Genomic DNA, 121,896 nt, shown 5'->3' on the forward strand with positions numbered 1-121,896 from the left:
CTTTCATTTGCTACACATAAAGTGTATTATTATCTGGTCGAGCTAATCTCGGTTGATCCTCTCTTTTCCAGTCGGTCTGAAATGAAGTTTGGTGTTCCACATGGATCTGTGATTGGGTTGATACTCTTTTTAATTTATATTAATGACCTCATAAATGCGGTTAAAAATATAAAACCTACCACTTGTTATCGTGTTTGTCAACCTGAGTCTGTCACTAATTGTGACAGAAGTCTGTCCTTATCTGATACACCTATAGCTTTTTTGGATGACAGCACTCTTGGCACAGCCGGTAGAACTGAGTCTGATCTCCGTTCAAACATGATTGCTCTTTTTGAAAGTTTTACTCAGTAATTTAATGTTGATTATCCGGCCTTAAGTGTTGGAAAGTCATGCTTTCTTATTTTCTCAAGAGTTTCAAAGGCTTGTTCTGGTTTAAATGAAGTGCATGTATCGAAGAGTTTCCTTAACAGACCTAAGGATCGATGCGTTCGATTCCTAGGTATTTTGCTTGATAACAATCTTTTCTTCAGGAACCATGTTGATCTTATTAGAATGAATATCTCCAGAATTTTCAGGATATTTAAAAAACTGAAACACGTTTTTCCAGGGTCGGTTCTTAGAATCCTATTCCATAGCCTAGTTTAGCCTTATGTTTCATACTGTTCTATTATTTGGATGTCAACTTTTCCCCTGTCACTGAAGCCACTTTCAAAACTGTATGATAAAGCAAGGACTCATATACAGGATACTAGTCGTTCCCTACCGGAACCCTTGCTTGACATGAGATCTCTTTATAATTTGTCTTGTGCTTCTTTCAGTTTATTGAGGTTACAAGGCCAGCTTCCTTATGTCCCATGTATGTAATATATCTTTTATTTCTGAGAAATCGACTTATTATTCCCGCTTCCGATAATTTACAGATACCTTATACTCTATCAATATGATCTGACTTTAATCCTCTGATGGCTTGTACCGTAATTTTGAACACTCTACCAAAGTGTGCACAGGGCCGCCCCTCGCTTGGGATCCTTAAAAAGTATTTTGGAGAATTTCTTGCCAACAATAAATATTTCCTTGGTTTTCCAAGGAATTGATGTCTCCGGATTGGGTCTGTTGTTTATTTTATTTATGTAGGTGGAATCATGTACTACTCCCTTGCCTAGCTTGGATTTTTCAAGGGGGAATTCTTTGTGTTTGTGATGTGCGTGTGTTATTTAAAAAAAAATGATGGATGTATTTGTTTTTGTTTTGTTTTTTCCCTTTTTTTCCTGGCTATAGAGCCTTACGGGGCTCTGCTGACTAATTTGAAGTGTTTGTTGTTTTTGTTGCATGTAAAATACCGTAAATTTTGTTGAATAGTTATATATTTCATGTTTTTTCAATATATTCAGTTCAATTCAATGAAATAGTGCTAAAATAGTACCTTCATACTACAGCTTGCAACGCTGATGCAAAAACGTTATTGGGCAAAGAAAAGTCTTGACCAATAAAGTTAGCCTATAACAGCGAGAGCCAGCTCTGATTAGCCTGACTGAACTTTATTGGAAATCGAGCTTTAGGGTTGGAGAAATGAGACTCACCCTTTTCAGATCTGTAGACATGATCCTTAGTAAGGTTTTGTTATGAAAATCTTAAAAATATTCAAATTCGTTCATATTCGGATGCCACCCTTCAAACCAATTAAAAGTCTAGGGCGTGATTTGAGCTTTACCGGATAACATATATTGGATAGTTACGTCACTCCATCTAAATTCAAAACTCTAAAAAGTACTAAAATTTCATTTCATTTCAGTTCATTGAATGAACTGAAAACCTTCAAAACTTTAAAACATTGTTCTATCGCAATTTTTACTTGGAATTGATCCATAAAATGTGTAACATTTTTGAATTTATTCTATCCGTTCCAAAATGTGCTTAATATCCCTTAGTGTCCCAGTCTTACCTTTAAATAAAAGGGGTAAAAGAATCCAAACAGGTCAATCTAACCGAACATATGGAATTAAAAGCCTTATTTTTCCGTATTTTCATGCCACCTCTTAAAATCCCCTTATATTTTCGGGTCTGTGCTAACTATTTCAAGTTATTAGTTAGAATACTGTGATATTTTATGCAACTATAGAATATCCGAGAGATGGTCTGGGTATTAGGCGGGATTCTTATGTAAACAATACAAAACAAAGGCATTTGTAACCTCGTTACCAAGGTTCCATTCTAGTCAAAATTATATAGCCGATAATAAACTCTTTCAATCGTTTCAGGCTGAATTGTCCTGCAGACACACACATCACAACGTTCCCATTATGCAAACAAGGACAAACTACTTGACAATGAAGTATAACACTGATGCTTGGGGAAGTGAAGCTAATGGTTTTCAGCTTACTATCACTGCATTTAAAGACAAAGGTAAGAACTCTACTTGATATTAAATAAAAAAACAAGTTTTTTTAACTGAAAGTAAGGAGCGACATTAAAACTTAAAACAAACAGAGATTACTCCGTATATGAAAGGGGATGTTCCCTCCTCAAACCCCCGCTCTTTGCGCTAAAGTTTGACTCTTTCTCCCAAATTACTTTTTAAAACAGTGAAAAACTTTAGTGTAAAGAATTACGCGTTGAGGAGGGTACAGCCCCTTTCATATACGGAGGGATTTCTGTTTGTTTTAAGTTTTAATGTTGCTCCTTACTTTCAGTTAAAAAAACTTGTTTTTTTATTTAATTTCTGAACGTTTATGAATTAATGTATGTTTTGATTTTGGCTCACCGCACAAAAAAACTTAGACCGAAATTTGCATATTTTGTTTTTTGGCTAAATGGCTTTTTCTTAGTTTTGAGCGGACGATTTTGAGAAAAAAGAAGTGGGGGAGAAGGCTTAGTTGCCCTTCAACCTTTTGGTTACTTAAAAAGGCAACTAGAACTTTTAATTTCTTACGAACGTTTTTATTAATAAAAAAATACGTATCTTCCGAATTAACCTTCGTAACGAACTTCTATATTCGTATATTTTTATTATGTATATGAGGGGGTTTGCCCCCCTCATATACGTTCTTTTTTTAATGCTGCTCCTTACTTTCAGTTGAAAAAACTTTTTCATATTTATCTTTTCATTGTTTTTTGTTTTAAATAATATTAGAAAATTCTGCACCCTCTTCATGGAAATATTTTCCTCCCACGACAAATTCTTCAATGGAAAGATACTCCCCTGTAACCCCCTTCCATTAAACCCCCTCCCTATCCAAGAAAAAAATTCCCCTGATAACGTCTGAACACTTCCCAATAACCATTACTATATGTAAACACTGGTCAAAGTTTGCAACTTTTAGCCCCTGCCCCGGGGATAGTGAGGGAGTAAGTCGTTCCTAAAGACATATTTATTAAGTTTTTCGACTTTGCTGAACAAAATGGCTACCTCAGAGTTTTAACCCGTTGACTTTGGGAAAAAATGAGCGTGGGAGGGGGTCTAGGTGTCCTCCAATATTTTTGGTCGCTTAAAAAGGGCACTAGAACTTTTAATTTCCGTTAGAATGAGCTCTCTTGCAACATTCTAGGACTACTGGGTCGATACGATTACCCACCACTGGGGAAAAGAAGAAAAACAAAAACAAACAAACAAATAAACACGCACGCGTGATCGGTCTTCTGGCAAAAATACGAAATTCCACATTATATATATATATATATATGTATATATATATATATATATATATATATATATATATATATATATATATATATATATATATATATATATATATATATATATATATATATATATATATATATATATATATAGCTGTTGGGGTGGCGCTTCGCGCCACCCCAACACCTAGCTGGTGGGGCGCTTCGCGCCCCCCAAGCCCCCCCGCGCGCGTAAGTCGTTACGTGCCATATTAGTTACACGCCATTGTAGTTGTGTCCCTGTGTCCCACCTGTGAATATAGATAGATTTATATATGTGTTTCAAACTACGTAAAAATTGCGAATATACAACATTCTTGGCTTTCCCATTGTCTGTCCATATACAAAGCCGTATGTACTAATAATGACGTCATATGCAAACGCTCTTTTTACAAACAAACAAACATGCATACACACAACTCGTTTTTATATAGATAGATAGATAGATAGATACAATACAAATTAACTACGTAAAACTTGTGAATATACAACAGTCTTCGCTGTCCCATTGTCTGTGCGTATAAATAGATTGTCAGGTTTACCGACCCTCAAAGATGCAACATACAATTGTACATTGGTAAAGCAATCTGTATTAAGATCTATACCGCATTTTTCTAGTGATTGCCCTTGAGCTTTGTTGATGGTGGTTGCAAATGCTAATCGAATTGGGAATTGCAATCTTTTAAATTGAAAAAAAACAGATCCGTTGGAATCATGGGAATGCGATGAATAAGAACAGCCTCACCCTCATAAGGCCCTGTCAAGATTGTGGCCTCTATTAGGTTTTCCATTGTTTTTTTTACGGCAAGTCGCGTGCCATTGCAAAGCTTTGGTGGGTTGATATTTCTTAAAAGTATTATTGGTACGCCTATTTTTAGTTGTAGCACGTGTGGTGGAAACCCTGAAGGATCTATGGAATTTAAAAATTCAGATGGATAATTAACCGCTTCATTTGGTTCCAAAATACAAATTAACTGCGTAAAACTTGCGAAAATACAACATTCTTCGCTGTCAAATTGTCGCTGCATATAAATAGATTGTCAGGTTTACCGACCCTCGAACATGCAACGTACAATTGTCCATGGGAAAAACAATCAGTATTAAGATCTATACCACATCACATTTTTCTAATGATTGACCTTGAGCTTTGTTAATGGTGATTGCAAATGCTAATCGAATTGGGAATTGCAATCTTTTAAATTGAAAAGGCAGATCCGTTGGAATCATGGGAATGCGAGGAATAAGAACAGCCTCACCCTCAAAAGGCCCTGTCAAGATTCTGGCCTCTATTAGGTTTTCCATTGTTTTTTTTTTACGGCAAGTCGAGTGCCATTGCAAAGCTTTGGTGGGTTTATATTTCTTAAAAGTATTATTGGTACGACTATTTTTAGTTGTAGCACGTGTGGTGGAAACCCTGAAAGATCTATGGAATTTAAAAATTCAGATGGATAATTAACCGCTTCATTTGGTTCCAAAACTGTGTCGACTGACTTGTAAAGGACTGCCTGGTCTCGAATTTTGGTCAAAACATTATTGTTGATTTCGTGGACGTCTATATTTTTGGGTGCGAGAATCGCTCTTTCACTTAGCCATTTATTATTTTTATAATTTTTTAGAATATTCGGAAATACTTTTTCAATCAATTCATTTTTGGACGTCACTAAATTACAGAAATCAGCAGGTAGTTGTATACGTCCTGAAATTGAGTCTACTGGGAGCTTTCCGTTTCCCATTGCCAGCAATTGATCTGAAAATGTTTGACCAGAGTCATCGTTTTGCAATCGGACACGCATATTTGTAGTTAATTTTAATGTTTTTACGTGTGCCCATAAATTAGAATTTTTCAGGCAAGCATTCATTTCGTCTGCAGGGGTTGATCTAGGTATTATAGGTAATGTTTGCCTGAAATCTCCCGCAAGCAATATTAATGTGCTGCCAAAGGGTTTCGACTTCCCTCGCAAATCTTTCAAGCATTGATCCAGAGCCTCGAGCGATTTTTTGTGTGCCATTGTGCACTCATCCCAAATAATAAGTTTGCATTGCTGCAATACTTTACCCATCCCAGATGATTTGGAAATATTGCACGTGGGAGTTTCTGTAGAATGCAAGTTCAGAGGCAATTTCAAAGCGGAATGAGCAGTTCTTCCACCAGGCAGCAATGTTGCGGCTATTCCGGACGACGCAATTGCCAACGCTATATCATTTTTTGATCGAACTGATGCCAGAATCAGTTTTATCACAAACGTTTTACCAGTATCTCCTGGCGCATCCAAAAAGATAATTTCTCCAACGTTGTTATCGACACAATGCATTATCGTATCATAAATGTCTTTTTGTTCCGACGTTAACTTGGAAATGTTATTTTGTACATACGACAATAGATCACTCGTACTGTAACTTTGTTCACGATCCAATTCTACACATGTCGAAACAGCAGCGATACGGTTAGGTGAAGGCATTCCCAAATCCTGAAGAGGTTTGTTTGCCAAACGTACGCAAAAATCTTCTATAACAACTAAAGTGTAGTTATAAATTTCTGATGTAAAATCAAAAGTCATATCTGACGTCTCTAACTGTTTTCGATGGAGTATATCTTCGGACAGTTTTGACTTATATTTTTCCCATAACTCTGTAGGAGCTGAAGGAGAGCAAGTTGTTAAAATGATGCCAAACAATGCACGAATTTGACTTGGGGTTGACGTTTCGCACGCGTCATTGATGCAGTTATCCCAGTGTTTGTCATTCTCCAATAAATTCAGAGCTTGGCATGCACTACGGTAAGTGTTATGTATAGTACCATTTACAGTCCTCAAATACTCAAAGGATGTCGGACCGGGTACATTCACCAAAAGCAGGCGTAGAAAGAAGCATTCATGTTGATTGGGGTGAACGGTGTGGAGTCTTCCTATTGTGGTATCTTTGAAGATGGTAGGTTGGCCGTCGACTGACTTACCCTGTTTTCGACGTTCAAATACTTTATTTTTAGTATTCCACGTGTAATACGAAGGCACTTCAGTATACAGCAGTTTTTTTGCAAAAGAATCATTTTTGCAAAGCGAAAAAAAAGCTGTTAATGTTGTATCCGGTGGATTCAGGACTCTTTGTTGCACGTTGGTTTCCGTGAAATAAACACGTTGACCATTCTGTAAATGTACCGCTAAGTGAACAACAGCTGGACTACGTTCATGTATCGGAAATGAAAGAATTCGCCAAACAGCTTCATTACTGCTTATGTATCTTCCAGCCTGATATTGTACGATTTCATCGAAATCTTTGATTTCGGGCTGCAAGCCAAAAACTGCCATGTCACTGCCTTTGTTGACGTATTTACATATGTATTTGATTGCCTTTACGGAGTTACAGTATTCAACGCTTATGTGTGCATTAAATGTTTTTGATAATAATGGGGAATATGGAACAACCCACTGGTTATCTACTTCGATGGTGGTACCGTTACGCTTCTTTATTATTGCTGTTTTATCGCCATCTTCAGTACCGCCATCATCTTCTATATTGTGGGTAACCATCATTGCCAGTAATTGTGTTTGATACTAAAAGTCGAGGATATTGCTTTGTGCACCTTCCTTTGGCCATGCATGGTGAATTTTCGTTCAGTGCACCGCAAGGTCCATGTATCATATTTTTTACAATAATATCATGTAACCCCTTATCGACATTTTTATCAGGTATTTCAGCGGAAATCACATCATCAATTTCGTTCGAAGTAATTTTTTTATGTAGCCAGATTAGTATATGTGCGTGTGGCAAACCTCGTTTTTGCCATTCTACTGAGTACATCCAGCATCGCACTGACCCAAACACTTCAAGTTTTACAATGTAGTTTATCAGTGATTTCAACTTTTGCCGGAAGACACGGGCCATAATGTCATGCCTATGAACCGCCGATTGTCCTTGAAGTAAAAGCTGCGGTATCTCGTCCCAAGATTGATTACATATAAATGTAATAAATAAATCTGGACGACCATAGAGACGAACATACGCAATAGCATCTTGAGCATATTCATGCATATGACGGGGACTGCCAGCATATGACGAAGGTAAAATTGTTAATCTTCCAACGTTTGTGGTATTACCGTCATTTATAACTGCATCTCGCAAATGAATGTATTGTTCAGAGCGGAGCTTGGTCTGATTCAGGCGGATATATAGCAAACGTTCTGATTCAATTTTAGCATACATATCAACGACGAATTGGTGAAACAATTCACGGCATTTTAAAATATAATTTTCTTCATCCTGCCGAATCATTAGTCTATAGGAATAATAATGCATTGCACTGCATTTCTTATTCATTTCTTTATTAGTGGCTGGATTCATCAATTTAATATTAAAGTGATAGCCGTCGGCTCCATCCCAAAAAATGATAGGATATTGTAGGGCATCGTAGCATCGATGAGTTTCAGCAATTCTTAACAACTGAGCGTTTCGCTTATGAAGAATAATATCTCGAGGTAAAAACTGATCACCGACCATAACGATTGCCACTTCGTCGATAGTTGGAGCATTGTATCTACGCACATGTTGGCCAGGAGGCGTTTTGTCAGCGGAAATAACAATTTTATGCGTATCAGTAGGCATCAAATCGATGGCTGTTTTGAACAGACGCACTAAATTATTATTTTCGTGGAAAAGATGTTGCAATTGGGAAACGATTGTCCTTTCAACGTTGGGAGAAATTTCGCAACGTGCATTCAATTCAGAATTTCTATCACTGATGAAGTACAATTGTAAAAATTTATGATTCTCGCCTGAGAATGGTAGAAGGGACCCTGCTCTATGATAAATTTGCCCTTTTACTTTGAAAGTAGACATAAATTGATCTGGATTTTCGATTTGGGCTCCAAACGACGTCATTTGGAAACATGAGTTGTATTTTCTGATTTTTGACAAAAAACGCTTAGATTCTGACGTAGTTCCAGTAAGGAAAGTCTTCAATGGCTCTGGTGGTGCAGCCAATAGAGGAAGTTTAACTTTTCTTGAGGCGCAACACATTCCCATTGTTTCACCATTGAATTTCAAGGCCTTGCAATAGGGACAAATTTTAGACATTGTCCCGATTTGAACACATCTACTCAAGCTATAATCATCGACTGGGTTGTACCTGAATGCCAGGCGATAACTTTCAGGTTGCTCTGATTCCTCGGCACGCTTTCTTTTCTTACTTTCTCTATCAGCAGCAAGCCTGATTTCTTGCTGTTCTTGTAATTCCTCGGCACGCCTTCTTTTTTCACTTTCTCTTTTAGCAGCAAGTCTGCTTCCGCGTTGCTCTGGTAGTTCCTCGGCACGCTTTCTGTTCTTTCTTTCTCTATCAGCCTCAAGCCTGTTTCCTTGCTGTTCTTTTGATTCCTCGGCACGCTTTCTGTTCTTTCTTTCTCTATCAGCCTCAAGCCTGTTTCCTTGCTGTTCTTTTGATTCCTCGGCACGCCTTCTTTTTTCACTTTCTCTTTTAGCAGCAAGTCTGCTTTCGCGTTGCTCTGGTAGTTCCTCGGCACGCTTTCTTTTCTGACTTTCTCTATCAGCAGCAAGTTTTTTGGCATAGACTCTTTGAGCATCTTCATCGGCTTTTGCCATGGTAAGTTCATTAGTCATTATAAACTTAAACATTAATAGATTTCTACGTGAACATATGTCTTAAATATCTTGAATGACGTCACCGTCAAAGCAAAAATGACGACAACTAATTTCATGACGTCAGTCAACACAGAAACATGACGTCACCTGATCCACAGACAGACACACAGACAGACAACTTGTTTTTATATATATAGATATATATATATATAAACTAGCTGTTGGGGTGGCGCTTCGCGCCACCCCAACACCTAGTTGGTGGGGCACTTCGCGCCCCCCCAAGCCCCCCCCGCGCGCGTAAGTCGTTACGCGCCATATTAGTTACGCGCCATTGTAGTTGTGTCCCTGTGTCCCACCTGTGAATAGAGATAGATATAAATATATGTTTTTAACTACGTAAAACATGCGAATATACAACATTCTTCGCTGTCCTATTGACTGTGCATATAAATAGATTGTCAGGTTTACTGACTCTTGAACATGCAACATATAATTGTCCATGGGAAAAACAATCCGTATTCAGATCTATACCTCATTATTCTAATGATGTGTCCCTGTGTCCCGGTCGTCATTTATATTCCCTGTGTCCCGGTCGTCGTTTGTGTCCCGGTGTCCCACTTTGTAATTTCTCTTTGAGTGTCCCGGTCGTCATTTATATTCCCTGTGTCCCGGTGTCCCGGTCGTCATTTGTGTCCCGGTGTCCCGGTCTGTAATTTCTATTCGAACAATCCCTGTGTCCCGGTCGTCATTTATATATCCCGCCTGTGCCCCCGGCGTCCCCGTTGTAGTTGTGTCCCTGTGTCCTGGTCGTCATTTATATTCCCTGTGTCCCGGTCGTGATTTGTGTCCGGGTGTCCCAGTCTGTAATTTCTCTTTGAGGTTCCCGGTCGTCACTTATATTCCCTCTGTCTCGGTCTAATGACGTCACCGTCAAAGCAAAAATGACGACAACTAATTTCATGACGTCAGTCAACACAGAAACATGACGTCACCTGATTCACAGATCCACAGACAGACAACTTATTTTTATATATATAGATAGACTAGCTGTTGGGGTGGCGATTCGCGCCACCCCAACACCTAGTTGGTGGGGGCACTTCGCGCCCCCCAAGCCCCCCCGCGCGCATAAGTCGTTACGCGCCATATTAGTTACGCGCCATTGTAGTTGTGTCCCTATGTCCCACCTGTGAATATAGATATATATATATATATATATATATATATATATATATATATATATATATATATATATATATATATATATATATATATATATATATATATATATATATATATATATATATATATACTAGCTGTTGGGGTGGCGCTTCGCGCCACCCCAACACCTAGTTGGTGGGGGCGCTTCGCGCCCCCCCCAAGCCCCCCCGCGCGCGTAAGTCGTTACGCGCCATATTAGTTACGCGCCATTGTAGTTGTGTCCCTATGTCCCACCTGTGAATATATATATATATATATATATATATATATATATATATATATATATATATATATATATATATATATATATATATATATATATATATATATATATATATATATATGTTTTTAACTACGTAAAACTTGCGAATATACAACATTCTTTGCTGTCCCATTGTCTATTGTCAGGTTTACCGACTCTTGAACATGCAACATATAATGGTCCATGGGAAAACAATCCGTATTCAGATCTATACCTCATGATTCTAATGATTGCCCTTGAGCTTTGTTGATGGTGATTGCTAATCGACCATTCCCTGAGTCGCCATCGTCATTTATATATCCCCCTGTTCACCCCGGCGTCCCCTTTGTAGTTATGTCCCTGTGTCCCGGTCGTCATTTATATTCCCTGTGTCCCGGTCGTCATTTGTGTCCCGGTGTTCCAGTCTCTGATTTCTCTTTGAGTGTCCCGGGCGTCATTTATATTCCTTGTGTCCCGGTGTCCCGGTCGTCATTTATATCCCCCTGTGCCCCCCGGCGTCCCCATTGTAGTTGTGTCCCTGTGTCCCGGTCGTCATTTATATTCCCTGTGTCCCGGTCGTCATTTGTATCCCGGTGTCCCGGTCTGTATATACATTCGTTTTTTAGTTTTGTTTTTCTCCTTTATTTTTTTCCTTTTTTCTTTTTTTTTCTTTTTTAGTTTATTTAGATTTTTAGATTTTTTAGTTTTTTTATTAGTTTTTAGTTTTTTTGTAGTTTTTACCATTTTTTTAGTTTTTTTAGTTTTTTTTTTACTTATGTCCTGGTCGCCATTTATACTCCCTGTGTCCCGGTCGTCATTTGTGTCTCGGTGCTTTGTTGATTGCTAATTTATATTATATTTATATTTATATTTTTTATATTTATTAATATTTTTTTAGTTTTCTTTTTCTCTTATTTTTCAGTTTTTTCCTTTTTTTTAGTTTTTTCTTTTTTAGTTTTTAGTTTTTTTTTGTTTTTTACCTTTTTTTAGTTTTTTTAGTTTTTTAGTTTTTTAGCTTTTTTAGTTTTTTTATTAGTTTTTAGTTTTTTTTTAGTTTTTGCCTTTTTTTAGTTTTTTCAGTTTTTTTTAGTTTTTAGTTTTTTGCCTTTTTTAGTTTTTTTTTAGTTTTTTAGCTTTTTTAGTTTTTTTTTCTTTTTAGTTTTTTTTGTAGTTTTTACCTTTTTTAGTTTTTTTTCTTCTTTTGTATTAGTGTGAAATAATTCAGACGTCATATGCGGACAAACACGACGTCACTCGACAGACAGACAGACAGACATAACCCACAAACAACTTATTTTTATATATATTTATTCATATTTTTTTAGTTTTCTTTTTCTCTTTTATTTTTCAGTTTTTTCCTTTTTTTTAGTTTTTTTCTTTTTTAGTTTTTAGTTTTTTTTTAGTTTTTTACCTTTTTTTAGTTTTTTTTAGTTTTTTTAGTTTTTTAGCTTTTTTAGTTTTTTTATTAGTTTTTATTTTTTTTGTAGTTTTTGCCTTTTTTTATTTTTTTCAGTTTTTTTTTAGTTATTAGATTTTTACCTTTTTTTAGTTTTTTTTAGTTTTTTAGCTTTTTTAGTTTTTTTTTCTTTTTAGTTTTTTTTGTAGTTTTTACCTTTTTTAGTTTTTTTCTTCTTTTGTATTAGTGTGAAATAATTCAGACGTCATATGCGAACAAACATGACGTCACCTGATCCATCCACAGATCCACACACAGACAACTTATTTTTATATATATAGATATATATATATATATATATATATATATATATATATATATATATATATATATATATATATATATATATATATATATATATATATGTTTTTAACTACGTAAAACTTGCGAATATACAACATTCTTTGCTGTCCCATTGTCTGTGCATATAAATAGATTGTCAGGTTTACCGACTCTTGAACATGCAACATATAATGGTCAATGGGAAAACAATCCGTATTCAGATCTATACCTCATGATTCTAATGATTGCCCTTGAGCTTTGTTGATGGTGATTGCTAATCGACCATTCCCTGAGTCGCCATCGTCATTTATATATCCCCCTGTGCACCCCGGCGTCCCCTTTGTAGTTATGTCCCTGTGTCCCGGTCGTCATTTATATTCCCTGTGTCCCGGTCGTCATTTGTGTCCCGGTGTCCCAGTCTCTGATTTCTCTTTGAGTGTCCCGGGCGTCATTTATATTCCTTGTGTCCCGGTGTCCCGGTCGTCATTTATATCCCGCTGTGCCCCCCGGCGTCCCCGTTGTAGTTGTGTCATTTATATTCCCTGTGTCCCGGTCGTCATCCCGGTATACATTCGTTTTTGAATTGGTATATGATGAAATAAATTTTTAATTTTTTCCCTTTTTTTCCTTTTAGTTTTTTTTATTGGTTTTGACCTTTTTTTTAGGTTTTTTAGTTTTTTTCTTTTTAGTTTTTTTGAAGTTTTTATCTTTTTAGTTTTTTTTATTTTTATTTATATTTTTTTAGTTTTCTTTTTCTCCTTTATTTTTCAATTTTTTTCCTTTTTTTTTTCTTTTTAGTTCTTTTAGTTTTTACCTTTTTTAGTTTTTTTTTAGTTTTTTAGATGAAATTTTTTTTAGTGTTTTCCTTTTTTTCTTTTCAGTTTTTTATTGGTTTTTACCTTTTTTTTTAGCTTTTTTAGTTTTTTTTCGTTTTTTCTTTTTACTTTTTTTTTAGTTTTTATCTTTTTTATTTTTTTTTATTTTTATTCTTAATTTTTTTTATTAGTTTTTAGTTTTTTTTTGTAGCTTTTGCCTTTTTTAGTTTTTTCAGTTTTTTTTTAGTTTTTAGATTTTTACCTTTTTTAGCCTAACCAGGATTTGAACCTGGGACCTTCATTCTCCGTTCTGACACCCTCTCTCACCGAGTAACTACTCCAGCATGTTCATTTTGGTGTTTTAAATGGTATATTATTAACCAAATTAATGTGTTTTACAATATACTAAGCATCGTCATAACAAAAATGACGACAACTAATTTCATGACGTCAGTCAACACAGAAATTAAGTTCTGAAATTAAGTCATGAAATTAGTTGCCGTCATTTTTGCTTTGACGGTGACGTCATTCAAGTTATATAAGACATATGTTCACGTAGAAATCTATTAATGTTTAAGTTTACAATGACTGATGAAGATGCTCAAAGAGTCTATGCCAAAAAACTTGCTGCTGATAGAGAAAGTCAGAAAAGAAAGCGTGCCGAGGAACTATCAGCAGCAAGTTTTTTGGCACAGACTCTTTGAGCATCTTCATCAGTCATTGTAAACTTAAACATTAATAGATTTCTACGTGAACATATGTCTTATATAAGTTGAATGACGTCACCGTCAAAGCAAAAATGACGACAACTAATTTCATGACGTCAGCCGACACAGAAACATGACGTCACCTGACAACTAATTTCATGACGTCAGCCGACACAGAAACATGACGTCACCTGATCCACAGATCCACAGACAGACAACTTATTTTTATATATATAGAAGATATATATATATATATATATATATATATATATATATATATATATATATATATATATATATATATATATATATATATATATATATATATATATATATATATATATATATATATATATATATATATATATATATATTTTATATTAAATGGTCTTGTTTTTTTTTCTCATCTTCTTTTTGCAGATAGGCATAAAGAAGAATTAGTCTCCCATATTCAGTATTGGCAATGGCTGTTTTTAAATTTTACAACACTGAAACATTACTATCATGCTAAAACTAGTTTTGGAGAGGGAATTCATTTTAAATTTAATTTACCGCCTATGATTTTATGTTGATTTATTCAGCTTAGGGTGAATTGCCTTCCAATTCATAGCCGACAAAAGATGTTCGACAAAAAGATTGTTAATCCTGAAGGGCGGTTTGTGTTCCCTTTGTAAAGATGCTGATGAAAATGTGGACCATTTTCTCCGAAAGTGCCCGTTGCTCTTTGACTTAAGGGGAAAATATTTACATGGGTTTGATTTGCTGCGTCCTGGTACTCTACAAAGTAGTAACCCAACCTCAATATCTCATGTCGATGTGTACATACATAAATGCTTAGAAAGAAGGGAAAGCTTATGCTATTAATCTATTTTGTCACTAGGTTAGGTATTTTTTCCCTTTTTATCCTGTTTCGGTCTGATTTATAATTTATTCTGTTTGTGACTTTTATACTTCAAAAGAAAATTTCTTTGTATAAGGTCCTTGGGCTTTAAAAACACACTGATGTATCTACCTATCTATTCGATTTATCGATTGAATGCTTTCTGTTTAACTTTATTCAGTTTAGATAAACTTGGTTAACTCGTTTTTGATTGATGAAAATTATCTTCCAGTATTTTAATTTGCCCTAGTCTCCCTTTGTTCAATTAAGTTCCATATGGTAGTAAAATCGAAACATTTCCTTGCCTAGGAACGTTTCCTAGCAAATTAAGAAAGGTTATTCGTTTCTTTTCATAAGCAGTATAATAGCGCTACCTAAATAAAAAGCAAAGAGCGCTCCATGCATTTTTTTATTCTCTTAATTAAGGCGCTTCGTATGGAAGGGTTTATCGCAAAAACTTCAAAGGATGTGTGTTTAACCCTTGGTGGCCAAAAGAGCTAAGGATATTAAGTGAAACTTTAAAAAAATATTAAGTGGAATTGGGAACAAATGAAAACACATTATAGGCATGCATGTTGTCAAAAGGACGTATCTTAGGAATGGCTTATCAGCAATGACCGAGGAACGGCTTAGAATATTAAGTTAAAACTTCCAAGGCATGGCAAGGGAGATATTCAACTAACCATAAAGCTCTGAGTGCATTCAACTGCTGTTACTGCTACTACTACCACTACTACTACTACTGCTACTACTGCTACTATTATTACTACTACTACTCCTACTGCTGCTGCTACGACTAATACTACTGCTACTACTACTACTACTATTTCTACTACTACTACTACTACTACTACTACTACTGCCGCTACTACTACTACTACTACTACTACTACTACTACTACTACTGCTACTACTACTACTACTACTACTACTACTACTACTACTACTATTACTACTACTACTACTATTATCATTATTACTACTACTACTACTACCCATCCAAATTCAACAAATGATTTATTTATTTTTTTTTTAATGATTTACTCACAAAGAAATAAAGAGGAGAGAAATAAAAACGTGATGATTTTTTTTATGTCTTGAAATTTCAGACAAACGAATCAGTCTAGCGTAATATAACATTTCGCTCTTTAAGAAATGTCACAGAACTAAATTAGCAATTTCAAAATATAAAATTTAAGTTTAAAGATACTTATCAAAAATATGAGTCTGGCTTGTTTGTTTTCAAAAAACGGGAAAATTAACTCCAAGGGGAAAATGATTTTTATGAGAATTATAGTACCAAATTCAGCACATCACAGAAACCTGTTGGTGATGTTTCAAGCTCCTGTTCACACAATTGTCAAATGTTGTATTTTCTATTAAGAAGGAAGATCACAGGGGCGTAATTTTTTTGTTATATTTTTCGTAAGAATTATCTTATTTAACCGGTTCTTAAAAAATCAAGTGGTAACTGTTTAAAGGGCATGTTGTGGAGGATGTTGAACTAACCAAAAGGCAATATGTGTGTGCTACTACTACCGTTACTGATATTGTTACTACTACTGCTACTAAAGATGTTGAACTAAATCAAAATGCGCTATGAGCAGGCAAATTTTTAATTGGACGTACCGGGAACGTCCCGGAAATTGGTATATATACAGTAATGCACGTTCCTAACTTCTCCATTGAAGAGTTCCAGGCGCATCATGTGTCGCATTGTATCGCATGTCTTATTGGCTCCTACTCCGCGCATGCGCAAGAACCAATTTTTGTCGATGGCTTGTCGTTACAAGCCGTAGAAATGGTTAAAAAACTCCAACGCTAGTTCCTGGACTGACAACGTCTGTTTGTGGCATTATTATGCGTTCCATTTCTGAAACAAAGTTGCGGTTTGCCGTGCATATGCATCAATCACTAATGCTGAGTGAAGAATCTAAGCTGACAAGTAAATTCAGTTTTTGAAGAAATAGCTTTACCCTTTTTATACCTTTGCTGTGATGAAGGGCAGGGTAGTTTTGGCCTCCCTCTATACCGTACGCTTACGGAGTAATTGACGTGTCAATACACAGAAACTTGGGGCGAGGAGGGTTTGTTTTTATCAAGATCGATGGTGATTTTTATTTATCAATTATCAAATTTGTTGCTTTTATGTGAATTTGTCATTTTTCAATCAAAATACAAAAAAAAACATTTTATGTTCCAATCCCCACAAAAAAACATATTCATCAAAATCAACAAAGGGGGGAGGGGCAAAAATACAGGGTGAGGACACTCCTCTTCCCAATTGATGCTAATATGAATGACAGGATTCATTTGCAAAAAATTTCACAGCGATAGATCAATATAATTAAAGCAAACTTTCTAATACAAAAATGTAGGACCCTACTATTTCTTTCCTCTTTAGTAGGAGTAATACTGCAACAGTCAACTACAACACTGAAATAGGTCTTAAATTCAAACATGTAACTCAAAGTTGAGTCCAAAAAATTATTGTAAAATTTTTTCCTTAAAAAATGTGGAAGTGAAGTTTTTTCGTCAAGCGGTGATACAGCTAGGAAAGAAACTAGCCCCGTTTTAGTCTTTCACCTAGGTTGAAAGAGTAAGCTAATGTGTTGTTTTTTTTTCAGCTGATCACCTTTGTAAGGAGAATGACTTCAAATGCTCCAAAAGAGACTTTTGCATATCTAAAGACTTACTATGCGATGGAGTAAACCATTGTGGTGACAATTCAGATGAGTACACAATGTACTGTACAGGTAATAACCTCATTTACAATGAATTTTGATAATGATAGAGAATTGCTCAGGGAATGAGAAAATTCTACTAAATATCTGATTAACTCATGTTACTGCTAACTAGATCTTGGCATTAGTTAAATACCAGTGTGAATTTACTGGGCCGTAAGCTAGATTAATATCATTGGGCCTTAAGTGGCTTAAAATCTGGTTCTATTTGGCAACACGATCAGCTGCTGAAGCCAAGAATGTTGAAACGGTTTTATGAATGAAAAAAAAAAAATAGGAATGACAGAATTATTTCTTTATTAATACTGTGCAAAGCTATAGTTGCACGTTCAGTCGTACCGTAGGATTTACTTTGTGTGAAAGATAAAGGTACCAAAAAAAAAAAATCCGAAGATATGAAATAATAGCAATATTCATAATTACCAAGCCTAGCATACCGAGCCTAGGAATAAAATTTTAAACTTTTTAGACAAATTCTCAGGCATGCATTCCGTATGCAGTAAGTACACTGGAATGAAATATTTTTAAGTTTAGATCGATATAAGACTTTCGGTTTTGAAATATGATATTCTCGAATGAGCGGTATTGATATAAACTGATCATGACTCAAATTGTTTCTTTTGCAGTTGGAAACATTTTGTAATGAACATAGAATTTTTGTGAACACAGACAATTTTTACATAAGAAATACGAATATTTTATCATAAAAATCAGGAATATTTTTAGAAGGCAAAGAATCAGGTCCAAATCGTGTAATAAAAACGGAAAAAATCAACGCGATAAGGCAGGGTTACAAAACAAAAATCCGACTTGTGACGAGGCCAGAAGAGCCAAGAGCGAAGACATCATATGGTATGAGCTGTAGCAAAATTCTAATAATCAATAGATTAATTTTAAAGGAAAATCAGAGGCTAATGCCGGTCGGCATTTAAAATAAGAGCGTTGAGTCACGAGGTACTTCTACATATCAAAATCCATTAAGATCTGATCACCCACTCGTAAGTTATAAATACCTCATTTCTTTTAATATTTCCTCTCCCTTCAGCCCTTTGGATGGTCGAGTCGGGGAAAACGACTTTATCAAGTCAATTTTTGCAGCTCCCTGACATGCCTACCAATTTTCATCGTCCTAGCACAGCCAGAAGCACCAAACTCGCCAAATCACTGAATCCCACCTCCCTTCAGCCCTTCGGATGGTCGAATCGGGGAAAACGACTTTATCAAGTCAATTTTGGCAGCTCCTTGACATGCCTACCAATTTTCATCGTCCTAGCACAGCCAGAAGCACCAAACTCGCCAAATCACTGAATCCCACCCCCTAACTCCCCCAAAGAGAGTGGATCCAGTACGGTTAGGTCAATCACGTATCTAAGACATTTGCTTATTCTACCCACCAAGTGTCATCCCGATTACCCCACTCTAAGCGTTTTCCATGATTTCCAGTTTCCCTCCAACTCCCCCCAATGTCAACAGATCTGGTCGGGACTCGAAATAAGGCCTCTGACACATGATTTCCTTCTAAATATCAAATTTCATTAAGATCCGGTCCCCCGCTCTTAAGTTAAAAATACCTCAATTTTTCTAATTTTTCCAAATTTACACCCCCCAGCTCCCCCAAGAGAACGGATCTGTTCCAATTCACGGATCAATCACCGTTTCACGGATCAGATTCCGTTTCAATCACATATCTATAAATTGTGCTTATTCTTCCATTAACTTTCATCCCGACCTATCCACTCTAAGTGTTTTCCAAGATTTCTGGTTTCCAAGATTTCTGTTTCCCCACTCCAGCCCCCTATTTCTTTGGATCAAATTTGAATTGAAAATGGAGCACCTGAGACATAAAATCCTTCTATATATCAAGTTTCTCTAAGATCCAATCACCCATTCGTAAGATAAAGATACCTCAATTTTCACGTTTTCTAAGAATTCCAGTTTCCCCCTCCAACTCCCCCAATGTCACCGGATCTGGTCGGGATTTAAGATCTCTCAATGAGAGCTCTAATGCACAAGATCCTTCTAAATATCAAATTTCATTAAGATCTGATCACCCGTTCGTAAGTTACAAATACCTCATTTCTTCTAATTTTCCAATTTTTTTATTTTTCAGAATTAACCCCCTCCAAACTCCCCCAAATAGATCGGATCTGTTCTGGCTATTTCAATCACGTATCTAGGATTTTGCTTATTTTTCCCGCCAAGTTTCATCCCGATCCCTCAACTCTAAACGTTTTCCAAGATTTAAGGTCCCCCAACTACCCCCAATGTCACCTGATCCAATCGGAATTAGAAATTAGATCTCTGAGACACGATATCCTCCTACATATCAAATTTCATTATGATCCGATCACCTGTTCGTAAGTTAAAAATACCTATTTTTTTCTAAATTTTCCGAATTAGCAATCCCCCCCCCAGATGTTCAAATAGAAGAAACGACAATATCTAATTTATTCTGGTCTGATTCCTGATACGCCTGCCAAATTTCATCGACCTAGCTTACCAGGAAGTGCCTAAACTAGCAAAACCGGGACAGACAGACAGACCGACCGTCAGAATTTGCGATCGCTTTATGTCACTTGGTAGGTGCCATAAAAAGAAAAAGAAATAAGAAAGGCAAAACAGAATAAAACAAATACACAATAATTATTGGATATTAGTGAAGTTTGGTGTCTCTGAACAATTTAAAAAGCTTAAAACATAGCCTTGAACGATCATATGGGAAACAAAAAGAGAAAATGAAATATATATATATATATATATATATATATATATATATATATATATATATATATATATATATATATATATATATATATATATATATATATATATATATATATATAAATATATATATATATATATATATATATATATATATATATATATATATATATATATATATATATATATATATATATTTATATATATATATATATATATATATATATATATATATATATATATATATATATATATATATATATATATATATATATATATATATATATATATTGTTTAGTTCATTCAGGTTTTTTGCAATGTGTTAATATTTGTGATTTGGTAAAATTTATTATATTTAGTTTACCTATTGTTGCTAAAAAGAGGGATATATTAACAGGATAAGCTTGTTTTGGTGTTACTTGGTTGTTTTACATTTGCTGTTTTTTTTTTCTTTCATAGACATGTATTTTGGGGGTGATACCTGACACGGGGATGCCATGGATATTCTGTGGTAGCCACAACACTTGGCTGGGTAGAGAATTTAGAGTGGCGAAACCCTATATAGGCCAGTGTATCCTCCTGATGAGCCCTTGTGTTGGGTTGTTGCCTCTGAATTATTTGTCTTTATTATTTTTTCTATTGTTTGGTAAATGACGACTTATACTTATTGACGACATGACTGCCTGTCCATGGATTATTCTTTATGGTTGATTGTGTATGGCTATGCTGTTTGACCTATGTGATTGTATGGATGAGTAGGGTTAAGGCCTCATTCATGTGCTGGTCTATATTAATCACTAATTTAGGAAAACAGTCTTCCTTTTCTCCTTCTGTCTCTTTTTTTTTGTGTTTGTGCTGTTGCATTGCTGATTTCTCTTTTCATGATATATATATATATATATATATATATATATATATATATATATATATATATATATATATATATATATATATATATATATATATATATATATATATATATATATATATATATATATATATATATATATAGTTTGATGGTGGAAACCAAAGAATAAATCAAATTACAGTATTGGAAATTCTTAAGAGCAGGTAGTTTAAGGGGTACTTTTTTCTTATTCTTCCTTTGTTATCGGGATAGGTATTTTAGTTGGTTATATAATATGATTTACAATATGATTTATATAACATATTTATTTCAAATGATTTATTTTTACTTCATGTAAGATTTAATTTTCATTTTAAAAAGTATTACGAGTTCTCTTTTGGGAAAATAATAGGTTCCAGATATGAACAATAATTTTTTTTAAAGTTTCAACAATTAATATAATTTTTTTCATAATTTGACATTTAAAAACAATTAAATTTCAAGAATATTAGCATTTTTATCCATTTTCACACTCACCATATTTTTAATTTTTGTATTTTGACAATATGATAAACTCACGCCTTACGGGACCCAACTTTTTTCAGAAATCCTGCAAATCATTGACATTGTTTCACCATTTGGAAACTACCAGCCTTCACATTTCGAAAATTTTAAGAATGTTCCCGTTTTCGCGCTTTTTTACACTTCTGATAGATTTTTTTTTCATTTCACAAGTTACAGAATAAATTTTCACAATTTGACATTTTAAAGCACCAAAATTTTCAGAATATTAACAATGTTCACATTTTGACAATTCTAACTTTTTGGCTATTATATATTTTTTATTATTTTCACAATTTGAAATTTTAAAGCACCAAAATTTCCAGAATATTAACAATGTTCACATTTTGACAATTCTAACTTTTTGGCTATTATATTTATTATATTTTTGGCTATTATATTTTTTAGTGCAGTGCCTTCAAACTTTTCATTATATCATTTGTTTTTTAATTCTATAGTTCTATGATCTATTTTTCTCTATTTTGAAAGGTCAAAGTCTTCAAATTTTCCATTTTCATGTTTCCGAGACTTGTAATTTTTAAGTTATAATGTCTTAACGCTTTAAAACTTCTCAAACTCTAATCAAATAATTACAGCTCTTAGACTTCATTTTGAATGCATTGTGCCTTGATGTTTAACAGAATTTCAGTATTCAAAAAATTCCATGGTTCTAAAATCTAATTTTTGTAATTTAAGCACTCAAACCCTTCCACCATACAGGATCTTGAGAAATTTTGCATTTTTCTCACTTTCAATCTTATAATGTTTCAATTCCAACAACATAGTTTTTTGAAACTGTCAAGAATCTCAACCTTTTCAAATTTCTAATATTCTTGAAATTAATTTTTATAATTTTACAGATCAAACCCTTTAAATTTCATAAGTCTCCTAATACTGTTTTTTTTTTTTTTTTTTTACGAATCACCTTTAGTCATAGGAATAATTTTACAGTTCAACAACTGAAACCCAATACATTATCAATATCCCAATATCCTAATATCCAAATTTCCTAATATCCCAATATCCCAATATCCAATATACATGTAACCCAATATCCTATCAATTTTTATATTTTGGCACCACAGTTCATGCAATGAAATCTTAACTTTTTATTCAATTTTTAAACTTTTAAACTTTTTATGCAGTTTGAGTTGCAATTCACTCAACTTTTCAACTCAAAGCATTCAATGCATGTTCAGACTTTTTCGGACAACAGGTCTTATATTCATTTTTGACATTTTTACAACACAAAACACTTTCGTTTCACGATTTCCAACTCTTTTCTAAAATCTACAAGTCTTAAACTTTGATTTCACAAATTGATTTCTCAAAGAATTCAATATTCAAGAAACAATTTTTAAATTTACGAATTCTAACACTTCTAATTTCTTTAATTTGTCACCACAATGCGTTAAAATATTCAGATACCTCAACTTTTCCAGTTTCCGCGATTTTTACACATAATTTTAAAATTTGTAACGAAATTCTTGAGAACTTTGAAACGTAATATTTATTTATTAGCTTCTAGAAAAAAACTCCCATGCCTTAAAAAACATTCTGTAACTACACATTTTTGCAACTACAAATTTTGTAAAAATTTTTACTTTGAAATCTTAGCGTAGGATTATTTTTAGTATTAAAAGAAAAAAAAAATATTTGACTATTTATTGTAGCTACCAATTTTGAAAAGAAAATCCAATAAAATTCTTGGGTATATAAAATTTTTACCTCGTTTTTTGTCTCCCAAGTTTTAACAAAAGTAGTTTTTTGGGGTAAATAAATTTATAGACTTTTTTTTCGAAAGACTATGCTTTAATCATCTTTTTTATTTTTCTATCAACAACTTTTAATAAATCTTTTTTTGTTAATTATAGTTTAATAAAACTTATGTTTGCTAACTATAGTTCACGAAAACGAGCAAAAATTATTATTTTACAGGCTGCGTAATACATATCGATAATACTAGTGAAAATAAACCAACTGGTGATACTTACCTATGTTCGTAGGGCTATTGAAAACTAGCGTTTTACTGAAAACCCAAAAGCCAAGCATAAAAAGCAAAAAATTGATTTAGGAGTCAAAAATGAGTACATAGCCTCACAACAACAAACTAATCTATAACGCTTTTCAAAAAATAAAAGGTGTATTAAAAGGTGTAAAAAATAAAAGGTGTATTAATATGATTTAGTTTTAAAAAAAAGCAGCTCTTAAAGTTTATAGTAACTTGAGTAATTACAACGTGTCTGCAAACGCCACTTGAAAACACACAAATTCATTTCCCACGAGGTATAGTTACATGTGTTGCTCCGCAGTATATATATATATATATATATATATATATATATATATATATATATATATATATATATATATATATATATATATATATATATATATATATATATATATATATATATATATATATATATATATATATATAAGTGTATTAATCTATAATTAGTTCTTATTTTACAGACGGAGATTTTAGTTTTATTAAATTGGACCAAACTGTGCTGATTGTTATTGGTGCAACCGCTGGAGGCGTTGCTGTAGCTTTGGGAATTAGTGTTGCCATATGTTTGTGTAGAAGGAGACCGAGAACAGTTTTGACACGACCAGGAAATTTGCATAGTCAAGGTAGACAGTTAACCTGGATTTAATATGCATAAGTTTCAATAGGTTTACACAGAATCAGTTCATTCCTCTAAATTTTACTAAATGTCTGGATTCTTGTTTCTACCGCCATTAAAGCTTGTGTATATCTGCTAGTTATTTACCTAATTTAGTGCTGAAAGCGTTTTTGCTACCTGTATTTTAGTGGGTATATTTACTTATACAAACGTGGTCTTGGTACAAGGTACCAAAAAATTAAAAGATGGATATGATAGTACAAAAATATGAGAATATAGCCGTATCAAGGTCAAGAGGATTACCTGGCTTGATCCTTATCCGTCCCTATGGTAAAGTAAAATCTTGTCTGGCTCCTAAATTTGTCTGATAAAGCACATAGAAAACAGATAAAGCTACACAAAAAATCTTGATAATCACTTAAATTTCGCACAAAGATTGAACAAAGGAAACATGTCTTTCTTCGCAACTTATGCTACTACTAATAATAATAACCCACTGCAGTATTAAAGGACTTGAGTTCAGAACACCAAGGTACAATAATCCCCCATCTCAGTCTATAAATAGCTTTAATCTTCACCACCTCCTATGAAGTTACAATGTTCTTTAAATCCTTTCCCACAATCTCGTCTCACCTCATTCGGGGAAGACCTACATTTCATTTGCCCTAGATGGAAGGCCAAAAATAAGAGTCTTTGAGATCATTTCATCTTTCATCAGTTTAATGTCGTCTAACCATGTCAACCTATCACTACTTATTGCCCTAGAAAGTCACATAAGGTCACATTTTTCTTATAAATCATTGTTGTATAGGCTTAGTTAAACAATTACCAAAGACCATTACTGCTACTGCTAAATACAACACACTGTAGCACCAAGCCACCTGAGGCCAGCATAGCTGCACACACCTCTCCGCTGATCCACTATATTCAGAACTTCACTGTTTGCCTTCTTCTAAGAAGTTCCAGCTTTGTTTAGATCCTTCCTAACAACCTCTGTCCACCCCATTCGGGGACTACCTACTCAGTATTTGGCCCTTGATGGTTGGCCGAAAAGACCGATCTGTTAACAATCCGTCGGTAGATTGCGTCGTCCAATTTAATGTCGAGACAGTCATTTCGGTGTCTTTCAAGAGCTTCCTGAAGATAAGATATCATATGCAGTTCAAAAGCGATGCTAAAGTAAAGAGCAAAGTGGGTTTTATGTTTTTTTCGCCAAGACACTCTGTATTGAAGCAGCTGTCGCAGCAACTTTGGAGGGAACTCATTCGATTGGAAATTGAAACTTCTGGTGCTCTTTTTAAGAGTCAGATATGATTGTTGGACATGCGTCTGCCTCCCATGTCTTAATCCTCCCCAAGGACACTTGATCAAAATTTTTAGGTACCTATCTTGTTCAACATAGCTGAAAGGTCTAATAACCAGGCTCCTGGGGATGACTCGACCTTCGCGTCAGTCCTTGGGACAAGAGCTGTAAATTATACACTTATAATTTAAGATACAATTATAATTTATAATTTTATATAAGAGCTGTATTTGTTATTGAGGAGAGAGAGGGGTAATTTTGATCCTTTATCTACAATTGCCTACAGGTACCTAGGTAAAACTTTCAGGGGTTGTTGAGGAGAGTGTTTAACTAAATAAAAAAACACAATGGGTGAGCAGTTTATCAAAAGGATATATATTAAGAACGGGCTAGGGCATTAAATTAAAACTTTCAAGGCATGATGAAGGAGATGTTTATTTGGCCAAAAGGCAATATGTGCAAGCAACTGCAACTACTACTACTACTACTGCTTTTAGTACTATTTCTACTGCTACTACCTCTACTACTACTACTTCTACTACTATTTCTACTGCTACTACTACTGCTACAACTACTACTACCATTAATACTACTACTACTACTACTAATGCTATCTCTACTACTATTGCTACTATTTCTACTACTGCTATTATTACTGCAACTGCTACTTTGAAAATACTTTGAAAAATTCATGGACATTTTTTGTTGGGGGAGGGGGGAACTTAACCGAAATGAAAACAAACTATGCACATGCAGTTTAATAAAAGGACTTATCTGCAATATACATAGAATGGTTAGAGTATTATGGTGAAACTTTCCGGGTATGTTGAGGGGGATGGTGAAGTAACCCAAAGGCACTATGCGTCTACTACTACTGCTATTACGACTCTGCTGCTACCATTTCTATTTCTACTGCTAGTACTGCAACTACTAACAATAGTACTTCTACTCCTATTGCCACTACTAATGTGACTAATAGTACTATTAATAAGGCTAAGTGTATTAAGGTGAAAATTTCAGAGAATGTTGAAGGATGTTAAATCAAATCAAATCATACTATGTGCATACAGGTTATCAAAAAGTCGTAACAGCAATATATTAAGAACGGCTTGGGGTAATAAGTTGAAACTTTCAGGGTACGATGAGGGGATATCGAACCAACTAAAAGACAATACTTGTGTGCTACTACTACTACCAATGCTAATACAACTACTACTAAGACTACTACTGAGGGTAATTTTTTAATGAGGAACTTTCAGGGCATATTTAGAGCGATGTTGAACTAAATCAAAATACACTATATTCATACAAGTTATCAAAAGGGCTTAATAGAAACATCCCAGGAACGGCTAAGGGTATTTAATTGAATTTTTCAGGTCTGCTACAGATCTTTCTGCTATTTCTACTATTAATACTACTACCATTACTACTATTATTACTGCTGCTAATACAACTGCTACTATTTCTACTACTATTGCGACTATTTGTGACTATTTGTGGCTTTGACTGCTTCCAATTGTGACTATTTGTTATTGTTTGTGTTTTTGGCTACTTGTGACCGTGAATAATTGTGTGCTGTTACTTGTACTTCTATAGCAACTACCACTACTACTACTACTACTACTACTACTGCTGCTACTACAATTACTACCACTGCAAATACTACTGCTACTACTGCTACTACTACTACTATTGCTGCTACTGCTATTATTACTGCTACTACTACTACTTCTACTATTACTACTGCTACTACAACCACTACTACTACTACCACCACTACTACTTCTACTACTACTACTACTACTATTACTACCGTTACTACTACTTCTACTACTGCTACAGCTACTACTACTAATAATAGTACTAATTCTAGTGCTACTACTGCTGCTGTTACTACTTCTACTACTACTACTATCACTGCTTCTAATACCACTACTACTATTTTTACTACTACTACTGCTATTATTACTGTTACTACTACTACCACATACAACCACTACTGCCTAGTATTGAGCTTAATCAAAATTAAATAAAAAAAACGAGTTTTTTTAACTGAAAGTAAGGAGCGACATTAAAACTTAAAACGCACAGAAATTACTTCGTATATGAAAGAGGCTGCTTCCTCATCAACGCCCCGCTCTTTACGCTAAAGTTTGACTCTTTCTCTCAATTCTTCTTTTTAAAACAGTAAAAAACTTTAGCGTAAAGAGCGGGGCGTTGATGAGGAAGCAGCCTCTTTCATATACGAAGTAATTTCTGTGCGTTTTAAGTTTTAATGTCGCTCCTTACTTTCAGTTAAAAAAAACTCGTTTTTTTTATTTAATTTCTGAACGTTTTTGAATCAATGCATGTTTTGATTTTGGCTCTCCGCAGAGGAATAATCAAAACGAAATTTTGCATATTTTTTTGGGGGGGGCTAAATGGCTTTCTCATAATTTTGATCGAATGATTTTGAGAAAAAAAGAGCGGGGACGAAGCCTAGTTGCCCTCCGATTTTTTGGTTAATTAAAAAGGCAACTAGAACTTTTAATTTTTTACGAATCTTTTTATTGGTAAAAGATTTACGTAACTTATAAATTAGCTTACGTCAAGAACTTTTGTATTCTCATGTTTTTATTACATATATGAGGGGATTCGCCCCATCGTCAGTACCTCGCTCTTTACACTAAAGCTTAAATTTTATCCCAATTCATTAAGAATGACCCCTGAATCACAAAAGCCGTAGAATAAATAGTTGAAATTACTAAAAATACTTTAGCGTAAAGAGCTAGGTATCATAAGGAGGTGAGCCCCTTATATGGGTAATAATTTCTGTTTGTTTTAAGTTTTATTGCTGTTCCTTACTTCCAGGTGAAAAAGCTTTTTCACATTTATTTTTTAATTTTTTTTTTTTAAATAATGCTAGTAAATCCTGCTCTCCCTTCATGGAAGTTTTCTTCTCCCATGAAAAATTCTCGATGGAAAGTTCCCCCAGCATATCCCCCTCTTCCCAACCCCTCCCCCAACCAAAAAAATCCTCCTGAAAACGCCTGTATACTTCCCAATAACCATTACTATATGTAAGCACAGGTCAAAGTTTGTAACTTGTTGCCCCTCCCACGGGGACCGTGGGGGAGTAAGTCGTCCCCAAAGACATAGTTATAAGGTTTTTCGACTACGCTGAATAAAATGGCTATCTCAGAATTTTGATCCGTTGACTTTGGGAAAATAATTAGCGTGGGAGGGGGCCTAGGTGCCCTCCAATTTTTTTGGTCACTTAAAAAGGGCACTAGAACTTTTCATTTCCGTTAGAATGAGCCCTCGTGCAACATTCTAGGACAACTGGGTCGATACGATCACCCCTGGGAAAAAAAAAAAAAAAAAAAAAACAAATAAACACGCATCAGTGATCTGCCTTCTGGCAAAAAATGCAAAATTCCACATTTTTGTAGATAGGAGCTCGAAACTTCTACAATAGGGTTCTCTGATACGCTGAATCTGATGGTGTGATTTTCGTTAAGATTCTATGACTTTTAGGGGGTGTTTCCCCCTATATGCTAAAATAACGCAAACTTTCTCAGGCTCGTAACTTTTGATGGGTAAGACTAAACTTGATGAAACTTATATATTTAAAACCAGCATTAAAATGCGATTCTTTTGATATAGCTATTGGTATCAAAATTCCATTTTTTAGAGTTTTGGTTACTATTGAGCCGGGTCGCTCCTTACTACAGTTCGTTACCACGAACTGTTTGATAGATTATTAGCATCCATTTTGCAAAGATGGCTTTAATACAATCAGAAAAAAGCATAGGGCTTAAGCATTTGGAGAAAGTTGCAGTGGGGGTAAAATCGGTTCAAAACAAATTATGTGTATCCAAATTGGTAAAAATGTCTTTTCAGCATCCCAGGAAAAGCTAAGATAGGACGTTGGAACAACAGGGAATTTTTTCAGAAATATTAAACTAAATCAAAAGAAAATTATACAAAGGGCACATTTGCAAGTTCTTGGAATTAGCTAAGGGCATTAATTTAAAATTGTAAGGACATGTTGCGTGAGAAGTTAAACTAAATCAAAAGTCACTCTTTGCATCCAATGTTGTCAAAAGAGCGTACCTTTGATATCTTAGGTACCTAAAACTATGTACCTTAAACTTTTAGATATCTTAAGCTTTCCTTAGATATATCTTAGGAAAGGTTATCGGAATTATGTTGAAGATTTAAGGGCAATGTGGGGTAATAGATGATTAACATGTGTCAATCCTTACGGTAGTAATATGACGGAGTTAGAATTCCGGCATCATTATAGAGCCCCTACGATTTTCCAGATTTTCAACCAATATATTTTAATATTTATTCCTGCACCCATCCATTCAAAGCATTATAGTATAACTATTATTAAGAATTGTTCCAAAATTGTGTTCGAAAAGAAAAAAGATATTTTAATTAAGTAACATTAAGTCATATGTATGACCCTCTCTTCCCCCAATCTCCTTTTGTATTTTTTCCCACGTAGAAGCGATTAAAGTAGCGTCAAAATAATCGATTATGCAAGATGGGTAATCAGCTAAGTTATCCTGAAATCGTCCGTACTGTACTGCAATTAGATTTAATGTAACTATAAGAATATAACAAATATAATATTAATGTAAATATAATTAATGTAAATAAATATTTAAACGAAAACTTTACTGCGAACCCCGTTTTCCTATGGTTTTCCTGACCAAGAATTCAACCGATCCACAAATAATTTATTGTCTGCTTGTACAATTGTAGGTCCATCTTTTCCAGGCTATCTATGTTTTAAAATGTGCAAAACCTCCTTGACTGCCATTGGTTTTCTTAATGATTTTTGCTCCCGGCAATCACAAATATCCTAGGTCCGTCCCCTATGTAATTCTAGCAAGACATTTAATGTATGATGTATCCTGTCACTGAACATATTTATGTGCGACGAATACCCTTCACAATGCCAAGAAAAAACTCTAGGTTTGTCTTTCGGGAAACACCAAAAATCCATTTTGTCTCATTATTCCTGAGAAGTCCAAATCTTTTGCTTTTGGGATTGCTCACATCAAAACGACAATAGCTGATCCCGGTTTTAACGAAAAAGGAGAAACCAGGTTGCAAATCGCAATCTCCAGTCTCCAATCACAATTGCAAATCTCCCTATATTTTTGCAACCATATTATTCCTCCATCATGTCCCTTCAAGATCGAAAGCCACTAAGAACAAAATCTTTTCAACTTTCTCAGAAGGCATGGAAAAAGACGACAACTTAGTATTGACGATTCAACCTAAAATATTTCAACCGAGTAACCGGGACAGAAATCGATTTTTCTAATCAAAAGTAACCCAATTCTATTAGTAATGCTGCTGCCTTAGCTATGGAAAGTGCTGTCACTGTTTTCGAACAGAAGCAACAATCTACAAAAATACCCACAACCTCTTGGCTACTCATATGCAAAGTGCAAATACTTTTATATTATCTTTCTACATCTGTTTTGGATTTTGTGTTGACTCGTAGAAAATGCTCTTCGCGTCACCTCAATTGCAACCTCCCTGTTCCTATCCTCCCCCTGTCTTTCAATGATGATTTTTTGGGGGTTTTGAGCGTTCAGTTAACCCTTGGAAATGGACTTTCTTAATACAAAGGCAATTAGCAGTCAATTTATGCTCTATAGCCATTCTCCTGATCTTAGCAATAAGAAACAGAAAATAAAGAACCAGCAAAAGGGGGGAGAAACGAAAGGAAAGAGGGATGAAAAAAGAATAGTAGGAGCAATCAAAACTAAACAACCTATGATATGACGTTTTCCTTTCTCCTGTTTCATATTTCCTTATTTTAATTTACTTATTTGTTATTATTTATTAGCAGTTTTTCTATAGGGAATTAGCCCCCTTTCCAAATCATGAAAATTTAAAATTTCCGAGCTTTTCTAAATAATTGCGTTTTCGTAGAACTAATGAGGGGCTATTAAACTTGTTAACTGGGTAACACATGGTGTAACTATACGATATATCGACGTCTTATACCAGTATTGCCAAAATCAATTGATTTGTAAAATACAGAACCTACGGGTATTAGTTTACAATCACTCCTCCTCAAAAGGAAAAACTACAAAACTTTTGAAATCAACTTTAGAAATTCTAAAATACTTATCATTCAACCCTTCAGGTCATTCCTTCCTTTCCTCTCCAGTTATCCGGATACAAAATTCAGCCTGTATGAGACAACAAATTGTTTTCCTTATATGTATTTGCTACCGTGAATGTCCGCAAATTGGTGAATGTCAACATTCACTGGTGAGTGTCAAAAGTAGCTTTTTTTTTCTCCTTGGATTGAGTCAGCGTTGCAAGTCAACTTTTTCAATTTAATGTAAGGTTTGATGATGACAGGTTAGGTTAGGATAGATCAGGTTTGGTGAGATTAGACTGGACTAGGTTAATTTAAATTAGGTTATTTACCTGTTTCTGGTGTTTAAAACCAAATTTAACCTAACATAACCTGACCTAACCTAAACTAACATAATCTAACCTAACTTAACTTTTACCATCATAGCTTGCATAAGACTGAAAAAGCTGACTCACAAAGCTAATTGAATCCAAGCGGAGAAAAAGGAATCTTGAACAATCACCGGTGAATGTTGATATTAATCAGCTTTTGGACATTAACGGCGACATATTCATGAAACCAAACGCTTGTATATTTACCAATGGCCATACAATACCTCTAGCTATATGATGCCCATCCCTTTCAAAATAACTTATGCTAAAAACAATCCCACCAAAGGGGAAAACTCCTTCAAAATGAAATGTTCATAATCCTCCGATCAAGCCCACACAGCAACTAAATTGGGGGATGTTCCCCATCTAGATTCCTTCCCTATAAAATAAAGAAACTTGCAGGGCAGACCTCGCTAAAGAACCAAACATTACAGCATATTTTCATTAAAACTTTCAGTAAATACGTGGTGATTAAAGAGTGCTCCCTTCTCGGTGGGTCTTTACAAAACGACTGAACTGGTTTGTCCGTGTGCCCGCAGGACAACAATATCCACACCACGAAGGTTCTTTGGGCCCTGATCCAGTCAAGACTTACCTCTTTTTTTGTTCTATTGGTTAATGGAAACTTCATTATTGATATCTTATAGATATTTATTGATATTCTTACATGTCGAATACCTGTTCCCAAAAGTTTTGATTTTTATTGATAAAAGTTTGATCTTTTATCAAACTGTTTTAACCTTTATTGTGACACAATATGTTTTATTTTTTACATTTAATTATAGTCTTTTTTTCTTTCCTTTTAGTAGTCTTACCAAGTTTGACAAACGGAAATGTTCCCAGTCAGACAGACCCACTGCTGATTGAGAAGAACCAGGGAAACGTAAAGTCCCCTGCGGACGTCCTCTTGTCCCTTCTTCACCAGGCCAACCTCTTTTGCCTGGTCGGATAAGGAGAGCGCCTTCTGATTCGTAAGTAGATACAGAGAGCGAAATTTGAAAATAATGAGAAAAATTAAAAAAAAATTATAAAAAAGAAAAATTAAATTTTTCTTTTTCGGTGGAACAAAACAGCATCCTTAAAACATAAAACGAACTGAATACGGTGGAGAATACCATTTCTCCTTTCATTTTATATTCTTCATATAAAATAAAAATATGGAAACGGCAAGCAAAATTTTTTTCTTTGAAAATGTGTCTTACTTTGAGCATTAAAAACACGTCAATTCGTATGTTTAAAAATGGTGTCTGACAACAATGACATCATAAATATTTCTATTACTGGAATTAGCTATAAATGGAAACACAAATTGATTGTTTCATTGAAAACAAAAAACCTTAGAATGCTTCTGCTTACTATTACTTCGTACCTAGGCTACTATTGTACCAATTGGAGCTCAGAAGCAAGGCTACTAAGTGTTTTTTCTCTTTCTTTTCCAGAACTTTCATTTCATATTCCCAACTTATTGCATGTGATATTTAACTATATAATTAACTAAACTATAATAATCTTAAATAAATAGAAAAATAAGATCATACATAATTCACATTAAATAATAAAATAATTTATATTTTCTGGATTCGACTTTAATGGGTAAAAAGGATACTCATTGAGTCAATCAATTTTGTCATTAAATAAAATACAATTTAATAAAGAGGATTGAACGGCATTCAAAAATTAATTTGATAACCAAATTCTTCAATAAAAAAACAAATGTTTATTAGTAATTAGCTTATTTAAATACTAAAACGCCGTTATTGACTATTCTTTCCGCTTTGATTTTTCGTTTCTCTAACCTTTGCTGGTTAACTAGTTCATCGAATTAAAACGAAATCGATATCAAATATGACCATGGTGGAGAGAGCAGCACAGGAGAGCCAAATGAAGTCGAATTATATTTGTTGTCAATACTTATCAATGCACAACTGGTGGAGAAATGCTCGAAATGTATGTTGAGTTCAAGGACGTACAACTTCTACCAAAGCAATTAAAAATAATACAATAAAGCACATTGTTTTGTTTAATGAATGTTCACTTGCGTGGGCAATAGATCCAAAATTCATCAATTAAAACCATATTCAGTCAGGGCTGCAACTAAGGCAGGAGAAGGTCTCGTAAAATGGAGAGAAGGTTGGAAAAGCTCCAATGTGTCGGCACCATGTACCAACAACTTGGAAAATTTATCTATTTACTTTGGAAATTTAGCTCATGTGTCCGCTTTTGCCGGCATACTGGACGATTTGTTGACATTCTTAAAAACCTCCTCCAAACTGAAAACCCTAGCTGCACCCTTGTATCCAGTGTGTCTAGCAGAGATTCGTTGGTAAGAGACCATATTATATGAATGTAAAGTAAAGTTTTCACAATAATATGTGAAAGATTAAAATACAAATTTCTGCTATTGAAATTTGGGTTTCTAATAATTAATTTCAACACTTATCTTACACTTCTTTCAATCAGATTTTCACGCATTTGTCTTTATGTAACTAAACCGGCTTAATATTGTTTTATTATCCAGACTAGAAATTTAATTGGTTTAATTGTTTTTTTAATCCTTTCTAAATAATAATTTTTTTCATTATTTGGAATACACAGTGAATTATTGAGGCTGTTTTTTGGTGTGTAATAGACCAGGAAGAAGCACGTGAGTATGAATATGGGCAGAGAATACCGGGTTTAAACTTTAGGTAAGGTTTTTTTCCCGAGGAAGAATTAACCGGCAAATTATATTGGTATCGTATCGGTACGATACCGATATATCGGTATCGGTATGGGACGATAAAAATCAACATTAATTGAATCTGCTTCTATATTGTATTCTAAACTTCTATCCTATTTTATACTTCTATCCTATCTATCTTAAACTAATATCCTTGCCATGGCATGTGCGCTTTGTAAAAGTAAATTTATGCAGACAAAATTCAATAATACATAGGAAACAATATAGAAAAATATGATTTATCAAGAAAGGTTCTATAATTCTAACTTTATTTTCTGTTGGAATATTTCTATTTTGTTAGTTTATTTTCCCCAAAATACCCTTATAACAAAGATCACTTTTGAATTAAATAATAAAAATAACTCCCAGGTCACTAAAAAGGCTATACTTGTGTCCCTTCTCCTGCACAGTGCAACAGAGCTCTGGGCTCCCCCTTTCTCTAACCTTTGGACTTTTAAAGATGTATAATCATTTCCTATAAAGCATCAAATCCAGGAATAGTTTTCCATTATTTTCTTCTGTTTTTTTTTGGGGGGGGGGATATGAGAAATTCATCTTCCCAAAGACTGTGTCAAACGATGTTCGATTACAAATTATACAAAAAAAGTCTATAATCAAATTCACCAATACGTACCTCAATATGATAAAATAGCAACCTTTCATAAACCTGAAACAACTTTGAAAAATGTTTCCCAGTTAAACAAAACAAATAGTTTGTAATTATTTTTGATGGTATTGTTATTAGAGGTAGATTGGATTGGAATATCATGAACTATATAAATGTATGTTTTATCTTTTTTTTTTTAATTTCAGAGAAATAATGGCAACAACAAAAGAAGAATGGTTTGTTTGAATTTGAATCAGCGTCCGCAGGGGATCACCCAAATTTTATTTCACCTGAGCATATCATTTTGTAAGGAGTCGTATTTTAAATTTTAGACAATTATGTTTAGGTTTTAGTATTGAAAAGTGTCCGGTATCAATGATCTTACTCTTATTATAATACAGTTGAAAATATATATAATTTGAAGTATGATCTAAAGAAAATTTGGCGTAAGACAAGTACTCCCTGCTCCCTTGCGCTAGTTTTGGTAAATTTTACATTTATTTAATTTCTACTTAACTGTAAATATTAATTGAAAAAAAAGTCATCAAAAATTTTTTTGATGACTTTGTCTATGGGCCTTCAAATGTTTTGAGGAGGGAGGCAAAGGATTGAAAAACTCCTATTAGGAAAGCTGATTCTCCTTTCCTGTGGGAAAGGGGTTTAATCTATTTCAAATATGTCAATAGCTAAAATGTATGGACTGTCTTGAAACCATTTAATCTATCTGCATGAGACTAAATCCCCCTTAAAGTGGTTGGGAAGGACTCTGATCCCCCAATAGGTCTTTAGAAGGGTTTTTGGCTCCCCAACTCACCAAATGTGTTTTTGGTGCTTGGGCTCCCTGCTTTTTCAACCTGTATCCCTTTCCCCCTCTGCACTTTCAAAAATTCTATATTAGACCCAACAAAAACCACAAACAGATTTTTGGATGATTAAGTCGGGTCTTATTGTGCGAGACAGGACACAACGCATAACAGATAAAGAATAAAAAATATCTTTGATAATAATTTTCATTTGTCAAGGAATCTTCAATTTTTGAGGAATAGTCGAAGACCAGCTTTCCGAAACTGCTTCTTTCAGGTATAGTCTCCTCCACACAGTGTTGCCAGATTGTGAACTAAAAAGTAGGCCTGAGCCTTTGAAGAACAAACCAACAATAAGCTAGACAACGTTTTATTTGAAATAAGATAGACAAAGGAGTCTAAGGGGGAATAATTCCCCCCGGAAAATTTCTTGTGTGGAAAATTTTTCTCAGCCCACTTTCATTAGAAAAAAATAATTTCTGATTGTTCTTCAAATCATCCCGGAAATCCCGTGATCATATAGTACCCGATAGTAGAAAGTTACTCCTGTAGAAATTTTCCCTGGAAAATTTATCCAGCGAAAAACTTCCGATGGACAAACTCTGACCTGCAAAATACTCCTACGGAAAGATACTCCAGACAATTCCAACAATCGGATAAAAACTTCCTACGGACAATTCCCCATGACACCTTCGTATTTAAAATTGAGTCAGCAAAGAGAAAGTAAGACAAATAAAAAGAATTCTTTACAGGGATTCTAACAAATTCTCCCAGTATTAATTGTTTCCTGGAAAGTTCACCCCCCCCCCAGAGACTTTCTTTCTCAAGGAAAATTCTCCAGGTGGAAAATTCCCCCAGTATAGAATTAACTCCCCCTAAAAAAGACTCTTGTATAGTTTCCAATAACAAACACTATGCGTAAACACTGGACAAAGTTCACGACTTACAAACCTTTCCTCAGGGGCTGTAGGGGTCAAGGTATCCCAAAATGACTGTTACTAGACGTTTCAAAGGTGTTTAACAAAATAGGAATCTTAACACTTTGAAAAAAGACGCAGGGGGGAGGCTAGTTGCCCTTCTATTATTTTGGCCACTTAAAAAGGGCAATAGAATTTTCAATATCCGTTCAAATGAACCCTATTCCGATATTCTACGACTATTGGTTCGATGCAACACTCCTAGGAAAAAAATAAAATAATAAATAAGCACGTATCCGTGATCTTTGTTCTGGCAAAGAATACAAAATTCCATATTTTTGCAGATGGCAGCTTGAAACTCCTACACTAGGGTTCTCTAATACGCTTAATCTGATGGTAAGATTTTCATCAAGATTTCGAAACTTTTAGGGGGTCTTTCTCCCTTTTTCGAGCATCATGCACATTTTTTCAGACTCCATGTTTTTAATGGAGTTAAGTCTAAAATTAACGAATTTCATATATTTAGAATCAAGATAATAAGCCAATTCTTTTGATGGATCTATTGATATCAGAATTCTGTATTTTAGAGTTTTGGTTTCTATTGAGCTGCATTGCTCCTTACTTACAGTACGTTACCACGAAATGTTTGAAATCCAGAATGATATCTATTGCTTCCCGTAGACATATTACAGATGTAATCAAAGAGTATGGGTAACTTTCAAGTGCGGAAAATGGCACTAGTGTTGACTAAAAATCAAAATGTCATGTACTGTTTGGTGACACTTGGTGTTTTGTCGATCTGGCACGTTAAGACCTTTGAAACTCAACGACATCTAGCGTTCGGTGATACTTGGCATTATTCTCAGTGTAATAATAAGAATAATTAGTGGAATTTTTGTAGCTGGTAAAATTAATGTAGTAATAAGTAGCTGATTTAATAAGTAACTGAATAAGCAAACGATCAAACGGTAGATGGCGTTGATGATTTTTTACGGAAAGTAGAGCCAGAATCCACTCTTATAATATATCCGTACTTTTTACACGTTAGACTAATTTGTAAGCAAAACTGATTCCAGCAGTGTAATTACGTTCATATGCTTCTAAACTTGTATTAATATCCTTCAAATCATTATTATATCCTTCTAAACTGCTTGGCATGTTGAAGGTACGCTTGTCACGAGTTGAAGGCCATCATCTTTTGAGTAATTCCACCTTTGTCGACGACCTTGTGAATGAGATCATTGCAGTTTTAAGCTACGCCAGGATACTAGAGCACTGTCCTACTAAGATAGTGATAAATCTGCTGTTTGAAACACTCCTAAAAATAATTGATATAATAACTGAATTTCTGCTGCTTCAATGTCAGTATAACTTTAGTAAGTCTTCTTTCATTGGTACATTAATTCTCATACAAGTACCTTCCGTTATTTTATTTGCTTTATTTGAAATTTTGGAGGTTTTCTATGTCCATTTTCACACATTCATGGGTCAAAACTGTACAAAACGGTGCTCATAGTAATACTTTGGTTTCAACGATCACAAAAGGGCTTTTAAATAAACAATAACTTTGCTTCATGTCGTGAGGACTGATAAAATCACTGAACAAATGCCACTGGAGGTTAAGAACCCAATAACTAAATTTATCAACCAATTCAATTGTAATAGTTTGGCTACAGATAGATAGATTTATTCACACGACAGCCCAATTGGACCATAGTGACGTACACAAAACAAGCAAAAAAAAAAAAAAAAAAAATACAGCAACAAACATAGACTGAAAAGACACTAAACTAATTGTTTAAGAAAATCATCATGATATCTCGTACCTACTCGGACTAACTTTCCAATATTATTTATGCTTAATACCTACTTCCCAAAATTTTCAAAACCCGACCTCTCCCCCCAACTTCCCTACCAAATATTTCCAAGTGCAACTCCCTCAACTCCCTACAGTCCCCTAAAATATGATGCAAAGACTCACCCATCTCTCCACACAATTACCAAAGAATATAACAAAAGAATTTTATTTACTTACCCTAGTACTCCCAGTTAGCTAGCCTGGCACGCCTTTTACCAAATTAAATAAAAAAACAAGTTTTTTTTTTTAATGAAAGCAAGGAGCGACATTAAAACTTAAAACGAACAGAAATTAATCCGTATTTTAAAGGGGCTTTTCCTCCTCAACGCCTCGCTCTTTACGCTAAAGTTTGACTCTTTCTCTTAACTCTACTTCTTAAAACAGTAAAAAAACTTTAGCGTAAAGAGCGGGGCGTTGAGGAGGAAAAGGCCCTTTCATCTACGGATTAATTTCTGTTCGTTCTAAGTTTTAATATCGCTCCTCACTTTCATTTTAAAAAAAAATTGTTTTTTTATTTAATTTCTGGACGTTTTTTAATTAATGGATGTTGGATGACGTTTTTTTTGATTAATGGATGGATCTCCGTACATAAATAATTAAAACGAAATTTGCATATTAATTTTTTTTTTTGGCTAAATGGCTTTCTCATAGTTTTAATCGGAAGATTTTGAGAAAAAAGGAGAGAGGGAGGAAGCCTAGTTGCCCTCCACTTTTTTGATTTCTTAAAAAGGCAACTAGAACTTATAATGTTTTTACGAACATTTTCATTAACAAAAATATACGTAATTTACGAATTAACTTACGTAACGAAGTTCAATATTGGTATGTTTTTATTGCGTATATGAGCGAGTTAACCCCTCGTCGATACCTCGCTCTTTACACTAAAGCTTAAATTCTGTCCCAATTCCTTAAGAATGACCCTTGAATAACAAAGGCCATAGAATAAATAGTTGAAAATACTAAAAATACTTTAGCGTAAAGAGCGAGGTATTACGAGGAGGTAAACCTCTCATATGCTGGATAATTTCTGCTCGTTTTAAGTTTTAATGCTGCTCCTCACTTTCAGTAGAAAAAACATTTCATATTTATTTTTTCATTGTTTTTTCAAATAATTCTAAAAAATCGTGCACCCCCTTCGTTGAAAGTCTCTTCCCCCATGAGAAGTTTCTCCATGTAAAAATCCTCCCATGTAACCCCCCCACCTCAACTCTCCCTCCCAAATCAAAAAAAAATCCCACTGAAAACGTCAGTACACTTCCCAGTTACCATTACTATATGTAAACACAGATCAAAGTTTGTAACTTGCAACCCCTCCCACGGGGACTGCGGGGGAGTAAGTCGTCCCCAAAGACATAGCTATTAGGTTTTTCGACTATGGTGAATAAATATGGTGTATTCTCTGATACGCTGAATTTGATGGTGTGATTTTCGTTAAGATTGTATGACTTTTAGGGGGTGTTTTCCCCTATTTTCTAAAATGAGGCAAATTTTCTTAGGCTCGTAACTTTTGATGGGTAAGACTAATCTTGATGAAAGTTAAATATTTCAAATCAGCATTAAAATGAAATTTTTTTGATGTAACGATTGGTATCAAATTCCATTTCTTAGAGTTTCGGTTACTATTGAGCCGGGTCGCTCCTTACTACAGTTCGTTACCACGAACTGTTTGATATAGTGACGGATGAAGATCAATTGAAAAAACCCAGTAAGTGTGTATAGGAACAATTTATAGCAAAATTGACTGATATCAATTTAAATGTTAACAGTTCTCAAATTACCAGTAATAGTGATAAAATACTAAAGAGCCACTGACTGTCTAAACAACTTTATAACAAATGTAAAGTTTCACAAACTGATTGAATAAATTTACAGATTGACAGAAAGAAAATAATGCAAACAGAGATAGCAGCTTTGTCAGGATAACTGATTCTGTAACGCTTGTTAAACTGGGAGATGGCTGTACCATACTAGCCACATATTCAGAAAGAAGCTGGCCCTTATTGTGAGGTTCTAATGTCTGGAATTTTTTTTAAGTACTATATTTGGAATTGCATTTCAAGGAAAAAATAGGTGAAAACACAAAATTTTACACTGTGTCCACTTTCATTCAGGCTCAATGTATGCACTTATCATATATTCTAGCCTAGAATTTTTCATAAAAGTAGTCTTTGTGTTCGTCTTTAATCTGTTTTGTACTTTCAACCAAGCAAAAGAAAAAAAAGCCGCAAAATTTAAAACCATTCCTTATACCTAATGCCCATTCCTTAAACTAACTAAACCTTAACCTTAAACCCATTCCCTAACCTAATTCTCTAAACCTTAAACCCATTCCTTAAGCCAAGTATAAATGGCAGCTTTGCGAGAAAACACTTGATTTATAGTACGTTTTTTTTAATCCAAGATAGACAAATGAATTATTAAAGTTTGGAATAAAACGGTTTATGCAAATATTTTGGAGCTAAGATAAATATTGTAAAATAAAGCGTAAATTTGCAAAGAAAGTTTTTAAACTTATTGCAGACAGGTTGAAATTGACCTTGTAATCCCATCTTATTCAAAATAAAAAAAAAAAGCACATAGCTTCGAATAGAAGCTTTTTTTTACAGTGGCAAAATTATACTTTAAGGGACAAGTTTACAGAGTAGAAAATTCAACGAAAGTGTCAGAGCCAACGCACAACTGGTTAAGTTCGTGAACTTGACTTGAAATTCCTAGTTTTTTGCGCTGCTATTATTGCTAAAAAGGTAAAGGATACGAGACTTTACAGTCCGTACCGGCGGTGCTGATCTCCGTTTCTTGGCCCTTCAGCCAGGAAGTGAAATGGGGGGTTGGGGGCCAGCCATCCTCTGCTTTCGCACACCCTTCCTGTTTACTTTCCCCAGATTTCTCCAGGTACCCGTTTAGAGCTGGGTCGACTCTGGCTAAGCTTACAGAGTCACACCACTGACCCCCGTCCCAAACTGAAGAATTGGGTACAATAGGTTTCGAACCCGCGTAATCCAGAAAAAAACGGTGTTTAAATCCAGCCGATGGTAATTTTTTTTATCACGAATTTTATCATTGCTGTTAAGTTCACAGAGCTGATACGTTTAACACGTAATTGTTTTCTAAGACCTACCACTCAGTCTCAATAGCCCAATTTTTGCTTTCGAAGTCCGATTCCCAGCATTATGATTATGTAGTAATACTATGGTATTTTACTGGTACTACTTTAAAAGGTTGAGAAAACGTTTTAACATTCATTCTAGACTAGACTCATTCTAAGAAAAATGTTTAAGATACACTATCAGGGTCTTGTCCAGGTTTTTTGGGGTTAGGGGGGCTGAGGTACAATCAATAATTTAAAAATGCATAAAAAACTTGTCTATCCTCATTATTTTCACGTTTTACGAGTCAGAAAACATTTTTTTTTTCGGGGGAGGGGGGGGGTATCTAGTGTTAGGGGGTTATCTGGTAAGTTATCTAGGGAGAGTAGGACCTCTCAATCCCGGGATACAGCTTTTGACACAACTTCGTATGTACATTTCACGTATTTTTTGAGCAAGTAAAAAAAAAAGCTTAGCTGTTAAATTCTACGTCTCATGCGCTGAAATTATGCCAAGTTAGTCTGAGCTGTCTGTATTATTTTTGCATATTGTTTAAACACAAGAATAAAACGTTTATTAAAAGTAAGACTGCGTACAAAAATACAGATGAAATAAGCGTGGGAGGATTGCCCTCTAATCACTTTTGACTCATGAAACGAGTACTAGAACTTCCAATTTCCAATCGGATGGGTCCCATTTTAATTTTCTCCTCCAACTGCTTCTATGCACAGTGGCTTGGGCAGAAAAATAATAATACATTTTGCCCGTATTGTTCTTTACTTTGACAGTACTATTGAGTTCCTTAATAATACCCACGACACTGATAGAAATTTTGAAAATCTTTTTATTTTTATTTTTCAAAAGACTTCTAAATGTCATGCGCTCCCGCACAGGATCCGGTTGTGCCCTTCATGGGAGAGTTGTGTATGTTATTGGTAATTGAGTGTAAATAAAAAGAATAAAAAAAATTACTTAACCATTATGCTGTCGGGGATTCCATGCTCCCCTCCCCGCCACAGCCTCGGGGGAAGAAATGTAAATCATGCAATTTGCACGTGTTTTACAAGCAAGGATTAATCATTGGTTAAGGGAAAAAAAATATCTTGGGTGTATCTCAAAATTCTAAGGGTATTAAGGTGAAATCTTAGGAAATAATAAGAGATATGTTGAACCTAATCAAAAGGCACTATGAGCAGCCATGTTATCAAAAACATAAATTTTCAATATCTTAGGAATTGGTAAGGGTATTAACTATGATTGCAACTTTGAGTACTTGCATTTCAAGAAATGCTGAGGGGAACATTGAGCAAGATCAAAACACCCTCTATGCAAGCTAGTTCCCAGAAGGGAGTATCTCAATATATCAGGAGTGGCAGAGAGTATTAAGTTAATACTTTCATCGTATTTTGAGGGAGATGTTCAAATCGATTAGCGATCAAAAGCCACTCCCTTCCCACATACCCTATTTAGAGATTCCCTTCTCAATACTTATTGAAACCAAAAAAAATGTTCATAATAGTCGTGAAGTCTAATATCTGTACCTCAGACTTTCTTAAGCCCTCCATAGTCCCTAGGGCAATGGTTGCAATGCAGCAACCTGCGCATTGTTTACATTTGCTTTTATTATTGGGAATTTAAAACGTTCTTATCACGGGCATTTCCAGAAAAACCAAGGGTGTTAAGGTGAAACTTCAGGGAATGTTTGGGTAGAAGCTGCGCTAAATAAAATGAGATTGGGAATATATAACTTGTTAAAACGACATATCTGGGTGTATCTATTTTGTCTTCAGAAACGTCTTGGCTGTTAAGTTGAAACTTTTATAAAATGGACAGGGGATCTTAAACGAAGTCACAAAACACATTACGTAGATAACTTCGGTGATGCAGATAACTGCTGATGATGAACACTGTATATGTGTCCGAAATATTCAGTTAAAACTTTATATTTGTTTCACTGTCGATTAAAGGTTTCATCCCTATTTTGAACTGTTACATTTTGAAACACATTACGCATTCAGGTTATCAAAACGGCGTACCTTAAATATTCTAGAACAGTTAGGAAAGGGTCTCAAGTTGTAACTTAAGGGCATTAAGTTTCATAAGGATAACACGGGTATAAGGGTATCAAGGGTTTATATTTCCTCACTTCGCATATACGATAGCGTAAAATATGATTTTTTTTATAGTTTTTCCTTTGGGAAAGGAGTGTTTGTACATAAACTAGATCATAACAAATAAACTCCTGAGAACTACTTCAAATTTATAAAATACATACTTATATTATTCCTAAACATTCGAAAAACTAAAATTATCTTGCTGCTATAACTATATTACCATATTATTACTAGTATTATTCCTAAACATCTAGAATTCATAAATAACCCCCCTCCCTTCTTAATATGTAAATATTTAGCCCAAATTGCATATGCTTCATAGATTGTCCCATTGTACGATGTCTGCATTAATGTTCTACAGATACGCTTACTAGCCAACGACCGGCATCACCAGCATCAAGTAACAAAACCATCCATGGAGAATATACAATTTACGCTGTATATTGACACATCAGGAGGAGGGCGTTAAATTAGAGTGAAAGCTAAGGAATAAAATTAGCAAGTATCTTACAACTTTGTAAAATAGTTAACAGAATATTATTTTGTTTCTTGCTCTAGTGGGTAACCATTCCTGCTTAGAAGGTTTCACTATAAAATTTGAAAATAACCTTTAAATGTTCTAAAATAGACATTTATGTCATTCCTCATAGCACCTCACTGTATTTTAACCCGATCATTGACATCACAAGGGTGATTCCTTGGTATCAAATCACTAGACGATTACGAAATTAACGTATAGACGTAACATTTACCTGGAAGCCAACCACGTCTTACATTTGTTTATCAAATAAAAAAAAAAACAAGTTTCTTTAAATGAAAGTAGGGAGCGATTTTAAAACTTAAAACGAACAGAAATTACTCCGTATATGAGAGGGAACCTCCTCAACGCCTCGCTCTTTACGCTAAAGTTTGACTCTTTCTCTTAACTCTATTTCTTAATACAGTAGAAAACTTAAGCATAAAGAGCTGGGCGTTGAGGAGGAAAAACCCTTTCCATATACGGAGTAATTTCTATTCGTTTTAAGTTTCAATGTCGCTCCTTACTTTCATTTTAAAAAAACTTTTTTTTTATTTAATTTCTGGACGTTTTTTAATTAATACATGTTTTGATCTCGGCTCTCCGCACATAAATAATTAAAACGAAATTTGCATATTAATGTTTTTTGGCTAAATGACTTTCTCATGGTTTTAATCGGAAGATTTTGAGAAAAATGAAGAGAGGGGGGAAGCGTAGTTCCCTCCAATTTTTTGATTACTTAAAAAGGCCACTAGAACTTTTAATTTTTTTATGAACATTTTCATTAGTAAAAAATATACACAATTTACGAATTAACTTACGTAACGAACTTCTATATTCGTATGTTTTTATTGCGTATATGAGGGAGTTACCTCCTCGTCGATACCTCGCTCTTTACACTAAAGCTTAAATTCTGTCCCTATTCCTTAAGAATGACCCTTGAGTCACAAAGGCCGTGGAATAAATAGTTGACATTACTAAAAATACTTTAGCGTAAAGAGCGAGGTATTACGAGGAGGTAAACCCCTCATGTGCAGACTCATATTTACTTTACTTACATATTTATACTTTATATCATTACATATATACATATATACCTTAAATATATATATCACACTTACAACTTCTCATATTTATTTTTTCATTGTTTTTTGCATCCCTCCAAAACCAAACAATCCCCCTGAAAACGTCCGTAAGCTTCCCAGTAACCATTACTATATGTAAACATAGGTCAAAGTTTGTAACTTGCAACCCCTCCCACGGGGACTGCGGTCATCCCCCAAAGACATAGTTATTAGGTTTTTCTACTATGTTGAATAAAATGACTATCTCAGAATTTTGATCCGGTGACTTTGGAGAAAAAATGAGCGTGGGAGGGGGACTAGGTGCCCTCCAATTTTTTTGGTCACTTCAAAAGGGCACTAGAACTTTTAATTTCCGTTAGAATGAGCCCTATTGTGACATTCTAGGATCACTGGGTCGATACGATCACCCCTGGGAAAAAAATAAATAAATGAACACGCATCTGTGATTTGTCTTCTCGCAAAAAATGCAAAATTCCACATTTTTGTAGATAGGAGCTTGAAACTTCTACAATAAGGTTCTCTGATACGGTGAATCTGATGGTGTGATTTTCGTTCAGATTGTATAACTTTTTGGGGGTGTTTTCCCCTATTTTCTAAAATAAGGCAAATTTTCTCAGGCTCGTAACTTTTGATAGGTCAGACTAATCTTTATGAAAGTTATTTATTTAAAATCAGCATTAAAATGCGATTTTTTATGTAACTATTGGTATCAAAATTCCATAGAGTTTCGGCTACTATTGAGCCGGGTCGCTCCTTACTACAGTTCGTTACCTCGAACTGTTTGATAATTTTCAAGTTTGTGGGTTTACAGCACCAAAGGTAATCTACGAGAGCGTATCCCTGAGCCTAGGGGATTAGAAGAATTGACAAACGAAGACTTTTGGTGCTTTCCAGACTTTCGTGCGCAAAGAAAGCACAGCATGGTTACAAAGATAATTTCTTAAACGACATTGGCCTGCCATAACATAAAGAAAGAAAACGATCAAAAACGGGGTTTCTAAAGGCCAAATGAAAATACTGAAGAAAATACAGAAAGCGGATATTTCGAGAGAGCAACCGCCTCTCCTTTTCAGCGCGAGCAAAATAGTTTGATCAAGGAAAAAACAAAAGCCAAAAAGCAAGCCCGGAGTGTACAACAAAACCAATGAAAAAAAAAATACAAAAAAATTAAATAAAATCAATTAAAGATGAAAAATTAGAAGAATTAAAATCAAATACCTAACAAACAATAAAGTGTTATCCGTCAATATCCGCGATTAACCCAAAATCCAGACAAATTTGATCTGCCAACGACGGATGCTAACGAACAACTGAGAAATAAAAGAAAAATTCATTCATTCAAATGAAGCAGCAATTGAATAAATTGGAGAGCTAGGTCACCTTATTTCTGATTTTAACCATTTTATTTCTTGCGGATACTCTTTGAGACATAAAGGGCTGATGATATATTTGATTATGTGATTGGGAAAGTGGTTCGACGTTTATTTCAGGGATTATTAAAGCATCAAATTCTCTTTTGAGAAAAGAGAAAAAAATTCTTGAAAATCACGCTTTCTTACGCTGATTTTCATCAGGTTAAGACTAAGGCTTCTGAAAATTCTTTTCAGCAGGATTTTAGGATTTCTGGACAAAGACTTCTGAGAAACCGTTCAAAATTAAAATATTTTTTAATAATCGGCCTTTTGTCCCAAAAGTATGTCCTGGTCCTGCTGTGATAAATCTGTGAGTGTTTTTGTATTGGATTAAGATGTTTACGACAAAAAGTGAGAGAAATTGTAAATGATTCTAATACATATGAACAATTAGCTACCGATCCCAAAGAGAAATATGTCAAGGAAGTCCGAAAAGAGCTTTCTTACCTAAAAGAAAAAGGTAAAATCACAGATCAATTATACAGAAGGTTTTATCCACGTGGGTGCACGTCTCCTCGTTTTTAGGGTCTTCCTAAAACTCATAAGCCCGGTAATCCACTTCGACCCATCGTTTCCTCATTTAATTCTCTTATATACAGAAAATGGGCTTCCAATGGGCTCCCCCTTTCATCAATTGAGGCTGACATCTTCATGGAAAACCTTGAAGAAAAGGCTATTTCGCAAAGTTCTTGTAAACTGGAATTTTGGGTTCGTTTTAAAGATGATACTTTTTATTTGTGGGAGCGTGGTGACGAATCTCTGGAGTCTCCTTCACTTGCTTAACTCTTTGGATCCAAAACTTGAATTTACCCAGGAATTAGAGGTAGAAAGGTGTATTCCTTTTTTAGATGTCCTGGTTCACCGAAATTATACATGCTTCGAGCTTGGAGTCTATAAAAAACCCGCGCATAGTGACCGCTACTTAAATTGTTCCTCTACTCATTTTCCTGTTGTGAAAAGAGGAGTGGTCACTTCTCTAGTTACAGAGGATTGCAAGTTTGTTCTCCACGTTTCCTGGATTCAAAGTAGCGGTCACTATGCGCGGGTTTTTTATAGACTCCAAGCTCGAAGCATGTATAATTTCGGTGAACCAGGACATCTAAAAAAGGAATACACCTTTCAAAGCTTCACCATCTTAGAGATATCTTATTCGGGAATGGTTATCCAATTAGTTTAATAAATTCTGTAATTACAAAACGCGTTAAAAAATTATCAGACAGTGACACAGTAAACACAAATCAAAGGAAAAATTTAGTTTATTTTGGTCTCCCGTACGTTAAAGGGGTTTCAAACCACATTTCCAAAAATTTAAGAAAAATAATATATTCACTTACTATATGCCCAGAAAAATTATTAGTTCCCAAATCTACCAAGGTAAATACCCTATCCTAATGGATGAAAACTCCGGTGTCTACAGAATTCCTTGTTCTTGTGGTCTTTGGTACATCGAAAGAACTGATCAATAACTTATGGATAGATTAACTCAGCGCTCTACCTCTATCAATAACACCCTTAAAAAGCAAAAAAAACAAAAAAATAAGAAAATTTTGACCCTACCCTCTCAGAACGCATATTTAATAATCCAGACCATACTGTTTTATTTAACCAAGCTAGCCTAATTTCGCATGACAAAGGTATTTTCCGGCAATACAGAGAACCTGTTGAAATTTATAAATACCAAAGATTGAACAGAGATTCAGGTAATTTAAGAACGAAGGAATCGCATTTCGGTTTTCTCGAAAGAGAAGCTGATAATTTAGTAATCCCTGAAATAAACGTTGAACCACTTCCCCAATCACATAATCAAATACATCATCAACCCTTTAGGCCTCAAAGGATATCCAAAAGAAATGCAATGGTTGAAATCAGAAATTAGGTGACCTAGTTCTCCAACTTATTCAACTGCTGCTTTGTTTGAGTGAATGAATTTTTCTTTTATTTCTCAGTTGTTCGTTAGCATCCGTCGTTGGCAGTTCAAATTTGTTTGGATTTTGTGCAAATCGTGGATTTACTCACTTGATTATTTGTTAGGTATTTGATTTTAATTTTTGATCTTTTATTGAATTTTATTTAATCTTTTGGCGGATTTGTTTCACTGGTTTTGTTGTACTCTCCGCGCTTGTCTTTTGGTTTTTGTTTTTTACTCGATCATGTTATTTTGTTCACGCTGAGGAAGAGAGGCGGTTGTTCTCTCGATATATTCACCTAAGCCCCCTCCCACGCTAATTATTTTCCCAAAGTCAACGGATCAAAATTCTGAGATATCCATTTTATTCAGCATAATCGAAAAACCTTATAACTATGTCTTTGGGGACGACTTACTTCCCCACAGTCCCCGTGGGAGGGGCTACATGTTACACACTTTGACCAGTGCTTACATATAGTAATTGTTATTGGGAAGTGTACAGACGTTTTCAGAGGGATTTTTTGGTTGGGGGGGGAGGGGCTCAGAAGAGGGGGATATGTTGGGGGAACTTTCCATCGAGGAATTTGTCTTGGGGGACGAAAATTTCCATGAAGGGAGCGCACGATTTTCTAGCATTATTAAAAAAAAAACAATGAAAAAATAAATATGAAAAGTTTTTTCAACTGAAAGTAAGGAGCAGTATTAAAACTTAAAACGAACAGAGATGATTACGCATATGAGGGGCTCACCTCCTTCTAATACCTCGCTCTTTACGCTAAAGTATTTTTAGTAATTTCAACTATTTATTCTACGGCTTTTGTGATTCAGGGGTCATTCTTAATGAATTGGGACAAAATTTAAGCTTTAGTGTAAAGAGCGAAGTACTGACGAGGGGGTGAACCCCCTCATAAATGTAATAAAAACATGAGAATACAAAAGTTCGTTACGTAGGCTAATTTATAAGCTATGTTTATCTTTTACTAATAGAAACATTCATAAGAAATTGGAAGTTCTAGTTGCCTTTTTAAGTAACCAAAAAATCGAAGGGCAACTAGGCTTCCTCCCCCACTCTTTTTCTCAAAATTATTCGACCAAAACTATGAGAAAGCCATTCAGCCCAAAAAAAATAAATATACAAATTGCGTTTTAATTATTCCTCTGCGGAGAGCCAGAATCAAAACACTAAGGATTCAAAAACGTTCAGAAATTAAATAAAAAAAACAAGTTTTTTTTACTGAAAGCAAAGAGCGACATTAAAACTTCAAACGAACAGAAATCACTTCGTATATGAAAGGGGCTGCTTCCTCATCAACGCCTTGCTCTTTATGCTAAAGTTTATTACTGTTTTAAAAAGAAGAGTTGAGAGAAAGAGTCAAACTTTAGCGTAAAGAGCGGGGTGTTGATGAGGAAGCAGCCCCTTTCATATACGAAGTAATTTCTGTTCGTTTTAAGTTTTCGCAAAATTTCTCAGACTCGTAGCTTTATATTGGTAATAATACACTTAATGTAACATTGAGCTTAATTTACGATTGTATAATTATTGAAAACGTTTGAGATGCAACCTTTCCAATGTACATTGTGTATGTACAAGTGGACCGTACTTGTCAAGGTACGTTGACCAAGTATCCTTGTCAAATCTTCGCTGCAAGTTCCATGTATTTTTTCTTTGAGAAAACAATGAAATTCTATCCTTTCATTTTTCTCATTTTTTTCTATCCTTGTCATTTTTCATTTTTTCTATCCTTGTCAAATCTTCACTGCAAGTTCCATGTATTTTTTCTTTAAGAAAACAATGAAATTCTATCCTTTCATTTTTCTCATTTTTTTCTATCCTTGTCATTTTTCATTTTTTCTATCCTTGTCAAATCTTCGCTGCAAGTTCCATGTATTTTTTCTTTAAGAAAACAATGAAAAAAACTTAGCAATGAAATTTAACTTCTCATACATTAAAAGTGAGTCCAAGTTGTCTATATTACATGTGCACATTGTTTAAAAACAAGAATAAAACTTTTATTAAAATTAAGACTTCGCACAAAAAGGTAGATAGGACTTATAAATTAAGTGAACTGATCTTAAGCAAGCAACAATCATTATAATGCTTCAGCCTTCCAGCCTAGAAGCAAATGCATTATATGACCTATACTGGTATTTTTGATTAGTTGCTTTGACACTATTTAGAATATACAGCCTTTTTGCACACTCATACATGGAATGAATTGAATGTTTTTTGGCTAAACAATCGTCTAGATGGCAGTTCCATCATAATCAACAATATAATGTTTTTTAATACTTGACTACAACGATTTTTTCTCTAAACGTAAATTTTGTGCGTTATCACAAAATACACGAGATTCAAACTCGAGGTTTATTGCAGTCTATCATCCTGAAATAAAAGCTATACAAACTCCAAGGACTGCAGCTAACACGAACACACTGATTGCAACTACCATTACTCCACAGACACACTGGCGGTGTTGTGGCGTCATGCTACTGTCTTCAACCTGAAATGAATAAAACGAAACTGTAAAATCAGCTTGAAAGTACTTAATTAATCGAGGGGTAGTTGAGGACGTAGTTAAACTGGAAGATGAATTTTGCTTACAGCTTCAGGAGTGAATATAGGGGGTCTCAGGTAAAAAGTTATGTGCCCCTTGAGCATAAATTACAACCCTTACTCACAGACTCTGGGGGATTCTGTCAGCCCCACACGCCTTATTATATGATCTTTGGACTATTTTGGAAGAGATGGATATGTCAAAATTTCTATCGGATGTACTTGAGGAAAATACGAAATGAGGGGGGGGGGCTGCCCCCTGATAAATTCTTAAAAAGGGCCCTATAACGTCTGATTATCAATTCATTGGGGCCGTCCGAAGCTTGTACAATCACCCTTTCCATAAAAATCTTATATACCCTTGGGCATAACTTACAACCTTTGCGCTCAGGGCTGTGGGAGGGTGTCATCCTCAAAAACACAATTTTAAGATTTTTCGAGTATGATGAACAAAATGACTTACTCGAAACTTAATTTGATATTTTAGGAATTTATGGACATGGGAGAGAGGGGGGGCTTGTTGCCCTCCAATCACTTTTGACTATTAAAAAGGGCACTAGCCCTTCCAATATCCAACTGAATGAGCCTTTTTTTAAGTTTCTACGAGAACAAGTGATCATCTAAAAATTTCTATAAGATGCATTTTGGGAAAATACGAGGTGTGTTTGTGAGGGGAATTTACCCGCATCCCAATCGCTTTGAATTTTTAAAAAGGCACTAGAACTTCTGATTAGCGATCCAATGAGTCCCCTCCGGAATTTATACGACTTACGACCACTTTTTCTATATAAACCTTATATGCCCCAGGGCATAAATTACAACCCTTGCCCTGCAGGCCGTTGGGGGGTTTGTCATCCTCAAAGACATCATTTCAGGACCTCTTAACCATCCTGAACAAAATGGTTATCTCAAAATTTTATTTCTTGCGTTTGGGGAGATAGTGGGTGTGGGAGGGAAGTTAGGTGCCCTCCAATAACTTTTCATGTTAAAAAGGCACTAGCCATTTAATTTCTGATCGAATGAGCCCTTTTCAAAGTTTTTACGACAACTTCTTCGATACAAAGTACCCTTGTCTTAAAAAAATAAACTAAATAATATATTGTGCCCGCATTGCTTTTTATTTAGACAGCGCTAATGCTCTGCTTATGATTACAGACCATATATTATAGACGATAGGCCTACGTGTTCTGAAAATGCTGCTTGTATTAACATACACTGTAAATTGTGTACGAGATTGTCAGAATCACAGGCAGTGAAATAGCAATGCCTAAGTAAAAAGCGACTTGGGCACAATGTATTATTCGTTTATTATTATTATTATTTTTAGACCAGGGCACTTCGTATTGAAGAAGTTTTCGTAGAAAATTCGAAATGGCTGAATCTATTGAAAATTAACAGTGTTGGGGGAAATTAGGCTGTTAGATAACCGAAAGTGATTGGAGGGTATCAAACCCCGTCCCACGCCCACCATTTCCCGAAACATATCTAATCAAATTTTGAGATGACCATTTTGTTCTACCTAGTTGAAAGGTCCGGAAATTATATGTTTGAGGACGACAACCCTCCCCCTCCCCCGACAGCACTCAGGGTAAGGGCTGTAATTTATTTCCTTGGGGCATATAAGGTAGTAGTAGGATGGATGATCGTATAAACTTTAAAGGGGGCTCATTGGATTGGTAATCAGAATTTCTAGTGCCTTTTTAAGATTAATAGTCATCGGAGGATGGACCCCCCCCCCACCACACTTCGTATTTTTCCGAAATGTATCTGATAGAAATTTTGAGATGGCCATTTGTTGTCTTAGGAACTTTGAAAAGAGCTCGTTCGATTGGGAATTGAAAGGGCTAGTGTCCTTTTTAATAGTCAAAAGTAATTGGAGGACAAATAACCCCCCCCCCCCAAGCCCACCATTACCGAAACATATTGTATCAAAATTTTGAGCTATATTGTTCAACATAATTGAAAGTTCCAGAAATTATGTCTTTGAAAATGGCACCACCCCCCTCAAAGGCCTCCGGGCAAAGGTTGTAAATTATGCCCTGGGAGCATATAAGGTTTATGCAGAAAGGTTGATCGTACAAACTGCTGAGGGGGATCGTTTTATTAGTAATCAGAAGTTCTAGTGTCGTTTTTAAGATTTAGAATGATCGGAGTTGGATGCACCCCCCTCCTCCACACCTCGTGTTTTCCGGAATCACATCTGGTAGAAATTTTGAGATGGCCATTTGTTGTCGTAGAAATTTCTGAAAAGGCTCTTTCGATTGGAAATTTAAATGGCTTTTTCCCTTTTTATTATTCTTAAGTGATTCGAGGGCAACAAGCCCCCCTCACACCCATCAATTCCCATAACACACATAATAAAAATTTTGAAAAAGTCATTTTGTTCAGCGTAGTTGAATGATCTGGAAATTATATCTTTGATAATGGTAACCCCCACAGCCCTCAGCGCAAGGGTTGTAAGTTATGCCCCGAGGGGATATATGGTTTTTATGGACAACGTAGTCGTAAAAACTCTGGAATCAGCTTGTTTGATTAGAAATCAGATGTTCTTTTGCCCTTCCTATGAGTCAAAAGGATTGGAGTACAGCCACCACCATCCCCACGTCGTAATTTTGACAAATGCATTCGATAGAAATTTTTAGATAGCCATTTGTTCAAAAATAGTCAAAAGATCATACATTAAGGTTTTTGGGATTGACAGAGTCTGGCGGTAAGGGTTTTTATTTATGTCTCAGGGGCATATAAGCTTTTTATGAAAGGGATGGTCGCTTAAACTTTAGAAGAACATCTTTTGGTTGGAAATGTATAGTTCTAGTTCCCTTTTAAAAGTCAAGCATTATGGAGATCAACTAGCTCCTCCCCCTACCCTCTCCCTAATATCCTCTTTCCCTGAAATGCATTCAATTGAAATTGTGAGACAGTCATTTTGTTACCAATAGTTCAAAAAGCATATAACAATGTCTTATTTTATTGCCTTATTTTACTTAAATTTACTTTAACCGTTGAAAAAAGGCTTCGAATGGCTTTTGAGTATTCAACGGGAAATTGAACGCAAAACAGATATTTTGTTTAAAAAAGCACAAGACAAGTTTGCTCTAAAATAAGATTAATAACTGATAACTAATATCTCACTTTGCATGCGAATTGGTAGGCAAAGTAAACCAACTCGCAAAAATTTAAAGAGGAAGACCTGAGCTTTCCTCCTATTTTTATTTAATAAAGATATTTTTTTTATAGAGGTATCGCCAGTTTCTTTTCATTTTCAATACTAGTCAAAAATTACTTGTAAGTAGTCCAAGTAAGTAACAAACATCTAGCCAACTTACTAGTTGACTACAAAAAAAAAAAACAAGACAATAAGCTATAAAATAGCAATTATAATTTAATGCAATTTTTAAAAGCTTTGTCCGATTTTTTTCTTCTTTAATATCAATTTTGAAATCAAGAGTTATGGTCTAGTTTACGTAAATCTACTTTAACCGTAAAAGAAAGAATGAGAATCGTTTTTGAGTCTTCAACGGAAAAGTGAACGCGAAACAGAAATTTTTGTTAATAGTAATTTTACATATACGATAGAAAGGCACAAAATTTTTTAAGTTTTTGATGAAAGGCTTTGACAATAAAGGTATTAAACTATTTTAGACAATTAAAATATCTTAGAATGGCTTTTGAGTCATTTCTTAAATATCACTCTGCAGCAACATTCTGGGCTAATAACGCTAAAAGAGGGCTATAATAACGGGCTAATAACGATAATAAAACGCTAAAAATGTGTTTCTTTTACATTTTTAATATATGAAAAAATTAAGCTATTGAAAAACCTATTTTCAAAAGCTTTTTTCGAGTTTTTCATTCTTTAGTTTCAAGCTCAAAATGAAGAGTTCTGGCCTAGTTTACTTAAATTTAATTTAGCTTAGAAGAAAGTCTTCGAATGACTTTGAGTCTATAACGGGAAAGTGAACGCAAGATATATATTTTTGTTAACAGCAGTTTTGCATGTATGATAAATAGGCACAAAACTTTAAGTTTTCTGATAAAAGACTTTGACAATTCAAGTATTGTACTATCTTAGACATTTGTTACCAGTAAAGCGCAAATTGTGTTCTTGTCTTGAGAATGTATGGGGATTGTCAGCCCTACTCATGTTAATTTCTGCTCTTTATGAGTTTGTCTCGGCTATTTGTTGTAATTTCTGTTCCTTTTGATTTTTATTCAGGTATTTCTTGTAATTTTTGCTAGTTTTGAGTTTCATTTGTTTATTTATAGTGCTTTGTGGTAGTTTCACTCTTAAAAGATTATTTGACTTTACATCTGCTCATTTTTGACTAGATAGAGCTCTTTACTTTTCTTTGAAAAGCTTGTTTTGTTAAAACAGTTTTAAATTAATTTCTGTTTGGTTTTTAATGAAAATAGTCTTTTTCATGGAAAAAAATATTTTATTTCTTTTCAGTTATCCTACAAGAATCCATAGTTTGGATTGATGTTTTTTGTAGAAAAAACCTTTTCTACAATTTTTAATCCTAAAAAAACGTATTTTTTCAATTTTGTAACTCCTGAAGTTGACCTGAAAAATAAAAGTTATTATCAACCATACCCAAAAGATTCCATCTATGCTCTGTGGCATCCTGGATATACTTATACTCTTTTTATTTATTTAAATTGCAAGAGCAGAAGTGATAATAGCAGTAGCCCAAAACGCTTCAAAGCCCAGTTGTTCTCAAAATATTGCTGAGGTGTCTTACTGGCGACAATAAACACAATGCCTTTTGATTTGGATTAGAGCAACATTTAGTTTTAAAGCATAACGGACCAATTGCATAATTATGGGAGGCTGACTTGCCCAATATCCCTCAAGACATAGTTGCTGGACCATTCTACTGTGCTGAACAAATGCTAGTCTCAAAACTTTGACTGGATGCGTTTGGAAATTGAATGGGCTTGCAAGAATTGCTGCTTGCCCTCCAATCTATTTTTACTCTTAAAAAGGGCGCTACACCTTTTAATTCTGAATCGAATTGGCTCCTTTACAAGTTTCAATGATATTTCTAGTAACTATAGAGTAGTACTTAAGTAATTAGTAGTAATTTCATCAGTTTCACTTAAAATACCCCTATACTTAAAGGTTTCACCAGTATACGACGTGGGGGGGGGGGTACGTTGCTGCAGGATGACACTTAAAGAAAGACTCAAAAGCCATTCTAAGATGATTTCATCGTCTAAGATAGTACAATACTTTAATTGTCAAAGTCTTTTATCAGAAAACTTAAAGTTTTTGTGCCTATTTATCATACGTGCAAAACTGCTATTAACAAAAATATATATCTTGCGTTCACTTTCCCGTTATAGACTCAAAGTCATTCGAAGACTTTCTTCTAAGCTAAATTAAATTTAAGTAAACCAGGCCAGAACTCTTCATTTTGAGCATGAAACTAAAGAATGAAAAACTTGCAAAAAGCTTTTGAAAATAGGTTTTTCAATAGCTTAGTTTTGAAAACTTGCACGCAGACAATATTTTCGTTTAATTTCATCAGTTTCACTTAAAATACCCCTATACTTAAAAGTTTCACCAGTATACGACGTGGGGGGGGGGGTACGTTGCTGCAGGATAACACTTAAAGAAAGCCCAACTCATGTTAGTTTCTACTCGTTTTCAGCGTCATTCGGCTATTTATTATAATTTCTGTGCGTTTTAGGTTTCATTTGTTTATTGTTTGTGGTAGCATTAAACTTGGAAGATTATTTGACTTTATTTCTGATCATTTTTGGCTAAATAGAGGTCTTTACTTGAAAAATTTTTCAAGGAAAACTTTGGAATTTTTTTTTAATTAATAACAAACAAGAGACTACCTTTATGAAAAATAAAGGAAAAACCAGGTAACTTGTTGCATTTCTGAGACTCGGGGAGAGCTCAAAGCCCTATTTGAGTGTCAACTTGATTAGAAATGAACGCAAGAGTTTGAAGGGAGATGGTTGGTAATTTGGGTTAAAAAGCATTGTTAAAAATGAAAATTAGGTGAATTATACGGAAAGGACAAATACAATAGAAAAAATTACAAGAGCGATACAACTTAAGATGGAGCATGGAAGGGGCTTCATAGGTCTCCACCTGCTTATTTAGCTGGAATGAGCCGCTGCCATGTCAAATCTTATTTTTCACATAATTGTACATTTTTAGAGTAAAAGTTAGAGAGTTATATTATAATAATCTCGAATCTGAGAGTCGATATCAAGTTTCGATTTGGATGAAATTTTTACTTACATTTTCAGCAATCTATAGCCCAAAAAAAATTCTTGAAAATCAATCAGGACTGCCTACGAAGGAGATAAGAGATAAGAAAGTTATACAACAAGATCCCAGCCTTAGCCCCTATTGGCCCAAGGCATCTGCTCCCGACTCGACCCTCTACTGAGGTCCCGTATACATATATAATACTCACAAAGGAACTAGTTTCTGAATCACCGCCTTGGTACGAACCACAGCCTTCTGCATCATCCTCAAGGTCAAGTAAACCATGGTGATAATCCACAATATCTGCTCCACTGCTATCGGCCAGTGCTTTCACATCTACCATTGTACATTCAATTTCGTGGATTTCTCTGCATAAATTCCAAGATTAGTGTTGTAAAGCAATCTCTTATTAAATAAAAAAAAAGACAACTGACATTCCACATATTAAAAGTTGAAAAAAAAATCGAACTAAATCATGGTTGTAGCAATATCTTCAATCTGGCAAAAGGCTAATCATGACCCAAAGTAACCATAATGTGAAACACATTTGGAGAAAAAAGAACTCAAGTAACAAAAAAAAAAATTTTGTGCTGATGCAGAAATGGTAAATAATATTTCGGTTATTCTTAATAACAAAATTTAAAGGAAAAAGGCGGGATAATTTTAAAAAGAGCCTGAAATCACTCAAAAATAACGGGAGATGGGAATGAAAAGAGGACCATTGGAGGCTCTATGATCAAAAACCTTGATGAACAAAACTACAGTCCCCCACTCCAAAAATCAAGGAAAAACACTTTTTTTGTATGGGTAGCACTCATGTGTCTCCTTTTTTTGAGCAGGTAATCGTATCGAACCACTGGCTGCAAAATGTTTTCTTTTATTTTGTCAGAAATGGTGTACTCCTAAGAGAAAATCCGGTTTTCTTGGCTGGCATTATGTTTTCAGTAAAGTGCTAACTTCTAGAATTCCATATGTAAAGCTAAAGCACAGGGGTACGCTTGATAGAAACGGCCCGGTCTACGGGGACACAATATTCTACTACTTTAGTATGTATTAAAAAGTTCGTGGTAACGAACTGTAGTAAGGAGCGACCCGGCTCAATGGTAACCGAAACTCTAAAACCAAGATTTACATCAAAAGAATCGCATTTTAATGCTGATTTTAAATATATAAGTTTCATCAATTTTAGGCTTACCCATCAAAAGTTACGAGCATGAGAAAATTTGTTTTATTTCATAAAATAGGGGAAAACACCCCTTAAAAGTCATAGAATCTTAACGAAAATCAAACCACTAGATTCAGCGTATCAGAGAACCCTACAGCAGAAGTTTCAAGATCCCATCTACAAAAATGTGGAATTTTACATTTCTTGTCACAAGACAAATCACGGATGCGTGTTAATTTTTTTTTCTCAGGGGTGATCGTATCGACCCAGTGGTCCTAGATTGTCGCGAGAGGGCTCATTCGAACAGAAATTAAAAGTTATAGTGCCCTTTTTAAGTGACCAAAAAAATTGGAGGGCACCTACGCCCCCTCCCGCACTATTTTTTCCCAAAGTCACAGGATCAAAATTCTGAGATAGCCATTTTATTCAGCATAGTCAAAAAAACCTAAAAACTATGTCTCTGGGGACGACTTACTCCCCCACAGTCCACCTGGGAAGTGTACAGACACTTTCAGGGAGATTTTTCGGTTGGGGGAGGGGTTAGGGGATGAGGTTATGCGGGGGAAACTATCCATTGAGGAATTTGTCATGGGGGAAGAGAATTTCCATGAAGGGGGCGCAGGATTTCTTAGCATTATTTTAAAGAGCAATAAAAAGTATATTTGAAAAAGTTTCTTCAACTGAAAGTAAAGAGCAGCATTAAAACTTAGAGGAAGGAGATAGACTGAAGCAAGACTTGACTTGACTTTATTAAACAAGAAACGATATACATGACTTTATTAAAGACGCTCTTAGGAATGAGATATGTAAGTTTTTACAATTGTTTTAAAGTAGTCTTCAGTTTTTTGTTTTACGGGGGGAGGGGCGGCTTCCAAATTTTCCCTAGTGCTTAATTTTTGCTACTACAAAGATATTGGATGATTGATTGGTCGCAAACCAATTCATTATAAGTCAATGGTGTAGCGATAGCTCCAAAATAGAAAAGAGTGAACTCTAACCCATAATAATCAAAATTTTAAAACAATTTTGGAATTGATGATGATACAGATTAGGTAACCACTATTTCGGGCTTAATAGTAAAAGTTTATTGCTAAAACAAACTTATGGAATGTTGGAGATGAGCTTGTAGCCCCTCAAAATAGTGTCATATTGAAATGAGAATGTAGCAATATTTTCTTTTCTGAAGTAAAGAGCGAAGTTGAAACTTAAAACGGATAAAACTAACTGCTTCACAGATTAAAAACAATACATATACAATAGCAGCCTCAATCAATTGACTCATGATATTTTCCAACACCAGTAGAATTCTAAAAGCTTGAGTTCTTCTGAAAACTGAGCTTGCTCATATTTTTAGTGAGTTATAATTGCATAGCAAAAGCTAAAAATATTACGGTCGGTGGAAGACTATCGGTTCTTATAAATTGGTCTTTTAATTTTTTCAGGCTATCTATGAATTTTTTCGCTCCAAATAGAACACCATTTTTTGGTTTTGTATTGTGGTTCTTGGAAAGTACTACTTTGAGAATTTTACATGTACTGGAAATTATCACGAATCAGTTCATTTGAGCTAGTTGTGTATTATATATCATGCGTAATCTACAAAACAATACTTTTTTAATTTTTTTTTAGTTTCAACTTTGCTCTTTACTTTTTTGCTTCCATAATAAAAACTTTACTACTTCAAATAAATATTTGGAAAAATCACGAAGTATGTGAAAAAGATAATTTAAATTGCAAAAACAGCTAGACCTGATAAAAAAAAGAGACATGCGCCGCTATGATGCCTCTTTTATATTCTTAACGGTACAAGATATATTATTCTATTATTCTATATATATATAGCTATACTATTCTAGTATTTTGAATTTAGAGCAGATTTTCATATGAACGACTTGCATTCTTAAAAATTGTTGACATTTTCGTTTAAACTTGCAGTTAGTTTTGCAGCTTTTCAGGTAAGAAGAAAGTACATAAAAGTTAGTTTTGTGATAATTGTGGCTAATGTCAAACATGAACCTTAAGGCCACAATGATTGACTTGTTTGAGGCCCACCCATACTCGAAAGTTGTTTTGAAACTTCTTCTTTCATCAGTTCATTGATATGCTTTCTTATACGAGTTTTTAGGATGTAATTCAATTCAAATTGTTCTAATATAATAAATTTAATATAATATAATAAATATCTAATAATAATAAATTGTACCTTTGCAATTGTCCCCTTTCTGTCCAATCAAGGAGCATCTTATCACCAATTGAAACATCTGTATGATTTAAATATGGAAATATTCGTAAACTTGACTCATATTCTGGAAGTCCTGTATTGATCAAATTTGAGGATGGCTTATACAAAGCAAACCGTTGCTGCAGCAGAAGTATCCTTCTCATTTCAGTTGCTAGGAAAGATAAAACATTACAAATTATCTAAGGGGATATAATACGGGGATAACTTAAATTTTTGCCAATTTTACAAGATCTTGCACGAATATCTGGATCATATTGCACGAATAGCACGCTCTGAGTTACTTTGTTTTACTTAAGTGTAGCTTAGGTTTAACAGCTCATTTGGAAGTTAATTTTTATGTCTACTGCCTTTTATAAGTAACAATTTCAATCAAGATCCATTTGACACCTGCTAATACCAAAAACTACAGAACTGCACATGGAAGTCGTTTATCATCAAAAATCGGACCCCTCTTTTCCCTAGTTTCTATGGTATAGATGGTTATATTATTGCTGCAACTGATCATGTCCTGATCAACTGATCATATCCTGATGTCCTCGACAAAGATTATGAGTTACTTAAAAGAGTAGAAACTGGCAACTAGTGTAAAAAAACAACGCCATTATGGGTGGCACTCTATGGCACTATTATTAGTAGCACTTATGTTTCAAACGGATAATCGTATCGAACCACTGGGTGCAAAATGTTTTCTTCTATTGTGTCAGATATGATGTTTTCTGTCATTTTGTGACAAGGCATCACTTTCTAATCAAAGAGGGTCAAAATGCCAAAGATTGAATATTATAAGGTATCCAATTGATTTCATGTTATAAAACAAGAGGTATTTAGCGTCTTATTTTGGAAACCCAAAACAAAGTTACGTTTTCACTTTTTTGTGATTCAAAACATTAATTCTAACTTTTGAAAAACTTGGTCAAATTGCAGGAATAGCACGCTCTTGGCTACTTTTGATAAGGATTTAGTCTTACAGATTCAAACAAGATTTTTTTTTACAAGAAAATTCTTTATTCTCAAAGTTGCAAGTTAATTAAAATTTAAAACAGATTAGGGCCTTTTTCTTTGGTCCTGATTCTTTTCATAAATTGCTACCGAAGAATTTTGGTTAGCTCGGGGAAGTACAAACGTTAATTAGGAGAATACTCTTGCTAATAGTTAGGACGATTTTCTACGCAGTTAAGTAAATAGAAATTTGAATAAAAAAAATTGTTTAATTTTCAACAAAATTTGTTGGAGAAACCTTGAAAGAGGTTTCGGTTAAATAAATTCACTTAAAATTATTAGTCTCATCATTATTAGTCGATTATTAGTCAATTATTAGTCTCATTTTTACAGTGTTATTTCCACTCTCTAATGTTGACATCCCCCTTTTTTGTATTCCATTTTATTGATATTTAAACGAATTGTTTTAGTGAAAACAACATCGAAAAGGTAAAACCCTACTCTGAAGTTCTCATTTGAAGAAATATGAAGTTTTTAATTCAGTAGGGATCAGTATTGAAGTAGGGTTCAGTGTTTTAATTCAGTATTGTAGATTTCCTAGCCGAATGTTCTGCTTCTGCATAGCTGGTCAATGTAGCAAGAGGATGGAGGTTTACATTAGCAAAATAAGATCACATATAAAAAAATGTATTTGACACTTTTACATTTTTAAGATAATTGCCAAAAACATTTTGCTACGCTATTTTCAAAGGGTATTATGCGTTTATTGACACTTTCATCTTTCTCATCCACAATTCAAGAGCTTAGAAAAACCCAATAGCTTAGCAAAAGATTTTGAGAATAATCTCTGAAGTGTAAAAATGTTGAACACAACCTTGAGGCATAAGAACAACGGCTAGCCTCGGTGGTTGGGAATTTGGGGTTAATGTGGTTTGGGGTTGGTGGTTCGGTGATCGATAATTTGTTTTTTGTTTCATTTCATGTTACAAAGATAGTTGAAAGTGATTTGGTTTGATCACAAAACATTCAAACTTGTAACTCGCATATTAAATTCAAATGTAGAATTATAATTTCATAAAGACATAGAGATCAGCAATGACCTCGAACACATGCAATTTTATCTCAAAGATAAAATGTGTTGCTACACTCACCCAGAAACAGTTGTTCAACTTTCTTCCTTTTTTTCAACCCTGAATTTCTGTTTTTTTTTTGTAGAAAAGATATTGTTCCGCTATCTACAAATCTAATTTTATTTTGAATAACTGATTCTGAGCTTATGCAAATATAGATTGGGAAAATTTGGGAGGCACTGAGCTCCCGCCGCCTAGTGTACCTTTTAAAACGCCACACGTGCTGCACAGTTCTGCAACGCATGGCATAGACCATAAAACGCATGTGACCCTCCCCAAAAGAAATGGCACATATCCACCACGCTTTGCACAAGTCACTTGGTGTAAAAGGTTTTCAGAGAGAGCCATCCGTCCATAAATGAAACTTGGGATCATTCCTCATTTAAAAGCCAGGAACCGAAGCGTAAATCATTCATGCTAGTAGTGATGCCTCAATAATTTTAACCGATCCATGAGGGTATACTATTGGAGCTACTAACCCCTCAAGACGCAATACTATAGTACACCTGCAATACAGGTAGCTTTTATGTTTCACTGCACACGGTCTATCAAGTTTTACATGTTGAAGTTAATGAGCTGTTAAGTAAGCATAATTGCGCCAGGAAATTTGCAAGACCAAGTCAATGATGTAGGTGGTCTTGCATAATAGTATAGCACATTTGTTTGTTATATAATGGTGTAGTACACCTGATTCTTATGATATAGTGCACCTTTATATCACGTAATACCATAGTATACCTTTTTTTAACGTAATAGAGAATCTATATCTATGTTGATGGTGATGGAATCTTCCGTGACATGTTAGATTTAATGGAAATGATGTAATCTCACATGACTTGTTTCTTCAGGGACCCGTTCAGAATCCCCACTTTCAATTGAGGGGGCCCCATGTGGGTGTTACGTAATAGTGGCACACACGTTAGTGTAACATAATTACGACACACACGTGACTGTTGCGCAATGACGGCACTAACGTTGGATGTTAGGTAATACCTTAAGAGATTGTTTCTTCAATTCTTTTCTTCTTAAAATTGATTTCGTTTTCTTTCAAGGTTCTTTTTCTCATGGGAGCTTTACAATCCAAAGAATTTTGTCCACTTTAGGATTTCAAAGAGATTTCGCCCAATGGTACTGTGCACTAGACAGCTAGACGAAGAAAGCCTTCCCAGCATTACGATTGGGGAAATACTTTCCAGTGGAAATGATTCGGTAGAGCTATGGATCGCGTGTTTCCTATGTCTGGAATAATTGAAATCCAAGGGAAAAAATCGATTACTGGAAACCTGCACCTGCTTGTTATGATTTTATCAATTTTCTAACGTGAACTAGACATTGCTGTGTAAAACACAGACTTTTTATTGTGGATAAGAAATTATTAATAAGAAAAACATTATAAAAGCACTACATCAAAGAAAAAGCAGCTAAAACTCAACAAACTAAAAAACAAACTTGAAAAAGCTAATACAGGATACAATATAAGCGAAAAAAGCGTGAATTAAAGAGATTTGGGGACACCAACAACCAATTCTAGGGGTAAGGGTGGTTGATATTAGACGTAAATTTAAGCCCTATTAAGAGATATTTCTGTAACTCTGTGTGTCTCTGCGTTTGGGTGTGTGTGTTTGTGTTTCTGACTTCTTGTTTCCTTTTGTGTTTTCTGTCTCTCTCCCACCATGACTGCGTGACTGAGGGTCTGTTTGTATGTCTCTGTGTTTTTGTGTTTGTGACTGTGTGTTTCTGTGTTCGTGTGTCTGACTTTGAGTTTTTATTTGTGTCAATTTTGCCTCTCTCCTACCGCGCCTGTGTGAGTAAGCGTCTGTTATCATGTCTCTTTGTCTGAATTTGTGTTTTTATGTGTCTGACTCTATGTGTTTGTGCGTTCGACTTTGTGTTTTGTTTGTGTTTTTTTTTATTCTCACTCAGCGAGCCTGTGTGAGTCCTGTGTGAGTGAGTTTGTATGTCCCTGTGTTTTTGTGTATCTGACTCTGTGTTTTTTTTTGTTTTTTGTCCGACTGTTTCTTTTCTGTGTGTGTGTTATTTGTCTCTCTCCCACCGTGCGTCAGCTTTCTTGTCTCTTTGTCTATCTTTGTGTTATCATGTATCTGACGCTGTGTGTTCTTATGTTTGTGTATCTGACTTTGAGTTTTTGTATGTGTTTCTTGTCTCTGTCCCAGGAAGCCTGTTTGACTGAGCGTCTATTTGCATGTCTCTGTATCTGCCTTTGTGTTTTTGTTTATCTGACACTATGTGGCTGTATATCTGGTTTTGTGTTTTTAATTGTGTTTTTTCTCTCTCCCAACGTACTTGCGTGATTGAGCGTCTGTTTGCATGTCTCTGTGTCTATCTTTGTATTTTTATGTCTGACTCAGTGTCTTTGTGTATCCGACTTTTCATTTTGTGTCCATTTTTTGGCTCTCTCCCGCCGTTCCTATTTGACTGAGTGTCTGTTTGTATAGCTCTGTGTCTGTCTTTGTGTTCCGTGTGTCCGACTCTGTGAATTTGTGTGTCTGACTCTGTTTTGTATTTTTTGTCTCTCTCCCGCTGTGCTTGTGTTTGCATGTTTCTGTGTCTTTCTTTGTGTTTTTGTGTGTCTGCCTCTGTGTGTTAGTGTGTTTGCTTGTCTGACTTTGTGTTTGTGTGCAAGTTTTTTGTCTCTCTTCCACCGTGCCTGTGTGACTGTACCTCTGTTTGAATGTCTCTGTGTTTTTCTTTGTATTTTTGTGTGTCTGACTCTGTGTGTTTGTGCGTCTAACTTTTTGTTTTGTGTACCTGACTCTGTCTGTTTGTGCATCTGAGTTTTCATTTTTATGTGTTTTTTCTTTTCCAATCGTACCTGTATGACTGAACGTCTTTTTTAATGTGTCTTTGTCTGTTTTTGTGTTTTTATACATCTGACTGTGTACTTGTGTTTCTGGCTTTGTGTTTTTGTGTGTGTTTTTTGTGTCTCTCCCACCGTACCTGTGTAACTGAGCGTCTGTTTGCATGATTATTTGTCTGTCCTTGTGCTTTTGTGTGTCTGATTCTGTGTGTTTGTGTATCTGACTTTATGTTTTGTGAGTGTCTGTGTGTTTTACTCTTTCCTCTCGTGATTTTGTGATAGAGCGTCTATTTGCATGCCTCTGTGCCTGTCCTTGTATTTTGTGTGTGTCTATGTGTTTTATTCTTTCATATCGTTTTTGGGCGACTGAGCGTCTGTTTGCATGTCTCTGTATCTATCTTTCTGTTTTTGTGTATCTGACTCTGTGTGTTTGTGTATCTGACTTTTTGTTTTAAGTTTTCCGTCTCTCTCCCACCGTGCCTTTGAAACTATGCCTCTGTTTGCATGTCACTTTGTCTGTCCTTGTGTGTTTGTGCGTCTGACTTAGTATTTTACCTGTCTGACTCTGTTTGTTGGTGTCTCTGACTTTGCGCTAATATGTCTCTCTCCCACCATGACTATGTGACTGAGTGTCTGTTTGGATTGCTCTGTGTCTGTCTTTGCATTTTTGTGTGTCAGACTCTGTGTTTTTGTGTGTCTGACTTTGGGTTTTGTGTGTGTGTGTGTGTTTCGTTCTTTCATATCGTGTTTAGACCACTGAGCGTCTGTTTGCAAGGTTCTGTTTCTACCTTTGTGTGTTTGTGTGTCTGACTTTGTCTTTTATGTTTGTGTTTTGTCTCTCCCCCACCGTGCCTTTGTGACTGAGCGTCTATTTGCATATCTCTATGTCCGTTTTTGTATTTCTCTGTGTGACTCTGTGTTTTTGTTTACTTGTGTGTCTCACTTTGTCTTTTTGTGCTTGTTTTTTTTGTCTCATTTCCTAGCGAGAAAACATCCTTTGTTCCTACTTGCTCTCCTTGAAGTAGTAATTTTAAAGTTTTTGACCAATCTTCACAAAGACTAAAAAGTGTTTCTTTTTATTCGTTTATATGTTTCATTTGCTAGTGAGAAAACATTCTTAGGTCCTAGTTGCCCTCCTTGCAGAAGGAATTTAAAAATATATGAATAATCTTGAACCGAAAACATAAATGTGTCTCTTTTTTTGTTTGTTGTCAGGTTTCATTTGTTAGCGAGTAAACTGTCTTTGTCTCTGGTTATTCTCCTTACAGTAAAAAATTTAAAATTTATAACCCAACTTGAACTGAATACTAAAAAGTGTCTCTTTATTTTTCGTTTGCGGGTTTCAATTGCTAGCGGGAAAGCCTTCTTTGTACCTACTTCCACTCCTTGTAATATAAACTCAAAAATTTATGACCAATCTTGAAAGGAAGGTAAAAAGTATCTTTTTTTCTTCGTTTGCGTGTTTCATTTACTAGCAAGAAAACGTTCTTTGTTTCTGGTGAACTGAAACCCAACTTGACTGAAACTAACGGTGAACCCAACTTGAAGTGAATTTTGCCAAAAACGGTCTATTTTTTCTTTGTTTGCTTGTTTCATTTACGACTGAGCAAACATCATTTTTCCTGGTTGCTGTTTTTGCAGTATGAATTTCAAAATTTATGACCCATCTTGAACTGAATGCAAAAAAGTGTCTCCTTTGCTAGCGAGAAAACTTTTTTGTTCATGATTTCTCTCCTTATTGTAAGAAATTTAAAATTTATGACCAATCTTGGACTGAATGCAAAAAGGGGTCCCTTGTTTCTTCGTTAGTGCTTTTCATTTGCTAGCGAAAAAACGTTCTTTATTCCTGCTTGCCCTCCTTGTTGTAGTAATTTTTAAATTTAAGACTCATCTTGAACCGAATGCAAAAAAGTGTCTCTTTTTTTCTTCGTTTCCGTTTTTCATTAACTAGTGAGAAAACACTCTTTGTTCCTGGTTTTTTATTATTCCGTTTATTATTCCTTTTTTATTATTTTTTATTATTATGTTTTTTATTCCTGCTTGGCCTCCTTTCAAGATTTTTTTTTATTTAAACTTCTGTACAACACACACAATATAAAAAAAGGGTCAAGCCGGAGACACAAGGTCTCCTCGAAGTAAGAACTTTAAATGTTTGACCCATCTTGAACCGAATGCAAAAAAGAGTCTTTCTTTTTTCTTCGCTTGCGTGTTTCATTTACTAGCGAGAAAATATATTGTAAGGTTCCCATTTTTTTCTTGTTATTACTATTGTTAAGTAATGAGGCTTCTAGTGCATGAAGCGTAATATTTAAGGCTATTCAACATGTGACTTTGCTAATATAAGGATTTAAATTAACAAAAAGTAGCATGCAGGCGCGTCTAATAGAGCAACAAAAAGGAGGCGTTTTCATTAAAACTTCTAATAAATATCTCTTAATATGGCTTAAGTTTACCTCTATTAACAACCCTCCCTCCTCCCCACGGAATTGTTTGCTAGGGTCCTCGCCTTTTTAAATTTACGTTTTTAGCTTATATCTTATCCTATATCAGCTTTTTCACGTTTTTTTTTCCGTTTGTTCAGTTTTAACTGCTTTGATTATTTTGCAACATTTTTTTATTAATAAAAACTTTAATGTACACTAAAAAGTATGTGTCCTACAAAGCAATGGCCAGGTAAGGTTAGAAGATTAATATCATTGTAAAAAATAGGTGCACGTCAAATGTAATCAATTTCCAGTGCTCAGTTTTTACCCCGAATGCCAGTTAATCCAGACATAGGAAACACACGATCCCCAGCTTTACCGAATCATTTCCACTAGAAAGTATTTCTCGAATCATAATATTAGGAAGGTTTTCTTGGTCCAGGTATCTAGCGCACAGTACTATTGGGGAAATTTCTTTCGAATCCTAAAGCTGACAATAATCTTTCGAATCAAAAGATTCCCTGAGAAAAAAAAATAAAATCTATAAGAAAGAAAACACATTGAAGAAAAAAATCTTCCGTAATTGTAGACGTCATTGAAGAAAAATATTACGTAACATCCTACATATGCGCCGTCATTACGTAACAGTAATGTATGTGCTGGCATGACTTAAAACTCACGTTTGTGCTTTCCTCAATTACAAGCGGGGATTCCCAACGGGCCCTTGAACAAATAAGTCATGCAAGATTGCGTCATTCCAAAAAATCTCGCATATTGTGCAAAACTGCATCACCCTCAACATAGATTACCGTTCGCTATTAGGTAAAAAAGGGGTACTATATTTTTCCGTGACATGCTGGTGTACTATACCTTAAAATTGAGGTGTACTAAACTATAAAAATCAGGTGTAATATACCATTACATAACAAACAAATGCACTTTGTCATATTGTAAGACCACCCACATCATTGATAAGATCGTTGAAATTTTTTGGCACAATGATGCTTTCTTAACAGCTCATTAGCTTCAATGTGTAACACCTGCTAGGCTATACGCAGTAAAACGTAAAAGCCACCTGTAGACTTGGTTAATCAGGTGTACTATACCATTACAAGCGTACTATAGTATTGCATAAGACCCAGGTGCACGTAATACCGTTTTGAGGTGTTAGTAGCTCCAATAGTATACCCCCTACGGGCTAGTTTAAAATGGTTGAGGCATCAATACTCATGCTGAAGTCCATATTCTTAGAAAAAAATAATATTTTGACTTTGATGTTGGAATTTGTCATTCCAGAAAGCCTACAAATCCTAAATTTCAACACGATTTCTTCATCTACGATTCGAACCTATTATTTAAAGCAGAAATGATTCGCATTTTAGTACATTCCTGAAAAAAATTCAACGTTATCAGAAAAGAAAAATAATCACAGATTAGATAACTTACTAACATACAGTAAGCAATTTCTAGAACCAGCAAATATTACATATAAAGAATGAACTGTCTTTGGCTAATCGATTCATTACATCTTTCGGTTATTTTCGAACAATCAAAGCAAAGCACAGTATTTTGCCAAAAAATCCGTGGGACAGCTTATCAAAGGAGAGGATAAGGACCCAGTGGTTTAAACTGTAAGAAAATTTAATGGGAGGGGGATTTTTTTTTGTAAAATCTTTGGGGGGATAAATTTGCCATTTATTGAATATTTCAACGAAAATACCAAAAAAAGGTGTTTTCTAATGAAGAATCCCCTAATCAGGTATTTCGCAAAATTAAGGGGTTGAGGGGGTAAAAATTTAGGTAGTGCATAACCCCCTTTCCCCAGCCTCTCCCAATTGATACCACTGTATGGACTATTGATCAACTATTTATTATGAATAAATCTATGGATAACCCTTTATTTAATAAAAACACCTAACTAACTTGATGCTAGCAATAATTTCCAAGGTTTTTCTCCTCAAAGCATTTCCTTTGGCAATCCTTAGTAAAATAAAATTCTTTTCCTATTATAATTCCGCTCTAAAGGAGGTAAGCGCATAAATAGAAAGGGGCCATTGACAACGTGAACGGCAATCAGCCAAGGGTCGTAGGATATCCAGAATTTTTTTTCGGGGAGAAGGGGGTTACACAAGGATTTTTTTTGGTGGGGGTACAAGTATTTTTTAAAGAATAGAAAATTTGCTTATATTAATTTTTTACGTCTTTACAAGTCGGACAACGGTTTTGGGTGGAGGGGGGCTCAAACCCGATAACCCCTTCCCTGGATACGGCCTAGAACCAGCATTATTTTTTAATGTCACAATCCATTCTTTAGTGGTACTAAAAATGGCTCTGCACCGAAATCTTCTGAAAAAAAAAATGATAAAAAAACATTGCAGTTTTTTGGTGCCAGGATCTCTCCTCTGGAGAATTCTATGTCTCTGATTTGCATTACTATAGTTAAAAGATTATTTCTCGAAACACTAATCTAAAAGATTTCTCTGCGAATTTTTTTTTAAGGCACTGCGCCCTTTTTCAAGGATTTTTGATGTTATAATTAAACTTTATGTTCGTTCATATTCCTTTATGACTGACTATACGATGAATTATTACCACGTAATTTGTGATATCAAACACTTGTAAGAATGCATAAATTTTAAAACCTGATGTCGTATTTTTTTCTTTAAATAGTATTTCGTCGAAGTCCCAGGAGGTGTTTTCAGTAAGTATGACTGTGATTTATGTTTTATGATATGGGTTAACATAACATTTTTACCCACGATTTGTGTTTTTAAAGTTAGTTTAGTGTAAACCCAACTTTGAATAGAAAATTTAAAAAGTAAAGAGTATGGTATTGGACTCTGCTGTCCCTACCGGCGGTGCTGACCTCCGTTTCTTGGCCCTTTAGTCAGGAAGTACAATGGGGGGTTGGGGCCAACCATTCTCTGCTTTCCCACACCCTTCCTGTTTACCTTCCTCAGATTTCTCCATGTATCTATTTAGAGCTGGGTCAACTCTGGCTGAATTTGCAGAGTCACGCCACTGACCCCTGCCCCAAATCAAATTTTTGGGTACACTAGGATTCGAAACTTAATAATACATTATTTTTTTTTGTTTAACTATTTTTGCTTGGAAAAATTTAACATCAAAATAAAGATATTTTTTTTACAGCTAGGGTGGAATTTTACCACATCCCCATGGATGCCCTGCATTGAATATAATAAAGAATCGACATGATAAGAATGATATGTTAGAAGCATAAAAACTACTAAAACCAGTGATTTTAAAATGTAATAGCAAGTTGTGTGTTAAAGCAGCTAATTGCAACTTTAACATCTTTTTGATAATTTCATGATTTTTCTCAGGGATCTAGTTATTTTTTTATATATATTAGACGAATTCACAGTTTGAGAAGTGTTAGTTTTCTTCCTTATATGTTTTAAAGGTGTTCTTCACTTTCATCATAAACACTTTTGTTTTGTTAGTTAAGGATAGAGGGGAAGGAAATTAGATTCAATTTTCATCAGTTTGATTTTCTGGATTGGATAACTTCAATTGCTTGTTGAAATTATTCTTCTTTCTCAATTTTATTGCAAACAGTCTAAAACAAGATAAAAATAAAAACAAGATACGAAACCAGTTCTTTTTGTGATTCAGTTCTATTGGATGTATTTTCATATGTATCTTTTGGTATGGGTCAGAGGGTCTTTCAGATTAGACCCTGTTAAGTCTTCATTAAAAAGGAGTGGTGTAGGAAGACGGAGCTCAGAGGCTAATTATCAATAATTGGTCAATTATTTGAGAGATGATGCCAAAAACATAGAATATCTGGAGAAGGATAAAGCTCAAATATTTATTGAAAATGTTTTTTATTTTCTTGTTTTAGAGAAAGACTACATTAAATCTTACCTAAAACATGAAAACAGCAGTATAAAAGGCACCAAAGACGGGCAACTTCTTTTTTATTCATTTCACTCAGTTTCGAACTGAAATTAAAAAAGAAATGTTATTAAGCAAAACAAACATATTGAAGGAAAGATAAAAGAAGATAGTTTAACATTTTTCATGGACAAGCAGTATAAAAGGCACCAAAGACGTGCAACTACTTTTTTATTCATTTCATTCAGCTTCGAACTGAAAAAAAAAAATGTTCTTAAGCAAAATAAACAAATTGAAGCAAAGATAAGAGAAGATAGTTTAACATTTTCCATGGACAAGCAGTATAAAAGGCATCAAAGACTGAAAACCTCTTTTTTATTTATTTCACTCTGCTTCGAACTGAAATTAAAAAAGAAATGTTACATTGCAAAACAAACATATTAATGCGAAGACAAAAAAAAAAGATAGTTTAACATTGTTCACGGACAAGCACTATAAAAGTCCCCAAAGACGGGCAACTTGTTCTTTATTCATTTCACTCAGCTTCGAACTAGTATTAAAAAAGTATTGAAAAACAAAACAAATTAAAGTAAACATAAAAAAATAGTTCAACATTTTTCATGGACAAGCAGTGCAAAAGGCACCAAAAGCGGACAACTTCCTTTGTGTTCATTTCACTCAGCTTCGAACTGAAATTAAAAAAAAAAATGTTACGAAGCAAAACAAACATTTTGAAGCAAAGATGAGAGAAGATAGTTTAACATTTATCATGGTCAAGCAGCATAAAAAGCACCAAAGACATGCAACTCCTTTTTTATCATTTTACTCAGCTTCAAACTGAAATAAAAATAAAAAAAATGTTACGAAGTAAACAAACATACTGAAGCAAAGATAAAAGAAGATAGTTTAACATTTATCATGGACAAGCAGTATAAAAGGCACCAAAGACGTGCAACTTCTTTCTTATTCATTTCACTCAGCTTCAAACTGAAATTAAAAAAAAAAATGTTATGAAGCAAAACTAACGTATTGAAGCAAAGATAAAAGAAGATAGTTTAATATATTTCATGTACAAGACATGTAGACACATTCCTGGGAGAAGTGATCTAAGTTGTTTAAGTCGTAGGGTTATTCTTTGCAAAAAAAATATCGTTTTTTAAACAAATTTGGATGCTAAAGCTGCGGATTCCCTGCAGCCCTGCTGTATCCAGGAAAATATTTCACTCTTTCTTTTTTGAAAACTTGATATGCTATTCTATGAGGAATGTTGCCCTCTTCCCCCTTTCCCCACCGTTTTGCTTACTAAATTTCGACAGGTGGTTTCCTGGAAGCAGTCTAAGATGAAGTAAATGTGGCAAGTTGGTAAATTCAAGTATTCTATTTACCAATTGCCTTACAAAATGTTTCAATCAAAAATTCTGTAAACTTAAAGCAAATATAACCAAATGAATTGCTGCAACAAATTTTTCCAAGCACATTTGAAAAAATAACTTTTAATCCCTTTGTTTTTGCAAGAGAGCGGTCATTCTTGAAGAATTGAAAAAAAAACTACACAATGAAGAGTGGGAATCAGAAGATGAAAGCCCCCTCTTAAATAATTTTAGCTCTATTTAAGTTGTTGTGTGGTTTTTAAAAAACTATATTTTCTATTGACCCTCTGTTTGTTATAAAAATCAAAGCCAAAGTTGCCCTTGGTGTAATGATTATTTGTATTTAATGGCTTTTGAGGGTGCGGGGTTCTTTGTACAATATATCTTTATTTTTATGAATATTAATTTTAAAATGCTTTTTTCAAAAGAGATGTTTTTAAAAAGAAGTGAAGAGCAGTATTAAAACATAAGACAAACAGCAAGAAAGTCCTAAAAAGTTCAATCTTCAACATGAAATTACTATCAATGAGTAAATGAGACCAAAGACAAACAGAAATTAAAATGGAAAATTACATCAAACATAAAAATAGCATAAGCTTACATAAACGAATAAATAAATTCTAAAAGCAGTCATAATTAAAATGTATAATAAATACAAACTCAAAACAAATATAAATTACTACACAGGAGTAAGCTATGTATACATAAAATATGTATTTTGAAAAATATGATTGAAATTTCAGAACATCGTCGAAAGATAAAAAATAAATAGAATCATCATAATAATCAAGACGACTTGAAAGAACAATTGAAAATAAACTCAATGTTTAATATAAAATGAAATTAACTTTGGAAATATTAGCAATTCAACGTTATAGTCACAAAACAAAAATATTATATAGAAATATATATATATATATATATATATATATATATATATATATATATATATATATATATATATATATATATATATATATATATATATATATATATATATATATATATATATATATATATATATATATGTAAGTGTTTCAGTATTTCAACAAAGAAATTAAAAAAATAATATAATTTCTAATTTTAATAGCAGTTAATAATATATTCATGTTAAGGCCTCATTCAAATGCTGGTCTATATTAATCACTAATTTAGGAAAACAGTCTTTCTTTTCTCCTTCTGTTTTTTTTTTTTTTTTTTTTTTTTTTTTTTTTTTTTTTTTTTTTTTTTTTTTTTTTGTCCTGTTGCATTGGTGATGTCTCTTTTCATAATATATATATTAGGTTTTAAGCAAAGCACAGATAACACAATTTTTTAGAATGCTTTGGGTCAGAGAACATTACCTCTATTCCTTTTTATGGTAACTTCTGTTCGTTTTAAGTTTAAGTTGGTTATTTTTTTTTTCTTTTGGGTTTCATTTACTCATTGATAGTAATTTCTGGTTGTCTTAAAGTTTAAACTATTATAGTAGTTTATTTCGTCGTACCTTAATTTTTTAAATTGCCCTTTACTTTTCTTTGGAGAACTTCTTTTTTGATTTTTTTTTTAATTTCTGCTTATTTAGGTTTTTTTATTGCTGAAGTTTAAAAAGTTTCTTGAAGTTACGCTACTGTTTCATACGTATTATAATTATGTTTCTAGATTTTTCCGTTTATGGCTTAAGAAAAAAAAATCAGACTCCAGTTTAAATTCACTGGTTGTGTGTAGCGGTCCGAGCATTGACTTGGATTGTATCCAAACTAAATATTGCATAAATTTCTTTCAACTCTACCTTAATACCTTCAACTTATTACCCGTAACCATTCCTGAGATTTTACAGATGCATTCTTTTGACAACCAAGATTCCTGTAGTGTCTCTTGACATACTTCAAAATTGCCCTCAAGATTCCCTGAAAGTTCCAACTTTCGCAAAATATGAGAAACCTCTACTTTAGGATTTGCAAAAGTTTATCCACGGTATTTTTTCGTAAAACTAAACTTTTTTTGAATTTTTCCTTGTTTTTTTTTAATTCTAATAGCTCTTGAAGGACAAATTTAAAGTTACTAAATTTTAATTAAGCGGGGTCAGCACTACAGGTTTTAAAGCAAAAGTGATGCTTTAATTCAAGTGTCAATGGTTGAATGGGGCCATTTCACTCTTATTCTAAACTGTAGTTTATGCGTGCCTGAAGTTTTAGCAGAATCTATTCTTATCCAAGAAAGCATTCTATACGTTTATATAATCATCATTTAACTTAATTTTCGTTTGAAAAAATTCACTTACTATTCAATAGAAGAGAATTCATATATAATTGGAAATGTGCATATGACCGCATAACACTTACTTTTTGTGAGTGAAAAAATTGAGATTTTTTAGTTTTGTGTATAACATTTTTATCTTAAACCTGTGCAAACAGAATTAAATGAGCTCTTTAATTTTAATCGGAATTTTTCGAATTATAAGAGAAAGTTACCATATTTTCTCTTATTTCTCTTTTTTTGTTGAGGATCCTTTGGTTAATTCACGGGGACACTCTTCGCTTTTTTCTCTATGTGCCGAAATTTCCCCAAATTTAAGGTTGCATTTTTCACTTGAAGAGTTTGATTGACACAATAAGATAGGGTTTCCACTCCTTTCTCACCTGATTTAAGGATGAAAAGGAAGCTGCAGAAGCAAGTCCTGTCTACATTTAGTAAATCAATGAATCCACTCAAATTATTCCTTAATTTGTTTGTTAATTGGTTTTAAGTTATTCCTGTTTGCAGAGAATATCATTTCATATGAATTTTTTTTGTATGAGGACAAAAAAAGTCATCATGCAATAATATTTCATAGGATACTAGAAGGTTTATCTGTGCTTTAGAAAATAAAAGTGATGGGTCAAAATTTTTATTTGTATGTATTTCCCTTTAATCCGAAGGAAGTTATGTGTTTTGTTGCACGTAGTGCCCCTAGTAGCACATGGCACTTTGAGACAATGTAATGTTCTTGTGTTTCTTGTTAAAACCCAACGTTTTGGTTCAAATGAGTTATCTTCTATTTCTTCAAGACTCTTTAAATAACCGCTAATAAATAAACACCTAGCCGTAGCCATTCTTCCTCAGAATAAGTGCCAAGTTCTGACCAATATCTTTTGTTGAGTCAAGGCAAGAGGATAATTCTAGAAGCGATTGAAGGTCACTAACCAGTTGCAATTTTGAAGTTTTCCTTTAGTTGCTTTACCGAGCTCTTGCGCTTTGCGGCGACATCTTTTCAGTTCTTGTCTTAGTTTTTCACAATCACCGCTGCCACCTAAAGTCAAAGCTAACAGATGGCAAGAAGAAACTTCTCTATTTAGTTCCCGAAGAAGCTGAAAAAGGGGAAAAAAGAATCAACCTAGGTCACGCCACTTAATCAAAACACACTTTTAAAATAATTCAAGTGACGTCCAGAATTATTTATCTAAGAAGTACAATAGTTTTACGGGTCTATATGAACCACAAAAATGGTGAAGTTAGTGAATATGAAATTGATGCTGCCATTACAGCACCTGGGCAGTGTTGCCAACACTTGGAATAAAAAGTACCGCAAAACGCCCTAAATTTGCACCACTGATCAAAAAATTGTATCGTGTCTATCGTCGCTATTTATAAAAAATAAAAACAGTTATATAATCAGTTAATGAATGAACAACTTGAGCGGTAGGGGGTATATTTTACAAGTATCTCGCTCTTTTATTCAAATGATTCGTGCATAGTAGATTAAGTTTTCCTTGCTCCGTGTACGCAAAATTTGTTTTGCGGCATCTGAGGCATTACAAAAAATTACGGTTATATTAAAAAAAAGACTTTCTTCTTCTGCTTGCATACACGCGGGGTGGGTGGATTTTGAGCATGTGCTCAACCCCACAGTCTATCTTCCTATTCTACAGAAGCATAAGGTTTGGTAATAATTTAGTTTATCACCCCTTATCATTCAAACATTGTAGTAACAAAATTAACATTGAATCATAAGTTCCCTAATAACGAAACTCCGTGCAAAAGTTTATTGACTTCGTAGTTTTTCTTTTTTTTAGTTAGAACTACTTGGCAAATTCAAAAAGACACCAATTCATAAGAATGTATTTTTGGGTAGGAATTGTGTTGATAATTTGCTTAATGAAAGCAAAAATGTCATTTTTTGAAACATAGAGGGGAGGAGGAGTTTTAGTTATTGATTTATTCAATAAAAATAAAACAAAACAAACATTTTTGAAAATATGAGGAGGGTATTGGCTCCCTCTGTCCCTCTCTAATTGTCAGCAGTGATTGGAAACCAAGTATTAATGAGAAATATGTACAAAGAAATATGTTGAACCCGAAACCAGCCTTTTCAATTCTTTAAAATTTAGGGCTACTACCGGGAATTATAGAAGGACGCATTGTTGCAATGAAGCTAGTATCACATCTTAAATCCAAATAGATATTTTTTTTTGAAGTAATGAAGTAAGAATTACGCTATAACGGCATTTACCCCAGAAACGAGGATAAACTAGATTGTTATCCAAGGTTTTTCATGGTTTTGTCATTAACTCTTCTTTTATTATGTTTTTTAATTATTTCTTTTAATTAGCTCCCTCCCTCCGAAATTTGATGTTCCAGTCTGACTTTTGTGAATATGTAATTAAAGAAATTGTTTGTCTATGCAGTCAAAAGATCAGAATTTGTCCGATAAAATATTGCTTAATTCTTAACAAAAACGTGATACATATATAGGCTACTAAGTTTTTGCCATCTATTGTTTCTTTTTTCAAATGATTGAAAATGTCTGAATTTGAAAATGATTAAATAAAAAAAAAACAAGTTTTTTCAACTGAAAGTAAGGAGTGACATCAAAACTTAAAACGCACAGAAATTACTTTGTATATGAAAGAGGCTGCTTCCTCATCAACGCCCCGCTCTTTACGCTAAAGTTTGACTCTTTCTCTCAATTCTTCTTTCTAAAACAGTAAAAAACTTTAGCGTAAAGAGCGGGGCGTTGATGAGGAAGCAGCCTCTTTCATATACAAAGTAATTTCTGTGCGTTTTAAGTTTTGACGTCACTCCTTACTTTCAGTTGAAAAAACTTGTTTTTTTTTTATTTAATTTCTGAACGTTTTTGAATCAATGCATGTTTTGATTTTGGCTCTCCGCAGAGGAATAATCAAAACAAAATTTGCATTTTTTTTTTTGGCTCAATGGCTTTCTCATAATTTTGATCGAATGATTTTGAGAAAAAAAGAGCGGGGGACGAAGCCTAGTTGCCCCCCGATTTTTTGGTTAATTAAAAAGGCAACTAGAACTTTTAATTTTTTACGAATCTTTTTATTGGTAAAAGATTTACGTAACTTATAAATTAGCTTACGTAAAGAACTTTTGTATTCTCATGTTTTTATTACATATATGAGGGGATTCGCCCCATCGTCAGTACCTCGCTCTTTACACTAAAGCTTAAATTTTATCCCAATTCATTAAGAATGACCCCCTGAATCACAAAAGCCGTAGAATAAGTAGTGGAAATTACCGAAAATACTTTAGCGTAAAGAGCGAGGTATTAGAAGGAGGTGAGCCCCTCATATGGGTAATAATTTCTGTTTGTTTTAAGTTTTATTGCTGTTCCTTACTTCCAGCTGAAAAAGCTTTTTCACATTTATTTTTTAATTGTTTTTTTTTTTTTAATAATGCTAGTAAATCCTGCTCTCCCTTCATGGAAATTTTCTTCTCCCATTACAAATTCTCGAAGGAAAGTTCCCCCAGCATATCCCCCTCTTCTCAACCTCTCCCCCAAACCAAAAAAATCCTCCTGAAAACGCCTGTATACTTCCCAATAACCATTACTATATGTAAGCACAGGTCAAAGTTTGTAACTTGTTGCACCTCCCACGGGGACTGTGGGGGAGTAAGTCGTCCCCAAAGACATAGTTATAAGGTTTTTCGACTACTCTGAATAAAATGGCTATCTCAGAATTTTGATCCGTTGACTTTGGGAAAATAATTAGCGGGGGAGGGGGCCTAGGTGCCCTCCAATTTTTTTGGTCACTTAAAAAGGGCACTAGAACTTTTCATTTCCGTTAGAATGAGCCCTCTTGCAACATTCTAGGACAACTGGGTCGATACGATCACCCCTGGGGAAAAAAAACAAAAAAAAACAAAAAAACAAACACGCATCCGTGATCTGCCTTCTGGCAAAAAATGCAAAATTCCACATTTTTGTAGATAGGAGCTCAAAACTTCTACAGTAGGGTTCTCTGATACGCTGAATCTGATGGTGTGATTTTCGTTAAGATTCTATGACTTTTAGGGGGCGTTTCCCCCTATTTTCTAAAATAACGCAAATTTTCTTAGGCTCGTAACTTTTGATGGGTAAGACTAAACTTGATGAAACTTATATATTTAAAACCAGCATTAAAATGCGATTCTTTTGATGTAGCTATTAGTATCAAAATTCCATTTTTTAGAGTTTTGGTTACTATTGAGCCGGGTCGCTCCTTACTACAGTTCGTTACCACGAACTGTTTGATCAAAAAGATCCATTTAAAAAAGCATCAGCAACTTGAAGTACTATCTTTTCAAAGGAGTGGAAACAATATTCAAGAGAAAAAAAAAGTATGGTGATGAAAAACATTTTTCCCAGTTTTACCTCAGAAAGGCAAAAATTTTCAGATTTAGGGTTTGGAAAACAATTATCCCTGTTTTCAATATTAAGTGTGGGGTTTCTAACTACTTCGAGGATTATGAAACCAACTGCTTTTGAACCAGAGCCAGATTATGAAACCTGAACCAAAGTCAGATCTGAATTTTAGACAAATGATGCAGTCCCTTCAGCATTTCGCTATTTTTATTCATTATAGGTATATTGAGTCGGAACTACAGTGAAAAATGAATATTTAATTCATTTGAGTATCTCCTAAAGTTTTCTCAAAAAAACTACTGGGATGTATCAAAATTTGCAACACTTCGAGCCACTGCAGCAAAAAATTCTGAGTTATAAATATCTACACAGCTTGGGTACTAAGAAATATAGGGTGGAACTGTGCACCCCACATACTATGAAATCCGGGAGGTCTGATGCTTTCTTTAATGAGTTAATTAACAACATGCTTTGTTTAATTTTGTACTTTGAAGTTTATCCAAGTTGAATACATCCAATATTTTAGAATCCACCCGAGAATATACTACCCAAAATTTGGAGGTCCAAGAATACACATGAAAATGAATACTCTTAGAGCATTAAGTTTCAGATATTGGTGAATGTCCGAAATAGCTTTTTTTCTCCTTCGATTTAGTCAGCGTTGCCAGACAACTTTTTTAATTTCATGCAAGGTTGGATGATCACAGGTTAAGCTAGAATAGATTTGTTTTGGTTAGGTTTTCAAGTCATTTCTGATATGTAGAGCCAAATTTAACCTAACCTAATGTTACCTAACCTGACTCAACACTAGAATTTTTCTCCAGTTGCACTAGGTCCGTCCCCATCCTTTGAGGTAATGAGGTAATGCACAGGCCAGATCAGTCACCTGTAGAGCTAGATCATTTTGGAAAGTCTAATTTTCCTAATCATGTAAAAATAAAACTAGCAAATTCACCCTTTCTTTTTGGGTTTGACGATATACAACTATTTTGCAATTCATATTCTGTCTTCTTTTTTAAAGTATATTTACTCTTAGTTTTGTTTTTAAATTTTGGACATGAACACCGTACCATTTACATTTCTATAGCTCAGAAAGGACTGTGTAACTTTCATTCTTGATTAATCCGAAAGTTTTTTTGCTATGTTTTTATTCGTTGTTTACCTCGAAAATTTGTTTATTTTGAAGGTTTGTTTATTTTGGGATTTTCTAAGTGGGTCTTTGGATATTTTTGGATTTTCAGTGGCAGCTCTAATATAGAAGGACAAACTTTGCATGTATGTAAGTCTTTTTGCTCTTAATTCAGATTTCAAATTTAGATGAAGGGTGGGGCGCAGGGTCAAATGCCTTGATATTTCTTTCCTCTGTGTCGTTCAAATTTGTGCAACAACTAGTGAAAGGGTGTAATTGACAAACACAGTTCAAAAATTAGTAAAAGATACATTTTCTTACATTGGCATAAATTCATTACTGCAATTTTCAGATGTCCCTACAAGATATCTAGACTGCCAGAAACTTGGCATTTGCCTGATTCAGCTGTTTTTCACCAAACCTGTTCCTATTCTACACAATTTTCATTAGAAGGATTTAATAAACTGTCAAAGCCTTAACACAGGCTTTTGTTTATTTCTGAACGTTTTTGCATTAATGCATGTTTTAATTTTGGCTGACCGCACATGAATAAATAAAAAGAAATTGTCATATTCATGTTTTTTTCTGAATGGCTTTCTCATAGTTTTGATCGGAAGATTTTGATAAGAAAGGGGTGGGGGAAGAGGCCTAGTTGCCCTCCAATTTTTTGTTCCTGAAAAATGCAACTAATTTTTATATTTTTTCACGACCGTTTTTGTTTGTAATAAACACACGTACCTTACGAATTAGCTTACGTAACTAACCTCTATATTTGTTTATTTATATTACTTATATGAGGGGGTTCGCCCCCTCGTCAATACCTCGCTCTTTACGCTAAAGCTTTAATTTTGTCCCAAATCCTTAAGAATGACCCTTGAATAAAAAGGCCGTAGAATAAATAGTTGAAATTACTAATAATACTTTAGCTTTATGAACAAGAAAACATGGAGGAAACGAACCCCCTTGTATGCGTAATATTTTACGTTCGTTTTAAGTTTTAATGCTGCTCATTACTTCCGGCTAAAAAAAAATATTTATTTTCTCATTGTTTTTTTTTTAATAATGCTAGAAATTTCTGCACCCCCTTTATAGAAATTATTTTCCCTCATGAAAAATTCCTCCATGGAAAGATCCTCCCAAATAGCCCCCTCCCCCCGACCCACTCCCATCCCAACGTGAAAAAGTACCCCTGAAACGTCTTTACACTTCATAACAACCATTACTATGATTATGTAAACAATGGTCAAAGTTTGTAACTTGTAGCCCCTCCCCTGGGAACTGTTGGGGATTAAATCGTCCCCAAAGACATTGTTATTTGGTTTCCGACTAAGTTGGACAGGATTGTTATCTCAAAAAATTTCGATCCAGTGACTTCGGGGAAAAGATGTGCGAGGGAGGGGACCTAGGTGCCCTCCAATGTTTTGGTGACTTAAAAGGGGCAATAGAAATGTTTATTTTTGTTAGAATGAGCCCTCTTGCGACATTCTAGGACCAATGGTTTGATACGGTCACCCTCGGGAAAAAAATCAAAACAAACAAACAAACAAACACGCATCCGTTTTCTGTCTTTTGGCAAAAAATACAAAATTCCACATGTTTGTAGATAGGAGCTTAAAACTTCTACAGTAGGGTTCTCTCATATGCTGAATCTGTTTGTGTGATTTTTCTAACATTCTATGGCTTTTTGCTAAAATTTGCCTTATTTTAGAAAATAGGGGGTATTTCCTCATATCAAACAGTTCGTGGTAACGAACTGTAGTAAGGAGCGACCCGGCTCAATAGTAACCAAAACCAATACCATAGTACAATAGTAACCAAAACCAATACCAATAGCTACATCAAAAGAATCGCATTTTAATGCTGGTTTTAAATATATAGGTTTCATCAAGTTTAGTCTTGCCCATCAAAAGTTACGAGCCTGAGAAAATTTGCGTCATTTTAGAAAATAGGGGGGAAACACCCCCTAAAAGTCTCAGAATCTTAACGAAAATCACACCGTCAGATTCAGTGTATCAGAGAACCCTACTGTAGAAGTTTCGAGTTCCTATCTATAAAAATGTGGAATTTTGCATTTTTTGCCACAAGGCAGATCACGGATGCGTGTTTATTTGTTTTTTTTGTTTTTTTTTTGTTGTTTTTTTTTTCCCAGGGGTGATCGTATCGACCCAGTTGTCCTAGAGTTATGCAAGAGGGCTCATTCTAACGGAAATGAAAAGTTCTAGTGCCCTTTTTAAGTGACCAAAAAAATTGGAGGGCACCTAGGCCCCCTCCCACGCTAATTATTTTCCCAAAGCCAACGGATCAAAATTCTGAGATAGCCATTTTATTCAGTGTAGTCGAAAAACCTTATAACTATGTCTTTGGGGACGAATTACTCCCCCACAGTCCCCGTGGGAGGGGCAACAAGTTACAAACTTTGACCTGTGCTTACATATAGTAATGGTTATTGGGAAGTATACAGGCGTTTTCAGGAGGATTTTTTTGGTTTGGGGGAGGGGTTGAGAAGAGAGGGATACGCTGGGGGAACTTTCCATCGAGAATTTGTCATGGGAGAAGAAAATTTCCATGAAGGGAGAGCAGAATTAACTATCATTATTTAAAAAAAAAAAAAACAATTAAAAAATAAATGTGAAAAAGCTTTTTCAGCTGGAAGTAAGGAACAGCAATAAAACGTAAAACAAACAGAAATTATTACCCGTATGAAGGGCTCACCTCCTTCTAATACCTCGCTCTTTACGCTAAAGTATTTTTAGTAATTTCAACTATTTATTCTACGGCTTTTGTGATTCAGGGGTCATTCTTAATGAATTGGGATAAAATTTAAGCTTTAGTGTAAAGAGCGAGGTACTGACGATGGGGCGAATCCCCTCATATATGTAATAAAAACATGAGAATACAAAAGTTCTTTACGTAAGCTAATTTATAAGTTACGTAAATCTTTTACCAATAAAAATATTCGTAAAAAATTAAAAGTTCTAGTTGCTTTTTTAATTAATAAAAAAATCGGAGGGCAACTAGGCTTCGTCCCCCGCTCTTTTTTTCTCAAAATCATTCGATCGAAATTACGAGAAAGCTATTTAGCAAAAAAAAAAAAAAATATATGCAAATTTCGTTTTGATTATTCCTCTGCGGAGAGCCAAAATAATAAAAAAAAACAAGTTTTTTTAACTGGAGGTAAGGAGCGACATTAAAATTAAAACCAACAGAAAAGTTTTTACTGTTTTAAAAAGAAGAATTGAGAAAAAGAGTCAAACTTTAGCGTAAAGAACGGGGCGTTGATGAGGTAGCAGCCTCTTTCATATACGAAGTAATTTCTGTGAGTTTTAAGTTTTAATGTCGCTCCTTACTTCCAGTTAAAAAAACTTGTTTTTTTTATTTAATTTTCTAAAGTAAGGCAAATTTTCTCATGCTCATAACTTTTGATGTGTAAGACTAAACTTGATGAAAGTTATATATTTAAAATCAGTATTATAATGCGATTCTTTTGATGTAACTATTGGTATCAAAATTTCATTTTTTAGAGTTTTGGTTAATATTGAGCCGAGTCACTCCATCTACAGTTCGTTGCCACGAACCGTTTGATCTGAAAATCGCAAGTGCCTAACCCGTGCTGCGCTTCACGCCACTCTTCTGATAAAAGTTGACTAAAACAAAAGCGCTGCCACAGCCAAACGGTTTTGATGATTCGCTTAAAAGACGTTTGAAATAAACAGGAAGACGTTAACCTTTTAAGACGTTTAAAAGGGTTAAAATATAAGGTGACAAGAACTCAGAATGCTCAAGTACTTGAAATATGAAGCAGTGTTTTTAAATAAAATCTGCCTTTACACATTTGGCTTGCGTTGTCAATATATTATCTGACATTATTCCATTCGTTTTTTGTGCTCTTTTTGCAATTTATCTGATTTTTTGTCATTTATCTGAGCTGAGCTTTATCGGAGCCTCAGATATTCAAATTTTTTTCTTCATAATTCTTCAACTAGTTTATAATTAAACTACGCATTTTCTACTTAAAATTTGATACCGTTTTTACTTCCAATTAACTATTATTTTTTGGCTCATTTTGGGTATGAAAACAAGTATTGTTAGAACCCCCCTCCAAATAAAAAATAATAAACTGCTTCTGATAATAACCAAATCACACATTCATTATTTGATATTAGTATCAGAATTTAATAAACTGTTTGATATACTTGTCCGAAAACAGCAATATATTGCTTCTCCGCAACTTTTATATTTGTCAGTCTTTCTAGAATTGGGCTTGGTCCTTCTTTTAAATTAGTATTCCATATATAAGCTATTTAAATTAGGGAAACTTATAAAAGTTTTATAGCTAAAGACATTAAAATATACTTTTTTTTTCTTATGAGCAATGTAGTATTTCAAAAAATTAAAGGGTGTGTTACATATCTTTTTGAGAGAATTATAAAGCGAGGACAATCTCTAAATGAAAAAATAAAAAATCCCTAATAATACAGTAAAAATAGAATACTTTTCTCTAATGATTATTATGAGCAACAACAAAACTTAAAAGGAACATAAGTTATGCTATATTATAGGTGCCCCAAAACCTCTCATTCCTTGTACTAAAGGGACTTTTTTTTGGTTAAGTTCTAGGTGACTAGTCTTTTTCTATCTTGGAAATTAGTTTAGTTTTGTGAATGAAAGTTTCAGGGATGCATCCAGGGTCTAAATAATACACCTAAAGATGTTATCAAGTTACTACATTTACCGTGTCTTTATTTCTAGGGGCTAATCTAATGTCTATACACTTCTCTTTTCCGGCACTTAGAACTTTCCATACTTGCCAAGTCTTTTTATGACTAAGAAAATGTCCATTAATATGAATAAATCTTCAAATCAACTGTAAACTAAGTAACAATGAATCAGCCTTTGAAATCCTTTTAGCAAAAGCATGTGCACTGGTTCCTAGGGGAAAAAAAAATAACAGTTACGTTGTGACAGCGCGGCAGAGAAATCCATGCCTCTGAATTAAAGGTTTTTGGTTCAACCCTCCGTGTCGCAAGGAAGGAATTGCTTTCAAAATCCGTCTTGATAATTTCATGTTCTTTCTAAGCCAATAGGCTTTTTTTAGAGGGCAATTTTGTCCTCTAAATAAATAAAACCCAAGTTTTTGACAAAATAGGCTTATCCAAGTTCTGAAAAAAAATATCATTTGCTCTAGCTTTGAAAATGCAATTCCTATTATTTCATTTTATGCGGTATATCTCAGCCATGCATATAAGGCTCGGAACACTTTTATTGAACTAGTGATCGTTGAAGATCGGGAGAGGGCCCATTCGATCGGAAATTAAAAGTTCTAGTGCCCTTTTTAAGTGGCCAAAAATTTTGAAGGGCAGCTAGTCCTCCTCCCGCGCAAAATTTTCCAAAAAGTCAGCCGATTAAAATTTTAAGATAGCCATTTTTCAGCATAGTCGAACCTGTAATAACAAAATCTTTGAGGATGAATTAACCCCCAAGTCCCTGGGGGAAGGATTGCAAGCTCTGAACTTTTCCCTCGTATACAAATAGTATTGGTTATTGGGAAGTATACGGAGTATTTTAACAGGGATTTTTCTGGTGGAGGGGGTGGGGGTACGTGGGAGGATCTTTCGATAAAGGAATTTTTCGTGGGGGAGACAATTCTCCATGGAGGTAGAGCTGTGTTTCTCAGCATTATTGAAAAAATCTATAAGAAATTAGATAAAAAACAAGTTTTTCTAACTGAAAGTAAGGAGCAACATTAAAACTAAAAACGAACAGAAATTATGACGTATATGAGAAGGTTTGTCCTCTCTTTAATACCTCACTCTTTACGCTAAAGTTTTCTTATAAATTTTCAAAGAGCTTATTATTCTAATTAAATGGTCTTTGTGATTCTGGAGTCACCCTTAAATAACTGAAACAAAAAAAACTTTAGTAGAGAGAGCGAGGTATTTAGGAGAGGGTGACTCCTCTCATATGCGTCATAATTTCTGTTCGTTCTCAGTTTTAATGTTGATCCTTACTTTCAGTTGAAAAGGCTTGTTTCTTATTTCATATTTTAAAAGGTCACCGTAGGTCAGGGCTCATTGGATTGGGAAAGACAGGAATAAGGTACTTCAAAATAGTTTCTCTGTGGATCATTGAGACTCTAGTCCATTCCTGAGGATTTCATTCACCTAGCTCAAAGTTATTTTAGAACTGACAAAAAAAAACATCTATAATTTTAGTTTCTTTTCTCAGTACTTCAAGAATGAATGCTGCTAAACAAAAACAAAAGGTAATAAGTTTTAGAACAAAGAATTTTATCATATTGATTCGAGAATGCCAGAGCTTCAATATTCTCAATTGCTTCATAATAAAATTTAGATTCAAATGTTTTGAAAAGAAACCCGTAAATAAAACATATGCTTGTACCAATTGACTAAGTGTAAAATACAAAATGTTTTCAGTAAAGCAATTGTCAAAGTTAAGCATAAATAGTGTAACTGTATTCTCAAAATTAGGTCTTCGGTACCCGAGTCAATGTTCTTTGGGAATTAAATTCGGGATGTTAGTTTAAAAAAAGACCCTGTAAAGGGCTTATAAGGGCTTACAAATTTGGAATAGCCAGTATCCGTGGTTTTAGACACATTTAAATTTTATGAGAACAGGAAGCAAGCTGCTGCCTCAGCTTTAAATAAAAAGATGCCCGGTCGGGGAACTGAAGCACAAATTTAGTTTTACTGTGTAAGTGAGAAGGAACCTGAAATAAAGGCATAATTATTTGGTAATTCTTAAGAATAATTATTGCAATGTTGATTAAAATAAGCAAAGTTTACCAAACTCAATTGAAACAACTATTGGAGAAGAAAAAATTCTTATGGTTAAGCATTCGTTTGAATCTATAAGACATTCACTTATGCTTATATGTCTTATAAGCGTTCACTTATAGCGTTATCTTCTGAATAATTGCTCCGAAGATATTATCTGTTGCAATTAGATTAGATTTGGATGCTTGTCACAAGCAAGATTCAGGGTGGCAACTATGGTACTTATGTCTCTATTGTGCAGTATATATTTAGCGATATTTTGGACCAGAAGGTTCAGTGTGGTACTATATGCTCGGCACGTACTGTAAACGTGACTAGAAGGGACAAACTTGAACCAGAAAAATCGTCAAATTACGTTTCTTAGGTAAATAAACATAATTTTTATAGAACTTTTCTTTTGAACTTCATTGTTTCAGTACTGGACAGGTTACAGGTAGAATGAAAGCGAGGCTCTTCATAGTTATACTAACTTTGACTGTAAATTTGGCCACTTGTCTGTTATTAAACTTTTAATGAGGAGGTATATTCAAAAATGAGGTTAAACTGCGCAAGAATGCTGCGGATATGGTTTATGATACTACGGCATTCCTACGGGGACGACGTGATGTCAAGGAACCAAGCTTTCACGAGGCACAGGGGGTTCCAGAGGGGAGGGGATCCACAGATGATGACGAGGCTGAAGACACCCTTCAACAGCCGAAACACAGGTGATGAAACAAAGGTCTTATACAATCTGGAACCTAATTGGCAGAGAAGTGAGTGACATACAATTGCTTGTCATCTACCAAAGACAGCAAAAATGAGTAAATCGAGGATAAACGTCATGCTCATTGTGTTTTTTTTTTTAATAACGAAGGTTTGGTCAATCACAAATATGTGCCCCCAAAACAGACTGCTAATAAAAGCCCTTATTGCGAAGTGCTAAAACATTTAAGGCACAGGGTTTGACCATCCTAAAAATACATGGATGACGACTGGATTATGCATTACGAAAATGCACCGAGTCATACCACGCTCATTGTTTGCTAATTGATGGTGAAAATCGGCTTCGGTGCACTCCACCGAACACCGTACAACTCAGATTGGGCCCCGTCGGACTTTTTTTTAATTTGTAGACCTAAAAGATCAATCGAAAAACATCAACATTGAAAGAGGCGGATCGACTCGGAAGGATCGCTTTCATTTTCCCTGAAACTAGCAAAGGTTGAAAACTGCAAGGAAATTATAGAAAAAGGTAAGATAGATACATCTATTTACTAAAAAATAAAATACTATTTCTCTGGCTTTCTGGATCCACCTTAGTAGTTCTAGTCCAGTTTTTAATATCCACCATAGCTACACATGCACTTTGATACTTCTGGTCCAAAGAAGCGATAATTATGGGCTCCATTTTTAAAAATGACCGTGATATTTTTTCACTGGTTTTGCCACCCTGATATTAAAAGGAGGCTTACTAAGACAATTACAAAGCAGGTTGTCAAAACTAGTTGAAAGGTATGCTGGAAAGTGCATCTGGAGATTGTTAAGCAGACAAAACAGGAAATTTGATTAGTCGACAGCGTCAACTGAGCCAACCAAGCCAACTGAGGCCAAACAGCGCTACGTAAGCTGCTTCTCTCGACAGAGTACTGTCATAGAGTCACTCTTTACTCCATCTCATGATGTTAATTTTTGCTTTAAAAAATTTCTGATGGCCTCTTCAGTTCACCTCAAAGCTAGAACTTACTTCCTGAAGGACACTCCACTTGAAGTTGATATATTTCAAGATATAAATTGATACATTGATATTTGTGGTATATATATTTCATTCCAAATTGTTTGATATACGGATGTTCCAACAAGCAACAAATTATATCATTAACAATTTATCTAAAGAACATCTATATAATCCTCCTCGGTTGCTCTGATGTACTGAAATGTCAAACAAATATTTAACCCCTGTAACTTTTTTTCTCACAATTTTCAAAATTGCTAGTGTCAGAATTTTTGTTTTTAGGTACAACTTTCCATTTTTCAAAATTTTCTAACAACCAAAAACCCCGAACATTGGCTATTCCATTTTTTTACAGCTTCCGTGCAGGGGAAGGCCTAGCTAATAATTGAATTGAATTGAATTTATTTATAACCCGCTATAACAGAGGGGCTGGCATGGGTAGAAACGTGGAGCTCACCTCTGTTAATACGTTCCATAAAACCGTCAAAACGACGACATGTGTTGTTGACTCTAGTAGTTTTACAATAATGCTTCCAAGGTAAAAAAAAAAAGCTTTCCACTTGATTAAAATTCTTACTTCTGACATAGCTTAGAAGCATGACATAGCATTTTGGTATATTCTGCATTAAGTTAAATTACTACTCATAATCACTAATCTCCAAATCTTTTTTTGCATATCGAACTCTCAAATCATCCCAATACTCATTTATTACCATAAAATTTTAGTCCAAAATAGTTTTGTGCTTTTTTCAGTTTCTTCTCCTTTTCTAATAAAAATAAATCCCAAAATGGGTAAAATATATTTAAGATACCTTTAAGCATTCTGTACGTCCTGGGAAGTCCGGGGTAGGAGCCTTTTCCTTTTCATTTGATCCACAAGTAAGCCACAGTGTCGTATGTGCTGCATGCTGGGTTTGCTTTCCCCTTCCTTTTGGGTGCTGTTTATTTCTGGGTGGGAAAAGGGGTGTATTTTTCATATTTCTAAAAATAAATAAAAGGGGCATAGTTATTCGGAGGAAGATGATGTAACATTGGGGAGTCCAGCTGCAAGTGGATCATGTCAGTTCTGGAAATTTGTCACTGTACTGACATTTGTCTGAGAAATTCTAAACTGGACACCAAATTCCAAATATTCCAAATAACAACTAAACTGGTGCTATTCCAAATATTTCAGCAGTTGCTAAGACAGTGTAAAATGTAAGACTCAGAAGCATGGAAAAAAAAAAATCCTACTTCAAGCTGGATTAGGTTTTATTTATTTGCAACATAATTCGGGATCCCTTGTCTGAGAGGACGCGGGTTCGAATCCCAGTGTACCCAATTCTTCAGTTTGGGACGGGGGTCAGTGGCGTGACTCTTTAAGCTTAGCCAGAGTCGACCCAGCTCTAAATGGGTACCTGGAGAGATCTGGGGAAGGTAAACAGGAAGGGGGTGCGAAAGCACAGGATGGCTGGCCCCCAACCCCCCATTGCACTTCCTGGCTGAAGGGCCAAGAAACGGAGATCAGCACCGCCGGTACGGTCTGTAAAGTCTAATGCCGTATCCTTTACTTATCCTTTTTATTTGCAACATAAGGGTGAAACAATATTTTCATAAGGGTGAAAACTACTTCAAGCTAGATTAGGTTCTATTTATTCCCAACATTAGGGTGGAACAACATAAGGGTGAAACCTAAGAGTGAAAACAAAATTTTCGTAAGAAATCATTGCGAATCTACTATGATTTAGTATAATTTGTCCACTCTTTCAAATTACCCATGTCGGGACTTAGTACGCCCCTCTGTTGAATGGTAACGCATATTTTAATTCATCCTAATGGAAAGGTCAGCAACCTGTTTGAAACATAAATTATCCTACGAGTGAAATTTTCCTATCTCACTTGCTCGTTTTCACTATCATCAATGGCCAAAAATAATTATTTTGGTACACTTTTATTAACTAGACTACAGGGGAAGGGGTAAAAAGTACTGTCCACAATCTTTTACCGTGCTTCCTTCGAATGAGTTTTCAAGCAGAAGAACAATTTTTTTTCTTTGTTTACTGTTACATTGCTCTTATATTGTCATATTGATGTCGGATCACTGTTGACCTTAATTGCAAACTAAAAAATATTTGTCATTCTAAATTTGTCCTACAAATTTAAAAATTTGTCCTACAGTTTTAATCTCATATTTTTGGAAGTTTTCATCTTGAAAGTTTTTCTTTATATTTTTAACTCGATTTAGTAATATAACCTTCATTTTGCAATATTAGATCCAATAAGACTATCCATGTAGGGTTTTATCAATATAGTCTTTATTTGCTGCAAAATGAACTGACTTCACATTCTACCAAAAACCATATGAAGGGCCAAAGGGGCCTCCGCTCCTCTTATAGCTTTTCTGTTAAGTCCAATCACCACTGTTTTTAAAAAGGTAGTTAGGTTCATCCTATTCGAACGAGTGCAACGAATGGACTGTATTTTTTTTTTTTTTTTTTTTTTTTTTTTTTGATTGGAAAACTGAATAATGTCAGTTACCCAGTCAGCATGTCACCCACCCTTCTCATTGCCACCTTTTTAATAGGAAAGGAGCCATAATACTCCTTCTTTTAATTATAGTCATGCAATGATTTTCTGTAATACTGGAGAATCAAATTTTACCGCTGGTCTCTAAAAATTTATCCGTGTCCCATCCCTAAGTTTTTAGTGTAAAGGTGGACCAGAGTTGCCATCCCTAGTGATTTACTTTTTTAGTGAATTTATATTTTGCCTAAGAAATCACTGAATCAGCACCCAAATCACTAGGTTATTGAAGAAAATTACCAGAATCTAGCGATTTTTTTTCAAGCCGGGTGGCAACTCTGAGGTAGACATGTGATGTTGCTTGAATCTGAATATTACAAGAAATTTTAAACTGTATTATTGGAGGCATAAAGAGCTTCCAATAAGTGTATAAGTGCCAGTGCCAATAAGTGCCTCTAAGTGCCAATAAATGCCAACAAGTACCTCCACTAAGTATCGCTAAAAGTCAAGCGTGTTTGTCCTTCCTTGAAGCAAAATTTGCCTCTCTTTTATTATTTTGGAGGTATTAAACAGGCCTGGAATTGGTCGAATTCATCGCTGAAATTCAGCTAAAATGTTAAATTTTTTAACTTTGTTTCGTTTTAATTTTAACATTGTTTCGTTTTAAACGGTCTAATTCATCAAATCGGTCTATTCATCTTCTCATTTTAGCTGAAAACTAGGAATGTTGCATGTTCTTTGAAGCGAAATAACAAACGAATTTTCAGTTGATGTTAATAGAGTAAAGAGGCCTTTTGACTTCCTACCAACCTACCTAGCAAAGAGCGACCCAGCTCAATAGTAACCAAAACTGTAAAAAAACGGAATTTTGATACCAATAGCTGCATACAAAACTCTTTTTTCATGCTGATGCTGATTTTAAATACATAATTTTAATCAAGTTTAGTCTTACCCATCAAAAGTTACGAGCCTGAGAATATTGGCCTTATTTTCAAAAAAAAGGAGAATCAGCTCCTAAAAGTCATAGGATCTTAATGAAACACACACAATCAGATTCAGCGTATCAGAAAACCCTGCTGTAGAGGTTTCAAGCTCCTATCTATAAAAATGTGGAATTTTGTATTTTTTGCCAGAAAAAGGATCATAGATGCGTGTTTATTTGTTGTTTTTTCCCCAGAGGTTATCATATCGACCCAGTAGTCCTAGAACTTAGTGAGAGGGCCCGTTCTAACGGAAATTAAAAGTTCTATTACTCTTTTTAACTGATCAAAAAATTGAAGGGCAACTAGCTCCCACACTCATTTTCTCCCAAAGTCATCCGATCAATTTTTTTAGATAGCAATTTTGTTCAACATAAGCGAAAAATCTAATAACTGTTATTCTGTATATGAAAAGGGGTTGTTCCCTCCTCAACACCCCGCTCTTTACGCTAAATTTCGACTCTTTCTCACAACTATTTTTTTTAAACAATAAAAAAACTTTAGCGTAAAGAGCGGGGTGTTGAGGAGGGGACAGCCCCTTTCACATACGGAATAGATTCTGTTCGTTTTAAGTGTCGCTCCTTACTTTCAGTTCAAAAAAGCTGTTTTCTTATTTAATTTCTGAACTTTGTTGAATTAATGCAGATTATGATTTTGACTCACCGTACATGAATAATTAAACGAAATTTGCGTATTAATTTTACTTTTTTTGCTAAAAGGCTTTCTCAAAGTTTTATCGGATGATTTTTGGAAAAAGGGGCTGGGGGAGGGGGCTTAGTTGCCCTCCAATTTCTCGGCTACTTAAAAAGGCCACTGGAACTTTTAATTTTATTCGCGAACGTTTTTATTAGTAATACGTAACTTACGAATTAACTTACATAACGAACTTCTATATTTGGATATTTTTATTAATTATATAAAAGGGCTTGCCCCCATCTCAATACCTTGCACTTTACACTATACTTCAAATTGTGTTCCAATTCTTTAAGAACGACCCCTGAATCACAAAGGCCGTTTTATTAGAATAAATAGGTCTTTTGAAATTTCTAAAAATACTTTAGCGTAAAGAGCAAAATATTAAGGAGGGGACGACCTCCCCCCTCTTATAAATAATAATTTCTGTTCGTTTTTAAGTTTTAGTATTGCTCCTTACTTTCAGTTGAAAAAACTTGATTTTGTATTTAATTTCTCATTGTTTTCTTAAATAATGCTGGAAAATCCAGCGTCCCCTTCATGGAAATTATCATGCCCCATGATAAATTCCTCCATAGAAAGATCCTCCTACGTAACCAAAACCCCCGGACCCCTCCCCCACAATCAGAACCCCCCCTGAAAACGTGTGTGTACTTCCCAATAATCAATACTATATGTAAACGAGGGGCAAAGTTCATAACTTGCAGCCCTTCCCCCGGGGACTGTGGTGGATTAAGTCGTCCTCAAAGACATAGCTACTAGATTTTCCAACTATGCTGAACAAAATGGCTATCTCAAAATTTTGATCAGTTGACTTTGGAAAAAATTATTATGGGAGGGGGCGTAGTTGCCTTCCAATTTTTTGGTCTCTTAAAAAGTGCACTAGAACTTTTAATTGCCGTTAGATTGAGCCCTCACTTGATATTCTATGACCATTGGGTCGATACGATCACCCCTGGAAAAAAAAACAACAACAACAAAAAACACAAATAAACGCGCATCCGGGATCTTTCTTCTGGCAAAAAATACAAAATTCGACATTTTTGTAGATAGGAGCTTGAAACCTCTACATCAGGGTCCTCTACATCAGGGTACTCTGATACATTGAATCTGACGGTGCGATTTTTATTAAGATTCTATAGCATTTAGGGGGTGTTTCCCCCTGTTTTGCAAAATAAGGCAAATTTCCTTACGCTTTCAACTTCTGATGGGTAAGACTAAACTTGATGTACGGTTCCACCGAAGTTCAGCTTAAAGTGTTCAGATGTACTTGAAATTGGTTGGAATTCAATTGGAGCTTTGGAGAATTTTAGTTTACAGGCAATTAGATAATTTTGGAGTTCTCTTATTTAGAGTCTTATTAGAGAATTAATTTACACAAAATATATTCCACAGAACATGTTTTTAAAAGAAAAGTAAAGAGCTCCCTTCAGCAAAAAATGAGCAGAAGAAAGTCAAATAATCTTCCAAACGTAAAGAAACCAAAAGTCACTTTCAATATATGAATAAAACTCAAAATGAACAGAAATTAAAATAAATAGCTGAGTCGAACTCAAAGCGAGCGAAAATTAACAAGAGTAGGGCTGATAACCCTCATTCCCTCTCAAGGCCAAAACATAATTTACACTTTACAAAAAAAAAAAATGACCGTGCATTGTCAATTTAATTGAGATATACTAATATTTATTTCTTAAAGTTTTGATAATTTTTTATTTATGAATGTAGAAGAAGCGAAAACAAAGGAAACTTACTTTGTTTCCAGTGTAGCGTAAATTTATATTCTGGCCTTGAGAAGGCATGGGGGTTATCAGCCCTACTCTTGTTAAATTTTACTCGATTTGAGTTTGACTCAGCTCTTTATTGGATTTTTTTTCATTTTTAGATTCCTTTATGTATTGAAAGTGATTTATGGTAGTTTTACGCTTGGAAGTTCTTATATCTATGTCTACACTTGAAACATTTTACATTTTATATATTTCCTTTTTTTATAGGAATTCATAGTTGAGGTTGCTAATTGTATGTTGTAAAAACTTTTTCAACAGTTTCTAATCCTGACACACACAGTATTTTGTTTAATTTAATTTTATAACAGTAGTATCCCCCTGTGAGTTTCAGCACCCTGTCCCAATACTCTTTTCTTCTATAGTGTTAAGATCAGGAAGAAGGTTTAACGGTGACTTAATCAATGCCATCTACACAATCAAGTCTTATATTGTGTTGTTGTTAACTAAAGTCATAGATAGTGAAATGTTGTCTTTCCCAATGACACATTTTTAGCTTCTAAGCAGTTTTCCATTGATTTTATGAAATTTATATCTGATGTAGGAATCGAGCGTGTAACCCATTATTTCCTATGGTAAAAGAGTGACACGTCACTCGACTGAGCCAAACCAATAAGTCATCGATGATATTAACTTCTTAGAAATACATTCCAAGGCAATCAATGTATTGTTTTTTTGGCCAAATAATGTTAAGCGCCACTACATCGTGACAAGTTAATTGCGCAATCGATCTCAAAATTGGAATTTTGGTAAGTGCTATCTATGATTTTTTTTTCCGGGCACAAATTTTGGAATAATTCTGAAAATATACGTACTACAATGACTTGAGATGCTTGCTTGACAGACATATTCTTTTGATAGTTAATGAACTTGCATTGATCTCAAAAAAATTATAATGACTACAACCGGGCAGGTATCATTTTTGTAATATATTGGTCCTGAGCGAATCACTTTTCCATTACCGAAGCTTGCACTTGAGTTTGGGTCCCATCATTCCCCTCCAATGCGCCATGCCCTCCCCCTCCAGGACCCCGAGTCCCCTTAATGGACCCAATTACCCTGGTCCCATTTTTTTTTTAGCTTGGATTCTCTTTTGAATTAAAATTTATTTTCAACTTTGTTTTTCGACACAACGTTTTCGGGACTTAGAAATTTTAAGGACTTAGAATTTTATTGGGATGTAGAATTATCTTGGGACTTCAAAATATCTTGGAACATATAGTTTTTGTACTCATAAAATTTTTGGGGGCTTAAAATGTTTTGGGGACTTAAACTTATTTTAGAAAGCTGAGAATTTCTTGGTATGTATCTGAAATTTTCAAGAATGTCACATTATCTGGTATTGTGTAATTTTTCATGTTTTCAGTGAAACAATTGAATACATCCTGTGACAGCCCTCACATGTGGTTTTTTGAGATAAAGATACTCTGGCAGTCCATACTCTGATGCACTATTCGAATTGCTAACACCTTTTTGACATCATTCCAAGAGTCTGCATCTTGGTTTTTGATAATTTCTTGGTATGTTTCTGAGAATTTCAAGAATGATACGTTATCTGGTATTGCGTAACCATTCATGTTGTCACTGAAACGATACAATACATCCTGTGACAGCCCTCACACCTTGTCTTCTGAGATAACAACTGAGTCAAGAGCATTTTTATCTTTTAAACAGTTTTCCATTAAATTTACTGAATTTATGGTTTTTTGGGACTTAAATTTATTATGTTTAAAATTATATTGGGATAATGAAAATTTCTTTGTATGTTTCCGAAAATTACAAGAATGATGTGTTACCTGGGATTGCGTAATTATTTATTTCGTCAGTAAAACAAAATAATACATTCTGTGACAGCCCTCACATCTGGTCTTTTGAGACATAGATACTGTGGAAGCCCATACCCCGATATACTATTGGAGATGCTAACATCTTTTTGGCATCATTACATGAGTATGCATGCTAGTTTCCGAGACTTTCATGACACGTTTCGAAGGGTTCCAAAGAATGATGCGTTATCTGGTATTGCGTAATTATACATGTTGTCAGTGAAACAAGACAGTATATCCTGTGGCAACCGTAAAATCTGATATTTTGAGGTAACAACAGAGTCAAAAATATTTTTAGCTTCTAAGCAGTTTTCCATTGATTTTATGAAATTTATGTTTTTTTTTTTACTTAGATTTACTTCTATTTTTTGGACCTTATTTTGGACGACAATTTATAAAACGATGCATTATCTGATATTGCGTGATTATTCGAGTTGTCAGTGAAACAATACAATACAATCTGTTACAGCCCTCACATCTAGTCTATTGAGATAACAATTGAGTCAACAATATTTTTAGCTTCTATGCAGTTTTTCCTTGATTTTATGAAATTTATGCTTGTTTGGGACTTGGAATTATCACCTTTCTTACTTAGAATTTTGTGGACATAGAATTATTTTGAGACTCGGAGAACTTCTTGAAAAGTTTTCAAAAATAAGAATGATATGTCATCTGGTACTGCGTCATCATTCTGGTTTTTGAGAATTTTATGGCATGTTTCTGAGAATTTCAAGAGTGATGCTTTATCTGAAATTGTGTAATCATTCATGTTGTCAGTGAAACAATACAATACCTGCTGTAACAATCCTCATATCTGTCTTTTGAGATAACAACTGAATCAACCTCATTTTAGCTTCTAAGCAGTTTCTCATTGATTTTATAAAATTTGGTTTTTCGGGGAATTCGTATTTTTTTTTTTACTTAAAACTTTCAGGGGGCTCATGTCAGTTAAACAATACAATACATCCTCTGGCTGAAAGCCCCTACTTCTGGTATTTTGAGATAACAACTGAGCTAACAACATTTTTAGCTTAAAAGCAGTTTTCGATTGATTTTATGAAATTTAAATTTTTGGGGATTTAGAATTATTTTTATTATTTTTTCTGGACTTAAAATTTTCGGGGGACTTGAATCATTTTGGGATACCAAGGACTGCTTGGTATGTTTCCGGGAATTTCAAGTATGGTGCATTATCTGGTAATGTATAATCATTCATGTTAGCAATGAAACAATACAATACATCCTGTGACAGCCCTCACATCTGGTCTTTTGAGATAACAACTGCGCCAACATTGTTAGCTTCTAAGGAGCTTTCCTTGGCACTCATTAAAAAGCGAAGATTTTGAGTTATAGATGACACCACAAATTACTTTTCACTTAGGTTACATTATGAGAACTGATTCTGAATTAGATTCTTTTGGACTCAATAATAGTGCGCGCACGCTCACTGAGCCTTTATTTTAGGTCACACGCATTTTAAAATTAAATCCTCAGTAAATTCTCACCAAAAATAGTAATTCTAAGTCCAAAAAATATAAGTATCAAATAATCAATTGCAAACTGCTTAGAAGCTTTAATGTATTTGACTCAGTTGTTATATCAAAAGACCAAATGTGAGGGCTGTCACAGGATGTATTGTATAGTTTCACTGACAACATGAATGATTAAGAAATGCCTAATAACACATCATTCTTGAAATCCTTGGGTTCTAATACATCATTCTTGAAATTCTAGGAAACATACCAAGAAATTATTGGTGTCGTCAAAAGATTCTACGTCGAAAAAAATGATATAATTTTAAGTCCCAAAAACCATAAATTTCATAAAATAAATGGAAAACTGCTTAGAAGGTAAAAATGTGATTGATTCAGTTGTTATCTCAGAAGACCAGATGTAAGGCCTGTCAAGGGACGTATTGTATTATTTTACTAACAAGATGAATGATTACGCAATACCAGATAATGCATCGTTCTTTAGATTTTCGGAAAGATGCGAATAACTTCTCAGAAACCAGGATGCATATTCTTGGGATGATGTCAAAAAACGTGTTAGTAACTCCAATAGTGCATCGGAGTATGGACTTCCACAATATCTGTGTCTCAAAAGACCAGATTTAAAGGCTGTCACTGGATGTATTCTATTGTTTCACTGACAACATGAATAATTACACAATACCAGGTAAGGCTTCATTCTTTAAATTCTCGTAAACTTACCAAGAAATTCTCGGCGTCCCAAGACAATAAAAGTCCCCACAAAATTCTAAGTCCAAAAATTATATGTTCCAAAATAACTCAAAGTCCCCAAAAATTCTTAGTCCCCAAAAATTCTGTCCAAAACATTGTGTTGAAAAAAATTGAAAAGAGCTTCAGTTCCAAAAAATCGATGTTCAAAAAATATTGGGGTCATTTGGGCTCTGGAGGGGGACTCGGGGCCCTGGAGGCAGTTTGGGGAGTCAAATTCATGCGGAAGCTGCGGTAATGGAAACTTGATGTGCTCAAGTCCATTATGTTAAAAAAATGATACCTACCCAGCTGTAGTGATTATAATTTTTTAGAGATCGAAACAGATTTTATTAACGATCAAAAGAAAATATCTGTCAAGCAAGCATCTCAAATCATCATGGTATGCATATTCTCAGGATGATGCCAAAACAAGGTGCCTGGAAGTAAATCAGTGGTATCACGTGCCAAAAATCCAATTGTGAGATCGACTGTGTAATTAATTCGTTACGATGTAGAGATGCTTAACATCAGTTGGCCAGAGACCCATATATAATACATTGATTGCCTTAAAATGTATTAATAAGAACATAATATAATCAATAACTTGTTGTCTCAGTCGATTAATATGTTTTTCTCTTACCATAACAAATAAAGAGTCTCATGTTCAATTCCTACATCAAATATAGATTTCATAAAAATCAATAAAAACTGCTTAGAAGCTAAAAATGTACCGTTGAAAAGAAAATATGTCACCATCTGTGACTGTAGTTAACAATAACGCCATGACTATAGGTGGCAGCATTGGTAGAATTGCCGGTAAGCCTTCTTCGTGATCTTAAGTCATTATAGAAGAAAAGAATATGGGGACTGGGCGCTTAAACTTACAGAGGGGATACTACTTAAAACTCCTGAAGGTGACCTGAAAAATAAAATTTAATATCATTCTCAAATTATTCTATCTATGCTCTTTGACAACCTGGATACACCTAAGTTCTTTTCATTTATCTAAATTGAAAGAGCAGAAGTAGTAACAGTATTATCCCCAAAAGTTGAAACTTATTACCCCCAATTGTTTTTGATATATTGCTGAGTTGTCTTATTGGCAACCATAAGCACAATGCCTTCGATTCAGTTTAAAGCAAACTTTAGTTTTAAAGCCAAATGGTCTAGTTGTATAGTTGCGAGAGGTTTACATGCCCAATGCTCTAAAACTACATAGTTTCTGGACTGTTCTACTATGCTGAACAAAATTGTTTTTTTCAAAATTTTGGCTGGATGTGTTTGGAAAGTGAATCGGCTTGAGAGAAGGTCTGCTTACACTCTAATTTATTTTTACTCTTAAAAAGAAACCAAAACTTTTCATTTTGAATCGAATGATCAGAAACTGTTTTATATCACAGGTGCCTCCCCTCCGAACTGCCGCTACGCTAAAGTTCTTAATAGTGCTTTTTTGAAAGCATTTTGAGTGCAATAAATATAGCCAATTCATGCTGTTTTACCTATCAATTGCCTTTCAAAATATTTGAACTGAAAAATTATATTGTTCAAAGCAAATGGCCATCAATAAACCCTTCCGCTCTTAAGGAAATGTGGCAAATACTCTTTATGCCATTCCCTTTCCCCCATTGTTTTAAATAAATAAAAATTTTATGTTTTTAAGGTTAGTTGTTAGCCGGCCCAGGTAGAACATGTAGCTCATCTGTTTTGTCTCAGAAAAGCACCGAATTTGATGGTATGACCAAAAGTTCACAAAAGCCCACTGCCTATGCTATATGTACACTAATTACAAGGAGTCGGATCTTGCCCATAGAAGGCCTTCAGCACACATCTTTAGACTAGGCGTTAATCTTCAGTGCTCCCACAGCCAATCAGCGCGGAAAGATCTTGGCTCTATTCCGGGAGTGAAAACAGAAATTTCTGTTGTGACCACCGTGGGTATGTAATGTTATCAGAAGAATTCAGTTTCCAACTGCGAGAGTGTCTGGTTTTGACGCAGCACCAATTGATGTCGCAAACGATAGCTATGTGTTGCTTTTGAAAAATGTTTGCGCAACTGGTGTCTATATAGGCTGTGACAAAAGCCGAAGATAGATCGTGAGTTATCTGTTTAAACACCTGCTAAACATGACGCCAACGCCTTCTCCGGATGCTTGAATCCAGCTCTAAACCACCGGGAAAGGGCTGTAACTTATGAAATTTGCCCATTGCTTACATATAGCATTTCCTATTGGGAAGTATAAAAATACTTTCGGGGGGATTTTCTGGTGGGGGTGCTTACGTGGGAGGATCTTTCCATGAAGGAGTTTTCATGGTGAAGAAAATTTTGCCATGAGAGGGGAGCTGGATTTTCCAGAATTAATTAAAAAGACTATCAGAAATTAAATAAAAAACAAGTTTTTTTCAAAGTTTGAAAAATATTTCTATCTATTGTTTCTATGCTCTTTTGAGAGCGTGCATGCATATAGTTTTTTTTTTGTTCAATTGGAACGCTTCCTAAACGTTCCCCAAAAATTCCAGCTTAATACCCTTAGCGTCATTAGTTACAGTAGCTTTAGTGGTAGAATTAAAAGAATACACATAATGCCTTCAGACTAGTTCAAAATCCATTACAACTTAGCCTTAAAGATCTAACTTAATAATATAAGTTATTTCACAGATATTGCTTTGTCACCTTTTTGAAAGTCCACATGCTGATATTTTGTTTTGATTTAGTTCAACATCTACCTAAATATTTATTAAAGGATTCACCTTAATACCCTTAACTTTCGCAGTAGTAATAGCAGTAGCTTCACTAGCAGCAGTATGTGCATAACACATTAAGTATGTTCAACATCCTTTTCAACACATGCTGAAAGTTTCAGCTTAATGCCATCAACCGTTCCTGAAGCATTTCTGATGCGTCCACTTGACAATCTGTGTTGGCATAGTGTGTTCAGTATGCGCATAACACATTTAGTACGTTCATCATCCTTTTCAACACATGCTGAAAGTTTCAGCTTAATACCATCAACCGTTCCTGAAGCATTTCTGATGCGTCCACTTGACAATCTGTGTTGGCATAGTGTGTTCAGTATGCGCATAACACATTTAGTACGTTCATCATCCTTTTCAACACATGCTGAAAGTTTCAGCTTAATACCATCAACCGTTCCTGAAGCATTTCTGATGCGTCCACTTGACAACCTGTGTTGGCATAGTGTGTTCAGTATGCGCATAACACATTTAGTACGTTCATCATCCTTTTCAACACATGCTGAAAGTTTCAGCTTAATACCATCAACCGTTCCTGAAGCATTTCTGATGCGTCCACTTGACAATCTGTGTTGGCATAGTGTGTTTTGAATTAGTTCCAATCAGTTTCTATTTATCCCAAATTTCTCCCCTTAATATCCTTAGTTTTAATAGCAGTAGTAGTAGCAGTAGCAGTAAAATTAACTGTAGTAGCTTAAGCTTTAGTGACAAAAGTAGTAATAGAAGAGTAATAATAGTTACAGTAACAGTATGAGAAAAAGTAGTAGTATTAAGATGCTAATATTGTCTCTTACTTAGTTCAGCATCCCTCGAAACAAGCTATGTTAGTTTCAACTTCACACATCAAATTGTTTCTAAGATATTACTGTTTCACGCTTTTGACAACTTGTATGCACAAGCGTGCTGGATTCCGTTCACCTTCCCCCCTTAAAATTCCTTTTAAATGTCACCTTCATACCCTTAGGAATATTTGTGATAGTAGTCAAAATAGTAGCATTAATATTACTAGTAAAAGCAAAAGTCATGGAAACTTCAACTTTTATACAATTAGCCATTGCTATGACATTGCTGATATATCCTATTGATAACCTGTGTGTTCGTATACTTATTGAATTTTTTACCTCAATGCTCCTCGCCTTACAAGTAGTTGCAATAGAAGTAGTAGCAGTAGTGGTAGTAGCAGTCGTAGTAGCAGCATTAGTAGTAGTAGTAGTACAAGTAGAAGTAGTAGTAAACCTAGTAGTAACAGCCGTATTACCAGTAGTGTGCACTTATTGCCTTTCGGTGAGATGACATTCCCCTTTAAGCAATCTCTTAAAGTTCCAATTTAACACCAGAATAAATTCATGAAATAGGCTATTTTGACCATATGCATGCACATGGCGTCTTTTGATTTAGTTTGAATTTACCCTCAATACTGTAAATAAAGTAGTTTGGTAGTAGTAGTGGTGGTAATTTTAGTATTATTGGTAGCATACAACTATCGCCTTTTTGACTATCTCCCTTATCATTTCCAGAATTTTCCAAATTGATATACTCAGTTATTTCTATGTTACACTCTTTTGAAAATCAGGATATACATAACGTCATTTGATTTAGTTCAACACTCCCCTCAACATTCTTGGAAAGGCTCACCTGGATATCTTTCGTCTTTTTGGAAAGTAAAGCTCGAACGTGCATACCTTTTGCAATGACACATGGTATGTCTAATCAATGAACCAATTGCCTAACTTACAGCCCTTGTCCTAAGGATTGTGGCCTCTCAACAATGCTGAACAAAATAGCTTTCAGAAAGTTCGATCGGATGTGCTTTGCAGAATGATAAGCTCGGAGGGATTGCCCTCCATTCACTTTTGACTCTTAAAGAGGAAACTAAAACTTCCGACTTACAATCAAATAAGCTCCAAAGTTTATACAACCACCCGTTCCATAAAAAACTTATATGTCTCAGGGCATAACTTATAACCCTTGCCCATGGGCTATGGGGGATTGTGTCCATCCAACTGGCTATCTCACAATTTCAACGGTATGCTTTTCGAGAAAAGAAGATGTCAATGAGGGAGGGGGTGAGTTGCTCCCCATTATGTGTCACTTCTAAAAGAAAACTAGAACTATACATTTCCAATTAAATGAGCCTCTTCAAATATTCACATAACCACCCCTTCCATAAAAACCTTCTATGCCCCCAGGTCATAGCTTACAGCCCTTACCCGGAGACTCTGGGGGATTCTGTCAACCCACCATCCTTATTATATGATCTTTGGACTATTTTTAAACAAATGTCTGTCTCAAAGTTTCTATGGAATGCGTTTGTGGAAAATACGACGTGGGGGGGAACAGCTGCTCCGATCACTTTGATCCTCCAAATGTGGCACTAGGACATCTGATTTACAATCCAATAGGCCTTCCTCTGGAGTTTATACGACCACCCTTTCCATAAAAACCTTAATTTTCAATGGGGCATAACTTACAACCCTTGTGCTGAGGGCTCTGTGGGGGGGGTGTCATCCTCAGAGACATAATTTTTCGACCTTTCAACTACACTGAATCAAACGGTTGTCTCAAAATTTTGACCAAATGTTTTTTGAGAATTGATGATCGTGGGGGTGCGTGTTGCCCTCCAGTCAATTTTTACTGCTAAAAAGGGCACCAGATCTTTCTTTTTCCTATTGAATGAGCCCTTTTCAAAATTTCTATGGCAACGAATGGCAACCTCAAAATATCTATAATTTATTTAAGGAAAATACGAGGTGTGTAGGGGGGAGGTATCCCTCTCCGATCACTTTGAACCTCAAAAAGGGCACTAGAACTTCTGGTTACTCATCCAATGAGCCCTCTACCAAGCTTATACGACGATCATTTTTATATAAGCCTTATATGCCCCCAGGGCATAACTTACAACCCTTGCCCTAAGGGTTTTGGAGGGGGTTGTCACCGTCAAAGACCTATTTTCTGAACTTATTAACTACATTGAACAAATAATGACGAAGACTTTTCCATAATACAACTACAGAAGAGATAATAATGAGGACTTTTTTTTCCCAAGACTGTGAACCAACAAAACCTATTTGAATATTTCGGCCCTATATCTAAGGGCCGTCTTCAGCAAAGAAAATAATAAACAATAAAACACTTGCAATAAAATTTTTTGGTTATAAATTCATTCTTTATTTTTCAAACAGTTCGTGGTAACGAACTGTAGTAAGGAGCGACCCGGCTCAATAGTAAACGAAACTCTAAAAAACGGATTTTCGATGCTAAAAGATATATCAAAAGAATCGGATTTTTATGCTGATTTAAATATATAAGTTTCATCAAATTTAGTCTTTGTCATCAAAAGCTACGAGCCTGAGAAAATTTGCCTTATTTTGGAAAATAGGGGGAAACACCCCTTAAAAGTCATAGGACGAAAATCACACCATCGCATTCAGCGTATCAGAGAACCCTATAGCAAAAATTTCAAGCTCCTATCTACAAAAATGTGGAATTTCGTATTTTTTGCCAGAAGACAAATCATGTGGGGATTTTTTTGGTTTGGGTGTGGGGTTCAGGGAGGGGGCTATATGGGAGGATCTTTCCTTATAGGAATATTTAATGGGGGAAGAGAAATTCAATGAAAAGGGCGCAGGATTTTCTACCATTACTATTAAAAAAAACAATGAAAATATAAACATGAAAAAGTTTTTTCAATTGAAAGTAAGGAGAAGCATTAAAACTCAAAACGAACAGAGATTATTACAGATATGAGGGGTTCTAAAAATACTTTAGCATAAAGAGCGAGGTATTTAGGAGGAGATAAATACTTCGCTCTTTATGCTAAATTATTTTTAGTAATTTCAACTATTTATTCTACGGCCTTTCTGATTCAGGGGTCATTCTTAAAGAATTGGGACAAAACTTAAGATTTAGTGTGAAGAGCGAGGTATTAACGAGGGGACAAACCCCCTCATATATATAATCAAAAATATAAGAATATAGAAGTTTGTTACGTAAGTTAATTCTTAAGTTACGTATATTTTTTACTAATAAAAACGTTCGTTAAAAATTAAAAGTTCTAGTTGCCTTTTTAAGTAACCGAAAAATTGGAGGGCAACTAAGCCTCCTTCCCCACCCCTTATTTTTCAAAATCGTCTGATCAAAACTAAGAGAAAGCCATTTAACCAAAAAAAGAATTAATATGCAAATTTCATTTTAATGTAATCTCCATATGTATGGAGAGCCAAAATCAGACATACATTAATTCAAAAACTTTCAGAAATTAAATAAAAAAAAACAAGTTTTTAGAAATGAAAGTAAGGAGCGACATTAAAACTTAAAACGAACAGAAAGTACTCCATATATGAAAGAGGCTTTTCCTCCTCGACACCCCGCTTCTTGCGCTAAAGTTTGATTCTTTCTCGCAACTCTTTCTTTTTAAAACAATAAAAAACTTTAGCGTAAAGAGCGGGGTGTCGAGGAGGAAAAACCCCTTTCATATACGGAGTAATTTCTTTTCGTTTTAAGTTTTAATGTCGCTCCTTACTTTCATTTCAACATTTTTTTTTTATTTAATATATTTTAAAATAGCCTTGGCATCATTACTTCTTAACGAAAAGTTCAGCCAAGACTGTGTGATAAAAGCTAACATTTTACAAGCTAAAAAGGTTCATTCATTGAACTAACTGTATTTATTACAAATTGGAATAATTTTTTATTGCAATATTTGCCATCTCTGCAGCTAATTTTGTAGTTCTTTTGGGATTGGGCTCGTTTTTATTCGTTCCTATTTTTGTTTTATTTTGAATTAGATTATTTTCTTTAATTAATATTGTGTACATAGGGTTGAGCGTGCATTCACCCAAGTCTCTATTTAGGGATGTATTATAATTTAAGTTTCGTTTGATTTCGATTGCCTCGCGGACAGTTTGTTTGATTCCTAGGTCATTGCTAATTAGAATTGTTTCGTCAAATAGAACATAATTGTTTGGATTTTCAAAAATATGATTGCTTAAAACAGAATCGAAAGATATGGAGTTATTTCTAGATTTTAATGCTTTTTCAATACTTTCTTTGTGTTGCTGTAATCTTGTTCCTAAATTTTGGTGGGTTCGACCAATATAATAATTTCCACTACTACATGGTATTTGATACACCTCTCTTAGACGAGTAACTAAGGTTTTATCCTTACCAGAATTGAGAAGATCCATTATACTTAAATTACTTGTGAATACAACACGTAAATTGTTTTTTAAACAAACTTTTTTCAGTTTTGAAGTAATTTTCGGAATATAAGGTAGGTAAATCGTGCTTGTGGGATTATTCCAATCGTTTTCTGGTGTGGGATTTAAGGCTTTAGCAAAATGCATCTTTAATCTTTGAGCAATAACAATATTTATGAGGGAAATTGGGTACCCGTTGCCAAAAAGTATGTCTGTAATAAAATTTTATTCTTTTTTAATATACGGCTCTGAACAGATATTAAGTACTCTATCCACAAGAGATATTACCACACCTCTTTTAACCTGTGGAAGATGGTTAGATTTGAAATGAAGGTATCTATTATTATGCGTAGGTTTTCTGTAAATCGTAAAATCAAGTTTATTCACACTGCGTATTATCAATACATCTAAAAAAGGTCGAACCCACCAAAATTTAGGAACAAGATTGCAGCAGCACAAAGAAAGTATTGACAAAGCATTATAATCTAGAAATAACTCCATATCTTTCGATTCAGCTTTAAGCAATCATATTTTTGAAAATCCAAACAATTATGTGATATTTGACCAAACAATTCTAATTAGCTCTGACCTAGGAATCAAGCAAACTGTCCGCGAGGCAATCGAAATCAAACGAAACTTAAATAATAATACATCCCTAAATAGAGACTTGGTGAATACACACTCAACCCTATGTACACAAAATTAATTACAGAAAATAATCTAATTCAAAATGAAAAAAATAGGAACGAATAAAAACAAGCCCAATCCCAAAAGAACTACAAGATTAGCTGCAGAGAAGGCAAATATTGCAAAAAGAAATTATTCCAATTTTTAATAAATACAGTTAGTTCAATGAATGAACCTTTTTAGCTTGTAAAATGTTAGCTTTTATCACATAGTCTTGGCTGAACTTTTCGTTAAGAAGTAATGATGCCAAGGCTATTTTAAAATATAAAAATAAAGACTCGATTTTTAACCGAAAACTTTTATTGTAAGTGTTTTATTGTTTATTACTTTCTTTCCTGAAGACGGCCCTTAGATATAGGGACAAAATATTCAAATAGGTTTTGTTGGTTCACTGTCTTGGGAAAAAAAAGTCCTCACTATTCTCTCTTCTGTAGTTGTACATTGAACAAAATGACTATCTCAGAGTTTTTATTGGATGTGTTTGGGAGAATGGTGGTCGTGAGAGGGGGCTAGGTGCCCTCAAAAAACTTTTGACTGCTAAAAAGGACACTGGCCTTTTCAATTTTTATTCGAATGAGCCCTTTTCTAAGTTTCTATAACAACTCATTCGATACAAAGATCCCTGGTCTAAAAAATAAGTAAATCAATAATACACTCTGCCGACATCGTTCTTTACTTAGACAGCGTTATTACACGGCCCATGATTTTTAGACTATTATTGAACAAATGGCTATCTCAAAGTTTCTATTAGATGCATTTTTGGAAAATACGCACTGGGGGGATGGTGATTGCCCTCTGACCACTTTGACTCATAAAAAGGACACTAGAACATCTGATTTCCAATCAAATGAACCCATTCTGGAGTTTTTACAACCACTCTTTTCATAAAAAAACCTAATATGCACTCAGGACATAACTTGCAACCGTTACGCTGTGGACTTTGGGGTGGGGGGTCATCCTCAAAAAAAAAATTTCCAGACCTTTTAACTACGCTGAACAAAATAGCTATCTCAAAATTTTCATTAGATATATTTTGAGAATTGATGAACATGGGGAGGTTTGTTGCCCTTAAATCATTTTTGACTCTTAAAAGAGCACTCGCCCTTTCAATTTACAATCTAATCAGCCTTTTTCAAAATTTCTTAGGTAACAAATGTCTATCTCAAAATTTCTGTCAGATACATATCTGGAAAATACGAAGGGGGGGGTGTTTACCCTCCCATAGCCTTTAATCTCAAAAAGAGCACCAGAACTTCTGATTACCAGTCCAATGAGCCTCCTCTGAATTTTGCACGCTCACCCTTTCTATATAAACCTGATATGCCTCCAGGGCATAACTTACAGCCCTTGCCCCGAGGGCTGTGGGATGGGCGTCATACTCAAAGACATAAGCGTTAAAATGAGTTTTAAGAGATAAGTGCTAGCATAGGCAAAACCATATATAAATATTTTTGCTAGCCAATTAGACTAACTGTTAAATCAAGCGTGAATTTTTGTGTCAAATACGAAGCATAAGAGTTAGTATAAGTATAGGCTATATAGGCATTTTTAAAAACCAGTTTGACTAATTTTCTACTCAAATATATTTTACTATACTAAAATACATAAGCATAAGCATTAGCGTAAACGCATTTAGGCATCTTTAGAGACAATTTGAATAACTGTTTGCTGAAATGTGTTTGTCTTTGCTGGAATGCATATGCATTAACATAAGCACAATGAAAATAAGTATAGGAACGCATCAGAATTAACTTAAGTAGGCTAGCATAACCATATTCAAGCAAAGATATTTCTTGTACCAAGTTTGATTAAAAGCTTACTGAAATATTTCTGTCTATGCTACAATATAAAGCAAAGACATTAACAGAAGTGTACCTAAGAATTTTCCGCACGGGCTTTAGGGTCATGTCATCCCCAGAGGCATACTTAGCGGATCTTTCAGCTACGCTGAATCAAATTAAAAAATAAAGATTTTTTATCGAATGTCTTTGGGGGGAAATGGGCATATGAGGAGGGGGTAAATGCCATCCAATATTTTGGTCAGCCAGTTTGACTAACAACGCGCTCAAACTGCTTCTCTATGGTAAAATATATGAGCAGATGCATAAACACTAGAATTACCATAAACAACAAATTTTTGTCCTCAATTTAATAGCCGCTTACTTTAATGTGATTTCTTATGCTTGAAAACGTTATCACAAACATTAGCATAAGTAAAAGCATCCTCGGGTATTTCTTTACAGCCTGTTTACTACCTGCATAACAAAATGGGCTTCTTTATAATTGGTTGCAGAAGCATAATCACAAATGCTTTCATAAGCATAACGATATACAAATATTTCTTATAGCCAATTTTACTAGCTACTTACTTAAATGGTCTTGTCTATGCTTGAATACAAAGTATTCAAGCATAGAAATTGGTTTTGCTGCAAGTGGAACCTGCAAAATTTTACTGAAAGTTTAGATTACTATGGACTTCTCTGTGTACTTCTCTATGCTTAAAAAGTTGAGTATAAGCATTACCATAAGCCTACATATATATATATATATATATATTATATATATATATATACATATATATATATATATATATATATATATATATATATATATATATATATATATATATATATATATATATATATATATATATATATATATATATATATATATATATATATTTTTACAGTAAACTAGAGGTTTTATCTATCCGCAGGAAAAGACTTCTTGGACTCGCGTGACAAATTTTTATCGTCCTGAAATTTACTTGCCAAGTTCTTTGTAGCGGTGGTTTAGTTCTGTTTCCTCTAATATATTGGCCAGAATGAAGCTCAAGTTTAACTTGACCTTTGTTGCCTAATTACTTAGAGATACTTAGATATTCTAGCACATCATTGTCATCTCAGCAAAACATCATTCCAAATAGCATAGAAAGCATAGGGAAACACAATCAAAGGAAGATTTGCATACAGTCCATGAATTTTTAAGAGCTACGTTGCTTTTAGACCTCAGTACTAGCCTGGTATATCCACGAAAACTTCTATGGGAGTATATGGTTGTAAGGGGGGATTCAGGTCAAGAAATATCCTTTGACGGGGGCCAAAATCGAAGAATGTCCTCCTTAAGCCCATTTCAGGAAAATTTCTTTTTCTTTGGAAAGAGTTGGATAATATTTTAACCCTTCTTAGAAAGACGAGGGAGAAGGGGCCAAAATAAAGTAAGACCCGTTTTTGCACCATTTCCTGAAATTTTACACTCTCTTTGGTTCAGTATGTGAGGGCTAATTATTCACAAATAAACACTTATAATCATATTTATCTGTTTTAGTTTATTTGATCTACCTGTGACATTTTAGGGATTACCTCAGCTTCTACAGGAGTTATTTTCAGCAAAGTTTCCCATTGAGGATTAAACAATCCTTCTCTTATACTGAAATAAATTTTATAACAATAATGATTTAGTTATGACCTAACAATTTGTAACCAAATAATATTTGTGATACAGGCACAATGGAAAAGTGGAGTAAAAAAAAAAATCCAAACAAACAGCATCATTATGCAGATAAAGCAACAATATGAATGAACAAACACAGAAATGAATTGGTATAGCCCTAAATTTTCACCTGGTTCTTTAGTTTATCATAAACAATTATTAGTATGCTTTTAGTTTCTAATTCGTTGTACCTAGTGATAAGGTTTAGATTTTTTTTTTTTGGAAGCCTTTAACGACTTTCCCTAGTGTATCAATATAAAGTCTTAATTTACACCACCTTCCAGTATTACAGTAGTATTACAACAGTCGGAGTACCCAGGCTATCTCTCATACAGGCTCAAAACTTACCACTTTTCTCATTGATCGGAAGTTCTACATTCCATTTTTATTCCGTTTTTATCTGCACTTTGTTTCAAAATAAAATATTTTAGACTTCCTCAAATCAATTACAACTATACAATTATGTATTTTATATCCTTTTTATTATAAAAATCCGCCATTTTTCTGTCACATCAACAAGTGAAGAAAGAAAAGTTCTAACGTTATGTGCAGAAACAGATGCGCGCCAACCAAAGTTTTCCCAAAATCCGATAGCGTATGGATAAGCTTAGTGTTATCCAAGAAAATAAGTAACTAAATAGGAGGGAATCATTGGCGCTTTAAAATAAGTTCAATAAGGATTTAAAGCTGCTATCATCACGGAAAACTCAATGCTGCTCAGAAGAACTAGAAAAGTTAAAAACTAGCTTAGTCTAGGCTGAGTTTAATTTTACAATCTTAATCTGAATTTGTAGTCCAAAAGCAGAACATGATCATATCAACAAGAGAAAATAAAACTGATATTTTGTAAAAATAAAAGTAGAGATAAAGCTGTAAAAGAATGATTATTTTCCTATTGGAAAAACTATTATTGTCAGCTCCATGCAAAGCAAAAGTAAAAACAGTGATAAAAAGTGATAAAAACAGCAAATCCCCCTCTGTTTTTCTAAGCACGGAATCCCTTTTATAAGCTAAGACGTCTTACTAGCACCAGTTGATAGCGCTGACAAGCAGACATAGGGATACATATATTTTATGAGCTGATAGCTTTGGTATGAACAAGAATTGGGGGAGGCAAGGGCGTTCTCTTTATAGGGTTTAGAATTCAGTAAGATTGAATATACAGGCTCGTGAGCCGTATATGCCAGATTAATAAGCCCCACAAATAAATAACGAAAGTGATGAGTTACTGGTGGGACTGGAATGTAGTAGTAATCTGCAGTATACTATTTTCAGAATCGTTTTCTTTTTGCTTCCTTCTTCTTAAAGTATTGAAAATTTTTCAGAATATTTGAATACCCAGCTTTTAAGTTTTTTCTTAAAAAAAATAATGAAGTTGGGTCTGTTTCATTGTGTGTTATTGTCGAAATTGTCGTATGTTTTATTCTAAGTCTAACTTTAGGCTATATTTATATATTCAAAGCCCGGAAAACGAAATTTAGACAATAATACATGTGTCAAAAGAATTGGCTTTTTATGTTGATTCCAAATATATAAAACGCAGTATGTCTAATGTTTTCCATCACTAATGTGTACTATTTACTGAAACAATTCCTATTTCGAGCTGTGTGTTTCTATTTCTCTTAATTTCGAAAAAACTGTCATAACTAAGGTTACAGAAAAAAAAAATGTGGATTGACAGTTTAATATATATGCTGATATTTATTACTTTGGATATATTAAATTTAAAAAAGACAAATCATTTAAAACGTATTGTGTTTTCATCGAAGTTCAAATAATATTCTGGTCTTTAAAAGGCACGGGGGACGTCAGCCTACTCGTATGAGTTTAACTCGGTTATCTATTTTAATTTCGGTACGTTTTCGGTTTTATTTACTTTTTGATCGTGGTTAATGGTAACTTTACGCTTGGAAGTTTATTTGACTTTATTTATTCATATTTTTGGTTTAATGTAGCTTTTTACTTATCTTTGAAAATATTAAATTAATTTGTGTGCTTAGTCTTTATCATGTTCAAAGAAAAAAAATACTGTAGATATTTTCAATTTCTCTTGACTAAAATCCACATTTTGGCTTATATGTTATATGTTAGAAAAAATTCCAATAATTTTTTAAAATTTAGACCAACATTATGTCTACTGATTTATTTTTAAACCTCCTCAACTTCCCTGAAAAACTAAACTTAAAACCCTATTCTGTTTCTATGACATAGTATCTATGCTAATTTGACAACCCTGGAGGCGCTTATACCCTTTTGGTGTAGTTCAATAGTAAGAGCGGAAGTAGTCATAGTAGAATAGAAAGGCAATACTAGTAATAGAAAGGCAAAAAGACAAAAAAAAAAATACAATTTTGCTTATCTTTCAATAAACAGAGAAACGTGTAATTTAAACATTGATGCTATTTATAAATATTTTCTGAAAAGCGAACCAAATAGCTAATACGGGTAATAAAGTTCTTCAAAATCACCGGAGGACTATATTAAATATACCTAGGTGATTTGAAGCAGTAAAGCAACTAAACAATACTTATTTTGCAACTAAATGATTAGTTTCGTATTCATTTCATTCTATTTTTATCTAGTTACTTCAGTGATTTCATTGAAGCAACAATTGAAACAGTTTTTGTAGTGCTCAATCACAGAAACATCAATTGTATATTTTTTTTATATTAAATAAGAAAATAAGTTTTTCAACCGAAAGTAAGGAGCAACATTCAAACTTAAAATAAACATAAATTATTATGTGTACGAGGGGATCGCCCCCTCGTCAATACCTCTCCATTTATGCTAAAGTTCAAATTGTGTTCCAATTCTTTAAGAATGACTCCTGAATCACAAAAGCTGCTTAATGAGAGTAAATAGAAATTTTAAAAGTAATAAAAAAACTTTAGCATAAAGAGCGAAGTATTGACAAGGGGATGACTCCCTCAAATACGTAATAATTTCTGCTCGTTTGTAATTTTAATGTTGTTACTTGCTTCCAGTTAAAAAAAACTTGTTTTTTATTTAATTTTTGGTCGTTTTTCAAATAATGCTAGTAGTATCAATTCAATGGCTCCGGTCGCAAACCTATCCTGGTTTACTACTAGAGTTGCTAACCACTAGTATCTCTTACACAGATACAAACGCACAGTACTCCACCATTCCTACGACACAATTAGCGTTATTTCAGCTTGCGGTGATAAGAACATTTCCAGGAAACATTGCATTGCAAGTTTATTTTCAGAGCGAAGCAATAAAACAAATACTACAACACGCAAAACGTTAGCACAACGTTTCCGTTTCCGGTGATAAGACAATTCTTCGATATATCACTTCAAATACCAAAATATTTGATATATAAGAATAGGATTGGCCCAATATATTAACAATTGTTAAATTGAGTTTGATCAAGCAACATGTCCAAAAAGAAATTTTGACGAAGACTGCAATATAAAACAGGTATGCAATCTATATTTTCGTTGTGTGCCTAGTGGACGAGGACAGCTTTTCATAGGGTTTTGGTCTATCAAAAGACATTTACAGTCCCCTTTACTTACCAATTTTATGCATATGATCATTAGTTTTAAAATAATCTTTCTCTACTAGCCATTCCTGGGCTATTGAATTCAATCATTGGAACATTCTGAACCTTGACCTTCAAGGGACGGTAAAGAACAATATCAAAAACTAAAAAAGAACATTTAATTAATTTTATGTGTTTTTATATCATATATAAGCATTATTTTCAAAAAGCACCCCTTCCTACTAGCTATTCCTGAAATATTGACTTAAATCCGTGGAGTATTTCTGAACCAGGACCTCCAGGGGACGGTATTTTATTCTGAACGGTATTTTATTCTATTATTGTTTTTTATTCTGAACATTTTTTTGGGGGGGGGACTTACATTTTTTGGACGTAGACTTTTTCGGGATTTAGAATAATCAGGGAACCTTAAAATTTCTTGGAATTAGAATTTTTTGGGGAACTAAAATTTTCTTGGAACTTTTGAGGAATTTTTTGGATTTGGAAATCAATTGAATATATGAGGTCCCTTTTTGTGTGCATTTTCGTGTGTGTTGTGAGTGTTATTAAAGCCGATTATGTATGTATATTACATGAAAATATCTTTTCAGCTTAGTAAAACCGTTTCATTCCAAAAAATAAAATATTTACTCATTCATTTTCCAGGTAACACCTGAAACGTCATAATAAACACACCCACACAGACACACACACACACACACACACACACACACACACATACACACACACACACACACAGAGAGAGAGCAACACACACACACACACATACACACACACACACACACACACACACACACACACACTCACACACACACACACACACACACACACACACACACACACACACAATGTTAATGCGCTGAAATACAATACAGTGCTTTATCATAGTCATAGTCCGATAAAGGCAGAATTGCATGAACGATTGATAAGAGCTAGTCGGCTTTTAATTCAAGAAACACATAGTACATTGAAACATACTACTGCTTTATTCATGATTGTGACAAAATCATGCTGATTTGTAATCAACATCCTTACTGATCCCTGTCCGACTCAAACCCACTGAAATTTCATTGAGTAGATAGCAATACACTTGAAATTTTTGAATGTCAAGTTTGAGTGACATTTTGAATGAAGAGAGGGAAGTGAAAAACTAGACATTCAATATTAGTGATAGTGTTCGAATCAATTTGAAAAATGATGAGATTCTTGGCGGTTTTATGATTATTAATTTAAAAAAGTTTAATACGCAGGAATATATCAGATTGAAAACACATTAAAGAGTCCTATTCGTAGGGGCATGAGAGAGCTGTCTGTTCGCTGGCTAGTATACAACTTTGATTTTGATTCATGGATATCTGCTGAAGACACACACAATGCCTAATGATTTCTGTGTGACGATTATGTCGAATGGCTCTCATCCTTTTTACTATGTTTGAACAAAGCATGTGATTTTTTGAAAAAAAAACCTCCTCCGCTATCATATTTAACGTGGGAAAGTATGACGCTGTTATTGTCAATTCTATTCTCAGAAACACATATGACGTTCTAAAAAAGGGACACTGTGTGAGATTAAAGGATAATACATTTACTTCCCAAGAAATGCTTAATGACAAATTCTTACTCTATTGGCTACCTCTTTGGGCCCATACCCTACAAGGAATACAACAGCATGTATGAGCTGGATTGAATCATCAGAAAAAAATGGGAGTAAAAAAGGGTGGTTTCACATTCAAATATTCAGCAGAATAGTGGAGAATTTACATTACCAATCCAAATGACAACGGAAGAAATTTAATCAAAGAGGATAAACGTGGGGTCCTTGGCTTTAAAAAGTGTATTATTAAAACATATAAATTTAGTGGCTAGGATCATGTTATCTATGCAGACTATACACCTAGTTTATCATCTAACAGTTGTAAATTTATTTGCAGTTCATTTAAGGAGCCAATTTTTGGTAATTCAAATGTCACCCTTCTATGCATTCTTGAACACAAAACTATCCACGAACTTTTTCATAACTACGATATTAGGCATCTTCAGTATATTCCTGTAAGCACATCGTATTTGGAGCTCTTCCAGATAGCATTCAGATGTGAATTGGGGGATCCTTTAGCAATAACAAAAGGTTTGGCTGTGATTATATGTCATTTTCGGCCCATTCAGCAACAAGATGGCAAATAGAAACATACTTTTTTTGTCCTTATATTGATTGCTAGGCCACTGCTCTCAGACCACCAAAGTTAGTTCACGGGATACAATTTACAGAAAGTGTCACACAAAATATCAGGTCCACCACAAAACTCCTTGATGAGCAATTGAAATCACGACGAAATGGAAAAGGTATATAAGGATTTAGGAATATTTTATCGCTCATCAGTCTCTTTTCAGATCAACATTTTTGTCAAAGAAGAAAAGAAGTGAAGAATAAATTGTTTTAGATTTAGATTTAGATTTAGGATTTCTTTTCCTAGACTGAAATAACACATCCACCACACAAGGAATTCAGTTCCACAGTCACCTTATCTCTAAATCTTTTTAGAAGAAAGTATAGATGTCAGTATAAAACATGGCTACTACGAAAAATTCTACCCACAACAGCCACTCTCCGAAAATATATATTTTCAGATTTATTCTAATGGAGACTACTCTATAGATTTACCGTCTATAATTATTTATTTAAAAGTTATGGTGTGGAAAAAGTCTGAAAATCAAATTCCCACCGCCACCGATGGATCATCCAATGAAAACTGTATCCTACACAATCTATTTTGACAAATATATGTCTACATGAATGGAACATTGATGAGCACTAGTAACAATCTATCAAACTGTGCAAGCCATATACAATTTATTTTGATGACTCCAAAGTCTTATAAGAAATAAAAGGTCTGGCGATGGGTTATGATTATAGATCGAATTTTAATATGAATGGTGAACTTACTTGGGTGTTGAGCAAGGAGTATCATTTAGTTGGTCTTCTAAATCATGAAACATTTAATATACCTCAATGGATGCCTCCGAATGTTAAGATTGGCGGAAAGTTACAAAATGCCCCGTCCAATATAATTTTGAGAAAAACATTCGGCAACATTCATGTACGAAAATAACAGGCTACGAGTTCTGTTGCCTTTACAATTGAAAATTATGAGCCAGTGGAAGCAACATCAAACTGCTCGTTTCTCACACAATCACCAATCAACGACATATTGCCACTGGTTCAAGCACCTACACCGACTCCTCAACTGTCAATGGTGTAATTCGTTCAAAATAAGCCTTAGCGTTTACAAAAGTGCCAATGCCATGGACACGTTTTGCACACAAATTTAAAAAGTTTGAGCCTTCGTTTCTTGTGTGTAAAGTAAATGGAGTTCAACTCTACATTTTATCCTTTGAAAAATACTATAAAGGTCAAATATGAATTGACAGTGCAATCCCTAGATCGTGACTCACAACCATTTTAACATGGCCTAACTACACAATGATAGCAAAAAGTCACGGTATCATTGCATTGGGTTTATCTGGTACTCAAGATATAAGTATTGTCTGAAGTGGCACTGTACGCTAAGAGGTGTACCTTTATCGAACCATTTACTGAGAGTGTAGCCTTACTCTCACTAGTTCAATTTGAAACCAATTGAGAAGTTACCCCTGACGGTAGTGTTCGAATACACTCGCTACTATAAACACAAATTGAGTAATCGATGTATTTAACTTGGATTTATACATGTCCAATAAAAATCATATTGTGTACCCTTGGATTTTCTTGGATATATTCATATTGCTAGCCATACCATTATCATTGTTAATAGTAGTCCGTTGACTAAGCAGACGGCGCGTTGGCTATGCATCTTTCAAACATCAAAAACCAAAGAATTTATTTTTATGCTTGTTCTACTATATGCCTTCTACACATCTCACATCAAAAAAAGTCCTTGAAAGAAGTGGGAAATCTATTCTTCAGAATTGGATGCGAGCAAAAGATTTAGCAATCAAAATCTGTGGTTTTTATGCATTACTATATTTCCTCTTTAGATGATGTGACTATACTTACTATGAATTTCTCAACATTTTTGTGCACAATCTTCAATTGAATGACTTCATAGCTGAAAAAACACTGTCCTATCTGTATAATAGTGATTTCAGTGCCCTAAGAATAAAATGTTTTAACAACGTTTTTAGATTTTTTAATTGATAAAACGTATATGTAGAAGAAAAAAATCTTTGTTCTTCATCTTTTAAATTTCATCTTCTTCGTCATTTAGGTGGTCATCGACAACAATTAGAGGTAGCAGATCATTAGGATTCAACCTGTAATGATCTCATTGTGCAAAGTCAGGGTCACATTTTCTACAATACAATGTAACTTCATTTTATTATATCTCTATGCGAAGTAAATGATACAATATTGATTTATATTGTAAAATTCACATGTCTCAATATGCTTATTTGGAGTAATGCCTCACATGGTATTCTCATATGAAAAATTACTTTCTGTAACAGTCAAATAGAAATCACTAGGTTTATAATCATAACTACTATCATCCTTACAACGGTGAAGTAGAAAACATACCCTCTTGTTGTTTGACAATTGAAATATGTTTCAAATTCTTTTTTCCAAAAAAATATAAAGCAATGACGGTACCAATCTCTTAGAAATAACCATAAATCACGTTTAGAGTTTTTTCAATCATACCAGAGTAAGTGTTTTCCATTAATCACATTTATCATACTGACAATTGCAGTATCTGTATCCTCTAGGGTAGGATTCACAAATCTTTTCAAGACAGAACTTAAAATCCTTTAATTGTATATCACATTCTATATGCAGTTTACATGAATTGCATAACCTACATTTTTCTTTATAGTCATCAACACTAGTACAGATCTCACATGACGACCAACTACCCAGTGTATATGAACATAGTGGATGTGTGTAGAACTTTTTTCAATGTTGACTCTCACACCACCAAATAGAATCTAACTTGCAAACAATAGGAAAGTTCTGTTCACTTCTAGAGAGAGAGAGAGAGGAGTATTTGAGTGACGTCAAAATCAATTATATCTATTAGGACAGGATTTTATAAATTGTCGATTGTTCTCAAGAAAACCATAGAGCGAAAAAATAATTCGGACAGAATCTTGAATCAAAAAGAAAACTTGAATGTTTTGGGTAGTGCTAAAAAGCAAATACACAGAATCATTTTATTTTGTTGCTGTCAGCATGTTAATAAATTGCAACTTAGAAGCCCTATACAACAGTTCAGAGTTGAAGAATCATTTTCAATGATAACTTCGAGCATTCTTTCAGAGAATAATTTCTTTTGCACTGATAACTTCTAAGATGGATCATTTAGGTTCAAGCATTCTTCCAATCTCACAAGATTCCACTTGATTTTTTGTTTCTTAAATCAGTTAGTTTTCTTGATTCTCCCACTGCCGATTATAGACTAAAATAACATAGCCAAGATTTTTTCAATTTTGAGAATATTCTTCAAGCCTATTGCTTGCCCTTGGAAGAGAAGTAAAGAATCAACTAAAATGTCTATCCAAAAATCTAATCATTATATAATATTTTTCGTCAGGAATGTACTGATCGAATGATATACATTTTCACTTTTTTTTTTCACGAGGTGAATTAATCCGTTGTTTTCAATGTAGTTCAGGATTGCCTTCAATCAATCTATTTTGCCGTCTGAATATATGTATAATATTCACTTTTGCTGTGAAATATAATTATTCTTCCAATATAAATTTACTCAATGATATAATATCTCTACAAAACATCGCATTCAACTCAAAAGTTAGTTAACAGTCCTTTATTATTCCAACTGCTGCATTGAGGGCTCTTGTCTTCTTATCATCATTGTCAACTACTTCAAGGTACAATGGTCTAAAACCACTTATTAGAACGTTTTCGGAACTTGAATAGATGTAAACTAATCAAATGTCTATGTGGAACTGCTTTTCTAAGAAACTCCCCATCAAGCTTATATACCAATGATCACGTAATGATCGCCAGAAGAGTACAATGCGCTTGTATGGTGGGAGTAGTGGCCACATCTATTCATAGCATTGTTTCATCGA

At 34.4% G+C, this 121,896-nt stretch overlaps 2 protein-coding genes across 5 annotated transcripts in view; one reads left to right on the forward strand and one right to left on the reverse strand.

The window, feature by feature from the left end:
• Positions 1-35,913, forward strand: part of LOC136035554 (uncharacterized) — an 83,380-nt gene extending 47,467 nt beyond the window's left edge. For 2 of the 3 annotated variants that reach the window (XM_065717420.1, XM_065717418.1), the window contains exons 3-7: positions 2,259-2,403; positions 17,494-17,622; positions 24,215-24,376; positions 32,965-33,129; positions 35,691-35,913. In XM_065717420.1, coding sequence (XP_065573492.1) covers positions 2,259-2,403; positions 17,494-17,622; positions 24,215-24,376; positions 32,965-33,110 — 582 coding nt within the window. In that variant the 3' untranslated portion in view covers positions 33,111-33,129; positions 35,691-35,913. The remainder of the gene's footprint in view (positions 1-2,258; positions 2,404-17,493; positions 17,623-24,214; positions 24,377-32,964; positions 33,130-35,690) is intronic. The other variant, XM_065717419.1, reaches the window with a different exon arrangement.
• A 15,620-nt stretch (positions 35,914-51,533) lies between these two features.
• On the reverse strand, positions 51,534-112,824 carry LOC136035555 (regulator of G-protein signaling 9-binding protein-like). 2 transcript variants are annotated; one of them, XM_065717422.1, is made up of 7 exons: positions 112,635-112,824; positions 90,967-91,135; positions 77,076-77,239; positions 72,571-72,647; positions 61,334-61,523; positions 58,174-58,333; positions 51,534-51,683 (listed from the first exon to the last, which is right to left on the reverse strand). In XM_065717422.1, the coding sequence occupies exons 2-7, from the start codon at positions 91,129-91,131 to the stop codon at positions 51,561-51,563; spliced, it is 879 nt and encodes a 292-aa protein (XP_065573494.1). In that variant the 5' UTR covers positions 91,132-91,135; positions 112,635-112,824; the 3' UTR covers positions 51,534-51,560. The 2 variants fall into 2 exon arrangements, with proteins under 2 accessions (XP_065573494.1, XP_065573495.1); XM_065717423.1 differs by lacking the exon at positions 90,967-91,135 and having other exon boundaries at positions 112,635-112,780.
• Between the last annotated feature and the right edge of the window lie 9,072 nt (positions 112,825-121,896).

This window comes from Artemia franciscana, chromosome 14, assembly GCF_032884065.1.
Source record: "Artemia franciscana chromosome 14, ASM3288406v1, whole genome shotgun sequence".
In the NCBI taxonomy this organism is placed as follows: domain Eukaryota; kingdom Metazoa; phylum Arthropoda; class Branchiopoda; order Anostraca; family Artemiidae; genus Artemia; species Artemia franciscana.

What these genes read in the sequence shown, in the direction of transcription:
- LOC136035555 (XM_065717422.1), bottom strand. Translation starts at nt 91,131, where the DNA reads ATGAAAAATACACCCCTTTTCCCACCCAGAAATAAACAGCACCCAAAA. An exon ending in AAACTTCAAAATTGCAACTG is followed by an intron (nt 72,648 to 77,075) that starts GTTAGTGACCTT and finishes TTTTAATTTCAG; the next exon opens with TTCGAAACTGAGTGAAATGA. An exon ending in GAAAGGGGACAATTGCAAAG is followed by an intron (nt 58,334 to 61,333) that starts GTACAATTTATT and finishes GAATTTATGCAG; the next exon opens with AGAAATCCACGAAATTGAAT.